This window comes from Phodopus roborovskii, unplaced genomic scaffold (assembly GCF_943737965.1).
Source record: "Phodopus roborovskii unplaced genomic scaffold, PHOROB, whole genome shotgun sequence".
NCBI classification, from domain to species: Eukaryota; Metazoa; Chordata; class Mammalia; order Rodentia; family Cricetidae; genus Phodopus; species Phodopus roborovskii.
In genome coordinates, this window is record NW_026125278.1 from 5,884,637 (window position 1) to 6,028,815 (window position 144,179).

The window sequence follows — 144,179 nt, forward strand, 5'->3', positions numbered from 1 at the left end:
AGAGATTAATTGGGAGGACTGTATTCACGTCAGTGCTGGCAGGATAGCTAAGAATAATTGTCACAGAGGTGTGTCAGGCATCAGACACAGAGAGTGTGTCAGGCATCACCAAAAGATGCCCAGTGGCCTGCATAGAGCATGACTCATAAGGTCTCGTCATGTATGTAGGTCACAGGGACTGTATTTTCACGCACAGGACATCTTTTCTGCCCCAGTGTGATCAGTAAGGATCTTGGGGATACTGTTGGCAAAGGAATCAGAACGAAGCATCACCCCCCCTCCTGCACAAAGGCTTGACGACACTTTGCCAGTGTCCAGTGAGCTTTACGGCATATAAACAATACTTCTTGAATACTTGCCATAGCCTAGGTTCTTAGTATGGAAATGAGTTTTTTTTTTTTTTTAATTTGGACATACAACCTGGACACTTTTATTTAAATGTCATGCATGTTGGCATGTTGAGCTTATCTTTTTGTTTGTTTGTTTGTTTGTTTTAGGCCAGGGCATCTCTGTCCATCTCTCTCTCTCTCTCTCTCTCTCTCTCTCTCTGTGTCTGTGTGTGTGTGTGTGTGTGTGTGTGTGTGTGTATGTATGTGTGTGTCTGTCTGTCTCTCTCACTCATATCAGGATTGATTTCTAGAGTCTCTTAAAATGAAGTATAGTAGAAAAGAATGAAGTTCTGTAGACCCAGAGGGACCTTGTTTAGTTTAAATAAGCTGTAAGGCTCAGCAGCTCAGTCAGACTCACTTCCTTCAGTCATGGACTTTGTCATGGTGTTCGTTTGTTGCCTCCATCCATGGATGGAAGCATGCAGGCTGAAAGTAAAGAGGTTAAAATGATGTTCTGTTAAAATGGCAACTAAGTGAGAGGCAGTAGAAATATTGAGGTAAATGTTGTCAAAACTGGAGACATCATATCATTATTAAGGGATAAATCCAAGTTAAAAAATAATTGCAAATGTACATGTACCTAATACTGGAGAATTTGCTTTATGAAGCAAACATTGGGTTTAAAAAAAGAGAGAGGTTCCATACACCAATTGCCCCTTTCAATAATTAGATAGTTGCCAGAAATTCATTTTAATATAGCAGACTTTAATGATGAGAAAGATCCAGCCATGTGCTTGCACATATGAGGGCAATATTTAGACAACTGGAAAAAAGCAAGCCATGACTGGGGGGGCGGTGGTTGAGTGTGCTATGTGAGAAATCTAGGAAGAAGGGAGGTAATGACGAGTCATGACTAGATGGGAAGGATGGTGGGGGCAGGGAGGGGGATCCAAGGTTAGATTTAGAGTTCATAGCTATTTACAGAGGCTTGCAATACACATGTTTTTGCACTTTGTTTAAATACACTTTTCTCACCTTTCTGTTTCTTCATCTCAGCTTCTGGGCAACATACTGAACAAGTGTAGGTTTACTCCATCCCGTCAGCCTTCGACACAGTGCAAGCTCCCTATCTTGTCCGTCGGAGACAAAATTTTCATCTCTTCCCCTTGTGCTTTCTATCGTCCCAAGAGCTGGCCATTCTTAGTAATTTTCCACACTTCCCCTGTGTTTTCCATACTTAATTTACACTTGATCGCCAATGCAGGAGAGAGTCAGCTTTTGCTCGTGATGGCCTCTTCTTTCTGTTTCTTTTCTCTAGCCTCTCCTGTGTTTAGTCCTGCTGAGATCTCTGCCAGAACTTCTAGATCAATCTCTGTACTAATGCAGCTACATTACATGTCTCCTCACCCTACAACTCTCTGTTGACCACTGGGTAACAAGAATAATAAAAACTCAGAGGTTAATATTGGCTTCAAACTTCAAGTTGAAGATCAGAAAAGCAAAGCAGCCGGCCACTAGTTCTTACCTCTACCTGAGGCTGAAATGGCTGTCCTGTCTCCACACATCCTCAGAGACAATTCTATCTCTAGGAATCCTGAGAGGAAAAGGCTCTGAGTTCCTGTCTCCTCCTGCCTTACATTCCTTTCTCCACTCAGCCATATCACCCCTGTCTTCACCTCCCTAGTGCTAGGATCAAAGGAGTGAACTCTGTTACTGTCCACTCTTGTGTAGGTCAGGTGGCCTTGAACTCAGAGAGATTCATCTGCCTGTCTCCTGAGTCCTGCGATTAAAGGTGTGTGCCACCACTGCCTGGCTCTATGGATAGCTAGTATGGCTACTGGAATTAAAGGTGTGTATCACTGCTGCCTGACCTCTATGACTTGTGGCTGGCTTTGCTTTCTGAACACTCAGGCAAGCTTTAATAAATCATAAATAATTTATCAGCACACCACTGTGTTCTATTTTGATGTAGATAGAGAATATTACATCCATTCTTAATATATTTAGTATTATTTTATTTAACCCACTACAAGCATGAAATCCCATGGGAAGCCAATGCTATTATCTCTTCTGGATCTGGTATTCCTCTTATAAATGTATTTTCAAATGCTCACTTCAAATCATTGTATCAACTCTCCACTATTATAACAAATACCTGAGAAAATAGGCTTATTCTGGCTCACAGTTTTGAGAGTTCAGGCAAGCGATTGTTGGTCTCATTGTATTTGATCCTGTGGCCACATACATCTTGATAGGGGCACATTGTAGAGCAACCTTATTCATCATGTGGCTAGAGTGTGTGTGCGTGTGTGTGTGAGAGAGAGAGAGAAGAGAGAGAGAGTGTGTGCGTGTGTGTGAGAGAGAGGGAAGAGAGAGTGTGTGTGCATGTGTGTGTGAGAGAGAGAAGAGAGAGAGTATGTGTGTGAGATAGAGAGAGAGAGTGTGTGCATGTGTGTGAGAGAGAGGAGTGTGTGTGTGAGAGAGAAGAGAGAGAGAGTGTGTGTGTGTGAGATAGAGAGAGAGTGTGTGCATGTGTGTGTGAGAGAGGAGTGTGTGTGTGAGAAGTTCCTACCAGGATTCCTACTCTGGCAATGGCACCTTTAACAGATGAGCATTTGGGGGACACTTAAGATTCAAACTGAGCAGTTTGCTAAAAATATATTGTAGGACAGTAAACTATCAGACCCCTGAAGAAAACAGAGCAGAGCAGAGGCTGTTTGCCTTCTTTTCTGCACAATAGTGTTCCCGAGACAGAATATACCAGGCGTTTGGAGTCTCTTTTCAATTGGACAGAAGTCCACTCTTACTACCCTCTGAAGAATGTGAGTTCATAATGGAGCTGTGCATGTGAATGGGAATTCACTCAGTGTTGCCCATAAAGATACCAAGAAAGGCTTTTATTTTGTTGCTGTCCAAGGAACACTACACCCTTGACAATATTACAGCACAGCAGTCTTAAACCTCTTGTCATAGATAACGAACAGGTATCCAGAGATGTCTGGTTCAGGATTTGGATTCCAGAGGTGGAGTCTGTGGGTTCCATCTCCAGGCTGAGATGCCTGGTTCATAGACATGCTGTAGGCTAGCTATATGATAGTTTTCTATGTTCCTACATTCTGGTTCTTGAAAGCCACTGAGGATTCAAGCTGTAGACCATACTTGAGACTAAAAGTTCAGATGTCATTTATCTGTGTTATGTGTCTCCTCAAAGATCTTTGCTCTTCTGGAAGTCCTTGTTTTGTTTATTGACATGAGAATGTTACCTAAGTGTAAAGATCTATGTTGTCTTGGTATTGCTTTGCAACAATCTTGACTGAATTACTTCTGACCATTTTGCTACAACTTAACTCAAATACTGTCTACTTCACTGGAAAGAAAAGTTTTTTTTTTAGCATCCATATTTCATCACTATTAGTTTCTGCTAAAAATACAACTACAAAGTATTTCTAGATACTTATTTTTGTACATGTGTGTTGTGTATATGTGTGTGTGTTTGTGTGTGAGGGTGCATTCCTGCCATGGCACCAGTGTGGAGATCAGAGGACAACCTCTGGTATCTGTGAACTTGGTTTGGAGCAGGGTTTCCCTCTTTGACAGCTGTGCTCCAGGCTAGCTAGGCTGCAAGCTTCAGAAAACCCCCATTGTCTGCCTCCATCTCAGGATCTCATCATAGGACTGCTGGGATTACAGACTTCACCACTGTGTCCAACTTCTACATGACAACTGGGGTCTAAACTCAGGTTTTCAGGCCCATGGAACAAGTGCTTTTACTTGATGAGCCATCTCCCCAGCCCCAGAAATTATTTTTTAGTCATAGCACCTTTTCGAGAACAGTAACTATTGAGGTCGCTCAAGCTGTAAGTGGGCTTGTAAAACTACATCAGAGCGCTTTGTCTGCAGCCACTCTGTCTTCCTAGAGGAGAATTCACACAGCCACTATTTCTTCTTAACATCCCAAGCTGGGTTCCTTCTGAGCAGCTCCTTTCACTGAACCGTATTTCCTCTTACAGCTCCATCTTTGATCTTACAAACCTAGAGTCGGTTCAACGTCTCTTTCCTAATGATGAAACACACTTGTCACCCAGGATACCATCATTTTTATTTCACTGAAAGAATCTTCTTTGTGTTCACGAGTCAGATTCGGAGCTGGAATTTCCTCTGGCTAGAGTATCCACTCCTTGGGAGTTGAAATTGTCAGTGTAGTAAGCCAAAAGTCAATCAACAATTCTTACAGCTGGATCAGAACTTTAACAAATGTCTGAACATTTGCAGTTCTAACATAACCTCTTTGTTTTATCTTATCCCACCAATTTATTTCCACCGCTTCTTGTGAAAACTTTCCATCTCACGCTACATTCCTGTTTATTTTCTTTCCGGTCCACATTCTATGTCGGCATTTAAAGCTCTCCTAACTGGGATACTATGAGCATCATAATCCATGTCTCAGTTATTATTTCTATTGAAAAGGCTGGGTACCAAACTCACTCTGTCATTGTTGCTTCTATGCATAGGCAAAGATTATCTTCAGGAAAATAAACAAGGGCATTGTGCTGGACAGTTTTATGTCGACTTGACACAAGCTAGCATCATTAGAGAGGAGGGAGCCACGTTTGAGAGAATGCCTTCATAAGACTGGGCTGTAGGTAGGCCTGCAGGTTGTTCTCTTAATTAATGATCATGTGGGAGGGTTCAGGTCATTGTGGGTGGGGCCACCCCTGGGCTGGTGGTCTTCAGTGCTGTAAGAAGGTAGGCTGAGCAAGTCATGATGAGCATGCCATAAGCAGCACTCTTCCATGGCCTCTGCATCAGCGCCTGCCTCCACGTTCCTGCCTTGTTTGAGTTCCTGTCCTGAGTTCCTCCGGTGATGGACTGCAGAAGTGTAAGCCAAATGAACTCTTTCCTCCCCAACTTGGTTTTGGCCAGTCAGTTTCATCATAGCATAGCATCATAACTATTAGGACAGACCTCCTCAAGCTGCACTAAGCTAAAAAAGGGCCACTTAGTGAAAAGTGTAGGGGAACGCCACAGCACATGTGTGATCAAGGAGACTCACTGAGCTCCACAAGGAGCTCTCCTGATGTCTGAGTGGGCGGATCTGGTCGTATTTGCTCAATACTTCTGGGCTGCTTGTAGTATGTCTACACTGTTTCTCAAACTCTAAAGCCTAGGATTTTCTACTTTAGCGAAAAACAGCCCTCTCAGCTAAACTGTACATGCACTTCCTTCCAGACTCAAGGCCTAAGATCGAATGTTCAGTTTGGGACCATTGCTTTAAGTTTACTTCTGAATATGATCTCTTTAGCTTGGCCAATGGTTCATTCATCTGGGTTTACAGAGGAAGAGTTCACTTGAGAATAACAGACTGAGGGTGATAGCTTTTCTAGGAGAGTGAGAAGGCAGAGCTGAATTGGCTTTATTCTCCATCTCGGAACTTTGTTAGCTTAGATCCATCTCTAATTTCTCTTCCTCACGGACATTTTTTATTTTTATTCAAATTAGAAACAAACTTGTTTCTAATTTGCTAGTCCCAGTTTCTCGCCCTCCCCTCTCTCCCTGTCTCCCCATTGACTTTTATCCCATCCTTTCTGCTCTCCAGGGAGGGTGAGGCCTTCAATGGGGAGGAATCTTCAGTCTGTCATATCATTTGGAGCAGGGCCTAGACCCTCCCCCTTGTGTCTAGGCTGAGAGAGGATCCCTCTATGTGGAATGGGCTCCCAAAGTCAGTTCATATACTGGGGATAAATACTGATCCAATACCAGAGGCCCCTAACTGACACCCAGGTTCAGGGGTTCTGGGTCAGTTCTAACAGTTTTCCTGGCTATCAGTCTGAAGTTCATGAGCTCCCCCTTGTTCAGCCAGCCTGGTCTTGATCCCTTTGCTCATCACTCTTCCCTCTCTGCAACTGGATTACAGGAGTTCAGTTCAGTGTTTACCTGTGGGTGTCTGCTTCTGCTTCCATCAGCTGGATGAAGGCTCAAGGATAGCATATATCATTATTGGGGAAGGGCATTTAAGGTAGCCTCTCCATTATTGCTTAGATTGTTAGTTGGCATCATCCTTGTAGATCTCCGGGCATTTTCCTAGTGCCAGATTTCTCTTTAAACCTATAATGACTCCCTCTATTGTGGTGTCTCTTTTCTTGCTCTCCTCTACTGTTCCCCCAACTCAATCTTCCTGCTTCCTCATGCCCACCACTCCCCACCTCTTCTCCCCTCTCTTTCTCTTAACTCCCCCTTCCCTCCCTCTATGCGCTCTCTCAATTCGCTTAGGAGATCATGTCCTTCTCCCCTTCTCTGGGGGACCATGTATGTCTCTCTTAGGATACTCCTTATTTCCTAGCTCTCTGGTGGTATGGTTACAGGCTGGTGATCCTTTGCTCTATGTCTAAAATCCATATATGAGTGAGCACATACCATGTTCCTCTTTCTGTGACTGGGTTACCTCACTCAGGATGGTTTCTTCTATTTCCATCCATTGGATCTTCTAAAGCCAGAGCTGCAGATGTTGTGAGATGTTATGGGGGGAGCTGGGAAGTGAACCCAGATCTTCATAATCCCTTGGCTACTTTCCAGCCCCCTTATTTGGGTTCAGGTTGTTAACTTTACTAGACAGATACTCTTACGTGATGAGCCATCACACTGGCCCTTTTTGCATTTTATTTATTCCTCTTTGTTTAATTGGGTCAAGTTTTGCCCCTGTTCACCTATGAGAGTCATCATCTTGCATTTAAAAATTTTCCATTAATAATCCATTTCATGGCGATTATTTATACTTAGGTGTTTTCTTCGAGACCAAAATATTTTTTTTTTCTGCAGGCCATTAAATGTTCCCAAGTAGGTAAACAGTATCCAAAACACCCATCTCTTAAACTTGTTTTTGGCAAGAAGACAAGTAACTTTTTCATGGCCTGTCATTGGACCATTAGGTCCTATAGACTTTGGTTCATATTGAGATAACACTTCTTTTATTGTTTTCTGGAGTCTCAGTTAAGAACCCAATCCCACAGCCAAACAGCTCTGTAAGCTTGCCTTGAGTTGTCAGGGAAACGAGGATAGTGAAAGTCATTGCTGAAAAGAATTGCCATAAAGCTTAAATAAGAGAAGGAGCAATGGGTGTGAACTGCATGGATGCTATGCAGTCAGCGGGTGCTGGGTGCAGTCACCGTGTTGACTTCTGCTACATTCTAAGCTTTGGAACGTGGACCCAAACCTCACAGTTTACTAAGCAACCAAGCCTTTTGATTTTGTTATCACCTCCCATAACATGCATCTCATGCTGAGAGCTCCAGAAGAAATCTTGGACTAAGATCACTACCCCTGCTTCTTGCTTCTTCATTTGCATTTATTTTCTTCAGATTCATGGGTTTATACTTACACTGTTTTCAGTCCATTTATTCACCTTGTTTTTCTTTCTAAAAATCATTCATAAAACTTCTGGGTGTCATATTTTATTGGGGGGAGGTAGAATTTTGCCAGCATTTCACATCCTGTATTGTATTAGAGTGGAAGTGACATTGAGCCCAGGACGTTGCATATGCTGTACAGAGTAGAGACCATGGAGCTACCTCCCAGATGGTTTTTGTTGCTGTTGTTGTAGTTGTTGTTTTGGTTTGGTTTTTTTTTTTTTTTTTTTTTTGTAAGATAAGTTCTCATTAAGTTGTCCAGGCTAGCCTTGAATTTATTTTGTATTCTAAGCTTGTGATCAACAGTTCTGCCTCAGTCTCCTGAAGAGATGGGATTGGCTTCTTCCAGTGATTTAATTGTTAGCCACGTGACAAGTTCTGATTGAGGTGCTTGAATATGCTTAGACATGATCTCCCTGTTTTAGACTGAATTTAAAAATGGCATGGAGAATTCAAGCGAGCAGCTCAAGAATATATTAGTAGTAAATAGTACCTGCAAAGGTGGCAAGACTAAACTATAAGCCAGTAGGGAGGAGGGGGGGCAGGGAGAGGGAAAGAAAAAGAGAGTAAGAGAGAGGGAAAGAGAGGGGGAGAGGGAGAGGGAGAGGGAGAGAGAGAGAGAGAGAGAGGTGCTTTTATTTTCTTCAAACAGGACAGTCAGGAGAACTTTGTGAAAGAGATTAAATTTAATATACAAGATAGGTCACTGAAGATGACCAAGCTAGAGAGAATGCTTTCTTTCATTCCATCTATTATCATTATTTGCATGCATACCATCATTAACATTTGTAATTCCATAAATACAAAGGAGACAAATATCTACTGATGAGAACAGAACGGTAAATGTGGACCCACAATGTTTTATTGGTTACTATGTAGTGCGTACTCAGAAGCCTTTAACCTATGGAGAATGGATCCAAGGCAAGAAATTCCATTTCTAGTATTTTCAAGGACAGATTCATCTTTCCCCCAAGCTTAGCCACATGGTTCGTAAGAGTCAATTAATCTATAAAATGATTGGTAAATGTACCGATTCTTGGTACAGATGAATCCTCCACCTCTGAAGACTTGGTGTGGGTCCCGATTTAGGTCTCCAATACAGGTCCATCGATTTATAGAGCCCAGGGTGGAAAGGCACCATTTGGAATGGTCAGAGTAAGAATTGAAGTAAGGTGTCTTAAGGTGCTTGATGTTGTAGACATGGTAAGACAGGGAACAGTTTGAAGGAAGTTCATGTGTCTTCCACTGCCAGGTTTCTGCTAGTAAATGTGCCTTCAACTGTTGAGCCATCCAGGCTGCAAAGATGTCTAGGGGCCAGGAGGAGAGAAACTGTGAATGAGATCAGCCAGGTCATTCCTGAAAAGACCCTAGGGAGTAGAAGCCTCCATTCACCCTGGTCTGTTTCTGGCAATAGTAACAGCATGACCACATAGTTACACAGTGGATGGGAAAACAGTTTCTAAATCCCAAAGCAATGTTCAAGCAAAAGTTATTACTGTCATATTGTAAAGACGTTGGAGTCTGCAAATGCCTTCTCTCCCACATGAAGAAAGCAATGTGTATTTTAGCCATGAAAGGACTTCTGAAAATAATAAGGCTGGAGAATTAGAGGCAATTTGATTTGAAGGATTTTGTAAGCCATACTATCATAATTGAATTGTTTTGAAGTCAGTGGGAATTGTTTTTTTAGAAAAATGTTAGTTTAGGACAAAGAGAAACTAACATATGGTCAAAAATATCAATTGAGAGATACTGTCTAGGATGAACTTGGAAGGGTGGGTTTCAGAGGATGTAGAAAATATCAGATTTTCACAACAACTGTGATAAAACAAACCACTGGTTCAGGAGAGCTAGAGAGGATATGATAGAATTGAAATCAATAAGGGCCTGAGACCGGGTGGATTTGGTGGTTTGTTGGAAGAATAAAGAGGGAATCTGGAACGTCTTGGAGACTGTGTTGGACATGAAGAAAAGGGTGGGTATGTGGGGGATGATGGTGAGATCAATCTGGCACATTGCATTTGGTCTAGCTCTACCAACTCCAGGTGGAAACAGCCCACTCATGGTTGAGTGCATCCGTCAGTATAGAAGTCTGGGGCAGAAATCTCAGCTTTGGAAATTGTCCAAGGGCTTTCTGGAATTATGTCACATGGCACACAGAGTGATATAAGGAAGGGTAGAAAACCATATAGTGATCTCGTCTCCTAAGGAGGTGGGTCTGGCACAAGGGACTTCAATACATCAGAAGAAAAACAAGAGGGTATGTCCCCAAGTCAGTGAAGGATAGCTTTCCTGAAGCGGGGAGGGTTTCATTAGCGCCATGGCCGGCAATGGCTTCTTCTCTCCTGATAGTTTCTGTATCTCTAGTGTCTGCCATAGGCTGTAGGCATTCAGTAGATTCCCTGAATCTTTAAATCCCTTTTAAAAAAAGATGGAAGAAAGCAAAAAGCATTGTAGAGCACAAGGTTGTGTAAGACAAGCATTTGTGGCTGTGAGAGATTGTTTATAGACAGAAGCAAGACTCAAAGTGAAGGGAATCTAGTGGCTGAAGCCTCTGAGGTTGCTTCAAAAGAAGTGGGAGCCAGAGAGATGGAGATGGGCAGTGTAGACTTGAGGAATGGTTTCTAAGTGAGCCCGTGTGCTTCAAAGGAAGAGCCTACGAGGCTGGGAAGTTTGAAAGGAAAGATCCAGTAGGAAAAAAAAATCAAGGTGTTCTGAGGCTAGAGCGGGTTATAGAGAGAGTTATGGTGGCTGCTGGGATATATACAAACCCAGGTATAAAAGCATAAAGATAGCCAAGAGGTGGGGTTATAGAACTTAAGTGACTGCTCCCTTATGATCTTCATTCTCACCATGGGAGAGAGGAAAGGGCTGTATAAGGTTTGAGAACAAGAAGGGCTCAGAGCAACTGTCTAGCGGGTACCGGAAATAGGCATGGCTTAATGCCCAGCAGAGGCAGTTTCTAGGGGCCCGGCTGTATGTGTGTGAGGGACTTCTGTGATTGAGCCAACAACTGCTGCTATTCCCACAGGACAGGAAAGGGCACGAGCTGGCGCCTGGAGTCTCTCTTCCTTTCTCTTCCTCTTTCCCACTCTACCCCAAATAACCATGTTTCCTCTGAGCAAGCCACACGATTCCTACTACCGTGGAGACAGCCTTACATACCATCAGTGTAAGAACTGGACTTCGCAAAGTGAAGGAAGTTCAGTCCCTGGGCTGACTGAAGTATGGCGAGGTGCCGGCCAGGGATCTTCGAGGCGCTGGACTTCTGACACAGCTGGGGCATGTGAATGAGTTCCCAGTGGAAGGTGTTTGGGATGGAGCAGCTGTAGATACGTGGCTGGGAGACCAAGAGTTGGGAATCTAAATCAAGAGACAACAAAGAGAAGTTGAGAAGCTAAGTACAAATGAAAATACTGATAGCATGGATTTTCATGAGGATCAAAATACAGAAACAAAAACGTTCCCCAAAAGTAGGGCACTCATCCCTACTTTTTTAGAGCAACGGCCCTCAAATGCCTTGTGGTTTTAAAGTAATTGAAGCCTATTGAACATTCCTACTTTCCATACCTTCTCTGTGGTTTTATGTATCTTTTTAATCTTTTTGGGGGTGGGGTGTATAAAGTTCATATGTATGTATGTATGTATGATGTGTGTGCATATATGCATGTGTCTGCCATGGCGCACATGCAGCAGTCTGACGACAGACAGCCTCAGGTGTCAGTCCTTGCGTCCTACCTTACTTAAGGCCTGGTCTCTCTGCTGTTTGACACTGCATCCCCAAAGCTAGCTGGCCCAAGAGCTTCTGGAGATTTCCTGTCTCCATTGGTTTACAAGGGCACTGCTTCTATGCATAGCTTTATGTGAATTCTAGGGATTCAAACTCAGGTCCTGGCAATCAGTTTATCCCAAACCCTCTCCCCAGGCTGAGTTTTATGTTTTCCTCATCCAATCATTAGGTAAATTCTAATTTACCTAATAATTATCTGACTCATCTAATTATTAGGTAAATTCTGTTGTTACCACCATCCTCACTTTTTAGATGAATTAACTGATAATCTGTGCTGCATACCTGTGGCCATAAAGCTTGTAGATACAGAATTAAAATTCATCCTTATATACCCCTGCCTTGGAGGTCACATGCTTTCTTTCCTATGTGTGTGTATGTAAAAGTAAAGAACTCCTAGTGCCAAATGTTCAGCTTGCAGGACAATCAACTTATTGTTGCAGCATTCAGCACTCTTAACATGACTTCAGCTACTTAAATGAGGGACATAATGGCTGGTCTTGATTGTCACCTTAACTAGAACCCAAGCGGCTGTGTATACCTATGCGAGATTTTTCTTTAAAAAAGCCATTTGAAGTGGGAGCAGCCACCTTTAATTTGGATCTTTTGAGGTGGGAGATCTACCTTTAATCTGGGCCACACCTTCTGGTGGCAACCTATATAAAGGACATAGAAGAAGGAAGCTTTTACTCTTTGCCTGCTTGCCTTCACTCTCAATGTGAAGGTCAATCTTTCACTGAAATTAGATGTTACTTCTTTGGGGTTCAGGCATATACTGAAGATTAACTAAGATGTCCAGCCTCGAGTCTGAACAACTACTGGATTCTTGGACTTTTCGTTGGTAGACAGCCAATGCTGGACTAGCTATAAGTTACTCCACTAAATCTCATGTGGATATATATTCATTTCAGTTCTTCTAGAGTCTATACCAGTGGTTCTCAACTCTCTGGGGTCAAATGACTCTTTCACAGGGTAGCACATCAGGTATCCTGCATATCAGATTTTGACATTACTATTCATAACTACCAAAATTACAGTTATGAAGTATTAGTAAAAATAAATTTTATGGTTGGGTCACCACAACATGTGTGCCTGTATTAAAGGGTCATAGCATTAAGAAGGTTAAGACATTGGTCTAGACTAATATAGGGTTTAAGGTGAATATTGGGTGAGGAACATTTTCCAAGTTTCCTGTATCTGAAGGTCAAACACACTACTTCTTTTCTTACTTCCACACCATAGTTTGAAGTATTTTGGACTATTTGAGCATGAGATCTTAGAAGACATTTATCTGCTGCTGAGGTGTGATGTTGGCAGTATGGAGGCAACATTCAGTCTGAAGAAAAATTTTAAAAACTAACATTGACTCTATATTTTCAAACAAAGGTTTGTCTCTTACATACACACACACACACACACACACACACACACACACACACAAACATGCATGCACACATGCATACACACACACATACACACAGGCATCTTGTGTTTCTGTACATTTGTGATGGTACTGAGGCCTCTGAAGACATCCAAGGGAAAGTCACCACCCAAGTTTGTCACTGTTTCTAGTGCTCATGCAACATCTGTCTGCCTCGTCCAGTTTTTGAAATTATTGTCCCTAGTCGAATTCACAACGTCATTTACAGACCAGGAACTGAGGCTCAGTAAGGGATCCTGCCCAAGGTTGCAACATAGCAGAAACAGTGGGAGGATCAGGGCACCAGAAGACCCATGACCAGATCAACACAGAAGACCCATGACCAGATCAACACAGAAGACCCATGACCAGATCAACACAGAAGACCCATGACTAGATCAACACAGAAGACCCATGACTAGATCAACACAGAAGACCCATGACTAGATCAACACAGAAGACCCATGACTAGGTCAACACAGAAGACCCATGACTAGATCAACAGATGAAGCGGCACCCTTGTTTATGTGATTTCTGCTTCCTTCTTCAACACACTGCCCCCTTCACATATGCTCCAGTGTTACCTATTACTTCATACTGGCTGTATTGGAAAGTTATGCAGATGCCACTTTGTCCATTCCGTCTCCCTGAGGAAGGATAACCATAGCCATCTTCTGGAATTGGAGGAAACCCAGGAACAGAATGAATCAGCCAGAACCCCTGGATTCTGTTCCATACCAGTAGACCTACCAAAGAAAGACACGTTTGGTTTGGAAAAGTTAGAAAACAGATCTTCCTCTTGAAATACATTTTAAAACTGTAATGTTGAAGCCTACTTACACTTCAGGCTAATGTTTTCTTAGGCTCTTGAGAATTATCTACTCAGTTTTCAAGGATTTCAGTAACAACTAAAGTACCCCTTATGGCGTCCCCTAACTGAAAAGGGGGACCAAGGAAGACACGTTGTGAAGAGGACAGGGTAATCCCATGTTGAAATTAGTTGGGCAATTTTTGCTAAACTGGAATTTGATCTTGTTAAACATACAAATACCTGGCAAGCGCCAGCTGAAGTCTTCCTGCTGAGTTGCTAAGTTATCTTCAAAGGACTGCTAAAAGCCAGGTAAAAGGGGCAATAGCAAAAAGAGAGAGGTGCTGGAAGTACTTGGTTATATAGAAGGGTCTACCAATTTCTACAGATCTGATGTAAAAGAGACAAAAACCAGGTAGGCATGCAAACAAAACAAAACAAACAAACAAACAAACAAAAAACCAAAAACCAAAACATCAATGAGCACGATTTTTAACAAAAGTCTCAAGAGCCTACTAAAATGAAAGCCACAAAGGCAGGTTGTGACATGGCAGAAAGTCCCTTGTCCAAAACACTTTCTATGTTTATAGACACATGGCGGGCTACCCAGAGCTCCAGGCTACATAGGGAATATGCCAGAAAATCCATTCAAATGCCAGTTGACTTGCTTTTTCAAAGAGTAACCCTTGAGAAGGTGTGCTATGGTGGGAATTGTTGGAGATTCTGTTGTCTAACAGGTCTCATGACCTTGGTATCCTGGGTGCTAGTGTACCTGTGGATTAAATGAAGCACCAACTTCACATTAAACTCTTGTTTGTTTCCCCAAATCCTTCCTGCAAAGAACATGCCAGAAAAGGAAGAATCAGAGGCAACTGTGGGGAGGGTGGACAATATGTCATGTTTGAATGCCCCTGGGTTCCATGGTGACAAGGTTATCATAAGGGCAGCAATGTAATCAGAAGCTTTCATGGTTACAAAGTTTGGTGGGCATTACAAGTGGGTTATGTTTGGGAAGGTGTAGGGGATAGGGTCTTACACTGGAGCCCACGCTGGTCTCATACTCACGGCAGTGGCCCTGCCTCAGCCTCTTCAAATAACTGCTGGAGTTACTGTAATTGTGACTATGCCTGGATGTATACTATATTCTGAACCAGATATTGAAAATTAGCTGCTCTAGGACCAAACACACTTTGATGATGTATTAGGTTTGCTGTATATTGTTAAACCTGAATTTACTTCCTGCTAACCATTAGATATTTAAAAATATTTCTAAAATACTAATTTTTAGCATCTCCTGAAAAGTTGCACCCATATTATTCAGGGTAATTGGTGCCCTTGTTAGACATTGTAAGTACTCCCCAGTCCCCTGCTAACTCAGCCCCACATCGCCTGCTGACATTATGTGGCTTCCGTTGAAGATATTTGGGTTTGGAACATTTTGAAGAATATTTATTGTAATCAAAGTTACTGGTGACATATTTAGTTGAAAGCAGTTGGAATAATTATAATAGTTTTATAATTAGGATCAGTTTTATATTAGGATTACACTATAACAATACATTTTATACATAGTTTGTAAATGGAAAAATACAGAGATTACTATGTTAAGAATTCCTGTATCAAGTAACAATATATAACAAAGCATATATTGAGTTGCTATTAAGAAAAAAAAACTTTAAGGATCAGTTTCTTCAATGTTTATTTTAAATGGAGTTGCACATTAAATAGGGTGAATTTTATTCAAATGTATTAAGTAAACTTCAGTACACTAGATATAATTGTAATCCTAGCAACATGGAACATTTGGACAAGAAAGATCAAGGCTAGCTTGAGCAACTTGGGGAGAGGCTAGCAATGGTCTGGGAGTATAACTCAGTGATAGAAAGATTGGCTTGCAAATATGAAACAAAAACCAACAAAACCTAACTAAAATGTGTGTATATGCCCATTTCTCCTATTGCTTGTGTGTGTATGTGTGTATACATACATACATACATACATACATACATACATATATGATGTGTATGTATTTATAACTGGTATTTGAACAACCAGTTCTTGTTACCTACTTTAAAGCACATTCTTTTTTAAATACTAAGAAATAAATTGGGAGTTCTGAAAAGGGCTTTGGCATGTCAGGTCATATAATTATTTTGTTAAGTGTTCTATAGAAATCATATCTCAGTAAGTCAGGATAAGCCATAAAAACAAAAGTTGCCTTTTTGATGTGGAGTATGAGGACTTAAAGATAAAGGGCTTAAGAAAATGTTGATTCCCGATAGAAAAGAGAAGCCAAGAACCACTGACTTACCTTTGGTGTGTCCATACTTTCTGCTGTAATTCTTAGACTTAGGGACCCCGTCGTTGTATATTAGGTAGCCCGTGTCATTGCGCTGTGGGAATACATAAGAGTTATAATGGCACAAATCTTCTCTTCAATTACTCTCACTGTTTCTAACTGCTACCCAGCCTGCAGCACGGAGCTTTCACTACTACACACAGAGATCACCCACAGGAGCATCTGTGACATACAAGGTGAAGGAGAGAAGTCCGTTTTCCACTCATGCAGATTTTGTGTGTATATGTATGCATGTGCATTTGTGTGTGTGTGTGTGTGTGTGTGAGAGAGAGAGAGAGAGAGAGAGAGAGAGAGAGAGAGAGAGAGAGAGAGGGAGGGAGGGAGGGAGGGAGGGAGGGAGGGAGGGAGGGAGGGAGGGAGGGAGAGAGAACAGCCTTGGGTATTTTTCCTGACCTAGAACTAGAACCTCAGGGAACCACCTGACTCCGTTTCCTCAGATCTGGTGTTACAGGCATGTGTCACAGCCTGGCCTTTTTAGCCTCGTGTAACAGGAGCCCTGTGTGATCTGTGCATGAGGGTGATACTTGTGTTTTCCTTGGTTGTTTGGAAGCAGGTATCTGATTAAGCAAGCAGTGTATGATAAAAGAATGAGGAATTGTTTGTGCAGGAAATGAAGTTGGAACACGCAGCCGAAGATTGCACCTGCTTTTGTCTTTGCCCCCCCCCCCCCACCGCTGTTACAGTGCGGGGCAGGCTGTCCGGGTCTCATTTGCTCTGCCTGTGTCACACCTCAGTGCCTTCACAGAACTGTATTTAATCCGGATTCTTCATCACCTGCTCTCCTTCCTGTCTCACACGAGAGTGCTTCCCCCTCAAACCATTTCTCAGTGCCACACTGACGTCTTCCTCCTTAGAAAAAGGGTGGGATTTTCTGTGTGGTGTTGGATGAGGAGAACCGTTCTTTGTCTCAGCATCTCTTTGTCGTGTTTTGGGGACGCCTGGTATCTGTTCTGGGCAGTCCTATCCCATCTGTGCCGTGAGGCCGTGACTTTTATTGAAACCAATGATGTTGGCATTGAAAAAATTCAGGTGACACAATGAGAGCAACAAGGGGGGGCATTTCCTTAAAAAAAATTAGCCCCATCCTTCCCTCAGACAGAAAAGTCTCCTGAAGTTAATTATTTGAGGTAACCAAAAACACTTAAAAATGGGCAGTATAGTTTTGCTACTCTCTATTGGCATTCCCACAAAAGCGAGCTATTCACTTAGCCTCGGGTTTTTGTTTGCTTGCTTGTGAACTCAACCACAGCGGCTACAGAGTGGTAATGCCTCCTCCTTCCCCTGAGAGCTCTGACTGTGACTGTGAGCTGGCATTGGCCGTGGTAACAAGGCCATGTGTATAACTCATGGAAGAATGACCTATGGAGGATGTTTATTCTTGCAATAGGTGCCATTTATTATTACAACCAGGAGTGTAATAGACAGCTATGGCTAAACTGGTTGCAGCCTTGGTGGGAAAAGATGCTACTGGAGACTTGGTGGGAAAGACCGTAGGGGAGGCAGGATAGACCTGGTGGCACATACCTGTAATTACAGCATTAAGGAGGATAAGGCAGTGGGTCATGAGTTCAAGACTAAGTGAGTAGCCTAGGCTATACAGGGAGGCCCCTTCGCTTAGCGTGTGTGTGTGTGTGTGTGTGTGTGTGTGTGTGTGTGTGTGTGTGTGTGTGTACATGGGTACATTTGACTGAGCGGGTGCATGCTAAGCTGGCTGCCATCAGATCCTCGACATCTGCTCATCTCCACCCCCAGTGCTGATGTTGCAAGCATCAACACATCTGGCTTTGGGGGCTGTCTCCACCTCCTGGGTCCCAGCTCTATTCTTTCAACCCATATGTTAAATGCTGCCTTGATTGTTGGATTTTGAACTGTGGGGATTATTCTCTGAACCCAGTCTAGCGAGAGACATAGTTAGGCAAGAATAAGTCACTGCAATGCAATTTGATTTTTAAGGAATTTGGTGAGTACTTATTTGCAAAAGTAAAAGGATAAGAACAATTCCAAGTGTAAACAGGCCTTTGGACATGTGTGATACAAAGTTAGCTGGTCTGATCGTACATCCCACTATCAGTTAGGAGATCAATACCGGGTCAAAGGGTAGAGCAGACAGTTCTCCGTCACTGGGGGGCAGATAGCTTTGTCTTCCAAAGAACACCCAGCCACACCTACGTGCCATTTGCTCTGTGGCTTTCTTCTTTTGCTCCAATCAGATACGGACCTGAAGTGTTCCCTTCTAGAACCGAGCACTCAGAGTGTTGTACGTGTGAGTGTTTTACTCAAACAGCGAAAGCTTTTCACTGTCGTTACGCTGTATTCCAACTTGCCTTTTATTCCTCACATACTCTTCAATTCCTTACTTCCTTTCGTTTCAGAATGAGGGTGGGCAAGACTTCGTTCTGTAACCCAGACAAGCTGGGAGTCACTTATATATCCCAGGCAGGCCTTGAGCTCATGGTGGTCCTCCTGCCTCAGTGATCCTCCTTAGTGTTAGGGTAACAGGCGTAAGCCACACCTGACCCTGCTCCCTGTTTTTGTCCTGCTAAGCAGGTGGAAGGCCTTTCCTCTCTTAGGCACTGGGCTGCCTTTCATGTCCCAAGGTCATAATCGGAGTCTGCCAACCTAGAAGTCAAATGGTCGTCTACTCAAAGTAAGGTGGCTTGACCATGTTATCTTTCCCCTTCTAGGGATGGAGGGGAGAACAATGTAGGAGTTTATTTTCTCACTACTGGGTTCCTATCACCCTGGGAAGCAGAAGCACTGAGTCAGTTTTCATTTTACGTAATAGCCTGGTTGCTGTTGAGATTAAATAACTTAAAAAGAAAAAAATAGCGCCCCCCCCCAAACAGTGTTTGGCACATCACATGTACTCAAACAGCCTTCAGAGACATTTTATCTGTGCTTTTAATGGTGGGTGTATGAAACGAGCACCCCCCCATCACCACACACACACACACACACACACACACACACACACACACTGAACACTCCTGAGTGAATGTTCAGGTAGACTTGTGTGGTAGTATTAGAAGTTAAAGCAGTCTTGTGGTAAGAATTAAATTATTTAACAGGTGAAAAGCCCGGCAAAGAACCCACCATAGTATAGAAACAAGGCATTTTGAACACACCCACAATTTATTATCAGGGAACACGTTTGTGGAGTAGAGCTGTATGCCAGTTACTGCTTGGCGTATTGCGAATAATAAAAGACCCAGAGTCAGATATTGTGGTTCAAGCTTCAAGCTGAAGATCAGAAGTAGCTAATCCCTAGCTATTTCTCCCCTGGATATTTCTCTGCCAATGCTCAGATCAAAGGGCCACTGTGTCCTCTGATTGCATCTCCAAACTGCACTGTTCTCTTCAGACGGCAATCCTATGCCGTTCTGTCCGGACACTAAATCTCCACATGAGACCCTTTTTCTTCCTTTTATACCCCTCGCCTCCCAGCCTTATCCCTCCTGTCTCTACCTACTAGCTCTGGGATTAAAGGCCTGTGATTCCAAATGCTGCATCAAAGGCGTGAGCTCTGTCCTCTTCGCTCTTGTGTAGGCCAGGGTGGCCTTGAACTCAGAGAGATCCGTCTGCCTCTGGCTCCTGAGTATTGGGATTAAAGGTGTGTACCACCACTGTCTGGCTCTATGGCTAGCTAGTGTGGCTTGCTCTTCACTCTGGTATTTCAGGCAAGCTTCAATAAATCATAAATAATATATCACCACACACTCGCACACACTCCAAAGATGCTTTCTGAGGGAGATTCAGGTTTTGTTTACATGCTTCCTATGATTCCCTATGAATGATTGACTGTGACCTACCTTGGACGTATATGCTTCATACAGCTGCCCCAAGGTCCTTCCCAAAGCGCTGTCACTGCTGTTTATCAGATGGTGGCTCTTCCTCCAGCTTCTCATGGTAGAGTCTAGGTACAGGTACTCCAGCCCAGATTCTGTACTATTCACGTCAAGCTTTTTGGGTAACTTATAAAAGATAAACCTAACAGCAAATGGTTATGAATTGCTCTCATTTATTGGCTGATTTTCTGATGACAGCCTACGTAAAACATTTAAATACACCATTCACTGTATTTCATAGGAGGCCTCTAAGCGAAGGAAATACTCAAGTTTTCTGCCCATTTCTCTATCTCCTCTTTTTATCTTTCTCTAGGGAAGGCGAGCTTGGTAACGGTGGTGTGTTCTGACTTCAGAATCTAACACATTAGCTGGCCTAGTGAGTACAGCCCCTGAAATGAAAGTTCATGGGCGTTGAGAGCGATTTTCTCTGTTGTCGCCATACTTCCAGTTGGTGGTCACAGCGGAGAGAAGGCCAAGGTCAGGTCTGCTCTGGAACTACTTGGGTTTGAGGCCAGCACAGTGCTTAGCACCTGGTCTCCTTGGGGCTACACACATGGGTGTGGGTTTGTCTGAGCTGGAGACTTTCCTGCGGCTTGGCCCTTCAGTTCAATTTACTGGAATGTTGTGGATGAAGGATTTGCCCATCAAGTGTTTGATGCAGGCCTTCTCTTTCTGCGTCTGTCATTATTCTGCTTGTTATTTCCTTTGCATATCTCACAGTGAGGACAAGTGGTCAGGCCCCTGTAGCACTGAGCCCCCTTGGGTCACCTCAGGAAAGCCTGGGCTTTCTCATGTGCTCTAGTCCCATTGTGATCAAGGGTTATGCTTCCTGAGCTGGCCTGTGACCCGTAGGCTATCTGGCCTCCTCCTTTTATATGCCAAAAGCAAATCAAAACTGTCTCTAGATCTTCTCAAACATCCCCCAAGAGCAAATTTGCCCCAATTTAAAAACGACTGGTCTAGCCAAATATATGATAACAGCATGAAATGCTGCAATTAAGCCCACGAAACCCAGTAAGCCAAACACAGTGCACATACACACGTAACAGCCCGCCCTAGAGTGTCTGTCACACTCCTCGCTTGATCCTCAGTGGACTTATACTTCTGCTCAAGTGTCCCGCCTTCTTAGCCACAGGTTCAAGTCCACATACGTGGCTGTCCAGCAATTTTTTCTGCTAAGCAGCTAGGCCTGTCTTTTTGACACGTATTACTAAGAAATAAATCTATTCAACTGTGGCAAAGCAATTCTATCAATCACAATTTGGCAGGCCCCTTCCCAGCAGAGCAACTAAAGCTGCTACCATGCCATTCTCACAAGGTGACAGTAGTACTTCTAGTCATGTTTTCCTCGGTGACCAACTCTATATGTGGTTTCTAGCCTAGAACTCTAGGTTGAGTTAGATACCTAGACACAAGGATGTCCAGAATCTCCCAGCTCCACATTCTTGAAACCAAGTTCGTAGTATTTTGCAACAAACCCATTCATCCTATGCTATTCTGGAACATATGACCTCAAAAGCCACCGATCCCCGCTGCCCACCGCCTCCCATCTTTCCAGGCCCTTCTTTTCTGTTTCCATTCGCACCTCTTCAGCTTTGGTCTGTACATACTATGCTCTCTTTTGCCTGTGATCCTGTGGAAGTCCTTTTACTCTGGTTCTAGACTAATTCTTCCCCATCTGTCTTTCCAACTATTGCCATGCCGATTGGATCATCTCTCAACCTTGTTCCAAGCCCTTGAGTAGTTCCCTTTGAGTATCAGGTTCGAATCCCAAAACACGCCCGGGAAGTCCGACCTACACCTCTCATTGTTACCTGTAGACACGTTTGTGCATCCTCCTGCGTCTCAGGCTGTGTGACACTACACCACCCCTTAATTCTGCACTAATTATCTGCTCCTCATCGGCCTGACCCAAACGCCATGGCATCTCCCTAGGGTTTTTTTTTTTTTTCTTAGAACTTCATAATTAATCTTAATACTTAGCTCAACATTACTTTCTCAGAGAAGCTTTCTGGGCTTCTTAACACCCTATGTCCATCCCACAGAACAGAGCTCCAGGCGGGCAGGAACCATGTTTTGTTCATATTTTCTGTCTTTAAAACTCAGGGCAGGGCTGCTCAGAGCTCATACATGCTGAAAGACTGGATCCACTGAAGCTGCTTAGCTTGAAATTCACACAACGCTGTCAACTGTCATGGTGACACTGTGACAGAAACCAATAACCTCCCCATCGCTGGTGCCTGGACGAAGGTTAACAAATGATGCGTGGCTCCATCAGGCACTGTTCCTTGTTCTCATGAGGAGAAAGGTATGCCTCAGTTTTAGAGCCATATGCTTTCCTGGCTCTGTATCTCAGAAAGAACACATGCAATGAAAGGAATTTGCCAAGCGACAGCTGTCAGCTCAGTCACACTCTGCCCCCCACCCCAGAGCACTGACTCAGGCTCTAGAGAACTGCTTGGAACTTTCTCAGGGGCAACTCACCCACTCAGCAACCATCTCTGCCTGGGAATTGAGCCCATTGGCACACTTTAAGACCTTTTCTTTTTAATTAATTTATTTATGTATCTATTTACTTGAAACAAGAGCTCATATAAGCCAGTCTAGCTTAGAATCCACTTTCTTGCTGAGCATGGCCTTGAACTCCTGATGCTTCAGCTGGGATTACAGTGTGTCCCACCCTGTCCTGTTTATGTGGGACTAGGGACTGAGCCTAGAGACTCATGCATGCTAGGTAAGAATTATGCCAACCCAGCCATGTCCCCAGCCCCAGTCTGGGGTTGCAAAGGGAGGAAGCCAGGTCAAAGCTTCCCTTAGGCTCGTCACAGACATGCCCTGACTTTGTTTGCACGCATGCACCAATCATCCCATTTCATTTACCTACCAGTCCACAGCTCCACCTTCGTCACCCTTGCAAGAGATTGTCTCTGTGCCCAGGACCCCGGAGAGGGCAAAGAAGAGCAAAGCAAGAGATGTTCTTAGAGGGTTTGCTGTCATTTTCAATCTGTTGCCATGGACCATGGAGTCAGAGTGTCAAGTCCTTCTCAGGCCGTGCTGGCTCGGATGTGGGTTCTATTCACTTCTGCTGCTCACTGTTCGGGCATAAACAGAAGAGGCTGAGTCCCATGTCATCTGATGGTTCTGTCACTACATTCCAATGTGACTCTGGAGGCCTTTGTGCTCCATTGTTGACTAGTTTGCAAAGTCATAGAAAAGTCTGGAGGGGAAAGGGTACTTATCCTGCTAACCTGTGTAGTTAACTAGTTAACTCTTTGGAGTGAGTTGAGTAGTGTGAACCTTTGACAAGCAGATATAGAATGAGGTGTATGCTGGGTTTTTTTTTTTTTTTTTCCTTTCTCATCTGATTGACTCTCTGTAAGTGTAAATGCATGTGATTCATACATTAGGAATGACAAAACCTAGTGTCTTATTAATAATTAGGATCTGTCACCTATAATAATCCCTAACTTGAGGGAGTAATTTCTAAAACAGTACTCTGAAGGTTGCTTCAAACTAAGCAAATTCAATTGCATTTTAGCAAAAAAAAAAAAAAAAAAGATGTTGACGTATCTTCCACACCCCCTGGTTCTGACCACTCAGCAAGGTGTCCTGCTTTAAAAAGGTCCTGGTGTCTCACTGCCTGCTCTGCAATCAGGTCAATACTGACCGCCTACTCTGGGGGTAAATAAGTAAAAAAAACTTTACCAACTTCTCTTCAGCTCACACCACTGCTTCTCGTTCTTGAAACTGAGCTTGGAGTTGAAGGCTGAGGGAAAATGGCCCATTACCATGACGACTATGGAAAGGTGAGCTGCCCCCTCTTGAGAGAGGGGAAGAGTAGACAGACGTACAAACATCTGCGAAGAATTTCTTTGTGTACTCTTGAATCCATGTTTAGCTGTCATGCTAAGTGGAGGTTCACTTTACGCCCGGGAGTCATGGCGACTCTTCTCTGTCCCTCTTATTGATTATTGGAGTCATCTTGGAGACCCAGCCCAAACGAGAACCCTGAAAGTCAGGTCACGTCTGTGGGCTAGCCTAGCAAGTGATCTTCAGGTCCTTGAGTTTGTAGGAAAGGGAGGTCTGTGGGTCTATATCTCCTAAGCCAGAGGATTAAGGAGCACTAGGGACCCACTGAGAAAACTCACACTGTCCTTATACCTCTAAAAGGAAGAATTCTGGAGCTCTTCTCAAGTCTGCAGTATCTAGTCCCTCCCGCTGGGTTCAGGAATCTGTGTGTGTGTGTGTGTGTGTGTGTGTGTGTGTGTGTGTGTGTGTGTGTGTGTGTGTGTAGGTCTGAAGCCCATAATGGGTATCTGCCTCAAACATTCTGTCTTATTTTTTTGAGATAAGGTTTCTCAGTGGCCTGGAGTTCACTAATTTGGTTAGGCTGGCTAGCGGGTAAGCACCAGGAATCCTCCGTAGTGCTGGGATTACAGATGCCTGTTACCACAGCCAGCTTTTCAAATGTGGGGACTGAAGGATCAAATTCAGATCCTTATGCTTGGGTGGCAACCACTTAAGAGCTGAGCTATTCCTTTGGGCTCCCAGAGCCTATATTTTAAATGAGCTCATTGTTAGTGCAAGTACATCCTAAAATTGAAACCCACTGCCTGAGGCCTAGCTGGTGTAAGATCTGGGGACCAACAGCTTTCCGAAAGGGAGCTGTCAGAGTCAACTGAACCAGAAACACTTATCTTACCATTCCCACATTTTTGCTTTATAGATTACAGTTGTTTTCAGAAAATGATTTCAATAGCTGCAAACAATGAAGTGGAACGATGTTTATTTAAAAAGAAAAACTTAGTATCATTTACTTCTTTTATTTTATGAAACTTTCACAATTGAGCAATCCAGTATAGGATTTATTGAATTATTTAATGAATGTAAGCAAATAATTTTCATTTATGTGACATAAAGGCAAATTTGTTGATTAGCTTAGAGAATAGTTCCTGCTGCCTTCTCCTTGTATGGTGGTGATAACATTTAGTAACTGGTCCGTAAGTGTTAACCAAGCCTACTCTTAGGCTGAAGGACATCTGTATGTTGGTGACATTTGCTAAATCCAATTTCATTTCAAGGTCTGGAAAGACACTTTTAACAAAATTTCTTTTCTTGTGTCGCTGACTCTATCGTGCAGATTGTCCTTCAACAACTGTCCTAATGCCACTGCTCCAAGGTCAAACCCTCACCAGCTCTCGAGGGTTCCAGGGATTCCAGCGTGACCCTAATTCCTAAGCCTGATATGTCCCCCTCCCTTTTCTTTCTACTAAAACCGGTAAAGTGGTGCAATGGAAAGAAACCTAGAAGTTTGGTGGGTGAGGAAATTGCAAACAGGACAGAAGGCTTTTCGTGCTATCGCTTGATTTTGAAGCCACATGTGTAATAGCGTGGAGACACCACACTCTTTCATAGCCCAAGGATCTGTCAAAACAGTAGAAGTTATTTCTCTTTACCTTGACCACATAAACAGAGGATGGATCATTGCCTGGACTGGCTTTGTGTTCATTCACCCAGACAGTCTAGAAACTGTAGCGCTGAGTTTTTGAAGGGTGCCTCTTCCTCACCCCATCTTTCTTTCACACTTCGTATGTTTTGCATCTTTCCTGTGTTCTAGCTCCTGTTCTGCATCAGCACCTGATTGCTCTTGGATATGTTGTATTTTTATTTTTGATTGTGTGTATTTGTGTGTGCGTGTGTACTGCTTTCAGTGGACAGAGGCTTTGGTCCCCTTGTAGCTGGAGGTGACAGGTGGCAATGGCTAACTAGACATGAGTGCTGGTAAATGAACTCAGTTCTTCTGCAAAAGCTGCAAGAGCTCCTATCCTTGGAGCCATTTCCCAGGCCTGTGTTTGTGTGTGTGTGTGCGTGTCTGTGCCTGTGTGTGTGTGTCGGTCTGTGTGTGTTTGTGTGTGTCTGTGTGTGTGTGTGTGAGCCTATGTATGTGTGTATGTATGTATGTGCATGAGTGTGTGTGTGGGGCCTGTGTGTGTGTGTGTGCCAGTGTGTTGTGTGTGCCTAAGTATGTGGGGGGAGCCTATGTATATGTGCATGAGTATGTGTACGGGGCCTGTGTGTGTGTGTATGTACCTGTGTGTACAGGCCTCTCTCTGTGTGTGTGTGTGTGTGTGTGTGTGCAGGCCTGTGTGTATGAGTGTGTGTGTGTATGCCTGTGTGTGAGTGTGTTGGTGTGTGTGTATGAGTGTGTGTGTGCACGTGTGTGTATGTAGGTGTTGTGTGTGTGTGTGCATGTATGTGCATGTATGCATGCTTGGGTGTGTATGTTTGTGTGTAGGGGTCTGACCCCAGTCATCATGCTTGTGTAACAAGCACTTCACCTACTGAGTCATCTCCTTCAGCTCCCTAGTTTTATTTCTTCCAAATTAAGTTTTTGATATTTGCTTTTGTTTTCTTAATTCTCAATCATCTTTTTCTGTGAAAATACTAAATGTATTATTTTGCACATTGCATCTACTTGCAATGGTTCCTATGCTGGCGGGGTAGACTTTGCTGCTGTTTTTGCCATTCGTTGTTGACGTCGGGGTATGTATACTTTTCACTTTTGGCACTCGTTCAGTTCCTTGCAAAATTGTCCGTGAAAAAGTTAAGGGACAAAGATAAAGTTGGGGTTTTTCAGCCTGTGGCAGCTGCTGACTTGGTGTCAGTGTAATCACCTATGAGGGCTCCTGTGAGTCAAGCTGCTGGTTTATATGCTTTGAAGATTTACATTCCATAGGATGCATCTGTTTACGGACAGCTTTCTTTCTGAGCAGATTTTAGAAGTCTGCTGATAGACTGAGAGGAATCTAGAATGTGCCAGACTGAAGGAAAAGCTGATGTGCTTGTTGTTCAAAGCAAGGGGCTTTGAATTGTGAACCAAAAGAGGCAAGCTGAGCAAATGCAGAACACAGAAATGCTCACAAGGGTGTGGCTGAGGGAAGCCCCGCCATTGGAAGAGGTTGGCTCCAGCCATCCCCCACCCTGCTTCGGAATGCCAGTTTCTTCAGGCAACTTCTCTCCCCTGGCTGTGTCCCCACAGCATGTCCGCCTGTCTACTGTTTCAGTTAGAATAATTAACTCACTCCCTGACGACTTACTTGTTTCTCTTTTGAGTCTTCCTCCAGGAAGTGGCAGGGATCTCCTGTGTGCTAAATCTGGCCTTTGACTGTTTCATAAATAAAGGTTTATGGGCACACAGCTATACCCATTTGTGCATGCATTTTATGTAGTTTTCCTCATGCAATAATGATGGATCCGAGTCATTGAAACAAAGACCAAAAAGCCCAGAGTATTGACTATTTGATTCCTCACAGGAGAAGGACGTTCTTCTACAACATGTTTCTCTAAGCATGTCACACCGCTTTCCACCTACATGAGTTGTAAGAGACTTAGAATGATGGGGCTGGGAAGAAGACTTGGCAGCTAGGAGCACATTTTGCTCTTATGGAAGACCCGGGTAAGGTTCCCAGCACCCACATGGTGGCTCACATGTAACTCCAGTTGTAGGGGATCCCATGCCTTCTGGCCTCTGTATCTGTATCAGGCATGCATGCGGTGAACATTACCGCATTGTGCGTGTACGTCTTGGAGGCAGCTGTGGTGAAGAAAGCCGGGCAGGCTGCACCCCTCGGTTGCTTCTGCATCTCACTAGCTGTGTGGTTTTCAGTACAAGGAGTGTCGCTTTTTCCCTGGAAGGTGGGGCTCACCCGTCCTTTCACAGAGACCCCTCAGAGACCAGAGTAACCCTGGCAGTGACTCCTGGTTTCCTCTCACTTTCTATTTCTTCTGGGACAGGTGTTTCCTTTCTCTTACACATAGACTAAAGCCAGTCCCGGGTGAGGTGGTGTTAAATGGCTGCTAGTGACCTCCCATCATTCCTGCTTTCAATGGCGCTGACCCAGGTCTACACCAAAGTTCACCTCAAATGGCCAGTGCCTGTTGCTGAAGGTGCAGCTACCTTGTGCTGACAGCATAAATACACCCATGCCAACACAGTATCTTGCTGAGTTCAGAAAACCCATCCATTAAAAGGGATGGTGTGTGAAGGGACACATTCTGAGATTGGTAAATTTCTGCCTAAGACAGTCTCAGTCCCAATCTGCCCCATGTGTAAGACAGCTCCTTCCCATCCATGAGTCTGTCCAGTGTGATTGGGCAGCTCCTTTCCATCCATGAGTCTATCCAGTGTGATTGGACAGCTCCTTTCCATCCATGAGTCTATCCAGTGTGATTGGGCAGCTCCCTTCCCATCCATGTGTCTATCCAGTGTGATTGGACAGCTCCTTTCCATCCATGAGTCTGTCCACTGTGATTGGGCAGCTCCTTTCCATCCATGAATCGTTTATTTTAAACTATTGACTTCTCTGCCAGCTTGAGAGTTGTTGTAAGGAATAGGAAAAATGATGTCAGCCCCAGGGGGTGGAAAATTAGGTGATAAAATGCTGTGTAACTGTGAACGTCTGGTAGTGTGGCCGGCTTCCTCCTTCTGTTAGGATTAAGTGTGTTCTCCCTCTCTCTCAGAGGGAATTGTCAAGCAGGCCGAAGGGATTGTAATAAAGGGTGGCTCTTATTTTTTCCTTTGTCCCCTAGCATTGTATCCTGAGAAGTTTACCTGATTGGCTTTGGTATCTTCCTTATTCAGTAATGGACCACAATGTGTACTCCATGGGGCTCTAGTGGAGATTCAGAGGAAATCATACACACAAATTTTCCTGCCATATGAGCCCTCAACACATAGTTATTGTTCCCACATTGATTTTCAAGCCTCATCACTGGGCAACAGGTGCTTTCGGTGTACATGGCCCAGTAGGTCTTCAAGTCTGTTCCAGATGCCACCATCAATTTTGTACTGTGATGTTCCCACCCATCCCTATTCTGGAAGTTCCTGGATACATTCTTCCAGGGTTCCAACCCTGAGGCTTTTGGTGAAGAGGTTGGCAGGGAAATTAGCATTTCTTTTGGCATTGTGTGTGTGTGTGTCTGATGAGTAAAAGAATGAAAAACAAAACAAAAACTGAGCACCTACAGGTGGCATTGTGATAGGGTCACAGGTCAGTCACCCTTTCTTTTCATCATGAATACACAATGACAGTTATTCTTCTCCTGAAGCATCCTTTAGGATCAGCTTTGGAGAGAGTGCATATCTCCCTCGTGAGTCTTAAATCACTCTTCAGGCTCAAGCAGTACATCTATTTAGTAGATCCCATGAAACAAAACAAAACAAACATAAAGTAAACACACACACTTACGCACGCACACACACACACACACTTACACACACTACCACCACTCTGGCTGCTTCTAAGGTTATCACTTATTATTATTGTTTTAATCATTAGTTTGTAGTACAGTCTATGAAGGTGACATTAACATAGTTCATATGAGTGCTTGTTTTTCTCATACTGGGTCAGCATTCCTTTCCCTCCTTGGAGATTTTGTATTTATAAATGCCAAAGAAAAGCATTCAAGGAAGGAGAAACTTGGGTAGAGAATTTGAAGACTTTTCTTGGAAGATTTCAAGGAGAAAAAAAAAATCAGAGAAGAAGGGAGGGATAGAGGAGGAAGAGGGGCAGGGGGAGGAGTGGAAAGGGAAGGGGGAAAGAGAGGAGAGGGAGATAGAGTTGAATTTAATATCCCTAATTCTTATGTGCCACAGTATAACTGAATTATGGTATTTAGATGCAAAATAGCTAAGATATTTTTTAATTTCCCTTGTGAAAGTTGGAGATGGTCCTTATATTAGCTCTAAGACTCGAGAGAAAACTCGAGTTGATTTAAGTTGATGAAGATTTCTTCTTGTTTTACCTAACATTTTCGCAGTAGTTTTTCCTGTCATTAAATCTATTCCTATGAAAACGTAAACAGGCATGCATGCTACATCAACCTTTATTTTTGAATATTGGAAAGAGACAAAATTCACAGCAACAATAGCAACAACCCCAATCAAAGTGTCTTCCTTTGCCAACAGAATAAAGAATTTCAGTGATTGAGGTGCAGCAGAGTGTAATAAAATGTAGAAGACCAAAGAAAGCCAAAAGGCGCTGCTAAAATAGGGCTCTGTGAAAAGGAATGAGTGTGTTTAATAGAGGGTTCTGTTGTTACAAATTTTGTTGGATGATTATATCTTCAGATAACGTCTAATAAGGGGAGGGGTTCATAGTGCCTTTCTTCCTTTATTGTCTGAAAATAATTTGAACTTCTAAGTTCCATAAGCCAACCTCAATCTTTCTCCTGTAAGAATTCCTATTTAAAAATTATCTTTCTTTTGTGTACGTGACTCTTGTTTGTTTGTTTGCATGTATTTATGTGCGCCTGGTGCTTACAGAAGTCAGAAGAGAACATCCGACCACCTGAAATTAGTTATAGGTGGCTGTGAGTCAGCACATGGGTGCTGGGAACTGAGCCTGGCTCTTCTGAAAAAGCAGCCAGCCCTCATAACTGCTCAGCCATGTCTCCAGCCCTAAGAATGAGGAAAATGTAGACTCGTGTGGTGAGTTCTTCCCCTGTGGTGGCATACTGTTTATGATTTATTAAAGCCACTGGTATTCAAAATAGCAAAGCTGCCATACTGGTTAACCATAGAAGCCAGGCAGTGGTGGCACACACCTTTAATCCCAGGACTCAGGAGACAGAGTCAGATGGATCTCTCTGAGTTCAAGGCCACCCAGGGCTACACGAGATTGAATCAATCTAAAAGAGAAACAGAGCTCACACCTTTAATCCCAGCACTAGGGAGGTGGATAATGGAGTGATATGGCTGGGCAGAGAAAGGGATTAAAGGAGGAAGAAACAGGAATGGAGAGCTTTTTGCCTCTGAGGATTCATGGAGACAGGATTTCCATTTTAGCTGGGTAGAGATAAGGTCTACTGGCTTGGCTGCTTTGCATCTATGATCTTTAGCTTGAAGCTTGAAACCCAATATCTGCCTCTGGGTCTTTCATTTTTCATTTGCATTCCTGTACCTTCTATTCCCTTTCATAACTTGAGAAGAACTTGAAGCTGTATTATTAAAGTTTCTTAGAAATAAGTGAAAACAAATTTCCCCATATTGAATTAAAAGTGACCTAAATTTTCTAAATAGTCTGCAAGATGATAAATCTTGTTTCTTGGACAAATCATTCATGGCAGTGTATAGGGCATTGTTGAATGCAGGGCCAGATTTAGAGATTATCCATGCTAACTAGGACATGCACAAATGAGAACGAGCAAGATTGAGTGTGAGCTCAATGTTAGTGTTTGTTTACTAGGGTGCCCTGTGAGGTCAAAGAGGAGAACCATGTTGTAGAGAGAGGACCAGGGAGGACAGAGACATGACTTATAAAGACAATGCATTCTGGGGAGAGAGCATTGGTGTGATTGGCACTTGAGGTTAAATCTTAGTTGTGTAGCTAGAGCTATGAACCTGTTTTCACCTTGTTCCAAATCTAGAAAGTAGAGAGAATCCACTAGGTGTCTGGACCATGTTGGTACTAATATTGAAATGTTAATATTGGAAGAAAGTGTGGAGAATGCACAGTGCTTGTGCATTCACTTCATGTAAATATTTTCCTTCAGTGTGTCTATTCAATTTATATTGAGGAGGACTTGTTTCATCTGTAGATATGAGCAGCTCAGACTGGTGTGCACCTATGTGTTATGATTCTCATCACCGTGTTTATCAAAAGAGGGGAACCAGGCTGCACAGCAATGGGATTGATATCAAAACATTGCAGCTATTTCTCGTAGTCAAAGCGGCTGCCAGATAATGGTGCCAGCTGACATTCACTGGTTACTGTACACCAGCCATTGCTCTATGGGTCACTTGCAACTCACAATTATACATAATAGGTGCTGTCATTATCCCATTGTATAGATGGGAAAGGGAAGAAAAAAAAAACCCAAGTACTTTCCCAGGTCCCTATAGCTGGCAATTGGTACAGGCCATCTGGCTGGAAGTCTTATTGCTTCCCTGCTTCCAAGAAGCCATGAGTGCTGAACGACAGACAAACCATCTCTTTCATGCTGTCTCAGGGCTGGTGACCAGACCCCAGGAAATCAGACTGAGAAAAGCCATCTTAACTGTTTGCGCCCCAGTTATAAAGAGAGATGGCTCTTTATGAAGAGTCGTCAACTTCTTCATAATGGAATGACATCCATGTGTGTGCCCTAGAAAAATCTACACTGCTCTCACAGATGCATAAATATTTAGTTACAGCTTCATGAAACACATAATTCTGTCTAAAATCCATCACTGGCCCCCAGGAGTTATCACCAACTTGAGGCAAAGAAGCCCTGAGACAATGAAACCCACTTGAGTGCAGCCAGCAATGATAACATTTATGAATCCACTGTAGATGTGAATATTCAGAAGGGAGGTCTTGCAGACATTATTTGCAGACAGTTGATAAATCTGAATCCCTGTATGTTTCAAGACAGAAATCCCTGTACGTTTTCTTGTGCAGAGCCTGGCCAGGGTTTGTTCAGAGTATTACGGTAGGACACGGGCACTCCATTCATGACTTGGCTTCTTAAGTCTCAGAAGTGTGAGTAAGGACCACCCAAGGCACCTGTATCAGTGATGATGGAAATTCCTATCAGGCCATCATACCTGAGGGGAGAGAGTTGGAAGCAGGCCTTTTCTGAGTAGATGTTCCTTGATCTTCCCCGCCTGGGTTCTGGTTTGGAGGGTGCCCTAAGTGTTCATCTCTAGCCTTAAGAACCCTTTCATGCAAAACTGGACAAGTGACTATTATTTATGAGTGATAATTGCAAATAATGTTCATTGAGCACATGCTTGCCAGACACATTCCTGGGCACTTTATGCCCAGGTTGTATAGATGGAAGAATTACATCCATTTGGAGTTAATGGTAGCTGAACAAAGATGCCCCCAGAGCCTCCTGAATCAAAGCTCATCCTCTCCAAATGAGGCCATTCATGCACACTAAGCAATTGCCACGGCTGTAGATCTCTGCCTACGTTGTACACAGTGAGTGAGGTTCTAACACTGATGTCCTAGTCCTTGGCTACAGAACTGGGGGAGGATGGCCTCAACTCTTGTCTGGGTCATTATCTACTGACTCTTTTAGGAATCCCATGCTGGACTTGATACTTCTGCTTCAGGTTCAAATGCTGTGGTTGTCTGAGTGAGATGTCCCCATAATCTTGGTTCCCAGTTGCTGGTGTTTGCTGTGGAGTCTATGGAGGCATGGCCTTGTTAGAAGAAGTTATGTCAGTAGAAGCAAGCTTTGGGAGTTTGAAGACTCATGCCATTGTGAATTCATTTTTCTGCTTCATGCTTGCTGTTCAAGATGTTAACTTCCTCCTGCCACCATGCCTGGTTCTAACCCCCTGGGACCATAAACTCAAATAAGTTGTCTTGCTCATAGTATTTTATCACAGCTATGGAAATGTAGCTAATGCATTTAACCATCTGGCTATGTCCTTTTGGATCTAACTCATTTCTCAGGGAATGTGCCCACTCAAGCTTGCTCAGATGTCCAGACAGATCTTGTCGTGTAACTGCAGCTGGACTTAAATCAATGATCATCCTTTCCTAGCTGAGATAATATACATGTCTTGGGGTTTCACTTGAAAGTTCTGACCTCTCATGTGCCTTGAATGATCACTGGCCTGGAGTGGCCACACTCTACTTGCATGCTGTCTTATTAGCAATATAACACCTTGGATCATGACCTCTTTATATGCTATCTATGAAGTAGATAACTGGTGTACAGCATGTACAGCACAAGATTCATGGGACTCACTCAAATATCAATTAATATAATTTTATTCGGGGAGGAATCACTTGCCTGCCATACAGATGACTGCTGCAAGCCCATGCTCTGAGGATCCACACAGGCTGCCTTCTGTGACCCTATCAGGAGCCAGGGAGAGCATGCCTGTCCTGAACCCCAGACCAAATATTACAAGCTCACCTATGCACCTGTGACCATGTCCAAATGGGCGTACTCGGTGCTGTGGCTGGGTGAATCTCTCACTACATATCTAGTCTCCATTTTGTCTTTCTGGGATTTCTCTCTCTCTTTCTCTGTCTCTCTCTCACACTATCATGCTTATTTAATCATTCATTCATTTATTTATTGTGTGTGTGTGTGTGTTTGTGTGTAGATGAGCATGCTATCGTGTATGTGATGGTCAGAGGACAACTTGAAGGAGTTGGTTCTCTCCTTTTACCATGTAAATCTGGAGGCCACCATACTTGGTGGCAGGTACCTTTACCATCTCACGAGCCATGGGCCTCCTTTCTCTGGCCAGCTGTGCCTGTGATCTTAGGTTGTGGAAATCATAAAACCTACCTTCCTGTTCCTGTTTTCCCAGGAAGGGGACTTTTTTTTTGATGTCATTAGAACTAACCCACTCTTCCTGTACTGGGATCTTTTGTGTGTTTTCATTAAGTATTCTGTGTCATCATGCAAGCAGAGGAGGTGGTTAGTAGCACTATCCATTCATTCATGACACATTTATCAAGTTCCTATTTAAGATCCAGGCAATGTGCTGAGTGCTGGAGTTGCCATGGTGACCGAGATAGAACTTTCCCCTGCTTTCATAGGTTATTGCTTCGGAATGAATCACACAAAAGGAGGCACTTGCAATACAATTTGATAAAGATTCCGAGGCAATAGCAAGTATCTTGAGAATGCATCAAAGAAACCACCTACTCCATGTTTGAAGGGCTAAGATAGATTACCCGGAGGAAGTAACACTGAAGACATAAAGGGCTGGATGAAAGAAGGCAGATGAAGAGGTTGGTAGTCAGGGCATGAGAAGAAAGGGACAGATTGAGAAAGATTCGAGGCAGAGAAAGCAGCTCATCCACAATGAGTTCTGGACAGCAGAAGCAGAGTTGCAGTAGGGTGAGAACAGACATGATACTGTAGAGACTGTGTATGGGGTACAGGTATGAGGGTCACATAACCACCACCTGTCTGTTAGATTCCCTGTGTCTCACGAGCTAAGCTACTGCAGCTTGAATACACAATGGCAAAAGATGGGGCCAAGGAGTAGGGGCTGTAGAGTGTTCCCATAAAATAGGGATGGCTATTTTAGTCCTGGGCAGCCACCATCCATGCTATTACAAGGGCTCAAGCAGCCAAGTCTCTTCTTCCCCTAGGCAGAATCTCTGAGGCTCAAGACACTCTTTCCCAAGTGAGTACATTTACCCAGCGTTGTCTCTGCCTGATACGGGCACTATTTCCACTTGAAACAAAGCTTAAGCTTGCAGAGTCACCAGGGGCCTCAAAGGGTGCTGGTGGTTACTTCCACTGGTGCAAACAGAGGCACTGAAGCTTAGTGACAATCAGCCACTTGTCACAAGCCACCAAGCTGTGGTGGAATTGGTGCCTGCACTGATCCCAGAGTTACTGTAACAGCACAACATCATCTTCTCGGTCACCAGTGCAATCTTTTGGAGAACCCCGTGTACTGTTTTGTCATATTTCTCACTGGCATCCGTCCCACCTGAATGTTTCCTTAACATGCTCTCATGTATCTGAGGATGACCTTGACCTACCTAACCATCCTAGAATGGCCTTGAACTTCTGATCCCTGCTGCTACCACATCCCAAGTGCTCTGACTGCAGATGTGCTCCACCGACATACCCACGCTATGTGGTACCGAGAATGAAACCTAGGGCAGTCTAACAGCTGAGCTCCATCCCCCAGCACCTTATTGTTCCTTGTTTGGAAATGTTTCCCAAAGGTTAGATCCAAGATTTTGGGGGGTGCGTCTCTAAGACTCTCCCATCCTAGATAGGCAGGATTCAATGCAGACACGACACCCTGAACGTTTGTATGTCAAATGAACAAGAGCTTGCCCCTGCGGCTACATCTCCAAGATTTGAGATGGCCTCCCATTTGCCATGTTCAATAAGGAAACAAGAGCTGTTTTTGATGTTGGCTAGTACTTCCAAACTCTCAGAGGAACTGGTGGCTTCCCATGTAGTGATTGTTCAGTCAGTCCTCAGCATCCTAAATGAGAGCAGCAGAAGAGGTTCCTTCTTCCTAACCCAGGCTTGCACTGCATGCTGCTTACTATTTACTCTGATTTTTACCACTTTTATTACACTTTAATATTCAACATCTATACTCAACTCAACGCTACCGGGTTCTCTGACCCTTCACTCACTGCCGCCTCACCTCCCAAACACCAGCACCAAGTCCTGTGGATGCCAGCCACAGAAATGGACGACACTGTCTTAATCAATAAATCACCAGCCTTTCATTAAGTGTCTCTCCATTAGAGGCTTGGCTCTGCATTCCTGAATGTGTTCTGGACGATATCACCAATTACTCTTCTCCTTTCTGGCAGCAAATAGAAAAAGCAATTTTCAAATTGTTTCCATTATCACAGGGCATTTTCTCAGAAACATCACTTTTTAAAAAATGGATGGGGTGGGCATGGAATTATTTCCAGTTAACACAGTCATGGAATTTTCTAGAAGAAAGCTGATTTCCATAGGGGCCCCTGTAAGTTTAAAATCAACAGAGTTAGTATGTATACTGACTCCGCCTTTACTAACCATGTGAAGAGGGTGTTTTTATCCACCATTTGGAAGCTATCAGTACCTAGAGCTGTTACAAGGAGAGGTTGCATGTTGCATAGAGGGTGTAGCCTTTTCCTGCGAGGGCCTGTTATTATTTTTTAAAGACCGCTTTCAAGAAGGATTGGAGAGACAGACTCAGTGGTCAAGGGCAATGCTGCTCTTGCAGAGGAACTGACTTTAAATTCATAATTGCCTGTAACTCCAGCTCCAAGAACTCTGACAGCAGTGAATTCCATGGGCACCTGCGCTCACATTCACAAACTCTCTCTCTCTCTCTCTCTCTCTCTCTCTCTCTCTCTCTCTGTCTGTCTCTCTCTCTCTCTCTCTCTCTCTCTCTCTCTCACACACACACACAATTAAAACCAAGTAAATGTTTAAAATTGTTATCAAGAGAATCATGTACCCTGTGTCCTTGGGGCGATCTGATGTATTTTTGTTTCACAGGAGCTCCTTTTTCCTTACGAAAGGCCAGTGGATGTGATGGTGCTTACATAAGTGTTCTGGATCCAACCTCTTACAGCCGTCTGATAACACGAAAAACTAAAGAGGCTGCGGCTTGGGTGCTTAGCTTTGGTTAGCCTTCTGCAATCAGATAACTGTATTTTTATCACAGAATGACGAAGTGGAATTTGTCCGAACCGGCTATGGGAAGGATATGGTCCGGGTTCTCCATATTCAGAGGGATGGAAAGTACCACAGCATCAAGGAGGTGGCCACGTCGGTACAGTTAACTCTGAGATCCAAAAAGGATTATCTGCACGGTGATAATTCTGACATCATCCCTACAGACACCATCAAGAACACGGTGCACGTCCTGGCGAAGCTCAAAGGGGTATAGTCATTCTTAGACGCTTGCTGCTCCTTGGTGCAGATTCAGCGCAAGCTCGTGTGGGGGCGGTGCTAGCTATTATTTTAAGCTCTCATTTCCTTTCAACCTATTTTTACGTACATGCCATTTTTAAATTTTTCCTTTCTATCCTAAAATTCTCAGGCTTACAGGAAAACTTGTTTCATTTCATTCTGTTCATTTACCTCATTAGTTAGGGAGAAAAGCTCCTGGGCAAATTAGCTTGTTTCCTCACATTAGAACTGTGGGCAACTCAAGGCCATGGGAAGATCTCAGCCTAAATTTAACACATTTCTCGTGCTTTTCTTTGAAACCTATAACTTTTAGACTCTGCATTGTAGCAGAAAGGGCCATTGCTGTGCAGCAAATGAGAATATTTATTATACGATATCCTACTTATTGGCAAAATCTGCTGCCTGCAGTTCTGTGCCACATTTCAGTTTTCTGATGGCTGTAACAAAATGCCCCACACTCCAGGGTGTGGGTTAGCAGCTCAGGGAAGGGGCTTATTTTGGCTCATTGTTTGAGGGTATAGTGGTTCTCAGTTTTCACAATGCTGTGACCCTTTATTAAGTTCCTTATGCTGTGTGGATGCCAATCATAAAATTATTCTTGTTGCTACTTAAGAACTATAATTTTGGTACTGTTATGAATCATAATGTACATATGTGCATTTTCCAATGGTCTTATGCGACCCCAGAGGGGTTTCAGGCCACAGGTTGAGAACCCCTGGTGTAGTGCATCACTGTGGAGAGGTCTTGGCTACAGGTGTGTAGGCAGTTAGTCATCCCCTTTCTGTGGTCAGGAAGCTGGGAGGTGCATGCTGGTGTTCGGCTTGCTTTTACCTTTTCATTCATTCTGAAGGGATGGGCACACTCACATTCAGGTGGTCTTCCCCTTACGGAAATGCTCACACAGACACACCCAAGACTGACTTCCTGTGGGAACACTGGAGTTCATTTGTAAACCTCATGAAAAGCCTCAGTATTGCAGGCACATAGAGAAAACATTCCGGACACTACTTTTTGTTTATCTACCTCTTTTCCTGCAAAGCAAGTTTATTTATTTCTTTATTTTAACACAGGATAGTGTTGGAGAGGTGGCTCAGTGGTCAAGAGACTGGCTGCTCTTCCAGACAACACTGGCTCCACCCCCATCATGGCTCACAAAGCATCTGTAATGCCAGTTCCAGGGGATCTAACACCCTCTTTCAGTTTCCATGGCAGCAGACATGAACATGGTACACAGACATGCATGCAGGCGAGGCACCCACACATATAAAATAAAAATAACAAAAAGGATTTACAAATAGAAGATAACTACAGAGACCCACACCCAGGAAGAGTGAAGGAAAATCGGGACTGGGCTGTTTCATCTCCTGAGATTCTCAGCCTGTGTTTCTCTTATTGGAAGAAACAACTCCTCAGGAAGGAGCCCCTGGGAGCATTTAGCAATTAGTTTTGGCTGGGTTGGCAGTAGATGCCTGGGATCCCAGCTCTGCCATGAGCTTGATGTTTTCCTGGGCTACATATAAAGGTTTATAATCTCAGAATGAGGTGTAGACAGAAAGGTTGTGAGTTCAAGATCAGACCGAGCTGTGTAGTCAGTGAGCCACTACTTCAAATAAACAAAACAACCAGATCAGCCCAAGCCTTTAAATGAGACCTTTTTGATTGCCAGTCTTCCTTTCTTTCTCTTTTACAGATAAAGAACATAGAGACCTTTGCCATGAACATCTGCGAGCACTTCCTTTCTTCTTTTAACCATGTCACCCGAGCCCATGTCTACGTGGAAGAGGTTCCCTGGAAGCGCTTGGAAAAGGTCTCATCATTTATGTTCTCAGTTTAACGAAAGAAATTGCTGGTGTGGTTTGTGCTGGAATGTGACTGGACACAACTTTGTCCTCCCTTTCAGAATGGAGTCAAGCATGTACATGCGTTCATTCACACCCCCACGGGAACACACTTTTGTGAGGTGGAGCAGATGAGGAGCGGTAAGGTGTCTTTTGTCGATGTCTTTGCTTTTCTGGCCCACAGCAATGCTTTTTATTAACACAGAGGAAAACTGTAGTGAATTTGTAAGCCTTTAAATCTGAGACTGGATTGAGCATTGAGCCTTTGGATTTTACATTACAAGGTTACCTTTTGCTGAAAGGTAGCAAAGGAAGTGATTCTTTTTATTACAAAATCTGCAGTTTGAGTGGTGAAAGTTTTCTGTTACCCAGTTTTGAAGTGAGACAGGACAAGAAAAAGCAAAGGCTGGAGGTGACAGGAATGAAAATCTCCAATTTTTTGCTGGCCAATATTTTTGGTCCAGTATCATGAGATAATGATAGTAACCGATATTTGAAATTACTAATGTTTCCCTGACATTTTACTTGCATAATAAAATACTAATAGTACTATAATCTCTTTAAAACCAGTCTCATTTAAAATAGCAATGACTATTACATAACTATATTTAGCAAGAAATTTAAAATGTAAATCTAACTATGAAACATTACTATAATGTAGACCTTATTAGTACCAAAAATTAATCTGAGCAAAGAAAATTCCCAAAGCTTGTGTTCCATTGATTTGTTGAATCGTCTGAAGCAGAATTAAATAATCCATTCAGATTATTGAATCTCTTTGAAGTAGAGAGCGTTGACGCACAATGACAAAGATGGCAGAAACTCAGCTATCTCAGTAAGAGGCTATCATGGTCATTGTGAACTCAGTGTTGACTTTGAACTTTTCCTGTTTCTATTTCATTTCTTCCTTCTTTATCCCTTAATGGTTCTAACTAGTTGAATTAAGGCTCTATAGTGCTAAGTCTGCCTCAATGTTTTGATAGCATGTCTAAAGTTATTTATAGAAAACGGATTGAAAAGTTGCTGTATTAAGCTGAAGAGATGATTGGGTCACCACATTCTTAGTGGTGTGGTAGAACTCCCTAGCTGAACTATTATCTAAAACACTCAGCCTTGCTCTCCATCTTGTCTCCCTTCCCTGCCTTCTCTGTCTCCTCAGTCTGGGTATTTCTCCCTTTCTTTCTTTACATGTGATTTTAAAGGCAAAAAAGAGAAACACATCCTAACTCAGGGCTGACATTATCTTCCTAAGCCGCAGTGACTACTGTCATGAAATCAGAAAAGTGTAAGCCGGTTCTGCTTAACTTTGTATATAGTTTTAAAGATTTTTAGTAGTCACTTTAGGAAATCAAAAAGGAATGAAGAAAACTATTTTTAATAATAGTTTAGCTTAATACAAAATGTTACTTATGAAATAAATACTAATTAAGTAAATGTCACTCTTGGAAATAAATCAAGTCTCCAAAGTCATGTGGACATTCTGTCAAGTAGAGCTTGAGTCACTTTAGCTAGATTCCGGGTGTTGACTGACAACAGGTGACTGGAGTCCACTGTATTGATCAGCATAGCTCTTACCTGGTTTTAGAGACTTTGGGAACTTAGCACACTTTTTATCCCAGTCTTTATCTTAGATTCAGAGACTAGAAACAACCCGAAGTAGACTTGAATAGAGCCTGATTAAAGCTAAATTCACTTATGGAAATCATCCGCTCAAAAGTGCTGGGGGTCATTCATCCATGCACTGTCTACTAAGCAAGTGGACCTTGAAGACTTGTTACATGCACAGAAGGTGGTGAGGAGATGCTCGGGACTTTCCCTGATGTCAGAGAATCTGCAGTAGATTTCACTATTAGAGATACATACACTTGTGAACAAATTCATTGCAACATGAAAGGCTAAAAACCACAGGTCATCCTACTGGAATGGAGATATTCCAAAACTCAACTCTTCTCAAAGCAATGCAGAAGGCTTTGGCAGAAGAGATGAAATGTTTCCATTGACTTTGCAGGATTATTTGCACTAGGCTGGTCATGAAAGAAGACGGGTCCACATGGAGAAACAGTGAGACTTGGAGGCACAGGGTGCAGAAAGGAGTGGAAGATGTGGATCATGGTGTCCTGAGCCCATGATGAGCCTACATTGGATAGATACTCATTTAACTGTTGAAGAGGCAAAACATTTGTAGAACAGGACTAAGGTCAATGAGTCTGATTTCTTGGGGGCCTCCGAGGGGCCTCCTGAGCTGAACTAGCTTGTATAGTCTAACTTAAAGGCAATTTGCATAGTAATCCACAGAACACATTGTAATTCTGTCAGGAATTACAGAGAGGGCTAGGATCACAATAAGCTGTGTTTGAATTTGAGCTTCACTAGTTAATAGCATGAGTATGAGCATGTGTGTGACAGTTCCTCGGTGGGTTTTCATTTGCAGTGTGAGGATTCTGAGGCCCACTTCTACAGTTAACCAGAGAAATAAAGGAGATGATTACATTTATTTTATTAAAGCTATAGGCATAGTACCTGGCATATAGGAAGTTCTTACATAGTAGCCATAATTATTATTTAGTTTGATGACAGAAAAGCAGAGATCTCTATCAATCAAGTGAGTGAATAAGCTTGTGTGTGTGTGTGTGTGTGTGCGCGTGAGCACGCGTGTGCTTGTATACATGTAAATGTCTATGGTCTTCATCAAACATTCATTTTGAATGCTTGTTTCCCAGCAGCTGGGGCTATTTTGGGAGCCCAGAGCACATTTAAGAGGTGGGACCTAGCTGGCAGGCAGAAGAATGACCTGATCTTTGATTCCTGGTCAGCTGCCATGCACACAGCTTCTGCCACACGCTCCCTCTGTTCTACTATGCTCTCCCTCTTATCGAGGGCTGAAATCCAGTGAAACACTGAGCCCAAATAAAGCTATTGTAGATTCACCTTGTTTGGCAGTTTTGATCAGAGTGTGGTGAGCAGGCTAGAAAGGCAAATGGTACTGAGATGCCTGAGGATTTGTTGCAGAGATGGAGGAGGCGGGAAGGCAGAGGAGAAGCACAGGTTGGTACTTGTTGTTTGAGCTTACTTTGTGAGGCTCTGATGCAATGTAACTGGTGCACCAGAGGTTGGAAGGAAGGAGTTACAAAAGTTGGGATTAAACTAGAAGGCCTGGGACCAGAGAGAATACACACATGAGTGAAGTTGGGAGGATAAAGATGGTGAGTTTTAGAATGTGGAATGGAGATAGATTGAGGATCATCAATGTGAATGTTGCCCCAGGGAAGGAAGTAATCCCAGAAAACAGAAATAATGTATAACGCATGTTGGCCAGATTCTATAAAGGAACAAGCCTGGTAGAATAAACATGTACATATCGAAGGGTGATTAGTAGGTTGGCTTACAGGATGTGGTCCAGGTAGTCCAGCAATTGCCGTCTCACACTGAAGAGCCCAAGAATCCTGTAGTTGGTTGCCTCATCTGTAAGACTGGATGTCTCAGCTGTGAAGGCCCGGAGGGTTCCTGGAGAGCCACTGGTCTTCAGTCTGTGTTGGACACCTCAAGAACCTCGTTCTAATACCGGTGAAAGGGTGGGGCCTCAGTTCACGGTATAGATGCACTTGCCAGCAAGAGTGAAGGCAAGCAAGCAAAAAGCAAAGTTTCCTTCTTCCATGTCCTTTTATCTGGGTCGCCACTAGTACGTGCTGCCCACATTTAGGGTGGGTCTTCCTGCGTCAAACAATCTGATCAAGACAGTTCCTGACAGGAGTGCCTGGTGGCTGGTGCTTTCCTTGTTTTCAGAGGCAGTCCAGTTGACAAGCAAGACTAGCCACCATGTAAAGTGAGAACAGGGGACGTAAGGGGGCCCAGGGAAGATTCCCTAGTTTGAGACTTCGGCAGAAGGCTGGTCGGAGAGACGGAAGATGGAGGTGAAAGAGTGTGGTGTCTGGAGAAAGTGTGTCACAGAAGGAGAAGAAAACTACGCTTTCATTCAGGATGGTTGCAGGGGCAGCAGGACGTGCTTCTACGAGACCCATATGCAATGGCCTAGAACTCAGGCTTCTTCCTACAAGCCCAGTCTGTTGTCGGGGTAGACATGATTCAGCTCAGCAGCATGGAAGTTAGATGGAATCCTAGGCAACCTTACCTTCCTATTTTGAGGGTTCATCTTGATGATAAATTGCCATGTCAGATAAGTGGAGATGTAAAGACATAAGTACCAGGTCATTAATGACCCATAGTACTTCCCCTGGCAAGACTCATACGGTCACATTCCAATGAGGAAGATCACAAAAAATATGGTCTCACTGAGTGTCCAAGCAGAAGATGAAATTGATTTGATATCTGCTACAGGAAGGTTAAGAAATCCAGGTTAAAAGATGGCTGAAGAGGAACTCAGGAGATGGTAAACATCCCTGGTGATTTCTACAAAGATTCTTTCAGACAGGGAAGTGGATGCGGAAGTTACCGGTGGCCAAGTCCAAGGCACTGCTGCTGATCAAAGACAACAGTTCTCTTCCCACTGGTGTGCCAGGAGTTAGTATCTGCCTGACTTCTGATCACAAGGCTGCCGCTGCCTAAGTTCTAATCACAGAGCTCGCTGGAGCTGCACAGTAGAAAGGGCAGCCTCAGAAGCACTTCAGGTCCTTTGCTTTTGCAGACGGATACAAGGCTCCTGGGAACAGACAGCCCTGTGGCAGTTTGCCCAGAAGTTCCAATCCACTCATTTGGAGCTCATGCTGCTCTGATAACCTGCAGGCCTGGCAGGACTGGGGTAAGAGGACAGTTGTGCAGTGAGTGGGTTCCAGCCCTGCGTGCACTGAACGCAACTGTGTGCATACACACACGTGAAACCATCTGTATCTTTCTTTCGAGAGTAGGGGTGTGTGTGTGTGTGTGTGTGTGTGTGTGTGTGTGTGTGTGTGTGTGTTTTGTGGGGCAAAGTCCAGTTCCCAATTTGCTTATTATCTAAGAATTAGAATGGAAGAAATTGTGATGTGAAGTCATGTTATAATCATCATAAGCAATGCCCATGGACAGATGGCTCAGAGGCTAAGAACTCTCACTGTGAAGGCATGAAGACTTGGGTTTGAATCAGTAGTACACAGTGCATGGATGCTTGTGCATGGGAACTCAGGACATGGAGGGTAAGACATTCTGACGCCAAGAGCTTGCTGGTCAGCCAGCCTAGCCAAAATGGTGACCTTACAGAGACCCAGTCCCAAGGTTATTAGGTGAAGAGTGACAGAGGTGCATGCACTCACACACATGCACACACACACACATACACACACACCAACACATAAACATGCACACACACCAACACACACACACATAAACATGCACGCACACCAACACAGACACACACACACACTCATACACCAACACATAAAAAAACAAAAAAGAAGCATTGTCCTTGTGTCCTTGTGTAGGACACAGTGACGGCCTATTTTACAAACCTTCGCGGTTTGTTGGGGGCTTGTTAGAATTGTGAGCACCCTCCCTACCACAGCACATGTCCTCAGTCACACATCTTCCATGTAACCCCCAAGGGATCCTCCCCAAGAAGGTGAGTGAATTCCCTCCTGCTTCCCCGAACAATCTGGGAAGCTTGCTGAGTCTTGGATGTCATAGATCCTGGAGTTGCTCTAAAATCCATTATATTGTTCCTTCCTGGTAGATCCTTTACAGATTCCTCATTATGTTGAAAATTTGAGTATTTCAAAGTAGGCTGGTTCCTTTGAGAGCATCTGCAGGAGAGAGGAATCTGCTCACCCCAGGGTCAAAGGCTGCTCTGCTATTGGTGACTTCCCATGCCTCGATAGGAGAACTAGCCTCTGCTCTTTAGGCACCATTGAATCCTCTAAATGCTTTCTCTTCTAGACCAGGAGCTTAGCTTAGCCTGGACAGCACTGTGCTGGGTAAGTCAGTAATTTGTACTAAATCAGTTCCCAAGCCTCACGATAAAATCCACAATTATTCAAACATTCATTGGCTCCCGTTCTGACTCTAATAAAACAAAACAACAACAAAGGTGTACCAGCCAAACCAAAAGCTAAACAGAGAAATGGAAGGTGAAAGAGAGGTTGCAAATAAGAGATACTGTATTTTGATAGTGGAAGAAGAAAGCACTCCCATTTACTGATAAGAAGGTTACCGGGAGCTGGAGATAAGCAATGAAGATGATGAAATCAAGGCCCAGGGGCAGATCACATAGGTTTAAGGGAGGACAAGCTAGGCAGACAGAAGGAGTGCGGGGCTCGACAGAGAGGCCGCTCTAAGACAGCTGCTTCCATTCTTTGTGGCCTGGACTGAAGCTTTTGGCTCCTTCCATAGGACAAGCTCTTGGCAGACACAAGGTTCTAAAATCACCTTCCTCATCACCCAGCCAAACTAAAGTCGACTTAGACCTCTGCCTGGTGACATCATCTCTTCTTCCCACACCCCCACCCTGAATTACACAGTCTGGGCTTTGAAGATATTTGGGGGAGCAGAAGGGCCAATAGAGGCAAACACTAGTGGATCTTTGCTTTCCTCTAGCCCTTTACAAGTTTGTGGCCTCATAGTAGAACAATTTAATATAGTTTTAAAATATTCCCCCTTCAGCTATTTTTGTCCATTTTTGGAGGCGTTAACTGTGGAAGCAATTATCCTCTACATGACAGAAGAGTTTTTACCCCCTCAGCTCAGGAAAGCTTTGTACTTTTTGACACCTGATGCGTAGGTAAGGCATTGGGTTTGTTTTCTATTAATCCGCAGTGAGTTTCTTTCCCTTAGAGAGCTAAAGGGTAGATACATGCTTCTCTGAGAGAGAAACCACAGTTTGCTGAGTGTGTAGGAGGACTCTGGCAGCTGAAGAGATTGTGTGGTAGCAATGTAAAATGTAAAAATCTTCCTGCTGCGTTACCCCACGGCCGTGGTGGGGAGACCTGGGCTGTTGAAGTCCTCCCCTTGGATGGTACCCAGTGAAGGACATTGCTTTTGGTAGAATTACTTCTTGTGGATCTAAATTGGGATCTCTTCTGAATGTGTATGGAAGCATATTTTTAGTTGATGGCCCCATGAATTTGAAAGCTGCAGGTTTTTTCTTTCTTTCTTTCTTTTTTTTTTTTTTTAACCAGTGCTCAGTAGGCTGGGGCACTGCCAACAGAGAAGATAAAATAGCTCTGATTTCATCCAGTATGTCTAACGTGTGCCAAGGAGGAAAAAAAAAACTTGCAAAATTCAAAGAGGATCGTTTTTGTCGGTTTGGTTCACAGCGATGGAGGGCATCAGAGTTGCTGGCTTCTGCTTGGACAGAACTGAGAATCGTTAATTGTCCATGAGAACAGAAGACATTTATTCTGTGGGAACCTGATGCCAAACCACACTTGAAAATGCAAGGGCCTTCCCCCTGTTTCCAGAGTCTAGTAAGAAAACAAATCATTTCAAAGTGGCCAGGCAGGGCTGTGGCTCTAAGAGGTTGATACACGTCCTCCAGGACTGGTGGAACACAGGCTGAAGGTCCTTGGTTTCTGAGTCTGGCAGGCCTGTAGGGTATGGGAAGACAGGTGGCCAGCACTGGGGTGGGAAAGCCAGCTGTGGAAACCTCAGCATGGTGACTTCCACAGTGCACCTTGCACACCGCAGCCATGTATTATCTTAAGCACATGCCGACTCCAAAACCCAATCGTGGCTGCCATCTCCATTTCAAAGATGACAAAGTCAAGATGGGGAGAGCTTAAATGACCCCTCCAGGGGCATGGATTTTATGCAGAGGGAGAGTGGTGTGGTTGGAAGGGCACCGGACTTGAATTTAGGGAACTTTGGATGCCAGTGCTGGGGATTCTAGACATGCAACACCACACTACACACGCCACCACTCTTTTAGGACTAAGATTATGGAAGAAGCCAAAGCTTGATGGTGATGGAAGGCAGGCTGCCCTGGAAAATATGCAGAAGGGACCTATTTCTCCCTTCACTTTTTCAACCACATTTGTTTTAGCTCTGGGCCATCGTCTTCTGTTTCCTCTCCGGGATTTTGTTTCCCTGGAATGACCAGAGGATGTGTTCTATTTACTCGTTTGTAATGACTGGAGTCACTCTCCTTTTTGGGGGGGAATTCATAGGAAATTTATATTTTTGAGGTTTGTTTTGTAGCACAGATAATAAAAATCCAGGGACAGATATTGGGGTTCAAGCTGAAGATCAGAAAAGCAAAGCAGCTGGCCAGTAGAGCTCTTACCTCTCCCAAGGCTGTGGAGATCCTATCCTTAAAGTGGCTGGGAACTAATTGTCCAAGACCGAATGCCTGTTCCTGTCTTGTATACCTCTCTAGTGCTGGGATTAAAGGTGTGAGCTCTGTTTCTCCTTTAGACTGATTCACTCTCGTGTAGTCCAGGGTGGCCTTGAACTCACAGAGATCCATCTGCCTCTGTCTCCTGAGTCCTGGGATTAAAGGTGTGTGCCATCACTGCCCAGCCTCTATGGCTGTGCCTAGCTTTGCATTTTGTTTTTCAATGGCTTTATTAGATCATTAAAAAATGTATCACTTCATTATTTTTTATTATTTTAAAAGTATGTGTACTGTTTGTGTCTATGTTGAATATGTGCACATGAGTGCAGGTAACCCCAGAATCCAGAAGCATCAAATCTTGCTGGAGCTGGAGTTATGGGTAGTTGTGAGCCAACCAGATGGACCCTGGGACCTGAGCTTGGGGCTTCTGCCAGGCCATGCATTGTTCTTAGTTGCTTAATCCCTGTAAAAATTTAAGAAATGAGACACTTTCAGGATGCACAGGAGCCACTTCAGAAAGTGAGCCTTTACTCCCCAATCGCATGGAAGAGACGCTTTTCAAAGGCTAGAGTCCCCCAAGCCCACTGTGGATGGGAGGTGGCAACCCTCTCGTCTCCTGGAAAGCCCTCTTCAAGTGCTGAAATGAGGCAGAGAGCTTATGGGAGGAGAAACATTGCACAGATGGAGAACGATCTAAAAGGGGGGCAGAGAAACACGGAATCTCATGGCGTGCTGCCGAATTTAAACCCACCTCTGCCCATTTCTTGCTGTGTGAGGATGGGCATAGGAATGAAAAGTCCTCTGCATAAAACCGTTTACTCCATAGATTTCTGAGGACTAAGTAAGAAAATGCCTTGGCAAGGCATTGGCCAGAAGCTTACAAACTGGATGCTTTCAGCCAAAGGTGATGTCTTTTCTTCTCCTTTGCTACGTGGAGTGTGAGAAATGGAGGGTGAGGGGAAGGTTAACAGTAACACACCAGGAAGTCAGCTTCTCTAGGCAAGAGAGAGTCCATTGTGGCATGCTTGCTCCTGCACCCAAATGCGGTGCCCTTGGGTTTGAGACAGACACATCACAGTGAAATTCTGACTGCGTGGGACCACTGCCTTTGCAGCTTTAGACTCTGGGCCAGGGATGCAGTGTGGTGGCAGAGAACCTGCCTAGCACCCACAAGACCCTGGATGGTTCAGTATCAGGATGCAAAAGGAAAAACAAAAACTACAATAAAACAAAATCAGACAAACCCGGGTAGCGGAAGGCATTCTCTTGGTCTTTCTTTGAGTACGGCCATCCAAGGAGAACTTCTGAAGAAGGTAAGTTCTTCTGTCATGCCGGCTTATCCTGGGACATTCTACACACAATGCTTCATTTAATCAGAACAACCAATCAGCAGATCTACCACTAACCTCTGGCCATCGCTTTTCCTGGTGGTAGGACTTGCATTCCTTCGGAAATATCAAAGCATAGGCATTGCTCATCTGGCTCTGGGGTGACTGGCAGCAACTGAAGCCACACACCCTGGCGTTTTGAAGAGCTTCACTGGTACTTTTTGACCCTTCTTGCTATATAAGACCATGTGTAGTCCAGACTGGCTTCTAGCTGTGGCGATTGTCCTGCCTCAACCTTCCAAGAATTGAAATTATAGATGTGGGCTCCCGTGACTGGCCCTCAAGTTTTAATTGTGGCCTGTGAATTATTTTCTCCCGTTATTAAGAGAAAACAATGATGTCCAGGACTTTTGACCTTTGACTTTTAGACTAGACAGGCCATGAAAGATAGCTGTTTGTCAGGACCAACTTAGAGATGGAAAAGAAATAGCCTTAAGAATCCTGCTATGGGACTTCAGGAGTTTTTGTAATGCTCCCGAAGTGTCCTCTGTCCTCGCCAGCCTATGCATTCACATAAGGTCATGGTGCTATTCATAACTGAACTTAGTGGTGCTGTAGATTTCCCAGTGCTAAACTTCCAGGTGTCCATCCAAATCCCCTCACCTTGTGAGAGCTTGCTCAGGCTGCCTTACTCATGCTCAAGAAGATGTTTGTACCCACTGGGGACAACTGTTGCCTCAGGACTCTGCCTGGCTTTGTTGTCAGCTGCCCGTCTCCTGGGAAGAAATGCCCTTGCTGAGTACACCTGGGCTTTCCCAATGTGCCAGTGCCGTGTTCTGTCTAGGCCCCACTACACCGCTAGAGCTACCGTTTGTTTAATATGTAAAGGCGAAGAATGGCTTCTCTCTCGCTCTGTACAAGCCCTCCATCCTCCGGGCCCTTGCACTGGTTAAATGCATCAGTGAGAGTCCAAAATAAGTCCGTGCAGCATTAAGGAAAAGGAACCTAAGTTCCTCCCGGAGGTGTTTTTACCAAGAGCAAGCCCAGATCTGAATTCTCTGCTTCTGTCTCCTCATGTCTTCTGTCGAATGTGTCTGTCTGTCCATGTATCCCTAACAAGCTTTTTTCACTCTGTACTTATTGAATGATGTGGGATGAATGGCCTGGGGGGAGGGAGGTGGAGGTGCTTTTCAGAAACCTTTAACAGGGTTTTGTAGGGGACGAGACTCTCCTGGCCCCAGCTGACCCAGATAACAAGCAACGTTTTCAGACAGTATTTGCATGCTGCGTTCAATATTTATGGCTGATTGCTATTTCACAAGGGTGCTTTTGTTCTATTTGCTGTTTTCAGCAAATGATAGTCATAGCATACGCATATCGCTCTCTGAGTCAGGGCTGGGGTTGAATATCGGATGAAAGCTGTACATCCGCTTAGACTGTAAAAAGTTGGTTACCTGGGAAAGCCAAGGCAAGCAAGGTTGGCTGTTGCACTGTGTTTTTAAAGGCAGCTTAAACAAACCAGTTGTGTACACAGTAGGACAGCAGTCTCAAGTCCCGGGTTATCTCAAGCTTCATTATTAACATTGGCTATGAAGCAATAGGCGAAAGTTCCAGTCTCTTAGTGTAGCACCCGCACTACGATCTGTTCCACGAATCAGGCGAAGGCCTAGAGATCGAAATAAAGAGACATGACAGCGGGGCATTGGTTCAATGGCAATGTTGGAATGCCAAATGAAGAGTGCCATTTATTGAGGGGATGGAACGGGCTTAAGTACTGACACACAGTGGAAAATAACAGGAGTTTTAGGCTTAGCTCCTCCCCACAAGGTGTGTGTTATCAAAACAGGAAAAGTATCAATAACAGCTTTGGGGCAAGGAGTTCTGGCCGACAGCTTCAGGCTTGCTGAAGGTGCCTCAGGGGTCCATGCAGGGCCCATCTTAGAATGTGAGAGATGTTTCCGTGTATGGTATTGCCACAGGCCCTGGGGCTAGCACTACTCAGCACACAGTTGGCAGCATCTTCCAAATGCGCCCGTCACCTTCCACCACCCATTCCCTTTGAGGGACAGCTGAGAGAGAAGGTGCCAGTTATCCCCTTCATCATTTTTATTCCTTCTCCAACCCCTGATACCCACAAAGCAGCTTCAGCCCAAACCCAGAAGTCTCTGTACATATCAGCTCTGCAGGTCAGTGCCCGTGCCAGTGGCCTCGTCTTCCCACTCTGTCTGCGCTCAGTCAGGTCCACGCTAGCTATTACCCGCTCATGAGGTTGTCTGGTCTTGGCTGAGCTTATACCCACCAGGGCACCAAGTGTTCTCAGGGTAGAGTGGTGACTGAAGTCCCCAGCCGCTGGAGACCATCCAGAGGACATATTTCAGGAAAGGAGTCCTGTGGCAGGGAGAAGACGCTCCTGGGGATCTCATCGAGTCCTGTCAAAACCACTGTTGTTTGAATGACGTGCACCTTGCGTCATGTAAGATGATTTGGCTGAGACACCCTCACGGGTACCCGGGAGGAAGTTGTTTTAGCATGGATCCTTGGACCTTCCAATTTCCTCAGACAGGAGAGGGCAGAGAGTCCGTTAGTCCATAGAGAAGGATGCAGGGACACGAGGCGGCGGAAGCACAGTGTGTGTGTTTCTGTGGCCAGCACCTGCACTGCTGCCGACATCTGGAACACACCGGGCTCTGCGCGTGCTCATCCTGTCCCATCCGTTTGTCTCAAACAGCACCTGCTGTCATTTACTCTGGAATCAAGGACCTCAAGGTCTTGAAAACAACCCAGTCTGGATTTGAAGGATTCATCAAGGACCAGTTTACCACTCTCCCCGAGGTGAAGGACAGATGCTTTGCCACAAAAGTGTACTGCAAGTGGCGCTACCAGAGAGGCGACGCGGACTTTGAGGCTACATGGTAGGTCAAGTGAGCATTGGGGCCCAGAACCAGGCCAGGGTAACGGAGCATTACATCAAAGAAGAAACTTAGCGAGCCGTCAACTCAACTTCCTAGTTCTTCAGGAACTTCCCCATCCGTGTGTGTGTGTGTGTGTGTGTAAGGATTGTAATCTAAGAAAAGCGGCTTGAGAGAGAAAGACATGAGAACATGTAACAGAGTTCAAGCAGGGTCTTTTTTATTAGGGTGAAAGGATTGTAAAACGGGGAAGGGGAGGGGTGAGACTGGCCCCCAGAGACAGGAGAGAGAGAGGGAGAGAGAGAGGGAGAGGTAGGGAGAGAGAGGGAGAGAGAGAGGGAGAGAGAGGGAGGGAGAGAGGGAGGGGGGAGAGAGAGAGAGAGGGAGGGAGAGAAGGTGGGCGGGGCTCTTTTAAAAGGGAACACAGTGAGTGTGCACAGGTGGAGCTCTCAGTGGCTGCAGCTGAGGGCGTGTCCTGTCAGGACCCCAAGGGCAGGCCAGCACAGACGCCTGAAAACTGGCAGTAAGTGTGTATGCTCTTACTGTATATGGAGGCCAGAGAATCACTTCAGGTGGTGTTTCTCAGGAGTTATCCACCTCAGCTTTTGTGACAGTCTCTTACTGGACCAGGGATTTGCTTATTAGGCTAGGCCTGCTGGCTAGCCCAGGATCTGTCTGTGCTCTGCTCTGTGCTGGGGTTAAGCATGCAGCATAACTTGCAGCTCTTAGTGTGGGTGCTGGAGTTGGAACTTAGATCCCTATGCTCACATGGCAAGCTGTCTTCCCGGCCCTCCCCATCCTTTTTCAACTGTATCAGTGGCTTCCAGTCATTAGTGAACAGTGGACTCACTCAAGACATTGTGAGAATGAAGGTCCCTGGGCTCACTCCTGGGCCCTGGGAGAATTTTGGTTGATAACAACACCTCAAGAGACATTACTGCTGCTGGACCCCATCAAATGAAGATAACATCTAGCTCTTCCAGCTTGCCAGAGGCATTCTTGGTTTCAATCCTGAAACTTCCATGTCCCAGGAAACCCCTTGGTTTTTAGGAAAATGGTGATAACTGGTCACCCACAGGTTAAGCCCCAAGTCCTCTGGTAGTCCTATAAGTGTTTTGTTAATGTGGCTGAGGAGAGAGCTCATTCAGGAGAGTGTTTGCATTCCAAATATGGGCATCTGCATGTAAGCACAGGAACTCACACAGAAAAGCCAGGCAGCATGGTGTTCTTGTGATCCAGTGTGGGAGCTGCAGCCAAGCAGTTCCCTGCAGCTCACTGGCTGAATCAGTGGTGAACTTCAGGTAAATATCAGAGAAGGGAAATGGAGGGTAACCAACAAAGAAAGGCACCTGAGGTTGACGTCTGTGTTCCATACAGAGGCACATGCCTGACAGCTGATTATGCACACAGACACTCTCACACAGTCACACACACACACACGCACAGACACACGGGCACACGCACAAGTCTCTCTCCCCCCTCACACACACAGTCACAGTCACACAGTCACACACACAGTCTCTCTCACACACACAGACACACAGGCACATACACAGTCTCTCTCTCTTTCACACACACACACACATGCACATAGGCACACACACAGTCTCTATTACACACACATACACAAACACACAGTTTCTCTCATACACACACACAGACACACAGGCACATAGATGCTCTCTCTCTCTCTCTCACACACACACACAGATACCCACAGTCACACACAGTCTCTCACACACAGACACACAGGCACATAGATGCTCTCTCTCTGTCTCTCTCTCACACACACACACAGATACCCACAGTCACACACACTGTCTTGCACACACACAGAGTAAATGACAGATGCTTTGTCATGTAAAGGTGTGTTTTGTGATATCTCTGACAGGGAACAAGTAGGCTCTGAACACCCAGCGCTTACTTTCGACTGTGGATCTCATTCCTTTGCTGATCCTTCCACCCCAGGATGAGCTGGAATCTGTTCCTCCTGCTACAAACTCCCACTGGTAGTTTTTATCTGCTCTTTTTATTATGCGAGAGGCTTTTAAATGCCTGAAAAAGAGCCTCACCCTAGTCCTCTTTTCCCTTGCCTGCTTCAAGTACTCTCCCTGGGTAGCTGGAGCCTGCTGTATTGACGTTGAGATCATCAGATTGAACATGCCAAGCAGGGCCTCCCATGAAAGACAAAGAACTGGGAGGAGGTGGCTTAATCATGGTACTACCTCACCTGTATAAAGATTCGGTGATTTACTCATATAAGGTGTCTGGCTTACAGAATGGCACTAAGACCCCTGAGCCAATAGTTCAAGGAAGTTGCTCTGCACAGCAGGGAGAGGGCTTGTGTTTGGGAGTCTCTCTTACACAGTCTGCATATGGTAGAAAGCTGAAATGCTATTGGCCTTGGTATGAGAAGAGGTAGATGCTTAGTGATTGTTTAATGCAGTGTGTGTGTGTGTGTGTGTGTGAGAGAGAGAGAGAGAGAGAGAGAGAGAGAGAGAGAGAGAGAGAGAGATTATAAGTAAGAGGGAAAGGGGAGACGTGAAGTGCATTTTGCTGGTTTCCATTTTGGCTCCTAATTCTTAGCTTTATAATGAGTTCCTAACAAACCGTACCAGCTCCTTCAGCCTCCCATTCTGTGCTCTAGGGGCACTATCCGGGACATCGTCCTGAAGAAATTTGCTGGGCCCTCGGACAGAGGTGAATACTCACCTTCAGTACAGAAGACGCTCTATGACATACAAGTCCTGTCTCTGAGCCAGGTTCCTGAGGTATGCTCTGTCGCTTGCCATTCTGAGGACCGAGAGAAACTGTGTCTCCTGTCAGCTCTAAGAAAGAGCTGAGTGTTAAAATAGGAAAGTGGAAGACACATGAAAAGTGACATCTGTTGTTGTTCTAAAGCTTGGTATAGCAAGTGAGAAGAGCAGAAAATGGAAAAATCTGTTCAACCTAAAAACACAGGCCGCTGCCACAGTGCTTCGGTTTTGTTGAAGATTCTTTCAGCTCCTTCAAGCTACCACTAATTTAAACTGCAGATTCAGGCCACTTCCATGCCTTGATAGAGTGATAGCTAGACAGACAGAGGTTGTATGTTTCAAGGAATGGATGGCAGGAATAGAGAGACTTAATCCATCCTTCCATCCTTCCATCCATCCATCTACCCATCTATCTAGCTATTGATGTTTCTGGACATTGTGTTTCTGGAAGGACCCAAGGGATATACAGATAAGCTAGACATGGTCCCTACACTCAAACAATCCATCATTAAGTGAACAAAGAAAACAGGGAAGTTTTAAAAATATCAACAATAGGCTATTATGGAAATATGGGGCAAGAGTTTATCTCTAATGTAAGGGGTAGCACCAGGTAGATTTTCTGGAAGGAGAGGGTTGAGCTGAGCATAATTTGGGTTTTCACTCAAGGGTAACAGAGCGGAGCAGCACAGCTGGGGGGATGGGAGGAGGTGGTACTCATGGACACTTACTCTTAAGGACCAACTGCCATATGCGACATGTGCTAGAAAGGACTACTTTCCTGTGTGCAGACGTAAGGTGGGAAGAGGCCATATCTAGGCTTATTTATAGTCTGTGCTTTATTTGGAGAGCCACTAAAGGTCGCTGAGGTGTTACAGCAAAGTATGGCATGGCAGGATTTGCATTCTAGAGTGATTACTGGTAGCAGTATGATAAAAAAGCATGATGGACCACAGGCTAGGAGTCTTGTGGGATGATGTTGCAGAAGTATGGTCAAGAAAGCATGGGTCAAGGACATGTTGAAAGAAGAGAAAGAAGCATCACCTGAACCAGAGGGGCTTCCCTGCCTAGCACCGTAGCGTATTCCTCTAAGCTTTTCTCTGCTGTGCCTACCTCCATACAATAGAGTTGGTAAAACTAAGGCACCCAGCTCTTCAGGTGCTCACAGCTCCCCCCAGAACATTTTACCCAGTAGCATGGAGACTTAGGCAGATCTCTTTTAGAGACCTGCTTTATCCTTGGAGGCTCCTGCCACTGGGTTGCACATTCTTAGACTTAGAAGGGAACTGGAGAAACGGATGTGGTTTGACATACAAAGAGAATCTCTATCCTTCCATTGCAGGAGAGAAGATGGGCTGGCCCATGGTCTGGGGTTGGCTTTTCCCATGTCCTGACATAGTATCACATAGAGCCAGAATTTTAAATTACAGCCTGACTTGACTTATAGGTCTAACAAAAGTATTTTTGTAAATTAGTAAAGTAGAGTTTGCTTAATCTTTGTCATGCATGGGTTTGCAGTTTCACACTTATCCTATGAATATTAGGAATCACCCTGGGAGTCTGAGCTCTTCAGAGGTTCTATACTGAGGGGAGGGGAATGGGCCTGCCACCCATCTCAGGAAGACTCGTGTGGGAACAGAGATTGGAGCAGAGGAGCATGGGAGAGCACTTTAGAGACACAATCATGAACACGCGACTCAAGACGGGCGAGGTAGATGGAGGAAGGGAGAGGCCCTCCAGTGCCAAGTGTAACATACACTGTTGTGGGTTCCAGATAGAAGATATGGAAATCAGCCTGCCAAACATCCACTACTTTAACATCGACATGTCCAAAATGGGGCTGATCAACAAGGAAGAGGTAAGAGAGTTTGAAAATCACTGAAAGCACATTTCTGCCCCAGAGCCGCCTCTCGGTTTCCCTGTCGACTTGGGACGACATCACTGCCTAAAACCTGTAGCAGCTGCTGGCTCTGGGGGAGTATTTATAGTTGTCGCTGCTGATTAGAACCTTCTTCAACTGCCGGGTCTTTCAATGCCTGAGGCTGAGTGCTCTAGAGTGGATGAGTGATTATAGAGGAGGATTGCATGTTGCAGGGAGGGACAGAGTGTACCCAAGGCTCTAAGATCTCCTCGGGAAAGTGCCACGGAAGGTCGCACACAGCTGCATTGCTCCCTCCACCACGAGGAAGTGAGGAGAAGGCAGGATTGTATTTTCATTTTCTGTTATTGTGCCCACCTTTTGATTAAATAGTCAACTCAGGAGCACACACAATACACTCGGGAGAGATGAAAGTGTGTTTGTGCTACTGGCAGAAAGAGCGAGAGGCATTCGTGTCTTCAAAGGGAACCTTTGTTTCGGGAAGCACGAAGCCCCGGCTTCCTCTTAGCCGCAACAATCAGATTGTCTGACTAGGCGGCCTGGAGCTTTGGTTGGCAGCCTCTGTGGTCACTTCCTGGGAGATCAGAACTGACCCTGCCCTATGGATGTTTTCTGAGCCGGGCTTTTTGGCCCATCTGGAGCATTATTTGGGGTAACTGTGTTTAGTGTATGTGAGGGAGTAAGAGGCAATCTGATGCAGATCACACGCTGGGATGCACAAGGTTGATGGAAGAGAAGCTCTTACACTCTGGGACTTGTGACCCAGGAGCCTTCCAATCCCTCCCACCAGGGCCCTGATTTCTCTTTTGCAAACAATGCTGTTGGGTTCTACTGACTCTGCACCATCTGCCACATGTTTGCCCTGGGTACTGTGAAACAGGCATGGGGCTTACTTATCTTATAAGAGATGACCTAGGGCCCTGGCTGGCAGGAGAGGAAAGTCTGGCCCCAAGTTCACACTGTTTACCTCAGAGGAAGGAACGGTTGGCAATGAGCTGCATTTGTGGACGAGGACAGAAAGCTTTTTGGTAGGATTACTCGCCGAGGGTCGGGAGACAGATCAGAAAACAGTCTTGACCATGTCTGCCATGTCCAAACAGAAGAAGGGCAAGGCGAACTCTCAGCTCACGGCACAGTGACGAGGGCCTTCAGCCATACATCCATCTCCTCCAGAGCTGGAAGCAGATGAGTGTTTGTGGAGTGGGTTGGGAGTCGCAGAGAGAAATATACAAAGAAGCTACAGAGGATGATCCTTCCCAGACCCCAGCAGGGCCTTTCATGCAGAACTCTGTAATAAAAAATAAAATAAAGAAGGACCTATGCCTGAGCAAAGTGTCCTCACACTGAGGGGCACAGCTTCAGTCAACATTTGGATGCTAACACGTATGTGTGCCCCGTGAAGGCAACGCATGGGAAGCAGGAAGCTCAGGCACAGTGCCAACAGCTGGGGGTGGCCACAAGGGCAGGCTCTAGGCACCGCTGTCTGGGGTCTATTCAGCATTGTACCCACAGCCCCATGGACCTCGGGTGATCTTCAGGGAATGGCTGAATTACAGCTGAAACAGTGATGGATGTCCAAAGTGAGTCATCAAAAAAGGCCAAACGTATCCATCGCATTTTGAAAAGCAGGATTTTACAATGCATTTAGAAATAGCTATATCATAATGATTAACACACAAGCAAAATGCTTTTTGGTGGCAGGCCATCAAACCACTCGCTGAGTAAGCATGAGGACACAAGTTTGGTTCCCCGGCACCCATGTAAACAGCCCGATGCTGCAGCGTGTCTCAGCTGTAATAAGTCAATAGTTACAGCACTGAGGAAGTAGAGCTCACGGGCCAGTTGGTCTCACCCAACTGATGAGATCTAGGTTCAGTGTCCCAAAAAATAAGGTAGAGGGCTGGGAGACGGCTCAGCAGGTAAAGGTACACACTGGATACACAGCTCTGAGTCAGAACCCTGGGCCCCATATAAAGGCAAGAGAGAGATGAAACTACATAAAATTTTCCTCTGACCTCTACAAGAGTAGTGTGACACACACAACCTCCTCCCCAGTCCCTGCACACACACACACACACACACACACACACACACACACACAACCTCCTCCCCAGTCCCTACACACACACACACACACACACACACACACACACACAATAACCCAAAACAGCATATACATCCCTCAAAATTCCTGTATTTTCTGAAAAAAATCAACTCACCATTGGACTATACCAAGGAAGATCTGGCACTGCTAGACTTGGGGTCATTTTACACAAGTACTCAGTTGTCCTTGACAAGAAAATAAAATTCTCTTTTATTTTTTAAGGAAATTTTATTTTTTACTTTACATTCCAAGCCCAGTTCCCTCTCCCTCCCCTTCTCTGGCCCTCTTCCACTGCTCCTCTTCCCATCCCCATCCACTCCTCAGAGGGAGCAAGGTTGTCCTTGGGGAGTCAACCAAGTCTGGCATACCAAGTTGAGGCAGGACCAAGCCCCTCCCCGCTGTATCAAGGCTGAGCAAGGTATCCCACAACAGGGAATGGGCTCTAAAAAGCCAGTTCATGCACCTGGGATAAGTCCTGGTCCCGCTGCCAGCCTCTCCCCACAGATCAAGCCACATAACTGTCATCCACATTCAGAGGGCCTAGTTTAGTCCCATGCAGGTTGCCTAGCTGTCAGTCCATAGTCCTTGAGCTCTCATGAGCTCGGGTTAGCCGTCTCTGTGGTTTTCCCCATCATGCTCTTAAGTCCCCTTGTTCATATGATCCCTCCTCCCTCTCTTCAACTGAACTCCAGGAGCTCAGCCCAGTGCTTGGTTGTGGGTCATTGCATCCGTTTCCATCAGTTACTGGATGTAGGGTCTATGCTAATCACTGGATCGTGGAGAGGAGAAGGCTGCCCTCAAACCTCTGAAGTTACCCTGTGATTCCTCTACAGGTTTTGCTGCCTCTCGACAATCCCTACGGCAAAATTACTGGGACCGTCAAGAGGAAGCTGCCTTCCAGGCTGTAACATTATGGCTCCTGTCAGTTGTGATGCTGGGGACCACAGTGTGTTTACCTGCAGAAAATTTAAACTTAGGATATTGATTCCTTTCTTCTGTATGAAGCAATTTCTTTCTTTGTTCCTAAACAAGGCATTGTGTGGATCCCCACATTAGCAGGCACAACATTCTCCATGGCTGTGACAATTTCCTTAAAAACCCCTTGGCAGTGTTAGAAGAATCACAGAGATACCCTTGATGGCCTGGTATCCTTCTGCCTTACAATCAGTCTTCGGAATCACATCATCAAGAAAATAATCACATTGGTTAATCTGAACCCAAGTTTAAGAAGCAAACAGGGTTGTCATCCTACTGATTTTTCTGAGTGGTGCAGAAAATATAATAAAATCATGTGAAACAAAATCCATAGTGATTTCAACTGACTGAACATTTGTGTTTTTTAAAAGCTTACTTTAAAAGCAGTTGGGCATGAAACTCCACACCTAGCTGAGGAGTTGATGGCATTTTGTTGCTGCTGGAAGAGGGAAAGCCAGTTTTGTTTAAGGGTGTGACACCTAGTATGTCAACCATACTGGAGGGACATTTCCATGCCCAGAAGTAGACGGATAAAACCCAAACTGGCCTCAGTGAGAGGGGGTGGAGAGAGAGAAAACACGAAGTTGGGTCATGATCTGGGATGAACTGGGATGATGAATATGACCAAAATATATACAATTCTCAAATAATAAAGACATTTAAATTAAAAAAAAAAATGTACTTGTAAGTTCCGCTACCAGTTAGCATGAATAAAGACAAGAACATTTCTTACTGTCTTCTAAAAAAAAACTTTTGGCATATATCATTGATGATTTATTTCTAGTCTCAAAATACTTTTATGACATTGCTGTATTGCTTTTACAACCATAGGGGAATACTTAGCATGAACTGGAATGTTAAAGTAAGTACACGATGTTTCTCCTTGAATAAGGTGTATCCCTCTGACACACATCTCTGAAAACACCAGGGCAGAGACTTCTGGGACATGGGATCCATGAATGAGATTTGCTTTGGATCATGTACTTTTCTGATTCTTCCAATTATAAGCAATATTCTTCCTATTGCTTTCATGATCAGAGGAATATAAACATAATTGATGGCTTAAAAATGGGTACAGGCTTGAGTGGTGGTTAGTTTTACATCAGTTTACTGACATTATCCATTGCATGTATTCCACGAAACTTAAAAACATTGTAGGTAGTGCCATCACTGGCCTGATGGTCCTGGGTTCTATAAGAAAGCTGGTTGACCAGGCCACGGGAAGCAAACCAGTAAGCAACACCACAGCCTCTGCATCAGCTCCTGCATCCAAGTTCCTGTTCTGACTCCCTTTGAGGATGGATTGTAATGTGGAATCATAAACCAAATAAATCCTCTCCTTCCCAAGGTGCTGTTTGTTATGTTTCACTACACCAATAGAACAGGACCTCACTGACCATAACCGACACTATCTCACTGGCCAACAGTGCCAAAAGTAGTAACTCATACCCAGCACTGGACTTGGATTCTTTATGCTCTGATGATGAGTAAGAGCAATGTTGCCATGTTATAATAGGTTAATAGAGTAACTCCATATTCTCTCTCCCCCCACCTCCCGTGTGTGTGTGTGTGTGTGTGTGTGTGTGTGTGTGTGTGTGAGAGAGAGAGAGAGAGAGAGAGAGAGAGAGAGACTCTCTTCCCATAGCTTTTGCTCAGACTGGCTCTCAGAAATGCTTGAGGGTTTTTGAAGCCTCTATCGACTTGAGAATATAGTGACTTCAGACCTTTTCCCCTAGAAAAATGTGGGTTCACGTCTCTGTAAGCACATTAGCTCCATCAGGTGCAGTTAGTCATGCCAGAGCAGCACCAAGTTGCAATTGAAGTTCCAGGTGCAGCGCACCAGAAGGGAATCCTCTGACTGGCCAATCTCCTTTAGGCAAGGCCACGGGACTGCAGACCCTGGAAAGTCTTTTGCTTCTGCAGTGCCTTTTCATGTTTGCTGCAGCTCTCCTTCCCTGGTATCGAGCATGGTGTGAGTAGACGTGGGGAGGCCTCCACTGCCTGTAATACTATCTGCTTATCTCTTGGAAGCATCCATTTGCCTGAGCATTTTTACCTGTGGATTGTCAAGAAGATGACCTCTCCCTAAGCTGTACTGTCTAAATTGAGAATAATAATGATAGCTTAAAAGAGTTTTGGTGAAAACAAAAATAGAAATCCTTTTCCCCAGTAACTTGTCCTTGAACTTAAATTTTGGAGTCAAAGCATTTTTTTAAATTTAATTTATTATTTTACATGTCAATCCCAATTCCCCCTCCCTCCCTCCTTCCCTCCCTCCCTTTTACCCTCTCTGCCCTTTCACATGCACCCTAACCACCCTCCCTCCCATCCCCCCACCCCAATTCCATATGTAGGGGAATGCCAACCAGTTGGGGTCATGTAGATCTGACAGGTCCTGTGAAGTAGGGACTAGGGCTTCTCTCCTATCTCTAGATTAAGGCAGTTATCCCTCCATGGGGGATGTGTTCGCAAAGTCCTTTTGTGCACCAGGGATACATCCTGGCTCCACTGTCTGAGGTCCCTTAGACTGCTCAGTCCTTCTGGCTGAGACCCATATTCAGAGGGGCCTGAGTCAGTCCCATGCTGGCTTCCCAGCTATCAGTCTAGTGGCCCATTAGCTTCTCCTTGTTCAGGTAAGCTGTCTCTATGTGTTTCTGCAGCCTGGTCTTGTCCTCTCCCTCTGCATCTAGGTTCTACTTCGACTCAGTGTTTATGTATGGGTGTTTGCTCCTGTTTCCCACAGGCATTAGTTGAGGGCTCCATGGATAAGTTAGTTGTTGATCTCACTCTCCAGGAAGGGCATTTATGGTAGCCTTTCCACGGAAGCTCAGATTGTTAGTTGGCAGCAGTCTTGTAGTTCTCTAGACCTTTCTTTGTGTTCAATTTTATCTTCAAACCAATATTGGCTCCTTCTTTTATGTTCTCTCTCTCTCTCTCTCTCTCTCTCTCTCCTGTCTTCTATTCCTACCCGGGCTCAATCTTCCTGGTCGCACGTGTTTTCCTTTCCTCCCCCTCATTTTCTCCTATTTCTCTCTCCATTCACTGACCTCCCCCACTTCCCCTGTGCTCTGGGGGACTTGTCCCTTCCCGGTTCTGTGAGGGACTTTATATGAATCTCTTAGAATACGCCTTGTATCCTAGTTCCTCTGGTGGTGTGAATTATAGAAAAGCTGTGGATTCCTTCCAGACTAATGTGGTTTGATCAAGCCAGACCGCCTGAAACAGAGTACCAGGTGATCCTACATTCAAAACAGCTGAACAAAGCAGCCTTACAGACTACAGCCAGGATTTCTGCATCTTCTTAGAATCCCCCATGACAGCGCCCCTTACCAGCAGGAAGTAGTTTGGAAAGAATGACACCCAAATTCCCAAATATTGTCTATAAATGTTTGTTTTCATTTAAATGGACTTGGTTATAATATATATATATATATATATATATATATATATATATATAGAGAGAGAGAGAGAGAGAGAGAGAGAGAGTTTTGGTGAATAAAAATAAGTACCAGGGTATGTTTCACAACCTGAGTCTGTGAGTTTCACCTAAGGAGCTGCATGGATTATAGTTCAAGTTAAGGATTAACAATTGAGTCCCAGTAGCCCAGCCAATTTAAATTCTTTTACCCTTAATGTCTGGAGATATGTTCATGAGTTTCAGAGAGTCACAGCTGAAACAAAGCACTGGAAATAACAAGTTACACTAAGATTTTTTTTTGTTAAATAACTTTGAAGTGAAAAATTCAAAAAGACAATCTAAAGTTTTACAAAGTCACATAGTTTAATTCAGAACTATTTAAGGTCAGGGAACAAGAAAAAAACAGCCCAATTATTACAGGCTGATATATTCTTCTTGCTAGGTTTAGTTGATACCCATTTTTGCCCTCCCATCTCCTGATATTAAAAAAATAAAAGCCTATTAACAAATGGATATGTACCCTAAATATTTAAAATAGTGCTGACTGATTCTTTTTCATATATAAAAGTTTAGGTTTGTGATTCCTTTAAGATTCCTTACAAGATTACCTTTCAAGATGATTAATAAAGTAATTGGTCCTTTCTGTGTAACTGCAAAATGCAGCCAGCCAGTAAAAGACCTGACAAGAACATCTTGCTTGCTGTATGACCCTAAGGGAGTTATACCCTAAGCTCTGGAGCTTTCATTTCTGAGATGGGACTGATAACTATACTTATCTCAGAACACAGGGTTACAGGATTATCTGTGGTGGTTCATGAGTTAGAATGCCTTTGATCCCACGAAGCTGGCTATCCTTGAGTGTCTTTTGTAGAAAGGGCATTTTATTTACTTAAGAAGTGCAGTGATACACTGTCCCAGACTGACTGGCGGCTCAGTGATGGTGCCAAAACTCAGGCTCATCAACTTCTGCTCTGCCATCTTCATCCTTATGTGTGATAAGGCCCCAGTGGTCATGAAATGGATGGTAAGCACCTGCTAAAGATGATGGGACTATTACCCAGTTGAGATCAAAGAATTTATTCCCTTCCATGCTGGAAGTTTTGGTCCCTGGTGTCTAATCATCAAATCCCTCTACAGAAATTACCTTTGGCAGAAAGGAAGTGGTCTCACCCAAGTTTGTATGTGTTCTCTGGGAACATCTTGCTGTCAATACCTGGCCACATATGAGTCAGAGGCATGGGATCTAGCTTCCCATGGCCAGTAACTGTCAGTAGCAAGTATCCTGCCTCCCAGCAGTAGAAACTAATATTGAATGGGACTTGATGTGGTGGCCAATAGTAATTTGGAGGCAAGTCCAATAGACTGAACTCTTTTCATTTAAAAGGGGCATTGATTTATCATGACTAATATGGCTACGTGATCATTTCCTGCCCACAGGAACTCAGCTGACACCACAATCCAGGGCTCCCACTTAGCTCAGGAGGGTCCCACTTCAAGGCGATGAGGATGTCCCCTTGGAGCTTTCCTAACACTGCAGGTGCAGTAGTGATGGGAGGACCCTGCAGAGGTGCAGATGTGGTACCCATCTGGAGATGACACGCTGCACAGGGTGCTTTCCTGAAAGTCGGTGTGGCTTCTAAACCTGACTTCTGTGAGGTTTTGCTCCAAGCAGGCAGAGCATTTTGGCTATAGATTGCGTAGCATATTCCCAGGGGAACATTTGACCAGAGGACACAACAGGAGTGACTTAGACTGTACGTTGTAGGATCATGCAATCAGCAAACTTGGCACTTTTCAAGGAAAATAGCTATTTCTAGCATAGTTCAGAGACAGCCATACTCAAACCAAATTCTTAGGACCCTTATTAGGTGTGTGTGCTGCCACCATTGAGTGGCAGCTGAATAGTGCAGAGCAGGGATACACAGAGCCCAGACCATTGCACTCTTAGAACATCAGATAGAAGTTGCGTGTGTAAACAAACTTGCGGTTATTTATTTTAGGTATGTGGGGGGGGGGTCAGAGACTTGTACAAATGGACTTGTAGACAGTACCACATCTCCGTGTGCATCCAAGAGGCGGTGTATGGGCTAAGCATCTGTTGATTCTGTGATGGCTCTAGGCTTGAAGTGAGGGGAGATCTTAGTAATAAAACCACATTCTGAGTGCGGTTTTGTGTGTGATTCCAAGACTGCTTAGGGTATTTTCATTCAGCTCCCTACTGGTGTCAGCGCCCCTGGTTTCCCCAGTATCTGTCCCAGTGATCCCTTGGCTGCCTGAAGTAAAGGCCGTGGTCCTGCCTAGCTCCTGCTAAAAGGCTGCAGGAGGACGGCCAGTGGAAAGCGTATGGCTTCCTGTTACAACTCTTCTGCTTTCCCTCCACTGCGCGCAGGATGTCTTACCCGGAGCGTTTGGTTTTGGGCATGGTGGAGAGAATGCCACCCCAAACAGCATCTCTGCAAGGCAGGGGCTGCTGGCTGCTTGCTGAGCCTCCCTGCCTCTTCTTCTTCAGGGTGACCCCACAAGCCCTGTAGCATTATTTTTCAAGTTAGTTTGCTTCCACTATGTAAACGTTGAATGTAATCCACTGAGAAAAGTGTATGAAACACAGTTTACCAAATGTCTCTGCCGCCTTTGATTTACAAAGATGATGGTGAACATGGGTCACCGTGCTAGAGCCGGAGGTCCCTGAAGGAAGCTTGTTTTCATTGCTTAACCCCACTTTTCTGGAAGCTTCAAGTCTCTGCGCTGAGGTGCCCCATGGGTACCTGAGAGGCAGCACAGTCATCCTCACTGCTCAGGGCGGATTGTCGCTCAGTGGGTGGTGCTCAGGTCCATCTGACTTCCCAGACTGTGTGATCCCTCTGAGTGAGGGCTGCATTTAGCTTGATTTACCATGTCCTGATGATCTTTGCTGGGCTGGATTCTCACTCAAGCCTGTCCGGCACAACCATCGGTTCTGCCCATAACTTTCTTACCAACCTTGCCTGTAAGCTGCTGCTGAGGACATGGGCCAGCCTATAACCTTATCCTGCAGAAGAGGGAGCATTTTCTAACTATCCCAATCTTTCCTGATTCTTCCTTCAGGAAAACTGTACCTCACTGAGCTATATAGTTTAGCTACTTGCTTGTGAGTAACAAAAGGCTTCTGTAACATTATTTGCAGGATGTTTCCTTGTTGGACATCAAGGTGAGTCTATAACCAACTCTCCCCCCAGGGTTTGTTGCCTCCGTGTGATTCTAAGAGTCAAATTGGCAGGATTGCCAAATGGACTCGGATTTCGTTATCTTTCAGTGTCACACAATTGGCCAGAAACGGTGCTCAGGTTGTTTAATTGCCCATGGAGCTCCTGCGTGGAGCTAACAAGCTGCTCCTTAGTGTGCACACTGTGATTCTCCTCTTCCTGGGAGCAAGTTTTTCCTAAGAGGCATATCGGCCCCGAAGCAGTCAGCTCTTTGGACACTTGATTTCATTCAGCCCCCATATCATTACAAAGAAGCACTGCATGACCCCAGGCCCAGGTCTGACCCTGCAGATCCATTTGCAAGGACTGGGAACCATCGTCCCTGAGTGCTTTTCTCCTCTGGCTTCCAAATCTCAAAGTGGTTGGACAACTGCAGTTTATTAGACTTTTGCAAATTAAATTCCCCCAAAGACATATTTCACTAATGCAGTCAAAAGATGATTTGCTTTCCTGACTCCAAGGACAAAAGAAAATCTATATTCATGTAGGGTGTTTGTTAAAAATAATATAAAGGCTGTCCCAGCAACTGATCTTTTTCCTTCACATCCATGTCCATTAACTATCCACTACACACACACACACACACACACACACACACACACACAAACACACATGCACACACGCATATACACATGCACACATGCACGCGCGTGCTCTGACCAAGGGAAAACATATATCGGTTTAGGTTCTAGGTTCCATTGAACAGTTTCCAACCTGTGACCTAGACTAAGTCAGCCCATTACATCTAATTTTAGGGACTGAATTCAACATTCAAATGCAATGTATGTGAGCAAAGCTAACAGCAGGGACTTCCTTGAAGCCCCCTTATTCTGGTATCCTGTCCGCTGGTGTGCCTAAAATTAATATCATCAGCTCTCACACACGTGTTAATAACATGTGCGAGCTTTCCTGATGCACACATGCATGTGTCCCATATGGCAAGTGCATTTGTGACCAGTTGTAGACCAAGGCCACACTCATGGAAATCCATGTGAGGAACAAAAGCTCCTCCCTGGGGAAGGTCAGCTAACCCGGTAGCCTATTTCCACACAACTGATCATCCCTGGATGGAGAGGGCCGGAAGATCTTCAGCTACTGCTACAGTGCTCACTTATCCTGTGTGCTATGGACCCTTCCTTCAGTGTGTGAGAATGGCAGGCAATCAGAATTAACTGCCTGATTTCGAGTGAAAGGTGTTATCAGCGGAGGGATGCAATGCTGTTTTATGTTTTTCCATTTTTTTTTTTCTTTCAACAATCTGCCTACTCTCGATACACACAGAGAAATTCTATGCTGAGGCTGAGTTAGGATTTGCCAAGTTCAACCTGGAGAAAAACAGTTAAAAACCCTTACATTGTATCATTTGCTCTGATTGGTTAGTGACACACTAACGTAGTAACTACAAGTTATTACCAGATGTCCCTCATTTCTCATATGCAGTAAAGGGAAAACAAACTCTGAGATGTAAGAAAGCTTGAGCAAGAAACAGGTTCTAGAAATGGGCATCCATGCAGCCAGAGGATGCTGTAGGATGCCTTCTTATGTTGAGGAACCCTTTTCATAACCAGAAAAGAAATCACCTAAGTGTGATGCTTTGTTAGGGATTTGACCTTCAGTTTGGGACTGGCTGAGGCTTGGTTCTTAGTTACATTGTTTTTCTTTGGTTTAGATTACAATTTTCCTATGCATAGAGAGAGAGTTAGAGGGGTCACCACGGGTCAGATGTTATTGCTTGCACAAGCTGGGTTAGGGCAAATCTATTTCAGTTTTTAACAGAGTAATGAGGCGTGGGCTCTTAACTAGGTTCATGGGTTCACAGGAGTTTCTGAATGGCAATGAGACTGGGTTCTGGGATCAACAAGAGGTAAGATGAGGAAGAAGATATTACCCTAAAACAGAGGTCACACATTGGATATCCTACATATCATATATTGATATTAGGATGCATAACCAACAAAATTACAGTTAGGGGGTAGCAATGAAATGAGGATTTTAATGGTTGGGGGTCACCCACAACATGAGGAACTGTATTAAAGGGTTGCAGCATTAACAAGGTTGAGAACCGCTGCTCCTAAGAGGATGGAGTTTATTCCTTTGCTTCCTCCTTTCCTGTGCTGGTTGGAACTCATGTGGTGACGGCAATCTCTAAGAGGAGCTATGCACCTAGCCTAACCAACAGCATAGCGTCATCTCTGCTCCCCTTCTATGGACATTTAGACAGTGATGAAGTAGGCTTACATCTTGTCACACTAACAGCAATGAGGGTAAGGTGGGCAGTCCCCATCACTCCCAGGGACCTGTTGCCAGTTAACACAGAGGTGCTGAAGTAGATGAGGTGTGGGTATTCCTTGAGCTATCCCTTTGTAATGGTTTTAATCAAGTTCTCCCTCCCTCCCCTCCCTCCTTCTCTCATCCAGGGTCTCCACAGACTGTTGTCTTATCTGCCTCTGTTACTTTTCCCAGTCCTTACCTGTGTTATGCCTATCGTGCGTGCCTGTGCCCTGTGTAGGAGTTGGGGGACTAAAAAGTTGCTGCAACACGCAAGAGGCTTTAATGAACAGGAAACGTTTACGCAAATGGGCTCCTCCAGCAGGCCAGAGAGAAGCCCCTCCCCCGGGCACAGGTGTTTTTAAAGGCAAACCCACAAGCTTAGGGAGGGGGTGGGACCCTCTGTCCATTGAGTACTGACCCTTGGAGGCCTGATGGTCTGCTATTAGGGTCAACAGACCTTAGGGCCTCAGGGTGTGCTAATTAATCTTGTCTGGGCAAACCAGAGTTACAGCTGTCTCTTTGTTTACTAAGGACCCTATTCACCACCTGCTGACTCACAAGAAAGGAGGGGCAGTGTGAATTCTTATTATCTTAGGGCCTTGTGAGCAGAAGTTAGCAAATTCCAAGGAACAGACATTGGTTTCCAGGTTAGTCCTTCATTTCAAGTTGGGGGGGGGTTTCTTTACTTTATTTGTCTTTCACTTGGAATCAAATTTAGGACCAGTGTGTACCAGGAAAGCATTCTACCAACTGAGCTATATTGCCAGCCTGGGACACATCTTTGGATTTTGAAGTATCCCATTTCCTAGGTCTTTTCACTCTCATCTTTGGATTTTATGTCCTTAGGGTTGGAGAGATGGCTCAGCAGTTAGGATCACAGGCTGCTCACCCAGAGTACTGGGGTTCAGTTCCTCAGACCCACAACAATCTTCAATTCTACTTGCAGATGCTCTCTTTTGGCGTCTGTGGGAACAATGCCCAGACATATGTAGACATACAAATAAAATATGATATTTAACACGAATAGAGTTATATTGTATGTTCTTCACAGAATGGTCTCTGTAGAGCATTGGGGTAGTCTTTACAAAAGGGAGGTAAGGCAAACTCAGAGGCCCATGGACTCTCTGCTAAGCTTGTGTCAAATCGTGACTCTGGTAAGCAGGTAAAAATCCTTGGTTAGAATACCACCTAAAATTGATTACCAGGTGAACTATAAGAAGGAACGAGATCTGGGTAATTTAGCTTATAAGAGGTTCAATTTATATATAGGTCTACAGTTTAGTTTTACTTTATTTAAAAATTTAAATTTATTATTTGCGTGTGTGTGTGTGTGTATGCATGTGTGTCTGTTTCTGTGTGTGTGTATGAGTGTATGAATGTGTGTCTGTGTGTGTGTATGTGCGTGTATGTGTGTGTGTGCATGTGGTGTGTATGCATGTGTGTGTCTGTGTATTATGCGTGTGTGTGTGTCTGTGTGTGTGTTTCTGTGTGTGCGTGTGGTGTGTATACATTTGTGTGCCTATGTGTGTATTGAGTGTGTGTGTCTGTGTGTGTGGGTGTGTGTTATGCGTGTGTGTGTGTGTGTGTGTGTATGCATGTGTGTCTGTTTCTGTGTGTGTGTATGAATGTGTGTCTGTGTGTGTATGTGCGTGTATGTGTGTGTGTGCATGTGGTGTGTATGCATGTGTGTGTCTGTGTATTATGCGTGTGTGTGGTGTGTGTCTGTGTGTGTGTTTCTGTGTGTGCGTGTGGTGTGTATGCATTTGTGTGCCTATGTGTGTATTGAGTGTGTGTGTCTGTGTGTGTGTCTGAGTGTGTGTGTGTCTGTGTGTCTGTGTGTGTATGCATGTGTGTCTCTGTGTATGTGTGTTTTGTGTGTGTGTGCGTGCATGTGGTGGGTATGCATGTATGTGTCTGTGTGTGTGTTATGCTTGTGTGTGTGTGTGTGGGTGTGTGTTATGCTTGTGTGTGTGTGTGTGTGTGTGTATGCACATGCACGCATACTTGTGTATATCCAGGGCTTGAACTCAAGTCCTCAGGTTTGGTAGCAGGAACCTTTGCCCACTAAGCCATCTCATTCACTCTGAAGTTTTCTTCTTAAAGCCTAGCTTTCTTCCTGGGTTTCAAGGAGATGTTATTAATCTTTAATCACCAAGGGAGGAACCAAATGAGAAGAAACTGAAGACATTCTTGGTGAACTGAAGCAGTGTTTTATTGCAAACACGAGGCATGGACAGACATCACTCAACAAGTGTCTCTTTGAACAGAGATGTAGCAAGCCCACCTTTTCAAGTTCTGAAAGACAAGTGCTCAAACCAGGGACCAAACACAGCATAGGACATTTTAAAAATATTACAGAATCATGGAGGAATATAGTTGTATATATAAAAATATTCTGTGCTATTAACAAAGCTTTGGGATTTACTACCTCTTGGCAAATTGCTTCAGAAATTATTATAAATACAAACCATAAGGTAAACATCTAAACAAACAAACAAACAACAAAACCCCGAGCCCCTAAAAGCTTTCCTCAGCAACAAGGAACTAGCGTGAGCAGGAAATATTCTCGCCTCCATGACAGTGAGTTGGTCACAAGGTGTGTCCAGTGCAAAGCATGTTTCTCTTTGCAGATTTGTGCTCCCAAAGGGAGCTGGGTGCATGCTTGGTTCACACACAGCACAGCACAGCACATCCCTGTGAAACCTTAAGAACCCTCTACAACAGAGCGTGTTGGCAATTCCATCCATGGAACACACATCTAGGGGCAGAGCAATTCAATAGGACAGCACTCCCCACTCTCTCCCCTCCCCACGGAGGTTTGGTTGTACTCATTTCTAAATCTATAACCCAAATCGCCCAATCTGCATCCACCCTCTTTTTTAAAGGGTTGATGGAAACAATCTATGAGGGAACAAAGAAAATTCTTGGGATTCCAAAGCCCTGAGGAGAGGGGTACCCAATGATGACCTGGTTTGACAAGAACAGCCATCCCATCCTGTGTGCATTCTGTCTTTGCTCCTCCAGGGTGAGACAGGCCAGCCAATGGATTGCCTGGTTTATCCAATAGGATAACACTTCGTTGGATGGAAATTCTTTGCATACACACATGTAAGTATTCTGTCGGTGAAGTTTCAAAGCAAGAAACTAAATTACATCATTGTGTATTTTGTTTTGAGGACTGAGACCTCAATTTCATTTTACTATGAAGAGCTGTTCTTTAAATGCTTCGTCTGAAGAGGCTTTACATGATACTCATAGATTTTCAGAGCAGGCCCCAATTTTAACTGAAGTCCTGTCAACACGTCATTTCTCGTCATCAAGAGCAGGGATTTTCCATCAATTTCCTAGAATGGGAACAGAGGAGAAAGCCAGTGTGTGAATGAGCCCACGGGCTCTTGGCAATGAAGATTAAGGGAGGGTGAAGGGGGGAGTCACACCACCTGTCTCCAGCTAAAAGCTACCGTAATAGTGTCAAAGTGGAATCGTCTATTTTATTTTCCATCTTCTATTTCAAAACATCTTCTGTTTTGAGATTAAGCACAATCTATGGCTGATATTGTTTTTAAGTTCCTATCACAAATCTCAAGAAACTCAGGGGCAATTATTTTAAAACAGTATGTACCAATCTCAGGGATCAGAGTGGTTCCTTCTGAAAAGGATAAGGACATGCTCTGTCCATAAAATATATTAAAATGTGCTAAAATTCCCCACATACTGAAGTTCCCAAACCACTCTATAAATTACGACAGAGATTATCATCCTTAATTTAAGGCAAAGCAAGGATCGAGTGAGAAGTTTACTGGCTTAACACAAAGCGAGTTAGGAAGGAGGGAATGAAATCTTGCCTGCCCACAGCCTTTGCCTACTTTCCTTCTGTCTCCCATCTTGCCTTTGAAGGAAACCAAGGCTTTCAGGGCATGAGCATAGGGCTAGCACTCTACCTCCAAACCCTACCCCCTCCCCCTATGCCTAACGTCACAGTTGAATGTCATCTAGGTGGTCTGCGTCTAGACTGGAAATCTTGCTAATTGTAACCGTAGTCTCTCTTCTGGTGCTCCGTCATCCTGGAAAACACTGCCTTTCACACAGAGGCTCCCTCCTCACCACACTTCCTCTCAACAGAGCAAAAGCAAAGCTGTGATGGTTGGACTCTGGCAGCTGCCCAGGCAGCTTTACAGCCCATTCCTTGGTCCTTTCAGGTATTTGGGAGCTACAAAGGAGGAATTCTCACAAAAGAGATGAAAATGGTCTCAATGGAGAGGGGGCTTGAACCTGCGGAAAGGAGGCCCCGAGGATGCTAACTGTGACCATGCTTGTGTTAGTGTGTACAGAAGAAACTGTGTCAGTTCTTTCGCAGGCTTGGGTCTGCTGTGCTTAAGAGTTTTGGTCACTATTTCGCCTAAAACATCCTGGCCAACGAGACACTGCAGTGAGCACATAAAAGTGTGACCCTGTTTACTCTGCCCCCACTCTCATGGACCTTGCCAGGCTGTGGGAAATGTGTAGAGAACCAGCAGCAGGTCAAGGGGTTAAAGTTTCCCACCCTGTGGCCCTCGCTCCGCTCCTTTCCCCTCCTGGGGGCCTAGGAACGCGGAGTTTCCAGGCTTCCTTCCACGAGGCCTTCCTCTATGTACTCCTTGAGCTACGGCACACTTCCTCCAGGCTACTGCTCTCACGGCTCATTTCGCCTGTCACCACCTATCATGAAACAGTAGAACACGGAATCGCTCCTAGCTGCCTCAGAGTGTTTCTGACTTGGGAAACGTTTATTTTCCAGCCACTAAAATGTCTCGTGCTGATTTGTGAGAGGAAGCCACCGCACATAGAAAAGCAGCTGCTCGGGGGCAGTTGGGAACTACTTACCAACATGGGACTTGACCAATATGAAAGCTTGTCCCACCCTCTGTCCCTTTTCCCCACTCCCCTCATTCGTGATCCGGGTGTCTATCAATAACACCTGGAACAGTTTGAATCGCCTGTTTTGAGGTGAACTTGCTTGAGAGGAGTTATCCCCAAAGAAACCCCAGGAGCAGAGCAGAGGGCACTGTGTGACGGACCACAGCAGAACCCAGGACACCATGCCACACAGCAGTCTCAGTCTCTGCGTTGGCTGAGATGGACTTGGACTTGCAACGCCTATGAAGCTGAGTCTTCTTCCCCTTGCTCGAACTACACTCATAGCTTCTGTGTTTCAAGCCGGCACCCCTGATTTCAGACCCCTTTACTAACTGAAAGTGAATTGCGGAAAGGAGAAATCAGTGGTAGCCAAGCACCCTCTGCAACTAACTCAGCATTTCTGCCGAGCGTGCCTGCGAAAATGCTGGGAGCTGGATTTTGCTCAAGGCCAAATGGAAAATCATGTTTTATGTTCCAATTTGATGATTTCCCTTTGTCCCTTGGGCACACGGCAGTTCTCCTCAGAGCAGTGGGCAGAGGGGTCCATCTGGAGACACTCACTGTGCAAGTGTTGAATGTAGTCATCTACTCACACAGCTTTTAAATTAACCCTGATCCAAGCCCAGACACAGGTGGGCAGAAGGCAGTACCTGCTGGCTGCCAGCTTAGGTCAGGTAGACAGCAATTTGAATCCAATTAGCACAACCTAGGTGGCAGGAGGCATAGGCAACCAGGATTCTATGTGATTGAGCTGGGTCCACAAGCTTCTTCTAGTGCATTTGGCAGCTTGACACCCTTATCTACGGTCACTAAGCACACACACCCTTTTCTGAATCATGCGCCCAGCAACATGTTAGCAACCTTAGACCCCCAGCTGCACGGAGTTACATGCATACACACCACGCTCCAAACAGTGGGATGTTTCTTCTCTCCTTGGCAAATGATGGCCACTGAAAGAAACCAGTGCCTTCTGAGCCCAAGTCCACAATTTGCTTCATTTCTGCATCTTTGCCAGATGGATGCAAGTCTATTCCTACTTAGGGTGAGAAAATTCACCAAGATCAAATATTTCAAGAACTACTTAAAACATTTGTCTCATCAAAATCCTGCCCATGGGGGAAGTCCCTTGACTAAAACAGCTAATAATTTGTTATTTAACTTTCATAATAGATTATAATTGCAAATGAAACACAGCTTTTGCTCATCAGCATTGACTGGAAATGGTAGCTTTTATAAGGAGGAACTCACCCGGATCCCAGCCGTTTATTAATCTAGATTGGAGGGCTGAAATTCAACCAACAGACTCTGGCTCAGCAGAACAAACAAACAACCAAGATTTTGTAAATGCAGCACAATCAAAGCAAGAACAAAGATGTAATTCATGTCCTGGGATTTCTGTGTTAATGGACTGACACACGCTTGCCAGCTTCACTGTGCTACAGTGTTCCTGTGTTCACGGATAAGCAAGCCCCAAAGTCCTGTTGGGCCAGAACGACAGGATGTCTGTGTGTTTAGCTAAGTTCTGGCAAGTTCAGATGCACCGAAGCAGCGCTGAGATGATAGGTCTGGATTTCCAGTGGAGCTGAGGCCTCACATTTATGAATCAAGCGGGTAGAGTGGCTACCACTTCACGGAGCACGAGGCAGAGCTGGGGCATGCTACCATATCTCTTTAAGCCTCATTCCCTCATCTGGAAGGTAGGGAAAAGCAGCTACCAGATTGTACTGCTGGAGGATTCAGAGATAATTCCAGACATCTACTGAGCAGCCCGACTACCACAAAAACCCCTTAACCTACTGGCTTTTCACTCTCTGCCAGCTTTAATCTACGTGTAGATGACTCTTTGAATTGGACTTGATCATGATATGAACCATGGGAAGTGCATGGGGAGAGAGATGAGATGGGAAGAGAGGAAGAGAGACATAGAGAAAAAGGTGAGGGAAAGAAAAGGAAGAGTCAGCGAGGGGGCTGCCACTGGGTGGCAAAGGGCCAGCGGGCCAGCAGGGGAAGAGCCGGGAGTCTGCCTTTCCGTGTGGCGTGTCTGTCCTCACCCTGTTACTGAGGGAGAGGACAGCAGGAAGGGCAGCTCTGCTCCTTACTGGTTTTCTGTATAAACATCTGGCCCAGGACTCCCCTCCACAGTGAGGAGAGCTCTAGGCTGTGCCCAGCTCTCTTTACGCTACTCCACCCTCAGATCCCAGCTGTCTCTGACAATCTCCTTCACAACCCCAGGTGAAGAACACAAGGGCAGTTCCTTACCAACCACGTGAAGGGCTCTGACGGAGCAGGCGTTCGCTTTCTATACCCATGGGTCCTCTCATGTTCTCTATGACTTTCTTTGTGACAACTCTCTTACCATTCACTACCCGGCTACAAGTGGTGACCAGTCTGAACTTCCCCATCCCATGGCTCACATATGGTACAAATGTCTCAGAGGCAGCAGGGCCTAATCTCGGCCCCAGGGACACAAAAGTAGAAAAGCCTGTGCCCATGATGGGGGTTACACTAAAGAAGGGGGAAGATGCTCTTCTGGACAGAGCCATGGGACTGCTGAACCAGCACTCTCCCGGGAAGAGGTCTTCCTCTCCAGTGACCTTCTGGAAGGTGCTGCCGCGAGGCCTCTGAAAGCACATTTCTTCTTCCAAGTGGGTTCTGTCTCTGGCATCGCCTCTGGTGTCCCATGTGACAGGGCCATCACCTCTGGTGTCCCATGTGACAGGGCCATCACCTCTGGTGTCCCATGTGACAGGGCCATCGCCTCTGGTCTCCCATGTGGCAGGGCCATCACCTCTGGTCTCCCATGTGACAGGGCCATCACCTCTGGTCTCCCATGTGGCAGGGCCATCACCTCTGGTCTCCCATGTGGCAGGGCCATCACCTCTGGTCTCCCATGTGGCAGGGCCATCACCTCTGGTCTCCCATGTGACAGGGCCATCACCTCTGGTCTCCCATGTGACAGGGCCATCATCTCTGGTGTCCCATGTGGCAGGGCCATCGCCTCTGGTCTCCCATGTGACAGGGCCATCACCTCTGGTCTCCCATGTGACAGGGCCATCGCCTCTGGTCTCCCATGTGGCAGGGCCATCACCTCTGGTCTCCCATGTGGCAGGGCCATCACCTCTGGTCTCCCATGTGGCAGGGCCATCACCTCTGGTCTCCCATGTGACAGGGCCATCGCCTCTGGTCTCCCATGTGACAGGGCCATCATCTCTGGTGTCCCATGTGGCAGGGCCATCGCCTCTGGTCTCCCATGTGACAGGGCCATCGCCTCTGGTCTCCCATGTGGCAGGGCCATCGCCTCTGGTCTCCCATGTGGCAGGGCCATCGCCTCTGGTCTCCCATGTGGCAGGGCCATCGCCTCTGGTCTCCCATGTGGCAGGGCCATCGCCTCTGATTCGTCCTATGGTACGGCCGTCACCTCTGATTCGTCCTTTGGTGTGGCCGTCACCTCTGATCCGTCCTTTGCTGCGGCCATCGCCTTTGATTTCCCATGTGGTGCGGCCATCACCCCTGATCCGCCCTTTGCCGCGGCTCCCTCTGGACCTGTCATAGTCCTTGCGCTTCCTGGCATCAGATAAGACATGATAGGCCTCTGCCACTTCTTTGAATCGCTCCTCGGCTGCTTCCTTGTCTCCTAGGTTCTTGTTTGGGTGTACTTGCAGAGCCAGCTGGTGGAACGCCCTCTTGATATCAGAGGAGGAAGCATTTTGAGGCACCCCTAGTACCTGGTAATAATTCACCATGTTTCTTCAAATAGTCTTGCCCCACCAAGGGTTGAGATTTTGAACAATTTCCATATAACTTCAAAAAGGAAGATGGCCAGTCATTCAAGTTTGGAGTTTTTGAGTTTCCTCACATGGTTCTCAGGGTAAAACTCTTCTGGTGGAGAGATGCCTCTTCGGAGTGTGGGTCCTTCACACGCCCACACCCTACCTCTGCTGCTCACTGGGGTGGGGTGACTATGAGGTCATCACTTTAAGCCAGTGACTCTGAGCTGATGCTGTGCCTGCCTTGTTCTCATAGTGGTAGGAAACTCTAGATGGACACAATAAAAACTGCAACAGAGACTGACACTTCATCTTATCCAAAGACAAACACATACGCAATAAATAAGCACATGCTGTCTTGCTAAGGAAGAGAAAAATCATTTGCCTTGTTTGTAACAGCCACCAGCCAGCAGACCCAACATCCACTTCAGGTCGCTGTGGGGGAAGATGCTTTTAGTGCCCTCCTAGGTGACATCTGTGGCTTGCCTTGTGGTACTTTCACTTGCTTTATTTTGCTGTGTTGTGTGTACAGGTGTTGGTTTTTGCATGTGGGTCTGTGCACCAGTTTCATGCAGTGTCTGCGGAGGCCAGCAGAGGGCGTCAGGTCACCTGAAACCGGAGTACACACAGTTGCGAGCCGAAATGTGGGTTCTGGTTATCGAACATGGGTCTTCTGGAAGAGCAGCCAGTGCTCTTAATTGCTGAGACAGCTTTTCAGCCCCAGCCCCTGCACAATGGGGGTGACTGGTTGGGAGTTGTCATTTTTAAAAGGGAAAATAAAATTAATTCATCAAGCAGGGAAACTGGGTCGGATGCCAATGTGAACAGGGGTTTAAGGGACGCGTGGAGGGGACAGAATCGGAAGGTGCCTCCTCACTCAGCGTGAGCGCCAGCTGATGTGCTAATGTGAACCTTTGGGAACTTTAGCTCTGTGTTTAAAAACTAAAGTAGCAATATCACAACCACAAATGCTATTGGGAAGGAACAGCACCCCACCGGGGCTCCAGCATAGCAGAGGAGTTGACCACCTGTCTCGATTCCTTTCTTCTTGTTGCCGTGGCAAAACGGCCTCCTAAACGCAACTCCAAGGAGTAAGGGTTTAGTTCCTCCCGCTGTCCGGTGAGTGGAGGCAGCAGAACTTGAAGCAGGTGATCACATGGCACCATGGTCAGGAAGAAGACAGTAGGGACCGCATGCCGCTGCTCAGCTCCCTTGTGCCGTACACAGTCCCACCTTCAGAGGGCGGCTTCCCGCCTCAGTCAGTGCAAACAAGATCACACCCACAGGTGAACCCTGAGGCTTATCTCCCAGGTGATTCCAGGCTCTGTCAAGCTGACAATGGACACTGAGCATCCACTGCCCATTCACAGGACACACAACTTCACGTTTCCCGGACTCGTCCGTAATTCGTTAGGCATGCTGTGTGACTGACTTATGGCCTGAGGTGTGAAGGGTGGAGAGGCACCTCTTTCAGGCAGACCACGAGAGCACATGTTTGCCCCCCCCCCCCCCCCCCCCCCCCCCCGCCTCCTTCCATCGACTGGTGCCAGTGATCAGGGGATGCGGAAACTGCCACCCAGAATGACAGAGGCTGCATCCCCTGGACTTCTGATGCGTAGTGAAGCCAATTGTCCCCATCAACCACATCAGACCGTCGCTGTGAGGAAGAAACTGCTGTGAGGTGCCACCTGCCATGTCCCCACCTGTTTGTGACAGTAATCTACTCATATTCAGAACCTGTCCCTGAAATGGAACCAGCTAGTCAGGTCCCACTTGTGCAGCCCTAAACACCAGCTAGATGCTCCTGTCCGCTGTCCCTCTATGCTCTTATAAATCAACCTTTCGCTTCACCGCCATGCCCTGAACTGTTCTTAGTCCCCTTCACATCCTCTGTGTGACGCTCATGGCTGGCAGGCGGAGCCGTTCTTTCACTAATCATCTAAAGTGGCACTCGAGACTAATAGCCTTCCTGTGCCCATGCCAGAAGCACCCAAGCCAGGAGGGGCCAGCAATTCTGCATCTGTAACCCCTAGATGCAGAGCTGCTGACAACCGTGAAGATGATACACTGTACAACCTCGGCTGGGCTGGCACAATACAGGGACAGAATTAAGTTTTAAGTGTCCCCTCCCCAGGCTCCTTGGTGATTCTTCTTAATTGTTACTGCCGCTCTCTAGTTTCCGATTAAACCTCTGCCCCTCCCTTTCACTCTAAGCAGAATTTGCTTCCTGTTTAGTTAAACAAAACAAACAAAAAGAGAAACCATCAGGAAGTCCCCAGATGTCTCCCAAAGACAGAGTGCACTGGATCCTCCAAGGAAATGAGCCATATGTGGGTTGATAAGTTGTGTCTAAACTATAAATGGAAGACTTGGAAGGAACTTGTGGCGTTAATTCAGACATCTGAAGATTTGAAACTGGTTGAGGGGGGTTGGTTGATGAGGCAAGTCCCGCTTAGCGGCTGAAGGCCTGAGAACTAAGAGCTGCAATGTTTGCTGGCAGAAGACGGATACCTCAGGCCACACAGGGTAAACTCATCCTTCCTCCATGTGCTGGTTCCCTTTCTGTTATTGTGATAAAATGTTATGACTAAAAGCAACTTAGAACAGGAAAGGTTATGTATTTACCCTTCCAGTCAGGGTCCATCACTGAAGAAGTCAAGGCTGGAACCCAGGTAGTACATCTTGAAGCAGAAACAGTGGAGGAAGGCTGCTTGGGGACTTGCATACAGATTCAACTATTTTCCTTGGATAGCCCAAAACTACCTGTGCAGACAGTGATACTGCCCACATGGGCGGGGCCCTCCCAAAACAATTATGGATCAAGACAGCCCCTCACAGACATGCCCACAGACCAACCCAGTAAAGATGATTACTCAAGTGAGACTCATTTTTCAGCTGAAGTTGACAGTTAATGCTGACTGGGACATTCTACCTTAGTGTTCTGCTGGGATCATCCTGGGCTTAGATGGTGCCCACCCACAGCAGTGAGATTACTCTCCTTTAGTGTACTGATTCGAATTTTAATCTCCTCCATGAACACTCTTGAAGACACACACACACACACCATAATGCTGTTCTAGCTATCTGGGCATCCCTTAGCCTGGAAAAGGTAACACATAAAATTAATCATCCCCTATGTCTCCAACAGAGTTTAAAACAGCCCTGATCATTCCCTCCGTATTTTTAAAATAAAATATTTGAAAATATTATTAACCATCATATATCGTGATTAAGATTACATTAGAAATTTTTGTTGTATTGAAATTTATATTATAGGCTGGTGAGATGGCTCAGCAGTTAAAGGTACATTCCCCCAAACCCTGGTAAAGGTGGGTGGAGGAAACAGTCTCTCATGTTACCATTCAGCTTTCACCTAAGTGCTCTGCGTGTGTCCCACCATATCATGCACACATACACTCACCAATTAATAATACCTAAGAGTTGCAAATGTTTAATTTTTAAGTTAGATTTTTATATCATATAAAATATGCAATGTTAACCATCCCTAAGTATATAGTAACATAATTATTCCAACATGTGGTTCAGTAATCAACACTATCTACTTCAAATTTTTTTCTGTCATTCCACTCATAAACTTCTGGTGATCTCCTTGTGTACTGTGAATGTCTACTTCAGATATTTCCTACATGTGAATTATATAACAATTACTTAGCATGTTCTCAAAGCTCATCCATGTTGTAGCTGACCTTCATCCCTTTTAATGGATGAATAATAGTCCATTTTACACACCTACCACAATTTGTTTATCTATTTACGAGTTCATGTGCTTCTGGGTTGCTTCTGCCTGGTTGTTGTGGCCTTGAATGAGGGCAGGCATGTGAGCTCTTTTTGAAGAACTGCCGAGTCATGGTAGTTCTATGCCTAACTTTCCCAAGAGCCACCAAACAGCTTTCCAGAGTGGCCGTGCCATTTTCTATTCCAGTCATCAGGATGCGAAGCAGCTGGACCTTCTCCGGCAGTTCTGATCCCTTCCCTTCCCACAGCCTGGGGGAGCACTGCTTCCTTTAACCCCCTTCTCTGTTCCCTGCCGTCTTTAGCCATTGGATTCCTCGGGCCACTTGCTGCATGTAAGTAAACAAGTCTAGATTTCCTGTCTCAGAAGACAACCCACATGCTATATGGCCTTCCATGTCTGCTTCTCCCTGCACTTGTCTATGTCCGGCCCACTCCTCAGGTGGAAGGAAGGGCTCTCTACCCACTCCCCATCACTGAAATCCTACTGGCCAGCTTCCCAGATGCCACTGGACATGACTTTTTTTTTTTTTTTTTTTTTTTTTTTGAGAGATTTTGAACTTGTTGATTCGCTCATTCTTCATGAAACCATCCCCTTCAGAGATTCTAGAAAACTCATCACTGGCCTTCCCCCACTTCTGATGGTGACTTTTCTCAGTTGCTTCCAAAGGAGTCCACTACTTCTCAAACGGTGCCACCAGCCTAGGTCCAAGTGTTCACCCACGTGGGCACCCAATCCCAGTCATTGCACCCATCTGTCCCTCAGATGTTGGATTTCCGACCTTCAGTGGATCCCCAGGGCCTCTCTCTGCTAGGCAAACCAAAGTCTTTCCACCAGTGCTTGATTTTCAGCCCCATCTCTTGCCAATCTGCTCAACGCTCCCTATTATACGTTTCTTGGAGAGTATTGTTTCATGGTTTGGTCTTTCCTATGCATGGAATATTCTAGACTTTCTTCAGGAGGTTCTCTTGACTGTGATGGTTTAAGTGGTTTTATTAAAGTAATGTCTATTGTTACTATTGCTTTAATACTTTTATCTTTATCTTATCGAATATTGTCACAACTACAGAAATCACTAAAAAAGTAAGTTAACACTCTACACCTCTCTCTCTCTCTGATTTACAGCCATTTTTCTCTCAAACAGCTGACTTGGAGCTTATGCTATGTAAATAAACACAAGAATTTTTCATGACCGTTTTGCCTTCAATTAATTCCCTTTGGCTACTTTTTGTTAGGGATACTCTTTTGCTTGCATTTTAACTTTAAACAAATTAATCCCAGCACTCTGGAGGCAGAGACAGGCATACCTCTCTGAGTTTGAGGCCAGCCTGGTCTACAGAGTAAGTTCCAGGATAGTCAGAATTGTTACACAGAGAAACCCTGTCTTAAAAAACATTCTTTTATGAACCTAAGGGAGTTGCCATATCCCCTATAAATTCATTATATTTTAGGCTATTTTAAGCATTTCAGTGTTCTTCCAACTGGTAAGAAATATCAAGCATCAGAGTACCTTGAATATTTTCTGTGCTGATATTACAAAATGCTAAATAAATGAAGTTTTTTTTTTTTCCTTCTGAGTTGTTAGGTTTTAATTGGCCTGATTCAGAGCTGAATTTGTCAGGAACCTGAAGCTCACATTTCACTTAGACAGTTCTGCACTCTCAATTATCTGATGCATTTCAAAGCGGGATCCCGGAGTTGGAGACACTTGACATTCCACAAAAGCTGGCCTTGTCCCTGGTGTGATGACAGTCATGCTCCTACAGACACAGCAGTTGCGTGACTTTGGGCACTGAACTCATGGCTGTTAACACGGGCTTCCCACTTAGCTACTCCCTTTAGAGGTAGGAAGTGTATTTGACAACATGCAGAAATACAAAGATCTGTTTATCCTTAGTAAGGTGGCACCCTCAATAATTTGATCCATATTAGCAGCAACGAGCTGGCTGAAAAGAAAGTCCAGTCTTCAGGTTTTAAATTATGACTTAACCAGATGGGGATTTCAGGTAAGAGGCTGTTTTTGTGGCTAAGGGAAAGGTAAAAGAAAGCTAATTTGCTACTTTGAGTTGCATGTTATTTTGTCATGATATTCTGAGGGGGAAAGTGATCTCGGAGATACTTAGTGTTCCAGAAATAAAGTTACTAATGCCACTCACTTACTCACTCATAGGAATGGGAGCCACGTGACAGTGACTGAACGCCAATTGTCTTACATCTTCTCCTAACATACTATGAGTACATGTGAGTCAGAAAGAGCTGAGAAGCGAAGTAACCAAACAGCTTTGGGAGGACTCTCTTTGTGACCTGTGATTAGTTCCAGTTTGCGTGGTGAAGCGCCACAGACAACGCCGCTGCCGGAACCAGAAAGTGTGGCTTATTCAGCCTTCCGAGTTTGACAAAGCCAATCCCATCACCATGTTCTGAGGGGTGCTATTCCTGCTGAGATTTGTCAAAGTGGCCTCTCAGAAGCTCTTAAGAAACTAAAATCCTTGACCTACTTTGATCTTAAAAACCGTGCAACCCATGTCCACGGGTGGGTAATCATAAGTTATTTTTTAAATCACTCACTTAAAAAAAAATCACTAAGCCAAAAGTGTCTTTTTCATCTTGCTCTATGCCACTGGAAGCCTCCTTCAGGAGGACCTGTTTCAAGATGGCACCTTGAGCTCACGGTAGGAGCTCAGGTGTTGTTCTACTGCTGAACCCAACAACCTGTCTAGAACATGAGTCCTATCAAAGTAAACATCCCAGGATCACCCAGTGAGCACGAAGAAACCAGGAGAAAATGAACCAGGCGTCATGCTAAGAAACTTGGGAAACAGGCACCGTGTCTGTGGGAGAGATGCTGCTGGCACTCAGCCACCCCTGCCTTCTCTTGCACCTTCACTAACCAGTGATCGGATCCCTGTGCATCCCCGGATGCTGGAGAGCAGCAGTCTAACAACAGAAGCCACAAGCTGGCTCCAGAGAGAACAACATTCCTACTCGGTCGTGATGTGTAGGTAATGGCTTAGACTCCTTTCTCAGCAGTGCTTGTGACCTGTTTCTGGTTCAAGCAAGGTGTATCAGAGAATCTGACCGGAAATTCCTGAACTACAGGGAAACTTAATAGTTCTAAGGGCTAATGATCAAGAAGAGATAAGTCATCTTCAGGTGACCAGCCACCCGTGTGCTGAAGCCTTCTGTGGCATAGGGAGGCATAGAGCAGTGCACTACTTCAGTTCTAGAAGGTCACTAATGGTAGCTATCACGGGATTCCACCCTTAGGCTCTCACCTAAGTCTGGTTTGCTCCCAATGGCTTGACCCCTAGCATCATCACATACACAGTGTTAGGTGTTCACTGTAGGTGTTACAGTGAACAGTGTTACAGACATCCAGGCTGTAGAACCAGCCCTGAAACAGTGGTCTTCCCAAATCACAGGCAACTCTGCTGCCCATGCTAGACCTGCTTATGAGTAAGGTTTTTTCCTGCTGCCATGCCTGCCCCAATTAACACACAGAGATGCTGTATTAGATATAATTGGCCAGTTACTAGTTTCTTGTTGGCTATCTCTGTCTTAATTATTAACCCATGTCTATTAATATAAGTACTTCCAAGTGGTCTCATCTTACCGGAGGGACCAGTGTTCTGCTCTCTCCAGTCTCTCCATGCTGACTCCTCCCTACTACTTCCTCTTTCCTCCTAGTCTCCTAGCCTCGCCTATCTTGCTTTGCTATTGGCCAACAGTGCTTTATTCATTAACCAATAAGAGAAGCACATTTACAGAATGACATCTCCCATCACCTGCTCTTTTCGAGGGTGGTTTAGTGGTTGCTCTGTCTTTACACTGCTCCTGTAGCTTTGTTATGGATTTTTGGCTGCTGTAACCTAACATGGTAAAAGACATGGCTTTAGGCTGGAGATGACCTTCAGTGCTCATATCAGGATATAAGTAGTGAGGGCTGACTTGGGGGTAATTGCCATGGAGACGCTGGTGGTGAAATGTGGGTGGGAGATGCAGGCAAATGTACTAGAGGGCTTTCCTCAGTGCTCATGAATATACCATAGCATGGCATGGCATGTTTGTATCTTCCTGGCCTATTCAGTGACACCCTGTGATTCCTTCAGTGGGAATGAAAATGCCAGAGCAGCAGAAAGAAGTCAGTCACCCCCAGGGACTAATTCAACGGCCTCTCCTTACCCACTGAGCTACTCTCCCATGAATGAAGGAGCTTGAATGTCAGGACTTGCTTCATCTCCTGGGATTCATCTATGAAGTGCCACAGTGGTCAGACTAAGATACAGTGATATCATGAGGGATTTCTCAATAAAATACCCCAGTTTACATCTCAGGGTCCACAGTGCCAGAATGAAGTCACCCCTGAGAGAAAATGCCCCTACTCAGCTAAGCTCTGTGATGGCCAATCTCATTTGCAGAGCTGTGCACAGAATCTGTAAGGCCCAGAGAGTGTGCTGTCTCTTTGTGTGGGGTCTGGCAGGAGTCTGAGTAAAAGTGCAACCTGGAAAGGCTGCTGGACATCTGGGAACCTGGCCAGGGGACCTTTAATCTGAGCCCAGTTTTGTGAACCTTTTACAATATTACTTAAATTTAATTTTACAAGGGAGCTACTCAATTCCAATGACATGAATGTACATTATGCCAGTAAAAAACAAAACGAAATATGGTCTAGATGGTTAGCTTCTAATTTCCAACCCAAGCTGTTATTTTCCATTAGAATTTTAATATAAAAATTTTCAGACATGAGAAAAATAATGTTTCGTGAATCTCTATATCCATCCTACCTCTTAAATTCTACAATTAAAATATTCTAAACTTACTTTGCTAAATGTATCTCTCCCCCCAAAACAGCCCAGTTTTTTGTCACTGTTCAGTATTCTCGCAGAAGCCAGTGTGTTTGCAGGCACTATTGCTCACAGCCTGGTCAGGACATAGTGATATACATTCTTCCAGTCCTAACTGTAGTGGTTTAAATGAGACTGTCCCGAGTGGGCTCAGGTATTTAAACACTCGATCCCCGGTTCGTGATGCTGTTTGGGGAGGGTTAGCAGATGTGGCCTTGTTGGAGGCAGTATAACACTGTGGGCAGGCTTTGCAAGCCTGAAGTCTCTTCCTGCTTCCCTTTTGCTCTCTCTGCTTTTGTCTGTGAGCTTCCTGCTCCTGCCACCATGACTGTAACATGCTGCCATGCTTACTCACCATGACGAGTTCTTATCCCTTTGAAACCACAGTCCAAATAAACCCTTTCTTCTATAAGTTGTCTTGGTCATTGTGTTTTGTTACAGCAACAAAAAAGTAACTAATACAATAACCCTTAAGACACACACACACACACACACACACACACACACACACACACACACACACGGTTTAAAATTCTAGTCTTTAGCAACACAGAATGTTGGCATCACCAGAAGGTTCCCTCATGTCCCTTCGTAAATCACTCCCCACCTCTACCTGTTCATACCTAAGCACTGACTTTTTAAATGTGACTACTGATGTGTTTCAGCAGCCTAGAAGTCTAACACGGACCTATGTGGCGTGAGCTCTGTTGTGTGCTGCTTCTCACATTGAGTACAATGTTACTGAGACTCATCTGAACCATTGCATGTGTCAGGAATTTGTTTTTCATTACTGGGTGGTGTTCCACTGTGAATGCATCTCAGTTTATATACTCACTTTGTATACAACTGTAAACCTAGGCTTCCGAGTTTTGCTAACTACGGAACAAGCTGCTAACGACAATTTTATACAAATCTTACAGATGTGCTTTCATTTCCCTCTGGTGAACACCCTGGAGTGAGACTGCTGTATCTTGGTAGATGTGTGTATCCCCACTCTCGCCAGCAGTGTAGGAACACCCTGTTTGCCACACATGCACATCTGTCACCAACTCTCTTTCTAATTTTAATTCTCTTAGTGGGTGTAAAGTCGTTTAAGCTTCTATTCTGGCAAATTTTCCAAACTTAAAAAAAAAAAAAAAAAAAAAAAGGCATGTGCGTGAGGATCAAGTGTGAAGGAAACATTGCTTGAAGAGATGGGCGAAGGTGGCATTTATAAGGTTACTTTATCTGAATTTGGGCTGTACTAACAAGCTCTGGTGGAGGCATGTAGCCTGGATAGCCAGACACACGCTTCATATTCTAATTCTCAACTAAATTATGACACAGTGAAATTAATGCCTAGAAAACTGCAACTTCTGCTGTCGCAAGAGGTATAGGAGCTTTGTGTTCTAACGGATGGAGCACAAGTTCTCCCCCAACTGCCTATAGGAGGGTCCTACCTGTAATGGTGGCTTAGCATACTCAATGGAGTCATAAATCACCCAGGGAAGAGACACCTACTAGCTCTTCCCTGTCTCCAAAGTCAATCCTGGGCCCAAGAGAAAAGAAATAACTTTTTTTTTAAAAAAATATCTACACTGTGCCAAAGGGTTGCAATTTGTATATATTTTCTTTAAATTGTCAGAATAACATTGCTGTCAATCAGTTATGGACAATCTCACATTAAAGATGCAAAACAAAGGCTCAAAAAAAAAAAAAACCCCAAAACTCCAGTAATTTTCTCCCAGACACACACACACAAACACACACACACACAAACACACACACACGCATACATACACAAATGTGTGCGCACACACACGCACATGCACACGTGCACACATATACATACATACATACACACGTACACACACACACACACACACACGCACACACCCCTGCACTTGACTCTGTACCCTAGGCTCTACCTTGATAAGCACTTGCAAAGAAATCACTGAGGCTGAGTACTCCCTGGGAAACTGGAGCCAGCTGTGGTGGAGAGGTCTGTGGGTCTCTCCAGAGTCTGTCTGTCTGTCTCTTTCCTGCTGCCTGCTTCCTCCCATGTCTGCAGCAGTGAAGGCAGGACCGACCCTTCCACCTGTGAGCATGTCCGTCACAAGGCTCAGACAGAGACAGAGAGGAGCTGAGGCTGCCTCTCTCAGCTGGCTTTCCTCTTGTAGGAGGGACCACCAGCTGCCACTCTTGCTGCTCCTCCTTACTGTCTAGGTGCCTCTCAGCCCCCTCACGGCTCTCTGGCCTCCCTCTGCACTCCCTTCTCAGTGTGAGGAGAGAGTGAAATGCCATCCTGTGTCTCTCCAGCCCCAGTTACCTGTTCCTGAAAAGCACTGGCTTGCTCCTCAAATCCTGCTGTTCGGAAATAATTGACGACGTCTGTCACAGCCCAGTCTGCAGGATCGGGAGGCCGTCCATTTTCCATGGAACTGCAAAACACAAGTCCAGGCTGTCAGAGGCCGGCACATTTGCAGGTATGGACAGGCAGGCGCACTGCTTTGCCTCCTAGGGCTGGTCTTAGCCAGCTGACCAGGAGCCTGGTGTTCACTTCCTGCAGGGCCGATCCCAGTCTACTCACAGAAGGACTCATGATGCTTCTTCTGTGTCTTAGTTTCTTGTGACCATTACTCATGCTGGGGTAGTAAAGCATTTGACCTTTAAGGAAAATGGTTCCCACAAATACTTTTGTTGAAAGCCAGAGACATGTAGAGTGGTCCAGTCATTTTTGGTGGGCTATCGATTAACATTTCTACTGCAATTTCAGTGTGACTATTCACTTTACCATGTGACTCTAACACACATCTTTCGATTCAGAGAAAAAGATCCATGTTTTAGTAGATCATGTTTCTCTGCTGCATTCTGTCCCAGCCTCTTATGGCGCTCTCTCTACCTGGTGAATCTTTACCACTTCTACCAACTCAAGAGTTGCCTCTGGTTTAAGGCACTTCCCGGTACCATTAGGAAGTACTTAAGTTATAATCTGTTCTGAAACCCAATACTCCATTCACATTACCACTGTAGCACCTTCCTTACTGGGTTAAAAAGATATGGGCAAAGATAGACGCGCGAGCTTGGGCCGGTTCTCACTGTATTATTCCAAGTGTTGAGCATGTGCTTACAGAAGTCAATCAACATTATTCAGAATGAATTACAGCCATTAGAAGGTGACAGTCAGGCATGTTTGAGAGGCTCGGGTAACCCTCTCACTAGGTTTAGAGAGGAGGGACAGAAGTACAGTGGGGGGGGGAGAAAGCAGCATGCAGTTTCTGGAACTCTACCTCATTTCAGGAGTTATCTGTCTAGACCAAAGCCAAGGTAGTTCCCAGAAGGTCCATAGGATCACATTGTTTCTCCAATTAAATCCTTCAAAGACTTCCTGTTCCTGTGGCAAATTCCCATGAGTTTAACGGAAGTCCTTCAGGACAAAGGCCTCCACTCTTCAACTAGAAATACATTTGGGAGCCAAAGACAGAGCAACTCTTATGTGCTCTCCAGTGTTTCACAGTGGACACTGGTCAACACTATACTGCAGAGGTAAGCTGCAAGTTACACAGACAGCTAGGAAGGACACACACACTGTAGTGTGACACATCAGCCTAGTCAATAGCAATGTCTAAGCAAGGTCTAAGCAAGGTCTAAGCAAGGTCTAAGCAAGGTCTGAAGCAAGGTCTGAAGGCCATCAGAAGTTAATAAAGAGGTCAGGTTAAGATTATTCCAAGCTCCACGGTAGGGATTCAGTCAGCCAAGGAGCCAGGACAGTCCTGAAGACCACACTGAGGATTCCATACTTTTGCTAAGAGAAATGGGAAATTGATAAATGGCCTTACAGGAAGGGATTGACCTTGTCAGAGCCACATTTTGAGGGGTACAGAAGAGGAACAAGAAGGAGAGAAAGGATGTGAATGAGAATTTCACTGCAGTGATCTCTGTAGAAATTGTAATCTCAGACTAAAGTAGTGACTATGAAGAAGAAAGGACTCAGAGCAGAGTAGAAGCTATGAAAAAAGAGAGGAGCGTGGACCAAAATACTCGGTGAATAGAATCAGCTAGGCTCAGTGCTGGACAGGCCACAGAACTGAATGGCGGTGGTAGCTCCACTGAGACAGCACCCCCTGCTTTTCTGTCATGAGAGGATTTAATGGCTCTGGAGGTCAAAGCACAGCAGAGAGCTGGAGGCCATCAGGGAGAGAGAGGCTTTGATGATGAGGGAAACCCCCATGGTGAAGAGAAGTGTTCTGGAGTCCTTGGTAAGGCTAAACGCTCAGCTCAGTGCAAGTTGAAAAGATCTTTGCTGTAGTTAGAACAAAATCTCTAGACTTTGAGGGAGCTCAGCAGGTCTTCACACATCTAAAAGGCCAGGGTCTAGGCATGTCTCCTTCAAAGCAAGAACCTAAACACCTAATTACCAACAAACAATAACTACTACAACAAACCAACTAACCAGCCAACCAAACAAGGAAGGCAATCAAATTCTATTCTTAAAGAAAAGTGAGCAGGTGGGTTACCAATGAACATGCAATTGGTCATTTCTCAGTGGTGCTTAATTTACAAACATTTCGACCAGAGCCTACTAACTAGAACAGTTCCTTCCTGAGTTTAACCTGGGTCTGAAAGCTGTGTGTGCCTATGCCTTAGATGTTTCTATAGCTGTGAAAAAAGCACCGTGACCAAAAGCAACATAGGGAAGAAAGGGCTTATTTGGTTCATACTTCTACACCACAGTCCATCAGGAAAGGAAGTCAGGGCAGGACCTGACACACAGCAGTGGAGGATGCTCATTACTAGCTTGCTCCTCGTGGCTTGCCTAGGTTTTTTTTTTTTTTTTTTTTTTTTTTTTTAGACCATGGGACCACTTGCCTAGGGGTAGCGCCACTTACAATGGGCCCTCTGACATCAATCATTAATCAAGAAAATGCCCATGAACGTGGTCTCAATTGTTGTCGCAAATGGACTGATCTCAATTGTTTTTCCCTCTTGTCAGATAATTCCAGCTTGTATCAAGTTGACAAAACACAACACAACAGCAAAGCAATCACATCAGCCTGCGTGCTTTCACACTAGTTCTCACCTTTATTGAACCCTCAGACCAAAGGGGCGGATGCTTCTGTCCCCAGGAACCCTCAGAGGACAGCACTGTCTCTTCCTACCTTATAGTCCTCTCCCTGTCATATCACTCCTGTCTCCACCTCCCTAGTGCTGGGATTAAAGAAATGTGACACTCAAGTTGGGATGAAAGGTGGGAGCCACCACTGCCTGGCTCTGTTTCTCTTTTAAACTGGATCAATCTGGCATAGCCCAGGGTAGCCTTGAACTCACAGAGATCCATCTGCCTCTGTCTCCCTGGTGCTGGGATTAAAGGTGTGTGCCACCACTGCCTGGCCTCTATGGCTAACGAGTGGCCAGCTCTACACCCTAATCTTTTGGCAAGCTTTATTTGTTAGAGCACAAACAAAATAACCACCCCAACTTCTAGCAATAAGCTGAGTCCCATTGAACAGACTTTTAAGCCTGGAAAAAACATCTGAGTTCACATGTCCTGTGGTTGACTTCGATTAGCCCCCGGTCTCCCCAAAGAATGGGTATTTGGTTGTGATATGTGAGGCCCCCTGGATTCCTATTGGGTTGTTGCAACATCATTACTTCCATGATTCTGAAATGCTTTTATTTTTATTAACACATTTTACTTAAATTAGAAACAATCCTATTTTACATATCAATCCCAGTTCCCTCTCTTTCCTTCCCCCCATGCTCTGCACTGACCCCTCCATCCCATCCCCCATCCACTCCCCAGGGAGGTGAGTCCTTCCTTGAGGGATCATCAAAATCTGTCAAGTTATTTGGGATAAGGCCTAGGCTCTCTCCGGTGTCCAGGCTAAGGGAGTATCCCTCCATGGGAAATGGATTCCAGAAGTCCGTTCGTGCAGTAGGGATACATCCTGGTTCCACCCCCAGAGGCCCCATAGACTGCCCAGGCCTCCTAGCTGACACCCGTGTTCAGGACCTGGTTTGGACCTATGTTGGTTCCCAGCTATCAGACTGGGGTCCATGAGTTCCCACTTGCTCAGGTCAGCTGTTTCCTGTGGTTTTCTACAGCCTGGTCTTGACCCCTTTGCTCATCACTCCTCCCTCTCTGAAACTGGATTCCAGGAGTTTGGCTCAGTGTTTAGCTGTGGGTGTCTGCTTCTGCTTCCTAGAGCCTAGATGAAGGCTCTAGGATGGCATTTAAGGTAGTCATCAATCTCGTTATAGGAGAAGAGCATTTAAGGTAGCCTCTCCACTATTACTTAGATTCCTAGTTGGGGTCATCCTTGTGGATCTCTGTACAATTCCCTCGTGCCAGATTTCTCTTTAAACCTATAATAGCTCCTTCTGTCGATGTGTCTCTTTTCTTGCTTTCCTCTGTTCATCTCCCCTATCAATCTTCCTGCTCCCTTATGTTTTTGGATTATTGGAAAAGCTGTAGGAAAAAAGTTTGGTAAAACTGCTGGTGGTGTGGCACAAGTTTTGGGGCAAATTGAGAAACTGTCACTTTCTCATGGGCGGGGTGAGGGAACCCACCCAGGATAAATGGTGCTAGTAACCAATCAGTATACATTAACGATCTGTCTAATTTAATTGAAAAGACTGGGATAATTAGAAAAATATAACTATACAGGACTATTCATATCCTAAGAAAGGCCTGTTTAACTTCATCGTGGTTGTTTACCAGCGTCTACCACAGGTTTAGGTGGACACACAAAGGTTTGCTAGGTGACATGGACTAAAATCAGAAAATGATACACTTTTCATAGACCTCAAAATGTCAGACTTCCACCCCACCTGAACTGGGAACTTCCACCGACTTTTGGGAAAACAAAGCTCAGAACAGGGAAGGAACTCACCCCAAATACCGCTCATTCCAGACCATCTTTAATGCGAACCTGTGCTCTTTCCATTACACTTATGGTTCATATGGCTATTGACTGACAGCTATGGTCTCAGCATCCCCCAGATGCAGGGAGAAGGGACAGAGAATGCCCAGTTTCTGTTCCTGGGAAGGTGCCAATCATGTGAGGCAAACAGAGTTAGAAATAGCCAAGTTATACTGGAACCCAGGGGTAAGCCAGTGCTAATTAGGATGCATTCAACAGAGGGCCTGGTTAGCTGTCTGGCTTGAACAGTTTAAGGCCTGTAATTTTTAAAAGGCATTTGCTATTCCAAACCCTCACATTTTAAGCTAGGTCTCCAAAGAGGGATGGGTTTTCCGGGCCATGCCAGTGACATCAGCAACAGTTCCAAGGGCAGCACTGCATGGCTTAAGGTAACAGTAAGAGAATATGGAGAAGAAAGGTTCAAGAACAAGCGTGCCCAACATTGGGCACGTTTGGAGGGCTGCCTGTTTGCTGGGAAAGCACTAGGTCTGCTTCTATGACTTTGTTGTTGTTATTGCCAAACTGAGAACCTCAACTTTATTCCAGTGAAAATAACCATTCTTTTCCTAAATTATCACAAGCACACATCAGATTCCTGAAGAAATTTGAATGGCACAGTTCAAGACACTTCTGAGACGGTGGCTCCATTGTGGCCTTAGTTTTGCATTGATAAAATGAGACAGCAAACAGAAGTGTGTCATGGCCCTTTGATACCTATCATTTACTATCATAGTGGAGCCTATTTTTGAACATGCATATGAACTTGGTAAATTTATGAGTATTTTATAGGCATGATGTCTTCAAAAATGTATATGTATATTATGCTTTATTCAACACATTCTCAAGAAAGTAAGTGGAAGAATGTGTCTTCAATTTTCTTACTTAATCAAGTCAATGTTTCCATTTAATTGTTTAGCCTACAGGCATATGGTTAGAAATATCATGTACCGATTAAAACTACATCCTGAGTGAATAATTCACACCAGAAAACACTTCTCCCTTAATGAAATAACTCGCTTTTAAGAAATGATAAAGAGCCAGGTGGTGGCTTAGGCCTTTAATCCAGCACTCAGGAGACAGAAACAGGCAGATCTCTGAGTTTAAGGTCAGTCTGGTCTACAGAGTGAGTTCCAGGACAGCCAGGGCTACTCAGAGAAATGCTGTCTCAAAAACCAAAAGGGACAAAGATACAATAATTGTGATAAATATACATTAAATGAAAAACTGGCAGACACATGAGAAGCTGTATGAGCGTTTTCATATTGGCACAATCTTAACTTTATAAGACTATCATGCTGACCACTATAACAAGCAGCGATACATATTTTAAGTGGGCAGAAAAAGTATCCATTTCTTTTTCCACGAGGCTGGTAAAAATACTAGAAACTTTCTTAGAATCTAGCTCATGTATATTTTATGGCATTTATGATTTACGGACTCTGGGGCCTGGTCAGAGCAGAAAGGTTATGACCGATAATCTTCACTGCCAGTTTCACACTTCTGGGAATGCTGGTGAACATATTTCCAGAGACAATCATTCATACACACACACACACACACACACACACACACACACACACACACACACACACGGGAGGGGGATGGAGAGAGAGAGAAAGACCTGATGTTCATTTGATAGTCCCGTCGGTGTGTCATAAATCCACTCCTCAACAACTCAGTGGGCGATGAACAATGCAAAGCCAGGGAAACCTCATGTTCTCATGTCTGGTATTTGATAAAGAAATCTAGCACCTGGAAATGGTGTTCTTGCTAACAACTTTATTTGACTATTTGTACTGGAAAAACTGGGAATTGGCTTTCGGAAAGAACTTGAAAACACATGGAGGTAAAGACTGGAGGGGTTCTAGAATGCTCTAAGAAGAGTTTGATGGACAATCCGAAAATCAGAAAATTGTCTCAGAGAGCTGAGAAAACTTCAGTCAGTGCTGAGTTCATAAAGTCACAGGATGAGGACTAAGGTGAAATTGGGCTAGAGGCTTCCAGGTTACCTGCTGGCAAAGAATTTGTCTGCATCTCTTGTTGGTGCCCTGAGACTATGGGAGACTGAATGTAAAGGCAGTGAACTAATTAATCCACAGGAAGGCATCTTTTATAGCTACTTAGCATCAATGCTGTTGCAAGGCTGGGAAGGCCCACAGTGGAAATTAGGAACAAAAGCAGAGTGGATGGATTTGAAATGCTTGTAGATTGTCCAGAAAAGGTGTGTGTTCAGTGTTTGGACCAAAGAAATTATAGTTGTTAGAGATTAGCCACTAAGAGGAACCCAAATACTTTGTCCTGGGCAATAAGAAAGAAGCCTTGAGGATACTTCATGAAAAAGCATGGTCACTGGTACAAAATGCAAATTCAACCTACAGACTTTCCCTTGAGAAGTGAGTACTCCAGGACGCCAGTCTGTGTAATGAACAGTTTACCAAGATTCAGAACCCACAGCCATCACAGTCCAAGAGACCTGGAAGCTTCTTGCGCAGGAGGTGACTCTGGGGTCACCATGCCTTACTGGTTTGGCAGGCCAGTAAAAAGAAAAAAACTGTACAATCATAGAGCCTTCAGGAGTGCAGGAAGTGTGTAGCAGGATTGGACTCCCTGTGGGCAGACTCAGAGGGAAACGTGTGAGGCTATGGGATTAAATCCGAAGATACAAGGACACCCCAAGAAGAAGATGAATGTCTCTAATAAACAAGAATGTCTTCCAGGAAGCTGTGGTAGTGACTGGCGCAAGTGCGAGAGATAGGCCTGTACCGGCAGGAGCACAGGGCAGGGCTGCGGAGCTCTATGGACCTTACATCCTTCCACCCGGAACAAGCTACCGACTTGATATCTGCCCTGTCAGGCTTTGGTTTCACTTCTCTCTAGCCTCCAAGTATCTCATTTTTCAACTAGGAACGCTTCCTGGGTCACAGTATATTGTAAAATTGCAAGTTTTAAGTAATGTTCACAGGGGCTCACCAGTCTCAGAGGAAGGAAACTTTGGGCTGACCATTTGAACAGTGCCGAAACTGTTAAGAATAAGGGTCTTCCCAGAATTTGACTGGGTGCATCTTGGATTATGGGGTGGCTGGTAAGTCTCTGGGGACCAGAGACGGAGTGCGTTGATTTGATGTGATTCACACCGGTCCCCGGAGGCTCAGGCATTGAAGCATGCAAAAAGAGACTGACCCATGAGAGCTTTCACTTCACCACTGGATTTTAAAGCATGGGCAAGGAGTAGGGCAATTTGATTTAAAAATAAGTCATAAAAATAGTCAGTACAAAATTAGAGTACATTTCTGAATGCAAAAATAGTTCCATGAAAAGAGCAGTGTGACAGATATATTGCCACAGTCACTTGCCAGGATCTAAAGTGTCCGTTCTCTCCTAAACTGAAGGAGAGATGTAATGGTTTTAAAAAGTTGTAAAATTCACATAGATTATATTTATCCACGCCGTCCTTGGCCAGTCTTCCACTTGTGTTCCTAATACCTAAAAAATGCAAACTTAAAAGGATGCATGAGCCCTCTTCCTTTTAAGTTTGCATTCAGAAATGTACTCTAATTTTGTACTATTTTTATGACTTATTTTTAAATCAAATTGCCCTACTCCTTGCCCATGCTTTAAAATAGCCTTTGCCTAACAGTAATTTAACTCTGATTCTAATAAATCAGTATTGATCTGTTTGCTTATGAGAAGCCTAAGAACTAAGCAACTAAGTGAGATATAGCTTCCTCTCAATGCCCTCTCTCTCCTCCATCACATCGGCGAGCAGAGATCTGGCTAGATGCTGACCGGGAAAGGAGAGAATGGCTCAGAGGCTCACGGGCTCGCTCTCGTGTGAAAAGGTTCAGGTTGGTAAGGGTTGAGTGCATTTAGCTGCAGCACATTCGCGTGGTAAGAGTGCTGAGGCGCAAGCAACCCGCCAAGCTCCCTGTCTGTTCTTTTAGCTTAGCACACCGGGATGTGATCCAAAGAGCCTTGGTGTGGACTAAGACTCAAGAGGACAACAGTCTCGGTATGGGTCCCCTATGTCACGCAGAGTCTCTACTCTGTTTCTCTTACAGACATTAAGGGCCCTACTCACTTGTTTTTAAAGTTGCAGCTAATGCCTCCTTCTGAATCTTACCAGCCAATGTTTACTCCACTTATCAACTAACACATTTTAACTGGTCTATGGTAAACACTGGAATCCCACAGCCTAGTGAAAATGATGACATCAGATCAATATTTTTGGAGTTGGCTGGGGTGTATGAGTATGCATTTTCCAACTGTAAATTATATGAAATCCAAAGGCAGATCTAACAAGAAAAATTTGTGTTCAACTTGAGATATACTAAATAGAAACTACACAATAGGTTTAGAAAACATGACAAAATGTAAAATATCTCAATAATGTTATTTTGATAACATCGTTAAATAAAATGAATTGCTTTTGTTGTACACATATATGTGTGTACTTACATATATATATATGCTGATATATATATGGAATCACTGAGACATGCAATATTTGCAAGAAAACAATGATCAACTGTTTTCCAAAGACATCTATAATCTGGAGCACCACTATCTTACAGATCCACACCCTTTATAATGACTGATGTTTTCATATTTTTACACTTTTGCCAAGTGAATGAGTTTGTGATTGTGACTTGATTTGCATTTTCTTGGTCACAAGCCATTATAAATATCATCTTCCATGCTCCAGCTTGGGTTATTTTTCTGTTTGTTTAACATACAGATATGTGTTTTTACTGTTGAAGATCATGAACAAAAAAACCATTCCTTTTGCCCTTCAGAAAGAGTTCAGGTGGAATTGAAGCTTTGGTTTGTCTTGCCAACATCTAATTGATGCAGATACAAAATAACCAAAACCTTAAAAGGATCCATATTAGAAACCTAAGAGTTTTGTGGCTCAAGCTTTGGAGATTTTAATAGGAATGAATGAAAGAAGCAAGCAAAAAAGCAAACTTCTCTATGGTGTTTGTTTAAAACTGTCATGGTATTATATGAAAATGTCTTTTGCGGAAATTGTACCACACCACACATAGTGAACAGTGAATAAGTGTAGTGAAAATGTCTTAGAAATATCAAGAATATGTTTTAGTATATATCCTTTCCCTTTTAGGTCCATATGCATGAAAAAGCAGATGTGAACTTGGAGTTTCAATCCTCCTCCTAGTCTCTTCTAGCCATGACAAAGAATCCAGTCAACATTGAAACACGTCTGCTCCAAAATGCCTACAACCAGACTCACTCCAGCCTGTGTGACGGAGTAAAGGACCATTATAGCTCAGGACCAGTCTGGGAGGAAGATGAGCTATCTTGGATTTCAAGCAGCTGAGTTCAGATCTCAGATTTGCCACTTTCCCATGTGATGTTCAAATAAAAACTATTCACTGGCCCCGAGTTAGTTATGTTAAATGCTGTAATATACTTAAATAGCAAAGACTGCAATTTCGATGAAGTAATATTTGTAAAGACAGTAGCACAAGGCATGACTCACAGTAGGTACTGTGTTGCTTCCTGACTTGGACCATAATGAGTGTCATTGTAATTCACCGAATAATTCATTATACACATAAATTCTTTTGATCCTTGCAACTCGGTCTTTTCTTTATTGTCAGGAGAGTCAAACAGGTATAAATTAGATTAGTTTTGTTCTTCTGAGAAGCAAAATCAAGGTGAAATCCAAGTGTTCTGAACTTATGACTTGATTCGAAGTCTCAAGCGCAACCTTCAGTGTCAGGCCTACTGGCCTCTGGTTCCCTAATCCGGGTTGAAAGTGCTGCCTTTTCCCAAATAGAGACACATCTTTTCTTCTGGCTTTCTCCATTCTCATGAGGTGTTTTGTAAAAAGTAATTTCAGACTTAAAGAAAATGGAAGAATAGTGCAAATACCTCATGTATCTTTTACCTAGATCCCTCAATTCGTTAATATTTTACAACATTTGCTTTATTATTCCTCTTTCCCTCTTTCGTCTATAATATATAAAGCAAGAAGCAAAAGTAGGAAGACAAAGAATTCTCCAGACCGAAATATTTTTAAAATGTATGGTCCTTCTACAGTTTTAAGCAAAAAGGACCAGTAGACAAAGTGTAAATGAGTCACGATGCCTAGACGTTATAGCATCACATATTCTGTGCACAGGTTTGCTTGGAACGGCTGACAGTTCCCAGTAAGGATGCTCTTGTCCACCAGGGAACTTCTGACAGTATCCAGAGGCATGCCTGGTGCCACAATGGAGATTAGTAAAATGAAGACACAATAGCAGAGGCTGCAGATGCTACCACGCGTCTTATAATGCACAGTCACATCCTTAGGGCTATATTTCATGCCTTTACAGATAACCATGTGTGGCCATGTTCACTCTTCCAGTCTTAAAAGACAACTGAACAAGCAGACAAATTACATAAAATAATACGGCCCTGAAAACATTGGTCATAGTCCCTAAATGGTCATGACTCTGAAAGAAGGGAAAGATGAAGGGAAGACTATTGACTTAGGTCCTGGAGAAGATTTTCTGTATTCACTAGAGACACTTAGAAGGAGAGAAAGACATGGAGAGACCAATTCAAAAGAACTGCACAGTGTTTCCCTGGAATGTTCAGCAGAATTCTTATTAGCATCTCTGTAGAACTCCCGAGGCTGGGACCCCCCAAAAAAAATCACCCAGAAGTACTAGAGGGAAACAATAACTGGAGATCATGCCTGGGCAAAAATGGTACCTTTTCTCACCTGTCAGAGAGGAAAATCTCATAACCCAGGAGCATTGGAATTGAACAAAGGAGGGTCTTGCTTAAGTAAAAAGCCAGGAAACAGCCTTAGATCAAATGCAGCTCTGGTCCCGGCCCATAAAACTAAGAAGAGACTCTTGAGAGGATAAACAGTTTCCAAGAAAATAGCACCCAGGAACCTACATCAAGCAATTACAGGACTTTAAGAAAAATGCAGCCCGAACAGAGTAAAATCCACACTGCCTACCATCCAATCAAAAATTACCAAACATCAGCCAATTAAAACTGATAAATTAATTAAGACAATTAAAGTTTTATGTCTGTACCCTGCATACCAGGAAGCTAGAAAAAAGATTGACTATGTTAAGACATGGAACATGAACACACACACCTACCTCCAAGGTTAATTTTTAGAGATGATGAATATATTTTCTGAAGTAAAAATATACATGGGTATTTTTAACAAGAGATCAGAATTTTAAGAGACAAGATTAAGTAAAATTAAATATGCAGCAACAGAAGCTATTGGAAATGAAAAGGAGGAAAACACTTAAAAATGAACAGAGCATCAGGGAATTCTGGAAAAATATTAAGTAGTCAAACGCATACACAATTGGGGAGAGGGTCATTTCTGGAATAATAATGTTTGAATATTTTTTCAAATGGGATGAAAACTAGACTCATAAACCAACCCCAAATACAAGAAACATAACGTCACACCAAGCCTTATAATCAAAGTAGAACACAAATTAAAAAAAAATTGAAAGTAAGCGACAGGATAAAATGACACCTGTATATGGGTTAGGAGGCAAAATAAAGAATAAAACAAGGTTGTCTGCTTTTACCACATCCTTCAGTCTTTCGCCAAAGAATCTGCTTAACAAGATGGAAGGAAATATAAACAAAAAAAAAAACACTGGTATCGAGGAAAAAACAAAAACTATATTTAAGGAAAAGGAATGATAGTACTCTACTTAAAAAGTGATTAGAAATAAGTTTAATGACATTGTAGAAAATAAGACCACATATAGATCCATCTAGCTCTATATACTAATAATCACTGGAAATTTAAACAGCAATAACAACAATCATATTATAAAAACAACAGGTATCTAGGGATCCATGAGGCAAAAAGTGTTTAAGATCAACACTGAGAATCCACACACATGCACACACATACACACACACAGCAGTGTTCAGTGAAATGGAGAAACAGGCTTGTGTTCACTTGTTGGGGACACACAGTGATGTTACTGTGTGGGTTCATTCCAACCGACTTATGCAAATGCTAACTTAAAAGTCAGTATGTTTTGGCAATGTAAATAACACCAAATCTTTTCTCTCCTTCCCTTCCTTCCTTTCTCTCTTTTTTCTTTCTTTCTTTCTGCCTTCTTCTTTCCTCTCTCTCTCTCTCTCTCTCTCTCTCTCTCTCTCTCTCTCTCTCTCTCTCTCTCTCTCTCTCTTCCAAGGGAGATAGCTAATTCTAAAATCATAAGGAACCAAAACTATTATGGAAACTAAGAACAAAGTTAAACACTAATTTGAGGCCATAATTATCAAAACTCCAATTATCAATTCAGTGTTACATTGGTACACATATATGCAAATGATCAGTGAAGCAGAATAGTCTAGTAATAGACCCACACGGAGAATCAAATGGTGCTAAAAAATCACCATCACAACTACACATCAAACACACACACACACACACACACACACACACACACACACACACACGCCACTTTAATGTTTATCTCACACTCCACATAAGAACTAATTTGAGAGGCTTTAGAGATGGCTCAGGCGTTAAGAGTACTTACTGCTCTTACAGAGGACCTGGGTTTGGTTCCCAGCACACACACTGGGCAACTCTCAACAGCCTACAACTCTATCTCCAGGGGGTCCTATACAGTTTTTTTTTGCGGGGGCACCACAGGCACCTGCATGCATGCAACATACCCACACAGAGACTCACATACATAGACATAAAATTAAAATAAATCATTTTTAAAACTCCAACTAATTTCAACATCAGAGTTATATAAATCACTAAACCTAAAATTATCAAACTTTTAGATGAAAATTACCAGGATTTTGGTTTAAGATATTTTTCATGTTATATGATGTTTTCTTACTTTACATATCGCTCTCAGTTCCTTCTCCCTCCCACCCTCCCATTTCTCCCCCCACCCCACCCCCTACCTCCATCCCATATTCCATCCACTCTCCAGGGAGGGTGAGGTCTTCTAGGAAGGATCATAAAAATCTGTCAAGTCCTTTGGGGCCCTCCCTCCTGTCTCTAGGCTAAGGGAGTATCCTTCCATGGAGTGTCCCCAACGTCCTTTTGTGCACCAGGGATAGATCCAGGTTCCACTGTCAGTGGTCCCATAGACTGCCCAGGCCTTCTAACTAAGACCCACTTTCAGGGGATCTGGGTTGGTCCTATGCTGGTATCCCAGCTATCAGTCTGGGGTCCATGAGCTCCCCCTTGTTCAGGTCAGCTGTCTCTGTGGGTTTCTGCTGCCTGTTCTAGCTAGAGCAATAAAAGGAGATCAAAGGGATACAAACTGGAAAGGAAGAAGTCAAACTTTCACTATTTGCAGATGATATGATAATTTACATAAGTGACCAGAAAACCTCTACCAGGGAACTCCTACAGCTAGCTGATAAACACCTTCAGCAAAGTGGCAGGATACAAAATTAACTCAACAAAACAAAACACAACACAACACACACACACACACACACACATAAAACAGTAGCTCTACTATATACAGATGATAAAGGGGCTAAGAAATCAGAGAAACATCACCCTTTACAAACAACATAAAGTATCTTGGGGTAATGCTAACCAAACAAGTGAAAGACCTATATATAGCAAGAAGTTTGTGTCTTTAAAGAAATTAAAGAAGATACCAGGAAATGGAGAGATCTCCCATGGTCTTGGATAAATAGGATCAACATAGTAAAAATGGTAATCTTGCCAAAAGCAATCTACAGCTTCAATGCAATCCCCATCAAAATCCCAGCACAATTCTTCATTGACCTTGAAAGGACAGCACTCAACTTTATATGGAAAAACAAAAGACCCAGGATAGCCAAATCAATCCTGTACAATAAAGGAACTTCAGGAGGCATCACCATCCCTGACTTGACACTCTATTATAGAGCTATAGTCCTGAAAACAGCTTGGTATTGGCACAAAAATAGACAGGTAGACCAATGGAATCGAATTGAAAATCCTGATATTAACCCACACATCTATGAACACCTGATTTTTAACAAAACAGCTAAAAGAGGAAAGAGGAAAGCCTCTTCAACAAATGGTGCTGGTATAACTGGATGCTGGTGTGTAGAAGACTGCAGATAGACCCATGTCTGCCGCCATGCACAAAACTCAAGTCCAAATGGATCAAAGACCTCAACATCAATCGAGCCACACTGAACCTCTTAGAAGAGAAAGTAGGAGGTACCCTTGAATGAATTGGTACATGAAACCACTTCCTGAACATAACACCTGTAGCACAGACCCTGAGATCAACAATTAGTAAATGGGACCTCCTGAAACTGAGAAGCTTCTGTAAGGACACAGTCAACAAGACAAAATGGCAGCGCACAGAATGGGAAAAGATCTTCACCAACCCCACAACCCCACATCTGACAGAAGGCTGATCTCCAAAATATACAAAGAACTCTTTTTCTTTTCAAACTTTTCAAGACAGGGTTTCTCTGGAATCCACTTTGTAGACAAGGCTGGCCTCGAACTCACTGAGATCCACCTGTCTCTGCCTCCCAATTGCTGGGATTAGAGGAGTACACCACCACCACCCAGCGGTCTATAAAATCTTAAATATGATACCCAAAGCACTATCCATAAAATAAATGAGTGAACGACACCAGTATTTAAAAAAAACAAAACTTTTTCAATTTCAAAGACTTTAAAGAGAGAACAATAAAACAAGCCACAAACAAACCATAATAAAGAACTTGTTTTGTTCATAAAACATAGACATTCTATGGCACAAGTATGAAAAAAATGCTAAAATAGGTATTCATAGTACATAAAAATTCTACACAAAATATGAATAAAAGTCAATAAAAACTGAGGTGAGAGATTTGAACAACAGTACAGCTAAGAAGATACATGGATATCAATTTAGCATCAGAGAAGACAGCTATCACCAAAAGGCATTAGGGAAATGAAAATTAAACCATCATCACTATCTCAGATAGGAAAAAAGATTTCATGAGGAAATTCTGGACAGCTGAAATATGCAGTTGATAGTAATGCATGTGGGAAAGGTCTGCTACCAAGTTTAGCATATACTTATAATAAATATAACCAAGCACTTGATTCCTTCCTAAGTTCTTACACATAAAGACCCGAATATGAACAACCGAATCAATCCAAATTGTTCATTTGGATAACACCTACAAAAATGGAGACATCTCCAGGCTCTGTCACCATGTACCTGGGTAGATTAGTTGTGTGACGATATAATAAAATGATACCCTGGAGTAAAAAGCAGTGACCCAAGCTGGGTATGGAAGAGCATGCCTCTAATTGCCAGTACTTGGGAGGAAGAGGCTGGCTGAGGCAGGATGATTTCATGGGTTCTAGACCAGCCTGGTTTACATAACAAGATCCGACACGCAATGGTGCCATAGTGAGACGCTGAATAAAAACAAGACAATGAACCAGTAATGTAGTGATATGCATACATCACACACTATGTTTAGATGAGTATGTGTTTTATATGCACATTATATGTGCATAATATATACTCAGGAAAATTCTACCAAAGTCAAACTAGTTTATAATGACTGATAACTTACCCATGGTAGCCTGGGGAATATGGACACAGGGAACAGATAGGAAGGGACACCACTAAGGGTCAAGAGGAAAGTGGAGATTAGGGTTCTGTCATTATCTCAAGGGTAACAGTCACTTTATGGGTACAAATTTGTTAAAACTTGCCAACATTTTTCTTTTAAGCACATGCAATTTGTTATATACATGCATAACATTTCACAACGTTTTGTTTTGTTTTGTTGTTACTGTTGGGGATTAAACTTGGGTTCCATGCTTGCTAGGGGAGCACTCTACCACTGGGCTGCCCACTCCCTCGATCCTCTTTTCTCTTCTGTTTTTGATACTTGACCACACTAAGTTGCTCAAGCTGGCCTTGAACTCGCTCTAGAACCCATGCTGGGCCTTCAACCTGCCTCGGCCTCCCAAGTGGCTGGCGTCACAGCCTTCAGTACTAGATTTGACTACAGTTGTTGTCTTTAAATTGACTGAAATAAAGTGAAGGAAAACTTAGTCTCATCACGTATACTAGTGAAATTCCAAGTAGTTAGCAGCCACAGGGAGCGCATGGCTACCCTTCTGGACGAGACAGTAGAGAGTATTCCTGCCACTGCCTGCACTACGGCTCAGCTCTCACGTGTGCTACCCACAAAGACTGCGCACCTCCATCGTCTGCCCGCCTCAGCTGTAATGGGAAAGATGGCAGCGTGGCAGTGATGCATCAGTTTCCGGAAGTTTTTCAAAAGAGATTTTATTAGGTTAATTTTAATGTGATGTTCCTGTGAAGTGAAACACGCATCCTACTCATAAACCTCCAGCACATGCACCCTTGTTCACCTATCGTGGCTCTTAGAGACAAAATGCTAAACAAAAGGACAGAGGAGACAAGGCCTACACCCTCCTGGAAGTTTCGTCCTCCTTGTAACCAAGGTGGTCACAGTTTCAGTATAATCCCTCAATGAACAGAATGGACTCACAGGTATCCCGTAAGTTAGTCTTTTTTCTTATAGTCTCGAAATGTTAAGCCACAGAACCCCCTTGTATGTTCCTATTAAGAAGAACCCAACACATAACCCCTAGACAGCAAATACAATTGGAGGGTCACATGTGAGGAGAGATATTCAAAGAGAGTCTCTCCATACACACCAAAATATTTCACCTTCAAGGAAAAATAGAAAAATCATGCAGACAAGTTGTTAATCTTAGCATCTAACAAAGCGAACTTCTTCCCCCCATCCCTAATCACTCTCTGCTCTGAAGTTATAGGTGACATTATTAAAACAAACACAAAAATTCAAACTATTTTCTATCACCACTCTAGCAGCCTATGGGAATCTGCATGCTCAATTTTTTTTTTTGGGGGGGGAGTCTCATATGAGAACACGGTGCTGCATTCCTTAAGCCTCTTTGGTCCATAGCCTGATGCCATCAGCCTTCCATACATGTCTTGTTTACTCCTTGTCATAGAGCTGGATTGCAAAGTGGAGTTATGGGGGTTTGGGTGGGGGCTGTAGCTGGTGGCCATTGTCGATGGCCCAAACGCCATACTACAGCAGCTAAGAAGAGTAAAAACAGAAACAAGATCCCTGTGTTGTTGGCAGAAGCAGAACTCAGAAGCCGGCTTCACTTACTTTTTTACACCGACACAGCCATTTCCCTTGTTGTCCATGTCAACAGAGAGCATGGGAAGGCTTGAAGGGTTCCTTTACTTCCGCAACTAATCAATAAGGGAGAAAAGCTTGGGTTTAATTCTTAGAAAGTGAGAGAAGACATGTTCTCAACTGGAAACATAAAGCGCCCTTTACAGCTCCACACCAGTTGACCTATGTTTGTTTAAAGGTCCAGTCCCGGCTGACCTGAGAGACAGGGTAAACCTGAAGACTGGAGGATGGGCTGGTGTGCACTCTCCACCGTGACAGTTAAGAGTGTGCAAGGAAACGGAAGCCTCTTTCCAGACCAGGAGTCTGATCTGGCAGGGCTTCCTCCAGCCGCCTTGCTCCCTGAAGACATTACAACTCACACTCAAAGGAGAGAAAAACAAGCCTCTCTTCTTAGCCCCCTCCCAGTATGGTCTGTTTCTTCCCCCCTTTTCTTTTATTGCTTTCTGTTTGCTCATCTGTTCACTCCCCCTGCTTCTAGCTTTCAATGAAATGTAGAAGGAGCTGAATTAAAGCTTTTGTCAGAAAGTGTACCCTACCTCATGTATTCTCAGGAAAACTCTGGGAGATGGCCATGTCCAATGAAGCAGAAAGCGCGCGCGCGCGCGCACACACACACACACACACACACACACACCAGATAGCTTAACATGCTTAACATAGAAAGGTGGTGGTGGTATATATGTGTGTATGTGTGTGTGGGGGGGGGGAGGAAGCTTGTCAGATTTATGTAATATCATCAAAACATTTGAGATATAGTAATATAATATCTATGTCTGTTTCTATGTTTACCATATGAGGAACTCTCCATAACCAATATACAATTAGCAAAATGGGGATGGGGTGCTTTAAAGACAAGAAAATCAAAACAAAAACCCTGGTCCAGAGTTCCCTTGTATTCAGCTGAAGCCATAAATTAAATACATTTCCTCTCTAATCACTTAGACTTCGGCGCTCCTTCTCCAGGGATTACTGTGACATGGCAAGTACATCGCTCAGAATATTCACATGATGTTATCATTCTTCTAGAAGTGGATGGTTAACAAACAATACTGCAAGCCTGGGATAATCTACACTCCCGAAACACACACACACACACACACACACACACACACACACACACACACCACACAAACTTCCAGTTGCTAAGGCTCTAAGATCACTGCTAAAGAAACCCATCATTTAATATACATATAGACATTAGCATATATCCACACAGTCAAAGTAGACAGGGAGAGAGTCCTGCTGTTCTAGCCACGAGAAGAATGGCACTTTAGTTGGAAACTATTATACATTCACCATTTTCTAAGCATCCCAGAAACAAAACAAAACAACTCACAGCGGCACTATAACAGCACAGTACATTGTCTTATCACTACTATCATTTTCTTTTCTTTTCTTTTTTCCTGAAAGAGTAAAAAGAAACCTACCTAGAAGCAACTAAAACATATCATTTTTATAGGCTTATCAAGAACAGCCAAAGAAACCCCAATGCTTTCTTTCACAAAGTAGTCTGGCAAAGGAATTCAATGAGGAGGTACAATTTGACACAGTGAAATAAAACCAGGCTGGCTCTCAGCCAACATGACGTTAGGAATCACACACAAGCCCGTAACTGCCTTCTGGTTCATGGCTGACTTTTTAAAGCTACAGCGTGCCTGTTCACTTTGGCTAACTACCTTCAGTGCAGTTGGTGGGAGGGAGTGAACAGCACTCCCGACAGGCAGAGTTCTCCCCACACAGGGCTTGTGCAGTCTAAGTAACCTCTTATTTTCTCCTTCCCTTCCCTGTCACCACATCAGTCTTTACTGTTGTTCTGTGTATCTGTTCCATGTTTCAAATTACCTTGTTTTCTCCCCATGGGAAAAATCAGAGAAAGCCCCGGCTTACAGGCTCTCCACAGTGACCACACAGAAGCTGCAGACCCTGCATTAGTTTTGGCTTTTGCTTTTGCTTTTTCTTAACAGAGGCATGGACAAAGTCCCCAGAGCTAGCTAGCATTTAAGTAATCTCTTTGTGAGAACCAGGAAAGCTCTGACCGGCCAGCAAATCCCTTCGCTCCACCATGTAAGAAATAACATCTTTGGAAAAGAATGTAGAATAGAAGACCACAGCTCGTGAAAATGTTCACTTTCCACCTAAGGAAGCCAACCGAAACCAAACCAAATTCTACAAGAAAAACCCACTCCAGCAAGGTTTAATTTTAATGGTTTAGCTCAGTTACATTAAAAAAAAAAAAAAAAAAAAAAAACTAACACCCCTCCCCATTCATGAGCACATGGCATTGCCCAAGTCACATATAATTAAGATGTGTTGACCCACTGCCATCTTATGTTACAACTTGGGAAACTTAGCAGTAGCGCAATGACACTGGAGTGACTTTTCGATTGTTACCTGGTCAATCTTACAGTGCTCTGGATCGGCTAGGAACTGCTAATGGATTGTAGGCGATGCATTTCCATCCCATAACCCTCATGAACATTTGTGCATGAGTAGAAAATACAAGCCAATCAACATTTCAATACTTTTCTTTCCAGATATCCACCAACCCCCAACACCCTTCCCCCAACAAAACCCAAACCAAAGGACAATGAGAAAACAGACAAAATCCACTCAAAATATGGGGAACTCAAGTTCCTTACAGGGGCCCTGAGCATCCTCGGTCCTCTGTGAGTGTGATGTGTCGATTTTAGGTAGAACCAAGCAGAAAGTGGTCTTGCCTCCCTTTGCTTTGCTGATCCCTGAGGCCATTCAGAGACCAAAGGTCAACAAGTATGACATAAATTTGGATCCTGAATTCCTAAGGCACCCATCACCCATACACCCACACCCGGTTTTCAGGAACGGCAATAGAAATGTTCAGTTTCCCAGAGCACCCCAACAGAGAATTTCAAAGGCTCTCTTTAACTGGACCTTGCCACTGCCTCGTTGCAAATGCAACTATAATTTTTAGGGGAGAATTGTAGTGGCCAGCATTTCGAGCTTGGATCAGCACATGTGTGCACTATCACGGTGACCAAAATGAGGGCCTTGGAGCGCACTCATCAACAGATCCATACTTTGGGACTTGTGAAAAACTCCTGAGCTACTTCCCAACTTCAGCCCAAAGGAATGGCATTGAATTGTAAGTCTGGTGGGCAGGAGAGCCAGGGGAGGGTGCCTGGGCAGCACAACCCTGACCTTCACTCTCCATGGGAGTCACAGATGTAGGAACACTCATGGAAGGGCTCTGGGAAGTTTCTTCAAGTGCCTTCCCCTTCACACACACACACACACACACACACACACACACACACACACACACACACAAAATCCATCCTCTGCCTTCCTGCTGGCTATGATCAAAAGTTTGCCTGTTAAATAAATGTGTTTCTGGAAGTGTTAAAGGAAATTGGTCCTGGTTCATCAAGAGTGAGCCACAAAGGTGTCCTAAATGATGGTAACAGGTTTCACTTACCAGCTAATTTCTAACTTTGGAAGTAAGTTGACGTGTGTGTGTGTGTGTGTGTGTGTGTGTGTGTGTGTTCACCCTCTCACCTTTGCACACTCTAACAAGGACGTTAGCCATTCATTCTTATAAGGAAATATATGTATTTCCTTATAAGTATATTGTACTTGTGTGAATCGAAGCATTGTGTTGTGTGCCATACGCAAGAGGTGTGCTTAGTGATGATAGAGCATGTGGGGTGTGTGGGTGTGTGTGTGTTTATGGTGTGTGTGTGTTTATGGTATGTGTGTGTTTATGGTGTGTGTGTGTTTATGGTATGTGTGTGTTTATGGTGTGTGTGTTTATGTATGTGTGTGTTTATGGTGTGTGTGTGTTTATGGTATGTGTGTGTTTATGTGTGTGTGTTTATGGTGTGTGTGTGTGTGTTTGTGCGCCCAAACAAGACCTTCTAAGGCAGTTAAGTACATCTGCACAAAGGCAACTTTGTAGGTAACTTCCCATACCCTGGCCTCGGGATTCTGGGACAGAGAACTTTGGGGTCCACTTGAAAGCGCCCTCGGATGGGGGAGGGGAGGCCAGTCAGGAAGGACGACGGGGACTAGGTACTTTGAGACATGGCTCCTGTATTGCCCGACACCCACCTCCAGGAGAGCCAGGCTGCACTGTAGGAGCCTTCGCCTGGTCCCGGGCTGGACCCAAGTCCCCGAGGGCAGTGCTGCACGCGTCCCGCAGGGCGTCTCCAGGGCAAAGGAGCCGCGTCCTCCCGCCAGCGATCGCTGAGCAACTGGCGGTGGCGCGGGGGACAGGGGAAAGTTTGTGCGGAGACTCTGAGGGACAGCCGAGCGGTCTGCCTTGGGTGCGAGCTCCCAGGGGTGCGGCGCGGAGCCCAGCACCGGTCCCGTCCCGTCCCGTCCCGCCAGCTCTGCCCTGCTCCGCTCCAGGTGACAAAGTGCACGCCCGCGGGGCGCGCGTTTGGGGGTAATTTGGCTTGTTTTGCTTTGTTTTGTTTTTTTGTCCTTATCTCGGTGCTCTCTGGCTCCTTTCATCCTGGAGAGGAGGGAGGGCGGGCGTGTTCCCAGGGCGGCCTGTGAGCCCATCACTTACCTCCCGCCCAGCCGCTCGGTGGCCGCCACGCGCGGAGCCCAGAGACACGCCGGGCGCGCGCGGCACGCCGGGAGTTGTAGTCCACCGTGGCCCCAGGGGTCTCAGGGGATGGGGGCGGACGGGGCGGGGAGGCAGAGACTTAAGAAGGAAAGGACCGAATCTGCTGGGATTCCTAGGAGGAGCGCGTCTGCCAGCGGCTCAAAACTTCCAGGGAGTAGAAGGGACTGGCACCTCCCGGGAAAATTAGTTCAGTTAACAGCATTTTCTTGTGAATAACCGCGTTGAACCGTGTAAGCCGGACGGACGTTAGCAACAACGAGTACAAGAGATCTCCCGGGCCGAGTTCCTATTTTCTAGGGCTCCGCTTCCTCCTCGCTGTGAACACGTGTTGTGGCATAGTTTGCTTAGGAGCTCCTGTTTTCCTGTTGCAGAAATAGCCTAACTCCAACGGAGGGTGATTGGATTTTGCATTTACAGACCACTCCGTAGCTCTCTTTACAAAGAGTTAGTTGTCTGCTTGTTGGCTTCATTCTGTTAGATCCGTAAAGCAACAACGGGACTTTAGCAAAGAAAAGCTAAAGATGCAGTTTTGTGTGTCTGCATGCACCTGAGGAGGTTTGAGTTGTTAGGTGAACCCAATGGGCAGAGGAGGCTGGGAACAGCTGCAGTAAAGACAGCTAAAGAACAGGCTTTTTGTGTGGATCCTTTCTTGAAATAGCTGGGGAGGTCTTGTGAGCTAGTTGAAGCAGGAAAGTGCTTGCCTGTGAAGTGTAAAAATATCAGAAACTCGTTTAGAAACTGGGCCCATTTAAAGAAAAATGAGCCACAAAAGTGACAACGGATGTCATTTACCAGCAGTTAAAAAACAAACAACAACAATAAAGCTGAGCATAAAGCACCAGTCTCAAACCTAACTCTGGGAAGGCAGAACTAGAAGCATCCCTCAGTTTGCTGGCCAGATTAGCTCGGGATCCTTGGCTAGTTCCAGGCCAAAGAGGGATGGTTACAAACAAACAAGTGGGCACAGCACCTGTAGCCCTCTGGCCTCTACACACACTCACACAGAACACATGCAAAGACACTCGTGCGAATGTACACACACTATGCACTGCTCCCCCATCAGAAACAGTTGGTAAATAGATTACTAAATGGTGCTCCAGGTCTAAGCCAGATGGGGTGCCAGTGGGCACAAGCCCCCCCCCTCCCCAACCCAAAAGCTATCTCCAATTAATAACCGCTTGCAAAGGAAAATTGGTCTTCTCCAATAGTCTCACTTGGGTATACAAGCCACACTTAAGGGCAGGCATATGCCTTAGCTGTAAGTAGACTGACAACACAAAATGAACTCAATGGTATTTTTTGGAGGTTTTCTTTTTATTTTGCTTGCTTGTTTGTCTTGTTTGGTTTTTGCCTTGCAATATTTTGCCTCCCCCCCCCCTTACCCTACAGGTCTTTTGCTAATATATTGTGGTTTCGGTCTGTCTTAGGTGTCTTTATGGAATTTCTATGTGTGTGGATGTGTTTGTCTCTGCATTTTTATGTGCTTCTTGTGTTTTTTCTTTGCTTCTTTTTTTCCTGTTAGCTTGTTTACTTGTTTCGTCTTATTCTTCATTTTTATTTTATCCCATTACTAGTTTTTAGATGCCTATGTGTTTTCTAATGAGAAAGAAAAAGAAAGGTATGGATTTGGGTAGGTGAGACAGTAGGGAGAATCTGGGGGGCTCTGGGAGGGGGAACCAGAATACATTTTATGAAAATTATGTTTTTAATAAAATAAACAAATGGGTGCACGAGTGACCAATACACAGTGCGTTAGGAGAACGGAGTTGGATAGAGGTGAGGGTTGTAAGAGGAAATATGATACAGTAGGGTCAGGAAGGAGGCCAATGCAAGCCAGGAGCTCAGAAGTCACAGGGACCCCGGACCCCAGTGTTACCGCTTCCGGGGCTAGGCTGGTGCCTGCAAAAGTTACTTAAACTCTTCCAATCTCTTTAACCTAGGTATTAAAATGTAAGAAATACCAGTTGTGTAACAATGGCTGTGAGTGGCAGCACAGATTAAAATAGGCAGGAGACACTTAGAATAGTACACGTCCTATTATAAGCACTGAGCTAATGTTAGCTACTATTATCATCTACAGAAATTCCTTTTGTGGGAGTGTCAAGAAGTGAAGTGGAGTGGAAGCTGTGGTAGGGGTCTGTGACTGAGTCCTAAGACCTCAGGCAGCGTCTTCACCTAGACAGGAAGCAGGTAGGAGAGGTCTTAGGAGAGAAAACAGGCAGAGCAAGGCAAACAGTTGCATGTGTGTGTGTGGGGGGGGGGGGTGAGGAGCGAATCCAGGCAGTTATCATTTTATGGACTAAGAATGAGGTTGTTGTTGTTTCAGAGAGAGATGCAGTACCTGGAATACAGAGTTTTGGAAAACGATGGCCAGTTTGCCTTGGAACCAAACACAAGGCTTTCTGGGTGTGGATAATATGTGATGATACAGAATTTTAGGAGCCATGTATGGAGGAGAGGAAACTAGAAAGCCCAAGAAACAAAGGGAAGGGCAGCAGGGGTGGGCAGGGAGAGATAAGGAGTCCGGTGATGATGGCAGGCAGGGGTTGGTCAAGTGGCAAGCAGAGCTGCAGGGGGGAGGGTGGGAGGTCCATCAGAGCCAAGGAAGGAAGGAACAATAAGGAGGGATCAGCCATTGGGAGAGTCACACACAGGGGACACCTTGACACAGAAGAGGCCACTGGATGGTGAACGGCCAGGGAGTTGCTGTGTTGGAAAGGTATGAGGGTGAGTTTGCTCCTGCTACTGATTGTAAAATGGTACTGTCTGGATGGAGTGAGTGGATCCAGGAATGCTAGACATGCTCTATTGTCCGGGACTACTGAACTATCTCACACCTGGTGGGACTCCCCTGTCCCAGAGCCCCACAGTTAGTTCATGCGGGTGAAAACCTATGTTAAATTTTCTCAGCCTATACTGTTTTACACTTAAATGTAAAGTTTTTCTTTTTTCACATGTTTTTAATATACACTGACTTTTCCTGGAGTACAGCAACTTGGATGATGAAATCTTTTGTGGAATTGGAGCTACCAGCACAGTTCACCTTATGGCTGCCCCCTTCCCCCAGGTTATTCTAACACGTGGACACAAAGATCTACTGCACCAGCACTTATTTCTCCTACCTGATGGTAACTTAACATCTAGGATGGTGAGTGGGTTGTCGACTGGATCTGGACTCAATGCCTGTGAGGGTGTGTCAAGGAATGGCTAAGTAGGGTGAGACTCTCCCAGTGCACAGCAGCGCCTGCCAGGCGGCCCAGATACAAAGAATTCTGGAGCGAAGACAGCACAGCTTGCCTGCCCTGGCTTCTCCCTGGTGTGGAGGGATCTGTCCCTGATGTCACTGTCTTTCACGGACACCAGACTCTAGCTTTGTGATGTGGACTGAAGATCAGCAACTCACTAAGAATGTCAGATGCCTAGTGCTAGACTGGGATTATGGATGCACTCAGCCTCACAGACTGCTTGGTTCTCGGCCTGCCCAGCATGCATAGAGCCACTGCTGGACTCCTAAGCCCTGTCACCTAAACCATCCCAATGCGTCCTCCCTGTTTCCATCCCATCAGTTCTGCGCTGTAGAGAACCTGGATTGATGCAGCACCCATCCACCTGCCTTTCCTCCTTCCTGCTTCCCACTTCATCTCCCCAGCACCTGCCAAGCACTGCTCTGTGGATGTCTGATGAAATTGCAAGGATGCCAGTGATGATTACTAGGAGGAAGGGTGAGGATGACCCTGGAGCTGGGGACAGGTGACAGGGTTTGTAGGCATCACAAGGACGTTGCTTTCATTCGGAAGTGGGCAGCTGTTGGAGAGTTCTGAGCAGATGAGTAAGACAAGACAACCGAGCATATTTTTAAAGGATGATTTTGGCTACTCTGTCAAGGATACATCATAGGGAACAAATTTGGAGAGAGACTAATCAAATCACTGCAGGAATTCAGGCACGTTGCAGTAGTCTTGAACCAGAGTGGTAGCAATGAGGGTTACTGTCAAGATTGTGCAATGCCCTTGCAGAGGGTTTGGTTCCTGGCATCTGTAGCAGATGGCCTGCAACCACTTGTAACATAGCTCCAGGCATGTCTCTGTTTCCCAAAGATACCTCCCAAGACATGGCATGTATACATAATTTTTAAAAATAAAACATTGGTGCTGGAGAGATAGCTCAGCTGTCAAGAACACTTGCTCTTAGCTGGTGTTGGTGGCTCACGTCTTTAATCCCAGCACTCAGGAGGCAGATGCAGGCAGATCTTTGTGAGTTCGAGGCCAGTCTGGTCTGCAGAGCTAATTCCAGGACAGGCTCCAAAGCAATTCCAAAACAATATAGAGAAATCCTGTCTCAAAAACAACAAAAACAAAACACTTGTTCTTCTAAAGGACCTGGGTTCAATTTCCAGCCCCCTTTAGTTTCTGGGGAATGAACATTTTCTTCTGGCCTATACCAATAAAAGAAATCTTAAAGGAGAATGATAGATTAGGTGTGGGAGAAAAACCTAAGAACTTCTGAGCACACAGAAAATTCAAGATGGAAGAAAAATGTAGACAATGTGAGGGGAATGAAACTTTGGGAATGACCCCCCCAACAAGACTGACATGATGGGGTAATGATGTCATCAGAGAAATCAATACAGTAGCATTGAGTTTGTGGATGTGGGGAGAAAGGATATATGTGTGGATTCTACCACCCTGTAGAAGGAAAGGAAGAAGGCTAAGTGATTCTTTGTCCATATATGAATGTCGTGAGCCTAGGGTGGGAAGCAGGGAAGCATCTGGAACAGTATTCATGCATGACGTCTTTCAGGAGTGAGGCAGACACAATCGGAATGCATCCTTCCCACTTGCTGAGATTATCTCCTCCTGGAGATACCAAGAAAGACAGGGCTTCTGACCTTTCTGATAGTCAGTCCTCCAGTGGAATTGTTCCCAGGCCCCAGAGCACAACACTGCTGAGATTTGGGGATACAGATGTGTATGGGGGAACTGAGCTCAGGGTCAAAATTGCAAACTCTTTTTAGCTAAAGGCTGGTCAGAGATCTGTTTTCTGGTGGTGGTTAACACACACAAAATTCATTTCGCAACCTTTAGCATTTTGGTGCAGACATTTTAAAGGCGGCAAGGGACAAACTAGGGATGTGCCCTCGAGTTGTTAGGATTTTCAGTATTGGAGTTTTATGAGCCAAATCTGAGACCTTGCAGAGAATGGGGCGCAGATGAGTTTGGTGGAATTTGGTAAAGGAGAAAATTGTCATTAGTTAGCTGTTGCTGTGTAACAAACTACCCCTAAATGGAGTAGCTTCACATAACATTTATTATCTCATATTCCCTGTGAATAGAGACTTTTGAACTGGGCCCCAGTCTTAGCAGAAGGCTCAACTTAGGGAGAATCAACTTTCAATCAACCTCTCTAGGTGGTGGTGGGTTTACATTCTCTGTGGCCTTCAGTTTCTTGCCACTTAGGCTCCGAAGAGGAGGTAGGTAGCAACATGGCAATTGGCTTATCAAAAAAAAAAAAAAAAAAAACGCACCTGAGAAATGTTGGAGTCAAAATAAAACAGGAATTACAATCTTTCATGGGCCAATTCCATAAATGTGGTTCACAGTCCCTTGGTCAGAGGCAAGAATTTAGGTTGCAACCTATCGAGAAGGCAAGGATACTGGGGGCTACTGGAAGCTATTTTAGAAGGCCTCCCATCACACTGATAGTTTTGAGTCCATCAAGTGTCATGTCTCATCTAAATTATATCCTTACATTAATCAAGAGATGGTACAAGATGACTCCACCCCTTTTGATTAGTAGAGCAAATGGCAATCTTCTAGTCTATTACCACCAAAATATTTTTCTTTATATTATGCAAGTTTTCAGTATTACAAATTACTCCTAATTTTATGAATTAAATGCCAGTTATTTAACTGTATGTTATTAAACTCTTAAAGTTGTTCACAACCCATCATTTTGTGCTTCATGACTTTTTGATTCCTAAATTTGTTGCTGTAACTCCTGTGCTTGTTTTCTTGACATTTCCTTGGTGGAGTTTTCAGAAGTTCATGAATGCTGTGGTTATTGAGTTCTTGCTTATGTGAGCATCACTTTCATTGCCACTACATGGGAGAGACAGATTAGGCATGGCATGCTTTCCCCTTCAATATTCCTTAACCGCTGCTCTGGTTTCTCCCAACACGTAATATTGCTTAAAATATAGTTCTTTGATTATGAAGAGTTTTCAGTCTCTGTTCAGATAACCATAGAAACTTCTAAGATCCTCACAGTCTTAGGCTTGAGTTTCCATTAGATTTTCCTGGAATATGATCATAGCTCTTTTCAGAACAAAAATTGAAGACCACCTGCCTTTCATAAAGCTCCTTTACTACATTTCCATTTGTTCATCTACATCTTTAAAAATAGCAAGCATTCTTCAGCGTTGGAGATCCAAGCCTTTCATCTTCTTTGTGATCATTTTCATTCCATGTCATCCCCCCCTAAAGTTAAAGGAGAATTGATTATGTATTTATTTATTTTTACATTTAGGGAGACAGGAGGGGAAAGGATATGGAGGGGAGAAAGTTAGTGAGAACATGCACATAGAGGTCATAGGACAACTTGCTGGGGTCAGTTCTCTCCCCACATGACATAGTTCCATGTAAAAACAATTGCTTCAAAACCTTGTCATCCAGGTTGGCCTCTTCAGGAGGTAAATGTTCAGATTCTAAGGAGTGGAACTTCATCTCACGTCAAAGGAAGTGCAAGATGGGTTGAATATATGCCTCAGCTATTGGCTGAGCTTTCATAATTAATAAGAAGTCTCCGTGTGGTTATTTGGGAGTGTCTTGTGGGACACTCTGTGTGTGTGTGTGTGTCTGTGTGTGTTTGTGTCTGTGTGTGTGTTTGTGTCTGTGTGTGTGTGTGTGTGTGTGTGTGTGCCTGTGTGTCTGTGTCTGTGTTTATTTGGGAGTTTGAGGGATTGAATTTAAACACATATTTTAGACATGTATCTACTGAGCCACATGTGCAGCCCCTGTTTCTTTTTAATGGCTTCTTTCCCATCTTATGAGGTATTCACTCCTGTTTCTTGGTGCTGTTAATATACTTTTTTAGTGACCTTGTTTGTTTTTCTCTGCTTTTCCAGGTGTCTTCTATGGATACTTCTATATCGATTCTGTGTTATTTTTCTCACCACCCCCATCATTGAAGGAACTAGACATACTTGATTTTCTCAAGGATAAAGTATATGAACCCCATTCTCCTCTACATTGTTCAAGTTTCCCACATACTCTGTCCTCTTTTGTTTCTCATGATTGACAGGATATGGAATAACAAAAAATCGGCTGTGAGTGAGAGAAAATCGGAAAGCCATTCTCCTACTTACTGCCAGCTCCCTCCTATCCCCAACGGAGACTTAGGAGTTATTTGCAATAAGAACCAATTTTAAAAACTGTTTAACACCAGAATGAAAATAAAACATTAACACTGGAAGTTAAGGAAAATACACACATATGTGGTTATGGCACCATGCAAAGTTATTAAAATTAACGAATCACTAAATTCTTAAGCTTCCTGACAAAAATAAGAAACATGTAATTAGACATATGATTTTCATCAACTCTAAAATAAAACCTTCAAGTTATTCAGGGGAATGGTTTAAAAAAAAAACCCACTTGGTTCAGGGGAAAAAAATAACCAAATGGGTGAAGTTTTTAATCACAGGATTAGTCTAAGGAACAGTGACATTCATTAAGCTTCTATTTATAGTAATGCTTAGTGAAAGCTGAAAACATCACATCAAAATATGGTTCAGAGATTGAAAATTCCTGTTCCTGAAATGGTATGAGGTGTGATTCAAACCTATTTGGAAGACTGAAATCTTCCATATTACCATAGAATATGACCTTTCTTGGAAACTGTTATTACAGGTGTAATTAGTTCAGAGAAAAACCATTGGTGGTCAAGCTAACCCAGTATTGCTTGTAAAAAGCAGAAGGAAATGAAGAGGAAGGCCAGAATCCATGATGACAAAGAGCTACACAAGTAGGGGTTGAGGTTGATGATAAGCTGCCACAGTCAGGGAATGCCAACACCAGCAAGAACCTGCTAGGTAGAGGCAGCCAGGATAGACCAACTCCAGAGAAGTCAGAAGGAGTGTAACTTTGTCAGTACCTGATTTCAGGTGGTGAGTGGTGTAAGTGTTGTTTTAAGGAAACCAGGCTGTGACACTATCAATAAAGGAGCTGTCCTGGCTAGTTTTGTGTCAGCTTTGCACAGCTATAGTCATCAGAAGGTGCCTCATTGAGAAAATGCCTTCACAAGATCTGGTTACAGGCAAGCCTGTTGAGCATTTTCTAAATTAGGCATCACTGGGGGAGAGTCTGGACCATTGTGGGTGGTGTCATCCTGGGCTGATGCTCCTCAGTTCTAGAAGAAAGCAGGCTGGGCAAGCCAGTAAGCAGCACTGCTCCAAAGCCTCTGCATTTGGTTCCTGGCTCCAGGATCCTACCCTGTTTGACTTCCTATTCTGACTCCCTTTGATGATAAATAGTCCTGTGGAACTGTAAGCTCAATAAACTCTTTCCTCCCCAAGTTTCTTTGATGGTGGTGTTTCACAATGGCAATAGTAACCCCAACTAAGACAGCAGCCTTTGGAAACGAATGAAGTTTGTTCAACCATGTTTCTTAAATGTTAGTCCTTCCAAGAACTGTGTACCAGACAACAGAGTTTCATATGGTAAAATTAAGTTTTGGGTGCTGAATTGAAAATGGATCGACACTTCCAGTTAAAAAGAACTTGCCTATGTGGGTGTAGCTAACATCCCTTCCAGAATTGCAATACCCAAGGTTCTTAGAATGCTATTCACCACGCCACATGTGGGGAAGATTTGCTATCTGAAAAAAATAAAATCCAGTGTGGAATATGTTTTTCACATGAGATAGATGAGCACTGCTGAGCTGATTCAGTCTGGGATGTTTACAAAATCAGGAATGCCCACACTTTACTGGAAGGGTTGGAAAGATGTGTGACTGTTAGCCACAAGTCAGTGAGGAATGCAGGATAATTTTAGAATAACTGATGAGCCAAGATTTAGCAGTGAGAGAGAGCAGACTGAGTTCTCTATTGAAACTACTCACCACTGAAACACAGGCTATCTCCCCTCGTGATCTCTGTAGGGTCAGTACGTGCATCCACATTTTTTTCCAAAAACATCCCAAGTCTCTATTTTTTCCTGTTGGTCCCAGGAAGATGGCATTAAGAAACAAAAGTTTTTACTTTTTTGTTTTGTTTTGGTTTTTCAAGAAAGGGTTTCTCTGTATTGCTTTGGCGCCTGTCCTGGAATTTGCTCTGTAGAGCAGGCTGGCCTCGAACTCACAGAGATCCATTTGCCTCTGTCTCCCCAGTGCTGGGATTAAAGGCATGCACCACCAATGCCTAGTGGTTTTTACAGTTTGTCTCTCTTACCCAAAGGTCAAACTTACTGATTTTCCCCAAAAATATATCAGCAGTCTAGTGTGGTGATATATGTTTATGACCTAATAAAGCAACTGGAGATCAAAATGCAAATCCAGCCACAGCCATAGAGACAGGCAGTGGTGGCTACACCTTTAATCCCAGGACTCAGGAGAACGAGGCAGACAGATCTCTGTTAGTTGAAGACCACACAGGCTACATGAAATTGATCTAGTCTAAAAGAGAAACAGCTCACACAAACGTGATCTCAGCACTTGGGAGTGATATGGCTGGGCAGAGAAAGGAATATAAGGCAGGAGGAGACAGGAACTCAGAGCATTTTGCCTCTGAGGAATCTTAGAGACAGGATCAGCCATTTTGGTCTGAGGTGGCAGTAAGAGCTAGTGGCTGGCTGCTTTGCTTCTCTGATCTTCAGCTTGAACCAATATCTGTCTCTGGGTTTTTATTATTTTTGCTATGTCTAAAGGTATGGAAAAGAAGGGGAAAGACTCAGACAGGTAAAAAATAATTACAAAGTCTTTTAATTAAAATCATGGAGTTTGTAGTAGAAAGGTGTATGATTGGAACAAATATCTTTGTCAGGAGAAAGACACAGAGACAAGAATTGGACTCTGATGCTATCACAGTGGAATGATACAGGTTTGCTTATAAATTGGTCATGGGTTTTAAGTAGTGAACACAAGGTTCCTTATAGCTAATTGTAAAGGATAGGAATATAATAAAAACAAAGGATGGTACCTACTCTGAAGCATTTAAACATATCTCTGAAATGTCAGGGTGTATCTAAAACTAAAATCTATACAATTTCAGTATTAAAATAAACTTTATTGAAAGTGTAAATTTAAGGGAGGAAAAAGACCCTACAAAGTTCCATCATAATGTCAGTAACTTACATAAACCAGGCACAGAGAGACAAGCTCACACGGCCTCCCTGACACACAGACTTTAAACAAGCTGAGCTCTCAGAATCTGGAGTAGAATGGTGGTCATGAGCAGCTGGACAGATGGAAGAGGGGCAGGTAGCAGCTGACTGACAGTTACTGAGTTACATTAGATAGGAGCAGGAAGCCATTGCATGCTATTGCATAGAAAGGTAACTGCAGATAACAGGGATGTACTGTGCATTTCCAAAGAGAGTTCACCGCAAGGACATGATCTTTGAGGAAAAAGAAATAGTTGACCTACACAGGATAGTGTAGTGAGATGTCCACCTTGCCTGCACCTGTTGCACTGGCCACGCCCATTGGGGCATAGGCATAGGTACGGGCATGACTCGGGGGAACTAGGTCTGGTGTCCCAGACCCCAGCTTGCTCTCTTCCTGGTCAGAGACAGCATCCGGAGGCATCCTTGGGATGGGAACCTGAGGCAGTCATCTGTTTCTGGTGTAAGTGATTTCTCCACGAATAAGCATCTATCAGCCTATCATTTCCCAGATTCTTATTTACCACATTATAGGATAACAACATGATACTCTAATAACATGTATAATTGTCTTGTCAGTTAAAAAATTAATAAATTAATAAAAATAGGAAAGCTGAAAAGGGGCAAAATAATATTTCTAGAAGTGAAACAATAGAGAGATGGCTCTCAATCCAGAAAAGATAGTATTTGAGGTGACAGAGATGTTAATTACTATGATCTGATCATCACACATTGTTTACAGATAGTTATGTAGCATTGTGCCTCATAAACAAGTACAGATATTATGTTTCAGTTAAGACTAAAAGTAAAACATCTCTTAAAGATACAGGCATTAAAAACAGGCTGCTCCTGAAGAGGAAGGGCGAAGGTGGTAGCATGTGGAGTGGAATACTTTATACAGATGCCACACTGGGTGTCATGGGGTGGAAAATTCAGTAGAGAGTGTAGAGGCTGCCGAGGATGCAGTTAGATAAGTTACTTACAATTTCAAGTAGAACGCCCAAGCGGAAATGATCAGGGTGATGGTAAATGAGGCATTTGAAAATCTGATGAAAGAAACTAAAGATCCACAAACTCCTACTAATCTTCAATAAGAAACTGAAAGAGACACACCTTCACACATTAAAGGTCTACGAAATGCCAGAGACAATGATGATACAACAAGACCAGCTAACGAGGAGATGGAGAGATGATTCAACAGTTCCCTAGGTGCTCTTCCAGAGGACTGAGGTTCAGTTGATGGCACCTACTTGATGACTCACAGCCATGTGTAAACCGGTTTCAGTGAATCTAATGTCCTCCCCAGGCCTCAGTGTACACTAGGCGGGCACTTGGTGCACAAACACCCACGTAAGCAAACCAACCCTACACATGAAGTTAAAAACAAGCAAACAAAAGGCATACTAGCCTCGAACTCACCAAGGCCTTCTTGCCTCAGGCTCTGAGTGCTGAAACTATGCACATATGCCACCACACCCTGCTCAGTCTGGTGGAATAGCTCACAGCAGAGAAATCAATCAACTCCACGTGCTTGCACAAGCATGAGCCAGTGACATACAAGGTATCATTTGATGGGAGTTCAAAAGACTAAAGGCTAGACTTGCTGCTTAAAGAGACATAACAGGTAGTGTGTAAATAAGAGAGTAAGAATGATTAAAACTAAGTTCTGCTGGTGGCTGACTCTGGTGCAGAGACGGGACGTGCAGCTCAATGAGCAGGGCTCAGGGACCTTTATGACATTAGCCATGCTCCAGAATTATGACTTCTCTGGGTCTGTGTGTGTGTGTGTGTGTGTGTGTGTGTGTGTGTGTGTGTGTGTGTACATGCACGCGCGGTGTATTGCTATTACAGTTTGGGAGGTATCTACTGTTTCAAATTTTAAGAAATAGATAAAGATAAAACTAGATGTGATCAGAATGAGAATATGACTTAGTTTTATGGAACTTAAAATAAGCAGCTGAGCGCTATAGGGCATAACAATCAGTGCTAACACTGAAGTAAGTATTAAGAATGCAGTTTCACACAATCTTGGGAGCAGGGTTCCCATACACCTGCGCGGCTTTCCTGAGTTTGGATTCTTGCTCAATGGAGTGGAAGCCAAGAGGACAGTAAAGATGTTTTTCTGGCATGTGTCAGAGGACAGGCAGCCGTCCCTGCACCTCCCCCCATGCTGCCAGCCCTGGTGAGTGACCTCACTCACTGCCTAGACTAGGTCCTCAGCTCTCCAGACACACATGGAAATGTACCTTTCTCCAAGTCCACACAGCCAGGACTAGCATGGCATTTATTTGTACAGACAATATGTGCCCGGAGTTCCCGTTCTCAACCATCACCCTATATCACGTTTCAGATATTTAAGTTGCTCAGCTGTAGAGTGAGAGAGGTTTATACTGAAGTATTGATATAAAACGTAGGAAATTTTGACATGATGGGTTGGCTTGAAAGTTGGTTTTCATTTACCGTGTGCATGCGTACATTTCCCCAAACTCAAAAACACATCTTGCCCAGCCCACATCATGGTAGCTGAATGTTTCAGTTTTCAGGGCTGACTATTTGGTATTGGATAAGCAGTTCATGTGCCATTCCCTAGGGACGACTATTTTCCCCTCACTCTCTGCTTTCCCTTACTTATTTGCCTGCTGGAACTTTTAACTCTCTTGATCTTGTGAGGTTAACCACAGATGCTGTGAACTCATGTGTGTAACAGCGATGATGCTATGTCCAAAGGCCAAACTCCCGCAGCTCTCCTCCCCATCCTGCTGGCCTTATACCCTTCTGTCTCCTCTTCCCCCATGTTACTGAGCACTGGGGGACGGGACATAGTGTACACATAGTGGTATGTTTAGAACTAAGCTGCAGTGAAGCCACTCAATGGGGCCTGGGCAAGCATTAAGCATCTCCTCCAATTCATTCAAAAATTTTATTTTGTATTAAGTTTTGGTCATTATCCTCTTAGAAACATTTTATTGTGCCAAGTTTTTGTTGTTGCTGTTCATGCAACACTCACACATTTGTTGTTGGGACCCATAGTTTAAGATGTTTCCCTGTGTATCTTCTCCACTGATGTGATGTATCCACCCTTCAAATTTGGAACTTCATTTTACTCTGTCCTAACACTGAGCAGGAAAGCCTCCCTCCTTCCTTAATCCCTGTGCTTTCTTATACCATGGCACTGACTGCAGAGCACTGTGATCTTCAGTGTTCTCCTGTCTTTCCCCCTGGTAGTCATTAATTAAAACAACAAATCCTCCTTGTCCTAGGCAGATACATGCATGCAGCTTAGACAGCTAGATCACACACGCAGATCTGAAATTTTATCTTATCGACTTTGCAAGACCCTGCCTGTCATTCACCAGACTGTCTGAATGTAGATGAGTGGAAAGCCTGGGATAAAAGCAATCTTACTTTAAGTGTGTGGTGGGGGGCAGCCAGAGTTTGAATTCAGATTATATACTTGTGCTGGAGTTCTACCTCTCACTCTAATTAGCTGCCAAGACAGGGGAGTTCCCAGAGAGAAAAGCATGTCCAGGAGTGATGAGTGTGGAGAAGGGACCTCCACAGTAGGAGATGACGTCAGGAACCGAGGTTGCAGATCAACCGATGGTGTGGAAAGATTCTTAACGCAGAGGCAGTATGCCTGCCAGCATACGCTGCTCTGTGGCTGGGTGGTTGTCATGCAGTGTGCATCTTAGTCCCTCAGATGGGAAGGTGGTGGTTTGTTATCTCCGTGAGCAGCTGGGACCACAGAGCTTGATGTGGGCCTCAGTCTCAGATCAAATGCCTGCTCACTGCTGTCAAAATAGACCTCATTCCGGCTCTGGTCAGTCCATTTTCATCTCGCTTCCTCTCTGGCCCATCAGTGCTACACAATCAGTTTGTCATGATTGCTAGCCTTATATGTATGTATGTGAGATACACACACACACACACACACACACACACACACACACACACACACAAATATAATTTTGAAATTTGCACATTTTTGAAGACATTTAAATTTTCTTATCAATTCCAGAAGCTGGTGTGTGAAGAGATATTTCTATGTTACTCTCTGATCTAGAAAGTCACCGGGCCTCTGTTACTCAGAGTTCTGTAACACCAGTCTACTCATCTACCTCCTTAGAGCCCAGTCCTCCTCACAGTGGAGTGAGGTCCTGCTGGGAGCACCTTTCACCTGCGCGGTTTGTAGTCACCCTGTACTTTCTTCCTAGAAACCCATCTCCTTGAATAGTTTGCTTGCTTGTTTGTTTTTTGAGACAGGGTTTCTCCATGTAGCTTTGGAGCCTGTCTGGAACTTGCTCTTGTAGATCAGGCTGGTCTCAAATCCAGAGCTCTGCCTGCCTCTGCCTCCTGAGTGCTGGGATTAAAAGCATGTGCCACCACCCCAGCATCTATCTGTCTGTCTGTCTGTCTATCTATCTATCTATCTATCTATCTATCTATCTATCTATCTATTTTTGAGGGGATTCAAGACAGGGTTTCTGTGTGTAACAGCCCTGGCTGTTCTGGAACTCACTCTGTAGACCAGGCTGAACTCAAACTCACAGAGATGCACCTGCCTCTGCCTCCTGAGTGCTGGGATTAAAGGCGTGCCACCACCACCACCCAACTTAGCTTTTTTTATTTTAACTACATTTTTCATAAAATATATTTTGTTCATACCCCTTCCCTTCCCCAGCTCCTCCTAGATCCTCCCCACCTCTCTACCTAACAAACTTCATTCACACACACACACACACACACACACACACACACACACACACACTATTTCTCTGTCTCTATCACACAAAAAGTCAAAACAGACAGAAAGACAGAAAGGAAGAAAGAAGGAAAGAAAGAGAGATAGATCAAAAGAAAAGAACAGAGTCCATTTTGTTTTGGCCAGCTGCTATGGAATATAAGTTTAAGGTGTATTATATTTGCTTATGCTGTTGAACACTTGTTTAATGATTCAAAGATGTGTCTAAAACACTTGATTGGTCTAATAAAGAGCTGAACAGCCAATAGCTAGACGGGAGAGAGGAGAAGCAGGACTTCCAGGCAGAGAGACTAAATAGGAGGAGAAATGTAGGCTTCAAAGAAGAGAGGAGAGTGAGGAGCGAGAGAAGGCAGAGAGGAGGGTGCTGCGGCCCAGCCACCCAACCACACAGCCAGTCACAGAGTACAAAGGAAAGAAAGTCATACAGAATAAAGGAAGGGAAAAGCCCAGCGGCACAATGCAGTTAAAGCGGAAATGGATAATTTAAGTTAGAAAAACTGGCTAGAAACAAGCCAAGCTGAGGCTGGGCATTTAAGTAAGAATAAGTCTCCACATATTTATTTGAGAGCTGGTTGGCAGTCTCCCAAAGCGTAAAAAAACAAACAAACGACTGCAGTCAGTACTCCTGGTCATGGTGCCTGTCCTGGAGTGTGGTTGATTTACCCAGTGTCACGCCATCGAAGAAAAGCGGGCTTCCGTTTCCCAGAAAGCATCAATTACAAAATGCTTCTTGGTTAGGGTTGGGGCTTTGTGTCCGTTTCCTCTTCCCGGTGCTGGGAGATTGTCTTGATTGAATCTATACAAGCCGTGTGCGTGCTGCCATACAGCCGTGTGTGTGCGTGCTGCCATACAGCCGTGTGTGTGCGTGCTCCCATACAGCCGTGTGCGTGCTGCCATACAGCCGTGTGCGTGTTGCTATACAGCTGTGTGTGTGCGTGCTGCCATACAGCCGTGTGCATGCTGCTATATGAGCCGTGTTCGTGCTACTATACAAGCCGTGTGCATGCTGCCATACAGCCATGTGTGTGCGTGCTGCCATACAGCCATGTGCGTGTGCTGCCACAGACTGGGAGTTCCTATGCGCATCAGTCCCATTGTGTCTGGAAGATGTGGTATCCTTGGAGTCGCCATTACCTCTGGCTCTTACAAACTTTCTAGCCTTGCTTCCCTGTGCATCCCTAAGCCATGAAGGAAGGGGCCTAATAAAGATCCCATTCAGGACCAGTGCTCCAAAGCCTCTCACTCCCTCCCTGCACATCGAGTTGTGGGTCTCTATTCCCATACACTCCAAGAGGAAAGTTCTCTGATGAGGGCTGAGCTGTGCTCTGATCTGAGTCTGAGCCTATGAGTGGCTTTGGTTTGAGCAACGGTTCAGATAATGGAGCTTCTCTGTTTCCTGAGTAGCCAGAAGTAGTAATATCAGCCTTGCTCTGCACTCGGGCTAGCTGGTTCTTATCAGTCACTCTCTACAGAGAGACCAGAACAGAATCCTCATCCAACCACTACCAACCCATGATGTTTACACACTAATATTTGATTTTTGGTCTTTTTTGATTGACTGGTTAAATTCTGGGTATTTCTGCCACTATATGGGTTTAGATATGTTGGTGATGTTTGGTAGATGGCGTCAGAGGAAGTAGACCATGGCGGGCAGATGCTTGGATCTCTCTGATTTCTACCACTGTGGTATTCTGTCTCGTGACAGGGCAAATGCCACCAGAGCCATAAATGCTTATTAAGACAACAAAAGTCTTAGCGGCATAATTTACCACATATGAAATCTCTTTGGTTGTGCATAAGTTAAGTCTCTCTTTCTCACTGACTCGATGTCTAGGACAGTATGGCATTGGTTGGCTCAGCAGTGGCGATTTTTCCGTCTTGGACTTCCCTCTTTATACCAACAAGAAAATTAGGGAGGTGTGCCAAATGTCCCAAGTATTTATTAGCCAATCACTCACTCTTCTTAATACCTATAGATTTTTAGTAAGAACGTTTGGCGGCAAGTTATAATAACCCCTCTCTTGGTACTTCAGACAAACTATGAATTTCACTGGTTCACAGAGTGATCGTGGAAAGAGTGGCCCATGGCTCCAATATTGTCTGCCCTTCTCCTTCGTTTCTCAGCACTGCTGATAATGCTCGGTCTCCTTCTTGCCTACAGCAAAGCAAGCTCATCTCAGAAAGTAGGGGCACAAAGGGTCAACCCTGCAGGTAGCTTCTCTTTAACCCTAAAGTAGTTATCTCGGTTTGGTGGCTCACTGCCCTCAGCTTGTTCCTAAGGCAGAGCCAGAATCTTTCTGGTATGGAACATGGAAGTCAAGAACCCAAAGAACCCTATTCTAGTGCAGATCCCCATACATACAAATGGCAAGTATTCTTTAGAGAGTGGGGCTTGGTCACATCTTGAAGTCCACTTGATGGCAGTGTCTCCTTTTACCTACAATGGTCCTTGAGGATCTCAGAGGATCAAAAAGATAAATGCAAAAACAAAACAGCAACAAAACCAACCCAGAAAACACACACAAAGCCCCAAATCCAAAGCCTCAAACAAAAGACTATTATGTTTAGACACACCAATTGATGACAGAAAATTAAGTTAGAGGAAAATACCCAGTAGAGGCAAGAGCAATAAATTTACCTAGGTAAGACTGATATAATCTTCTTTGTAGAAACTTTAAAATCTAGAGGTCAGACGAATGAAACACTTGAAAGTTTATAAGAAAAATATTCAACTGCAATTCTGTATTGCATCATATAATATTTCAAATCTTAATCAGAAACAAAACTTTCCCAATCTGAAAGTTGAAGAAAATTATTTTCACTATAAATGGCTTACAAGAAATATTTATGAAGTTGTTTAATAAAAAGAATAGCATAAATTACAAACACATATACATATATATGTATATATACATCACAGAAGGAATAAATTAAAGTCAAATATATCTTATTCTTTGTATTTTTAATTGAACTAACAGACTACAGGTTGCTAAAATAAATTTAGCAACAATTATTAATCCAACTATATTAGTAGTTATTTTGGACATCAACAATCTAAATGTACTGTACTATTAAACATATTATCAGAGTGGCTCAAAACAAGGTGTAGCTGTATTATCTGTAAAAATAAGAAACCTACTAAATACAAAGACATATAGATCCTATAATAGTGCTATAACAATTAAATGGATGGAGAAATATAAGCCGTGTCAATATTAATCCACATAAAGTAGAATTAGCTACATCAATTTTAAATAGATCAGACTTCATGGCAAGGGAAAATACAAGATATAAAGAGTTATTACAAAATAAAAAGTAGTAGCCTTGAATCACAAGACACAAATCTGAGCCAGGTGGAGCTGCAAGGCCAAAGAGCTGAAGCCAATACTGTGGTGGGGTGTCCATCTCTTCCCATGACAGAGCCAGCAGGTAGAAAGTCAGTCAAGATGGACCTGATCTCAGTGCCACAGCCATTAACTGGACACACGTACTGAGTATTTTATCCAGCAACTACACAATGTGTGTGCATCTCAAGCTCACCTGAAACATTCTTCAAGACTTACCACATCCTGAGCATCCAACACATTAACAGTGAAGGTAATTTAAAATTTACTATTAAAATTATAAATTAAAACTCAACAAAATTGGGTTAGAACTCAGAATTAGAAAGGCAGCTAAGAGAAAAAGGAGTCTATGAATGGCACAAAGGGCAAAAGTAAAGCGATCTTAAGAAAAAAACTTTAATCTATTTTTCAAATTTAATGAGAATGCAAATACAACATCAATTTTTTTTCCTGGAGTAGAGTTGAGATGGGAATTAGAGGAAAATCTTTAACACTGAATGTATATTGCAAAGAATGAGATGCAAAGCCAGTCGTCTAATCATCTACTCAATAAATACACAAATGAATAAATAAATGAGTAAAGTCAACCTGAAGTAAGCTGGCGAAAAAACAAACAACAGAGCAGACATCAATGAGTGAAAGCAGAGAAGTGACAGAAATCAAGCCATGCAAAAGCCACTTTTATAAAAATGATTGATAAAAATAAATATCTTCCTGACCATATTAACTGAGCAGAAGTGATAGACGTGCAAGCTGCCACTGGCAAGGACAAAGGAGAGATATCCCCACAAATCTCAGCCCCACTGAAGCGTCAGGAAAGACAAAACTATGGCTACAAAGTCAGTAGCCTAGAAGCCCAAACCAATCCTTTGAAACCTACAACCTGTTTAAGAAGTTGAGGGAGGGAGGGAGAGGGACCTGGGATCGATATGTAAACTAAAAAAATTAAATTAAAAAAGAACAAACAAACAAACAAAAACCACAAAATAACAAAAAAAAAGAAAGAAAGAAAAACAAATTTTACGAGTCTTTTCTAGCAGAAATAAAACTTATTTTGAAATACGAAAAAAAGAAGAAGTTGAATAAGTCACTCATAACCACCAAGGTGGAAAGCACCAGGGTGAGTTTACAGACAGTCATGGAAGAAATTACACAATTATCTATACAGTTGTTTTAAAGACAGAAGCAGGGACCACCTTCTAAGTTGTTCCACGATGCCTGCATTTTCTACAACCAAACACATGCAGGGGTATTACAGAACCAAAATTCCACAGACCGATAGTTCTTGTAAACATAGAAACAAAATCCTCAATGAAATATTAGTAAAGTAAATCCAAAAATGCATAAAAGTATTATATATAAAGTAGTATTTATTTCAGATATGAAAAACTAATAAAAATTAATTAATACTGACCTACAGATACAGCTCAGTTGATAAAATACTTACCTACCATGCATAAAACCCTAGGTTAAGTCACTAGTACCTAGTATCTAGTACCTAAGACATAAATTGCACATGGTGACACACACCTGTATTCCCAACATCATGGAGATGGGAACAGGAGGACTAGTAGTTTAATGTCATCTTCAGCTGGAGCTACATGAGAGCATGTCTCAAATAATGAATGTACATAATGAATATATATATATATATATACATATATATATATACATATATATTCATGTTTTTTTCAAACTCTCTTGTAGCTCCTGTTTCCTCTCCATCTCCCCTGGCATCTCTCCCATGCCTAGATTCATCTCTATTTTCTCTTTTTACCCAGAAGTCCCACATCATATCTTCCTCCCTACCTATTGGACAGTCATCTTTATATTAAACCAATCAGAAGGCGCCTTGGCAAAGACACATCTTCACAGTGTCCAAAAAGATTATTCCACAACATTGCCCCATTTTATCTAATAAAAAGAAAGGTTTTAACTCTAACACAGTAAAACTATATACAATGAAAAATATTGCAGAATATGCCTTTACACTGTGTGAAGTTATGTCAATTATGATTGATTAATAAAGAGCTGGATGGCTAATTGCTAGGCAAGAAGAGGTTAGGTGGGACATCTGGGGACAGTGAGCTCTCAGAGAAGAAGAAACGCAGAGTTATCAGCCTGATGTTCTGCAGGACATGCAGGAGGACAGGAAAAAGTCACAAGCCACAGTACGTGTATTAATAAAAATAGGTTAATTAAAGTTATAAGAGCTAGTTAGAAACAAGCCTAAGTTAAGCTAAGGCCAAACTTTCATAATTAGTAAGATGTCTCTATGTCACTATTTGGGAGCTATCAGCCAATGAACAAGCTTACTACAAACGAACTAATACAATCCATCATATCAACAATGTAATAAACAAAAATTACTCTTATCACCAAAGAATGCAGAGAAAGAACTTGAAAAAGCCCAGTGTCCAAATATGATAAAAATACATCTGCTTCTATCCTCAGTAGGATAGAAGATACATGTAAGAACTTACAGCTAACATCACGGTTAATGATGAGGAACCTGAAGCTGTCCCACGAGATTTGGGACAAGGCAACATTTCCCATTTGCCACTGGCTTTCAACAGTGAAATAAAACTTTGAGGAAATGTAACAAGACACAAAGAGAGAAGACTGAGAAGGGAATAATAAAGCTACACTTGTTTGCACATGACATGAAGTGTTGCATCACTGAATAAACTGTTCGAAAATATCTCTTGTAACTAGTAAACAATTATGGTAAAATACTAGACCTCAAGGACAGTATACAAAAGCCACCTGTTTGTCACTGATGGAGAATTTGAAAGCAAAAGACAGCACCTTTGTATTAGCACTGAAGAGTGAGGTAGGTACAAGCTTAGCAAGCTACATATACAGGAATCTCCAGTACTGACATAAGTCAAAGAGGAGCTAGGTAAATTGAGAGGGAAACTGAGGGCACTAAGTCCTCTACTCAGGGATAAGCACTAGAGAAACCAGGGCTGCCACACTCAGGGGTTTCTCTTCAGCGGAGTGACATACACCTACTTTTCATCCAGCAGACCAGGAGTGGACCTAGTTAGTAACCTGGGGGCCTTTGCTGGCTGTGGTTTCAGGCTTCAGCAGAATCCCCCAGGGTATTTATCCCAGATCCTTCCTCCTTAAACCTTTATCTTTGCTTCTGAGCGCTGTGGAACAATGTTTCTGTTCACTGTGAGCATGTGTTTCTCTCATTGGTTGACAAAGAGCAGACTGTCCAATAGCCAGGCAGGAAAAGGTTAGGCAGGACTTGCAGATGGGAATGCAGGGTAAAAAAAAAGGCAGAGGCACCAGGAGACACCGAGAGATGCAAGATGAACATGCCATGCTGAAAAGAAGGTACCACCACGAGGTAAAGCGTAGATAAGAAATGTGAGCTAATTTAAGTCGTAAGAGCTAGTTAGTAACAAGCCTACACTATTGACCAAGCAGTTACAATTTTCTTCCTTTTTTATTTATATTTCAAACAAGGTTGTTTTACATGTCAATCCCAGTTCCCTCACCCTCCCATCCTCCCCTATCTCCCCCACCAAACCCCAGCCCACGCCCTTTCTGCTCCCCAGGGCGGGTGAGGCCTTCCATGGGGAGTCTTCAAAGTGTGTCATATCAATTGGGGCAGGGCCTAGGCCCTCCCTCATGTGTCTAGGCTAAGAAAGCATCCCTCTATGTGGGATGGGCTCCCAAAGTCCATTCCTATACTAGGGATAAATACTGATCCACTATCAGAGATTGTAAGGAGTAATGTTTTTCCTCTCGCCGTTGGTCTTGGCCCACTGCCGTGCCAGCCCCAAAGAACACACAGAGACTCTGTATTTGATATAATTCTTTTGGCTAGTTACTTGTTTCTTATCAGCTAGCTCTGTTTTAAGTATTAACCCATTTCTGTTAATCTACATATCTACATATTTCCATGTGCTTTCATCTTACCTGGGAATGGGCTGCCATTGTGCCCTCTCCGGTCTCTCCATCCTGACCCCTCCTTCCTACTTCCTCTTCCCTCCTTGTCTCCTAGTCCCTCCTATCTTACTTTCCTATTGGCCAACAGTGCTTTATTCATTGACCAGTATGAGAAACATATACAGAATGACATCTCCCATCAAGAGATCCCATAGACTGCCCAATCCCCCTAACTAACATCCATATTCAGGGGATCTGGGCCAGTCCTATGCTGGTTTCCTACATGTCAGACTGGAGGACTGGGGTCCATGAGCTGCCCTTCTTCAGACCAGCTGATTCTGTGGTTTTTTCTAGCTTGGTCTTGACTCCTTTTCTCATCACTCTTTCCTCTCTATAACTGGACTGCAGGAGTTCAGCTAGTGTCTAGCTGTGGGTGTCTGCTTCTGCTTCCATCAGCTACTAGATGAAGGCTCTAGTATGGCATATAAGGTAGTCATCAATCTCATTATTTTGGAAGGGCATTAATATTAAATCTCTGCTTGTTTATTTGGGAAGTGGCCGGCAGTCCCAACAAAAAAGTCTGCTTACATGTTAGTCAGTAGAACCCATCCTTAGGGGGCTGTCACATGTACTTTATATCTGGTGACCTCTGTTCTGTCTGTATGACAGAGACCACACCAGATCCAAGGCCCTTAGGCTTTATGGAAGAGGTCACAATACTTTGCAAAAGTGTTTCAATATAGCTATGCCTTAAGCTTTATTGTGCAATGCAATTGAGATAATAGTTACCAAAAAAATTGTTTTCAAAATTGTACTACATGCATGTCTACCCTGTATATATGTACTCAGATATGTCTAAAATAAACTGTCTAGTCCCAGAATCTAGAGGTTTGAACCAGCAACAGTTCTCTGTGTCACGTTGGATTGGATTTCCTTCTTATGTCATGAAACTTGTTCCTCTGTTGGCCATAGCATTTACAGGGACCCCCATAGAAAACTTAATTATTTTCTCAAATACGCTTCTCTACTTGGTGTATAGATTCAAGGCAATCCCATTCAAAACATACAATCTATTTTGTAATCTCAGCAACTCCGTTGTAGGGTTCAAATGAAAAGCCCAAGTCCTGAACCAAGGCCGGAGGAAAAAGCTGGGGAACAGGCACTATTTCACTTCAAGACTCACTGTAAAACTTGATCTGTCAAGCCCGTGGGGCTGTCAATGATGGGCAAATTGATCAAAAGAATAGCAGACAGAGCCTAGACATACAAAAGCAGAACAACGAACATAATCTTCCCGCAAAATGAGGCATCCATTTGCAAAAAGATGAATCTAGACACAGACTTTGTTTCTTTCTCAAAAATTAGCTCAAGACAGATAAACAACCTGACATAAGACATAAAACTATGAATGTCATAGGAGGTAATATTAGAAAAACTTAGATGATTATGGGCATCTATGGTAACTTTAAATTCTATATTCTACGAAGGAAATGGTTCACTAGTAGATTTCATTAAAAAATTTTTTTTGTTTTGTTTTGTAGAAGATAGTTTCAGGATAAGGGTAAAGTAAGCCAAAACACTGAGATAAAATATTAGTCAAAACTTTTCCTGAGGATGGACTATCTCTAAAATACGAAAACAATTCTTAAACCTCAAGAACAAGCAAGCAGCCCAATTAAAATGTGGACAAAGACCCTCATGGATGCCTTGCCTTACAAGATGTCCGGATAGAAAATAAGCAGACCAAGAGGTGCTGTGCATAACATATCGCTAGGGAGTGTGAACAAAGCAGCAGTGGATACCACTGTTAGAATGGCGAAATCTGAAACACTGACCAAAACGGCTGTAAGTAAGTATGGCCACAGGAACTCATTGCTGGGGAGAGTGAAAAACGCCGCCGCCACTTTGAGAGACAATTAAGAAAACATGCATCCTAAGATGCTGCAATCCCTCTTCCTTGTTACTTACACAAAGGAGTTAAAACTTAAGTCCAGAAAATATAGTCATGGCTGTTTTTAAGCGTTTTATTAAAAAAAAAAAAAAAAAAAAAAAAAAAAAAAAAAAAGCTGCTCTGCCTTGGAAAGGACTACGATGTCCTCCAGTAAATGGACAGGCGAACTGTGGTCCATCCAGATAGCAGAGTCTACTCTACTAACGAGGAATGAGTCATCAACCCCCTGGTGGTGGAGAATTGCACAGTGCATACTGGCAAGTGAAAGCAGCTGTGCTCGAAGGGCAACATACTGACAGGTCCCAACTGTGCAGAACCCCCTCTTGTGGAAAAGGCAAAGCTAAGGAAGACACAGATGAATGGCTAACGGAGGTGAGGAGGAAGGAAAGGCATGCATGGAACACGGAGGGATTTTAGGGTGGTGAATTTCTGTGTGGTCCTGTAATCACGTCTCCTTGTCATTATAAAGTTGTCCAAACCCGAAGACTGCATGGCACCAAGACCAAACCTTCATATAAAATATGGACTTTGCATGATAATAATGTGTCAATGTAGATTTATCTACATTGTGCAAACAGGGCCAAGAATTTATAGGAAATTGGTATCTTCTGCTCAGTTTTACTGTAAACCAAACCAAACCAAACAACAACAACAAAAACCCAAAAAAAATAAAACTTAAAAAAAAACTAGCTTGAAAAATAAAGTTTTATTTTAAAAGAAAGCAATACACCTGGTTTTATGATCAGCCAGGTTGGGAAGGGCAAACATAAACCTTCCAGCAAAGTCCTTTGCTATTCTAAAGAGCAGTGCCGGGGTAGGTGTGGGCTGCTTTTCCTGTAATGTAAATGACTGGCCCTGGTCAGATGTGTTACAGACAGGTGTGTCTAAGCCTTTCACACCCTTTTATACCAAGCCAGTTATTTTTATTCCTAGGACAGAGCTGGGCTGGAATGTTCTTCCTAGTTGTGGGAGCTTCCAGGTTTCAGTGTTATTGATGATTTTACAATGGGGAATTCCTCCTCAAGGGAAAGGAAATCAAAGTATGGTTACAAAATTAGGCTCAGAGGCCCATAAAGAGGCATCCTACAGCACTCACCTTTATACAGATAGATATATCTCTGCACAGCAAATCAGAAGAACTCTGTAACCCTGAATGTCCACATTTTCAGGACATATGAGACAAACTGAGTTTGTAAACAAACAAACAAACAAACAAACACAGGAAGAAGTCCCTGTGACTGAGAACCACACAGATTCTTAGAATGAAAGAAGCTCTGCACTGTGAGAACTGACCATATTTTGCTTTTAGCAATGTGAGAACCGAGGTTATGTACACACACACACACACACACACACACACACACACACACACACACATCCCAGGATGTATGCTTGCCTCCAATTGGACAAAGACTGTAAGTACATCCTGTTGGTTTTCCTTTATAAGCACCTGGCCAATATAGCTTATGACAATTTTCTGGGTTTCCTGGAATAGACCTGGTCAGAGTTCATTATCCTGGCAAGTATCTCATTAAAGCTTGCTTTAAATTTGGCTCAAAATTGTTGTCGTGGACTTATTCTCACCTGGAGAGATTAGCAGCAGCCCAAGCCTTTTCCCTGGTAATTGTCAACACCTTGTAAAGTTATTAGGAAAAGATCAACCCTTTATCCTACTTTTCTGCTTAAAATGTTTGTGATTAGGACTTTTTTCCCAGTCTCTCTGATACAAACATGCAGGGCAGAGTCCTAACTTCTGTGTCTGGATCTGGCGAACACCATTGGCTTAGCCATGTTGATACTAACCAGCACTGTAACTGTGTTGGTTTAGAAGAAAATGGCCTTCAAAGGGAGTAGCATTATAGGAGGTATGGCCTTGTTGTATTAGGTGTGACCTTGTTGCAGGAAGTGCGTCACTGTGAGGTCTCCTGTGCTCAAGCTACACCCAGTGAGACAGATCACTTCCTGTTGCTTTCAGGCTCAGGATGTAGCAGCTTTTTCTCTAGCACTATGTCTGCCTGCAAGCTGCCATGCTCCCCTCCGTGGTGGTAATGAACTGAAAGTCTGAACTGCAAACTACCATTTCAATGACATGGTTTCCTTTATAAGAGCTGTGGTGTGCATGGTATCTCTTCACAGCAGCAGACACCCTACGGCAGTAACCTTCACTACTCTGATGTCACTGAGTCCCCCCCCCCACACCCACTCCTATTCTGTCATCTCTTCAGTCTCTCTTCTCAATGGCCATCTGCACAGGGCTCAGCCCTTCCCCCGCATCCAGTAGTTACTTAATAAAATGTTGGCTTAAAGATTTTTCAAATATTCATTTTATTTAAAAATTATGTGTGTTTGTACATGCATCTTTGTGTAACTATATGCCCATGACTGTACATGTCTGCAGAGGTCAGAGGAGGGAACCCGATCCCTTGGAGCTGAAGGTGGAGGCTGTGTGAGCTTCTGACATGGTACTGGGATCTGAACTTGAGTCCCATGCAAAAGAAACTCATGCTTTTAACCACTGAAGCATGTCACCTCTCTAGCACCATGAATCAATGAGAACATATGTTTCTAAGTTAGTTATGTTCTGCATTTCTACCAGACAAGAGCTGATCCACAGCTTCCAGATCCTCTCTAAAATCCCCTTATCTTGTCTTCACCTCATTCATGTTCTTGCCCACTTCATTTCAGTAACTTTGACCCCTCGCTATTCCTCAAGCATACATGCCCAACAAGTGTGCACTTGACTCAGGACATTTGCAATTGCTAGTTCTGCTCATGGAAAACCTTCCATCCAGTGATCTGGATGCTCCTTTACCTTCTCTGGACTCCATTCAAACCTTACTTTCTCATGGATGACTTCTCTGAGAAGCTTGCTGAAAACTGCATTCCTTATCAACCTCTGTTTACACATCCCTGGGCACCTTGCTTTGTGTATGTGTGCGTGTGTGCGTGTGTGCGTGTGTATGTGTGTGTGTGTGTGTGTGTGTGTGTGTGTGTGTGTGTGTGATAGAGCTCAGAGCAGGATGTCAGGTGTCTTCCTATTTTTCTCTCTGTTTCTCAGGACCCACTAGTTACCGCTCCCCAGTGCTGTGTTATAGACACACAGTCATGCTAAACCTTTTATGTAGTTGCTGGGGATTCAAACTCAGGTCCTCATGCCTGTAGAACAAATGTTCTTACCCACTGAGCCATCTTCTTAATCTTCAACGCCATTGGTTCACATTTCCCCATAGCATTCATCATCAAGCTTGCTGTGTACTTTTGTAGTTTGTTTTGTTTGTTGTTTAATTTCTACTCTAAACCCATAAGAGCAGGATGCTTTGTTTATAAATTTAATCTCAACACCTGCATCATTATGTGTAATGTGCCAGGTGCACAGTAAATACTTGTTGAACATAATTTTGAATGACTCTCAAATACTTGTTTATATAGATTAAGATGCTCAGGGTCTCAGAATATGTGGCTTTTCCAAAATGTTGAATGAACTAGAGACAGAGTGATCGTGCCCTCAGTAGGACTAGGTGTGAGTGACCACAAAGTCAGGGGTCACCGGTTGGAGCCCAGCACTTCACTCTTGCCTGTATTTCCTCATCAGATGATGCCCACATGTAAGAACCTAGTTTAAGCTTTTCCCTTAAGGAAAGAAGGCCTAGCTCAGAGAAGTCCACCCAGTCACACTCAGGAAGACCTACAACATTCTTTCTTGTTCCAAAAAGGCGACTTTTGAAATTTTTACTCTTATTCAGGACTTCTGTGTCTGTCCAGATCTAAGAAAAGGGGTTACATTTTATCAGGAAGCAATTATATTCAATTATAAAATGAAATAGAGTTTTGCACCACCTGAAGATGATTCTGTAAGTGATATATCATGGCGGTGTCCCCATGAGCTCATAATACCTAGTAATATAAACCTTTAGGTGTGGCTAGTACCCAATGTGACGAATCCATAACAATGAAATCATAGGAAAACACCCTGTCATCCTGACAATGTGACTAGCTTTAAGGCATAGCTTGGATGATTTAAATTGTTTCATTTATCCAACTGATCAGTTTTCATGAGTACTGGCATATGCCAAATATTTCCTTCAATGGCGTGGCTTTCAAGGAGCTAACAGTGGTATCTGTGGGCTTTGTTTAGGGAGGGAAAGGCAACAAATAAAAAGAGGGTGTTTGGGTTTTCTATTCTTAGTAGGACAAACTGTCACCAATTTAGCAGTGTATACAAACACCTATGTTTTTTCTTTTCTTTTCTTTTCTCTTTTCGGTTTTGGAAACCAGAAATCCAAAATAGGGCTTATTTGACTAAATCGTATACCAGGAAGCTGTATTCCTTCTGCTGGCTCTGCAGGACCATCCACTTTCTCCTTGTTTTAATTTCTTCTGGCCATCTACATTCTCAGCTTATACACCCTTCTCTACCTTCAACACTGCGTCTGCAGCCTTCTCGTCCTCTGCCTCTTCCTGCGGTGGTGACACTGAACTCAACCAGGCCATACAGGATAAGCTCCTCTTTGAAAGATCCTCAACCTAATCACATCACAAAGTCCCTTCTGCCATATAAAGTGTCTACTGCAGGACCTTGACTCGGGCTGCCTCACAGGGCAATGAGGCAAATGTCACAGTTGGAAGTGGTGTCAGGTGTTATGTGAACACAGGGATAAGCTAGAGGGGTGTGGAACAGACGCCGTGTGAAGGCTTGCATGGTGCCAGTGGCCGGTAGGGATGTACGATTCATGGTGTCATTATTTCCTGATCAAACGATTCTGGTAATGTGTGTTTGAGATCTCACAGTATCTGACAGTCATGGATCCAAGAGCCTTAACCAGGTGATTGGACATTATGGACTTTGTGAAGCCACAATCAAGTTCTGTGTTCAGTTACGACATCCAGCTCTTGTTTCTTATTACAGGGACCTCTCCACACATTCCCTGAGCAAGCAGGGAGGCTGAGAGAAAGGAAGGAGGGAGGGAGAGACAGATAGAAGATAGATAGAAGATAGATAGATAGAAGATAGATAGAAGATAGATAAATAGATAGATGATAGAAGATAGAAGATAGATAGGTAGAAGATAAATAGATGATAGATGATAGATAGAATGGTAGATAGATAGAAGATAGATAGATGATAGATAGATAGATCCCTTCAAAGAAACAAGCCATTTAAAACCTAACCTCAGAAATGACATACTCTCATTTCTGCCATTGTATTAGTCACAGAGGGGAACCACACAAAGAGGTGAGCACTAGGGGCATTAATCACTGTAACTTCTTGTAAGTTGCTTGTTGCTGTCAGTGCAGAGCTAATATGACAGACAGGTAAGCATAAAGTTGGCTTGAGAAGGGAAAGCTAGAGAAAGTGACAGCTACACTTTGGCCCAAGGAATCTAGACATAATCTGTTTATAGACCGGGAGGTATTGCTGAGGCTTAGTCATGGGTATGCATGATTTAAGGACATTGGAGTACTGCAGTGGGCAGGAAGTAGGTTTCAGTTCAAGACAATAGTGTGAGGACAATTCAGTGGATGGAATGGTTGGAGAGATGGGCGTGGGGGAGACCCTGGGATACTGGTTTGAGAGGAACGGAGAGCATTACGGAATTCAGAAAGCAGTGCGTAAATGGCATGCGAGTGAACAAGAGTATGCTCTGTTTCTAGAACCCTCAAGTACAGTGATTACTACTGGAGTTGAGGCTGCTTTGGGGAAGGACATCGTGGTGTCTGTCCACAGGATCTGTGTGACATCACAGAGAATTCTCACCCTTTTGTGTTGGTTTTATGTCCCAGCCTATGCTGAATGATATTTTCTGGTTAGTGGTTTCTTTGTTTGTTTTTGTAGTACCACTATCCCTGTAACTATTGTTGACTACATACCTCTTGTTGACCACAGCTTCTTACACCATGGGACACAACTCCAGGGGAGATCATATAAATGAATGTGAGGGTCACGAAAGCTTAGGAAAATGGAAATGTCTGTGAACATGTAACATTCAAAAGAAACATGCAATGATCCTGTGTTGTATACTGGAGCCTCACTACAGTGTTGCTTTTGATTCTCACATGTACCCTTAGCTCCATACAACATGTCAGGCCAATGAACAGCCGTGAACATACCACATGGAACATCTCAGCTCAAACTGGAGACTGTAGTATGCTATGGATTGCACTGTACATGCCAAGTTCTCTGCTCTTGTGGAAACAATGGTTTAATTATGGAATGCAACATTTTTAAAAATATATTTTCTAATGTCATGCTTTAGCTTGTATCGAATTACTGTGTCTTTGGATTGTATTGAGTTGAATGATTTCTAAAATTGTCTCAATTGCTGAGTTGAGTTGCATAAAGAACTAATAAATGAGTTTTGGCTTTGGATTAAGACAGAATTTCCAACGATTTTTGAAATGGCCATAAACATATGTTTGCCATCTTCTTCTATTTATGTGAAATGGGAATCCTCAGCATTGACAACTGTAAAATCAAAATAGCAATTAATGCTTCCTGTCTTGCAGTGTATGTCAAATATTCACTAAACAGTCAAGTCTTTGTGTAAAAGTAAATAAGCATATACATCTCTTCATTAGAATGTAAACTTCTGATTTCTGATTTAGTAAGTGTAAAACTGTATATCAATTGAAGAACTGTTTTCAAATAAGTGTCTTATAATTTATAGTGTTTGATTTGCATACCTGTTTTATTTATTTAATTGTTATTTTTTATTCTCTCCCCCCCTTAGGTCACACAGTATGGAAGAACCCAGTTACTTTATTGTTTGTTTTTTTTTTTTTTTTACCATTTTCATCTTTATTTTTACATATTTATTATTTTTTTCTTATTTTATATACCAACCCCAGTCCCTCTCCTTCACATCCTCCTGCTCCCCCCATTTTTCCCCACCGCACCCCATCCACTCTTCAGAGATGGTGAGGCCTCTTACGGGGAATCAGCAAAGTCTGTCAGCTCACTTGAGGCAGGAACAAGGCCCTCTCCACTGTATCTAGGCTGAGCAGGGCATCCGTCCATAAGGAAAAGCTGACCCCACCAAGTGGGAGCTCACCGACTCTGGACCGGCTCTGGAACACCTGTATAAGAGCGAACTAGGCCTTCTGAATGTGGGTGGCAGCTTGGGCAGTTTGTGGGACCATCAACGGTGGATTTTTACATCATGCATCCCGATCCCACTCATCTCCCCATCGCTTCATATCCACCCTCTGCCCTTGCAACCTCCCCCACCGAAAAAATAAAATAAAAAGACAAACACAAACAAACAAACAAAAAAATCTCACCATGGAAGCTGGAGGGTGTCCGTGAGTCTTTAGTCCACGCATCTTTACTTACAAATTCACTGGGCTGAGTCACTGGTCCGGTTGGAGGACTCTGGCTTCTGCTATACCATCTTACTGGGCCTTCACTGGGACTCCTCCTCAGTATCCTATTGCTGCCTTGGGTCGTGGGGGTCCTTTGGATCTGCAGGGCCCGCCCCATCATGCTCCAGCAGTTCATAGATGGGTGGATGATGGGGTGGGTCAACTCACAGCTCTGAATCTGGGCCTGAACCGTAGCTGAATTGGTGACCGGGCCAGCTCTCCTCTATTCTCACCAGCTGGGAGAGGTCGGCAGCAGTGCCCCGCCTAGCTCACCCGGTGTTACAGGCAGCAATGGATGGGCCAGTTCTCCCTCTCATATGCACCCTTGGAGCTGCTGATCTGCACCCATGCCACGAGGGTCATCCCTATGGTGCTTGCCAGGCAAGGGGCAGTGCATGTTCTCCCGGGCGCAGCCAGTGAGGGGTGGGTCAAACCCTGTGCCGCCTCGGATATCAACATGGTCCCAGGCGGTAGTCCGGAACAGGGACATCCACAGGGCTTTACTGGTGGCATGGGCCACGGGTATCAACGCGGATCCCTGCTGCTGTATGGCGGTGGATCCATACCCGGCCCTGCAGCTTCACTGCACTGAGTCTAACGTCCACCAGAGATTTATTTTCATTGGAAGCTTTTGTAAGGCGAACGGTTTTTCCTCCCGCCTCCTGGTCTTGTCCTGCTGTCGCGCCAGCCCCAATTAACACAGAGAGACTCTATATTAGATATTATACTATTGGCCAGGTACTAGTTTCTTATCGGCTAGCTCTGCCTTTAATTATTAACCCATTTCTGCTGATCTATGTATTTCTCTTACAGGGGAGCCCTTTCTTCAGACTCTCCATCTTGACTCCTCCTTCCTACTTCCTATGTCCTCCTTGTCTCCTAGTCCCTCCTATCTTCCTTTCCTATTGGCCAACAGTGCTTTATTATTAACCAGTATGAGAAACATATACAGAATGACATCTCCCATCAAGCTTTGAGTTGGACAAACACCTGAAGACACTGTGAGGCCCCGCCCACCCTTAGGCAGAGTGGGCAGAAATAAGAGACCCCACCCAGTGTGTGGTCCACCAAAAACTCAAGCCATGATGTGTGAGTATGGGGTTTCAAGTATGTATAAGAGATGGGCTGGGACTTCACCGTGTCCTCCGGTGGCTTCAGAGGCTGCTCACATCAGGCTGCTCCTCTCCACCCCTGCATCTCTAATCCACCCTGTTCCGCTCCTCCTTCTCTCCTATCTCCCCACCCCCTGTAGAAAGCTCTTCACTACATACTGTGCAGTATTTACCTCAGTTCCCATTCTAACAATCACGCTGGTGATGCGGTGTTTTCAGTGTTCTTATATAGACAAAGCAAAACGTCCCCCTTCACAGATAGTGTCGCAATTACCCAGTAAGCAGCGATGGAGGAAGTTCTCAGCTCCAAGTCTTATCTGGAACCTCGTGTCCACTAGACAGCCACCTGTGTGATATACAGCAGGAGGGATACTTCCCTACTGGGTCTGTGGTTTATAAGCTGATACGTGTAAGAGAGGGAGAGCAAACACACAAAACAAGAGCACAGGCATGAATCCTTACATGTAGTACCTGGAAGAGTCAAATGCACTCTTCCCAACATGCTCGCGCAAGCACGCATGCTCTCACATACACATGCGCACACACGTGCGCACGCGCGCACACACACACACACACACACACACACACACACACACACACACAATACTTAAATATGCTGCCACCTTTAGAATTCTGTTTTTCCTGTTTCTGAAGAAAATGTAAGGAACTGCTTTTATTTTCTTAAAGGCTGTCAAATTGTTCATTTTCCTGTCAAAGGAAAGCATTCTGCAGTAGCCAGCCATCCCTACAGGTGTAGGATTCTTGCAAAGCGAGTTTTCCCACAGCAGCCTTTTTTTCTTTAAGTTAGAAGAAAAGAGAGTGGGTGGATGAGAGCTGTCAGAGACAGGCATGCCTTGTTCTTGGGGAAGGTTCTCACAATGGCAGTATATTAGTGGAACTCAAACTGTAAAGGGTTCGCCTATCTGAGGGTATGCAGACAAAGGGAACCGCAGACATGACCACACTCATCTACAGCTCCCAGGCGGTTCATCGTCCCAAAGAACCTGACCTTCAAAGAGCAGCTTCTGATAGGTCCAGAGGCCGAGAGCACAGGGTACTGCAGAGGCAA

At 44.1% G+C, this 144,179-nt stretch overlaps 3 protein-coding genes across 3 annotated transcripts; 1 reads left to right on the top strand and 2 right to left on the bottom strand.

Annotated features, from left to right (window-relative positions):
• Positions 1 to 8,621: 8,621 nt before the first annotated feature.
• Positions 8,622 to 23,038, bottom strand: Dnase2b (deoxyribonuclease 2 beta). The gene is made up of 6 exons (XM_051194938.1): positions 22,836 to 23,038; positions 19,916 to 20,093; positions 16,059 to 16,140; positions 13,524 to 13,685; positions 10,898 to 11,095; positions 8,622 to 9,039 (listed from the first exon to the last, which is right to left on the bottom strand). Exons 1-6 carry the CDS (start codon positions 22,970 to 22,972, stop codon positions 8,708 to 8,710), a joined length of 1,089 nt encoding a protein of 362 aa, XP_051050895.1. The 5' UTR covers positions 22,973 to 23,038; the 3' UTR covers positions 8,622 to 8,707.
• Positions 23,039 to 23,660: 622 nt separating this feature from the next.
• Positions 23,661 to 59,730, top strand: LOC127229878 (uricase). Its single transcript, XM_051194952.1, has 8 exons — positions 23,661 to 23,757; positions 37,107 to 37,325; positions 39,045 to 39,161; positions 39,255 to 39,333; positions 51,506 to 51,689; positions 54,334 to 54,457; positions 56,214 to 56,297; positions 59,256 to 59,730. The coding sequence occupies exons 1-8, from the start codon at positions 23,728 to 23,730 to the stop codon at positions 59,328 to 59,330; spliced, it is 912 nt and encodes a 303-aa protein (XP_051050909.1). The 5' UTR covers positions 23,661 to 23,727; the 3' UTR covers positions 59,331 to 59,730.
• Positions 59,731 to 71,473: 11,743 nt separating this feature from the next.
• On the bottom strand, positions 71,474 to 105,768 carry Samd13 (sterile alpha motif domain containing 13). Its single transcript, XM_051194963.1, has 3 exons — positions 105,665 to 105,768; positions 87,898 to 88,009; positions 71,474 to 71,672 (listed from the first exon to the last, which is right to left on the bottom strand). Exons 1-3 carry the CDS (start codon positions 105,715 to 105,717, stop codon positions 71,529 to 71,531), a joined length of 309 nt encoding a protein of 102 aa, XP_051050920.1. The 5' UTR covers positions 105,718 to 105,768; the 3' UTR covers positions 71,474 to 71,528.
• Positions 105,769 to 144,179: the final 38,411 nt, after the last annotated feature.

Bases quoted from the DNA above. Each gene is read 5' to 3' on its own strand.
- Dnase2b (XM_051194938.1), bottom strand. From the start codon at position 22,972: ATGGTCCATGGCAACAGATTGAAAATGACAGCAAACCCTCTAAGAACA. The intron at 16,141-19,915 runs GTAGGTCACAGT...GTATTCCCACAG, and splicing joins ATGAAGCATATACGTCCAAG to CGCAATGACACGGGCTACCT. The intron at 9,040-10,897 runs GTATGTAAGGCT...CCTGGCCCCTAG, and splicing joins GTCCAGTTCTTACACTGATG to ACATCTTTGCAGCCTGGATG.
- LOC127229878 (XM_051194952.1), top strand. From the start codon at position 23,728: ATGGCCCATTACCATGACGACTATGGAAAG. The intron at 37,326-39,044 runs GTATAGTCATTC...TCTCTTTTACAG, and splicing joins TCCTGGCGAAGCTCAAAGGG to ATAAAGAACATAGAGACCTT. The intron at 56,298-59,255 runs GTAAGAGAGTTT...ATTCCTCTACAG, and splicing joins GGCTGATCAACAAGGAAGAG to GTTTTGCTGCCTCTCGACAA.
- Samd13 (XM_051194963.1), bottom strand. From the start codon at position 105,717: ATGCTCTCTGTTGACATGGACAACAAGGGAAATGGCTGTGTCGGTGTA. The intron at 88,010-105,664 runs GTAAGTGAAGCC...TGTGTTTTGCAG, and splicing joins GGCTGTGTCGGTGTAAAAAA to TTCCATGGAAAATGGACGGC. The intron at 71,673-87,897 runs GTAACTGGGGCT...TTCCCATTCTAG, and splicing joins CCAGTGCTTTTCAGGAACAG to GAAATTGATGGAAAATCCCT.